The following is a 144,179-nucleotide window of genomic DNA, read 5'->3' as shown; positions in this document are numbered from 1 at the left end:
CTCTTCATTATTGTGGTTATTTCGAGTATATTTGTTGGATACTTGCTTTTTGATCGACTTTCAAGCTGTTGGGATCAAAATCTGCTTGGAATTAGTTATTCTAAGTGTTTACGATGCACTTTGTTGAAGCTTTTACGACTGTGATCAAGTGTACGGTTGTGAACGATTCAAAGTCTTTTTGATCGTGAACTACATTTACGACCGTGATCCCTTCACTGACCATGTTCCCTTCATTGACCGTGAAAAATTTCTTCATTAACAGTGTACGGCCATGAACGTTGTGTACGGTCGTGAAGTGTGTACGAATGTGAACCCATTACGGTCGTAAACCCTCTTATTGATTATTTGAAGATTTTTTTATTTTAATATTTTTCTTCTTAGCTTGTTTGTTTAATCAATTAAAAAAATGGATTTACAAATCTCATCAGCTCATCAAGAATTGGACACCATCATGGGAACCACTACTTGAATTCCTCGCTTACTATCCGCTGAAGGATTTCCAGAATGGAAGTATCGAATGTAAAAATACATTAAAATGAAAGACTTCAAAATATGGAGAAGCATTTTAAAAGGACCAGTCCTGATCACAACAACACTCAAAAATGGAGATGTCATTGACAAGGATATTGATAATTACACTGAGACATATTTTGAAAAGGTTGAACAGCAAGAAAAGGCACTGCGTACACTCACAATGGCATTATCCCCAGAGATTGCACAAGGTTTTAGAGAATACACTTCAACAAAGGCTCTGTGGGAAGCTTTGATTGAAGTATATGAAGGAAATGAAGACATGAAACAAAGTTGTCAGGATATGCTAAGACAAAACTTCAATATGTTCAACCACATTCTTGGAGAAACCCTAGAAGCTCAACTTCAACGATTCGTCACATTAAACACAAAAATGAGTTCGGCTGGGATCTCAGTGCCAAGATCTGAAATTAATAAGAAACTATTGAATTCTCTTCCAAAGACTTGGGACATTAATGTTGTTGTCATCAAGAAAACTAAAGATCTTAACCTACTTAGTCTGGCCAAAATCATGGCCATCATCAAAGCATGTGATCTTGATGATAAATAGAGAGAGATCAATCATGTGAACTCGTACTCAACTACAAATTTCGGAATTTCTATAAACAATGCTTTATCATCCTTTACCACTTCTCAAAGTCAAGCTTTCACTATTCCAAACCTCCAAGGTCAAATGTTTGCTAACTCACAAGTTCAACCGTTTGTTGGTTCTCAATCATCATCATCTGCCATTCCATCCATGAAAAATGTTCGATCCTCAGTATCTTATCCAAAAGATGTTTCCCTTTCAAAAGCACCTATTTATGCTCCTGCTCCCAAGGAAAACGAAGAAAATTTGGCTCTTGCTACCGGTCTTGTCAACTGCTACAATGTCTTCATGTTTGGGGAGCTTCCTCCTCAACTATCTTTCGCTAATTTGGATCAAATTCATCCCGAAGATGTTGAGGAAATGGATATTACATGGCAAATTGCTATGATGGTATTCAGGGCAAAACAGTTCTCCAAAAGGACAGACAAAAATAATTAGGGAATGAATGCTGACAAGAAGGTGGGGTTCAACAAAGGCGAACTCTGATGCTTTAACTGCCATGAACCTGGTTATTTTTCCAGAGACTGCCCGAAGCCTGATAGAGGGAAAACAATGAAAGAAAAATGGTGTCAGTGGGTAACAGCAGGGGAGCTACCTCCAACAACCAGACTGTAAATCTTGCTATAGTAGCTCATTCGTTTGATCGGGACGACCAAATTCAGGCCCTGAACATCTCGGGACCCGATAATCCGCATATTGCCCAAATCAATAACACTGCAAAAGGAGAAGCTAAGAAGAACCAAAAGGCAAAGATGATGGATCTGCAATTCGTGTTTATGGTACAGACTACCCCTGAGTCTGCAAAGCCAGAGGTCAGTGAAAATTCTTGCTCTAAATGTTGTATTAAAACTGTTAAATTCTTGCGTGATCAAATCGAGTAACTAAAAAGAGAGAACGAGGACTTAAAATATGAAAGGTATGAACTAAAGAGAGATCACTGACCACTGAAAGAGAAATTAGAGGCCAAGACTAGCGATTTTAGGAAGTTGCAGAAAGATTACAACAATAAATGTGAAAATTCCAATTACACAAAGAAAAAACTTGTTGTTGTCACTAAGTGTCACACCCCCAAACAGGAATGGCGGAAACGTTCGGGGTCAGAGGATGTCATGTTTAGTATCACAAGACATGCATCATAGTAGTTGAAGTAATAAACAAGCATTTCATTAGAAAGAAAGTCTTTACAAATTATGTGGTTCACATAACATAAACTACATATGTAAATAACAAAACAAGACATGAAGCTAATATGCTTCATCTTTTGAATCCCAGTGCGCGTACCTGTCTACTTTTCTCCTGAGAATAAAAGTTATTTTGAAAGAGTAGATCAGCATTTAAGCTGGTGAGTTCATAAGATTTAAGTGATGTAAAGTAAGTTGAAAGTTCTTTTAGAAAATTTCGCCTGTTCCTCCAGAAGATCCTATATTTCCTACTTTGATGAAAGATAAGTAAAATGACTCTACAATCCTTTGTATGAGTACTAAATGGATACAAGTTATATAAAACCGAGAGTAAACAAACAATCGATTGTGTGTGTCTGCCCTAAGCCCACAACCAAGAAAGGAACGGGGAATGAGGGGGAAGGCACACATCTCATTGTTTGTTAGATCATTGTTGTATATAACCCTAGCGTATTCACTTGGTACTCACAAAGTTAACTGCAATAGTTCCTTTATATTTGATGAAAACATTCTTTAAGAAAACACTTATTTATTTTAGTAAAAATGGTAACCACAGTGGTTTCTTCTTTAATCACTTAGTTTATACCAGCTATATATAATCTAATATCGAATAGATAGTTAGTTGTGTGAATCTGCGCTAAGCCCACAACCAAACAAGGAATAGGAAATGGAGCGGAAAGCACACATCCAATTACCCATCATGTGTTAATTATATATAACCCTGATGTATAAGCTAAGGTATTACATAATTAACCACCTAAGGTCGTTTAATTTATAATGGTTTAATAAAATGGATTAAACCCATTATCAGAAAGTTTCTGTCTTGTCTACCGAATGTTCTATTTGAAAGTATGTTTTGTACTAGAAAAAGGTGTATTGAATTTGTATACTATGAACTGGCTCATCCCTGGTACTCCTTATGATTACTTGGTGTATACGGAATATATACATAGCTAAGATCGGGTAGATAGTAGGTTGGGTGAATCTGCTCTAATCCCACAACCAAACAAAGAACAGGAAATGGAGCGGAAAGCACACATCCTACTACCTGTTGGATTTGATTAATATATATTCCTGATGTATAAACTAAGGAATCATAAATTTATCATTGTAGGCCCCTTTCTACTGAATGTACTATGACTCGACTGTTATGTTCGTCGCTTGTATTGATGTAAGTTTTCAGTTGTCTTTCATACTAAAGTATTGACTACCTTAAAACTAGTTTGTTTTCTTAAGGACATAATGTGATGTGGTTGTATCCATACTATACTCTCTCCATACAAGAGATTCTGGTTACAAAACGCAACTTCGGCAAACAAATTGCTAAGCTGCGCAGTAGTCTCACATTATAGTTATCCTGTATACCACATTTATTATCACCTTTTGTTTAGAGTAATGAGTTAGTGATCATTGGTATAATGTTGTTAATCTTTGTTTGTGCTTCTATTATAGTATTTAGTATGTTCTTTCTCTTATCGTGTATTGTATTTTCCTCGCTGTTTCTCTTTATAGTATGTTCTCTATGTTATCGTGTATTGTATCGACCTCCCTGTTTCTCTTTATAGCATGTTCCCTATGTTCTAGTGTGACCTGGACCACTAAACTATATGTATTATAGTTTACTAGTATGATTACTTGAACTGATACTGACTTGAAGAAAAGACTCAGTTTATCTACTAAGTAATGATTGTACTTTAAAAACAGAGTTTTTTAAACTATAAAGTAACATAACTTTAAAAGAGTTTTTGAAATGTTTTGATCACTTATAAATACATAAGCAATCCTTTAAAAGATGTTTATAACAAAGCATTTACACAATTATCATTGTGTCCAACTTGTATCCCCCCCTCGTCATTAAAGCATTTAAAACAGTTTAAAAGATTGATTATAGGGGTATGAACTCACCTTATGCGGGTGATTCAATCGAATATGCTCTTAAGGATGAGAAGTTCCACGAATGAATTCTCGAGACACTAACGAGTCCTAATGAAATATAATGGCATGAATTTAGTGTATAAAGCAACTAACATGCAAGGAAACACCCTTAGGGACTGAGAAACACTTGGGCTAAGTGTCAGAATCACATGTGATTCATCTAAAGGGTGTATGCGGCCTAACCATGGAGTGTACGGCCATACACTCTTGGTCAAACATGCACAAGAGGGTTTTTGAACCATGGGGAAGCTTATGGGTCATTTGCTCATCAAGATTATGAACTAGGTTCTCATTTTGAAGGCCCTTTTGGGGTGTTTTGAGGTGTGCACGGCCATGCAAGGGTGTACGGCCATACACTCCTTTTATTCAAGCTAAATGGTCGATTCTAAGGTGTTTAACACGAGTTTCTAAGGTATACTAAGCATAGGGAAAGGATACTTACATTTTGGAGGCTCAAAGAGGGTTCACGACCACCAAGAACAAGTGTGTGTTCTTGGTGTTCTTGGTGAAAGATGAAGATCTTGAAGATCTACCCAAAAAGATGTTTTCCATGGATGAAATCAAAGGATGATACGTGATTCGGAAGGATAACAACTCAAAGATGGAAGAATTACTTACATTTTTGAAGATCTAGGATGAAGAACTCGATGATACTTGAGAGAGAATCGATTTTCTAAACTTGGAAGTGTGAGATGTGGTAAAAAATGAAGGAATATCATGTATATGGGAGGATTTTACGACTGTAAACTCCTAGTTTGTAGTCGTAAACTCTTTGTGATGCAGTTTCTGGCCCGACTACAAACCAATGAACATAAGTGTACTAGGCTTAGAACCCTAACACAGACCCCTCATAATGCTAAAAGATAGTAGAAACAATTATGACATTCGATTGGATTGATTGACTTTACTAGATTGAAATTTTTAGGTTGTCACATCATCCCCCCGTTAGATGGAATTCCGTCCCGAAATTTGCTTTCTTAGCAGTACTCTTGGGGTTGTGCTCTTCTTAAAGGCAGAATACCCACTCGTAGACCTGGGCAACTTTTCCCTAACGTCCATGATAGGATTCATACCTGGTCCATTTATCATTACCTCATGTATACAAGTCGTATATAATTAAGATTATTAAGACGGTCGAATGTGCGACTCTGCCCTAGGTCCACAACCAAACAAGGAACAGGAGATAGGGCGGCAACACACATACTAAATCTGCATAATCATGATTATATACCACTCTCGCGTATACACTTATTAGTGATAGATGGGCTGTATTTTTCCTTAGCCTCTACGCTTTAACTTGGTCTGCTGAACGAGTGGTATTTCGGAAAGTCTGTGGAACATACAACGGCAAGGCTTCGGAGGGCAAAGTACTCTTCGCATGAGTACTTCGGGGTTTAGAATATGAGGTAGACGATTCCGAGGTCTAGGTTGGGCTGTCGTTACAAATGACGAGGGTTTCATAAATTTGATGGTCGAGGCGTTGGAAACATATGAACTTAGTATGGTGAGGACCACGCCAACTCACGAGGAATGATAGCATTGGACTCTTTACTGAACAAAGTTTTGGCCGATTTGAAAGAAATGTTTGTTATATGATAATGTACCTCTAGTGTGCTCGACAATGTACTCTGTGTAAATGTTCTAGTGCTTTCTGTTTTCCCCTTGATACTAACAATTCCAAAAATCATACCGCGATAAGCGAGTACTAAGAGTGCAATGTTTTGATAACTAGTGTTGATACTCTATATTATGATCCTCCTCGGTACCACTATGATCGCATAAAATATACAAGTTATGTATAATTAAGATGAATAAGACAGTCGACTGAGTAACTCTGCCCCAAATCCATAACCAAACAAGGAACAGGAATTAAGGCGGAATCACTCACTCTGAGTGTGCAACATCTCAGCTATACACAACCCTGATGTATAAACTAATCCATCATAGCTTCCCTGAACAGATCTTTAGTTCCTTTGTGAATGTTGTGACTTGTTCAGACGAGTGAGTTATTTTAATTAATTTAAATGTTTTCCCCAAGTTTTAATCCTATATAAATATAAATTAATTTTAAAGCAATTCTTAATTCGAAGACGTACCACTACTCGCTTGTGACTCCGGTGTTGCTTCTCCTGCGGTGATCATTAGAATCCTTCCATCCGCGCATGAGTTCTTTTTTATTGGGAATCCCTCATATAGTGTCGAACCTCACCACAGCCATAGCAGGCTTGGTTTTCTTCAACACTGGGGACTTGGGAGATCAGTTGAGCCGGTGCCCTGTAGAAACGAACTGTGTGTCCCTTTCTGTGGTAGTTCAGGCACAACATTTCCCGACATACACCGGTGTGGTGATAGTTGCACTTTCCACACTCGAGGAAAGTTCCAACATATCGAATGGAAGGTGCTAGAATATCAGGTGTTGTGGCGGCATATATAGTACCCATTTGTTGCTCCTGCAGGGTTTATGTAACGCCCGTAGATCCGGGCTAGTCAATTTAGAGACGATAAGCATCAAAAATGACTTTTTGATGGAAGATTATTTAGAAGGATTAATCTTAACCAAGTTGTAGTATATGTCACAAGGTTTCCGTGCATATAAAGAACGCCGAAATCCGAGTTATAACGAAGAAGTTATGACCTGTCGAAGTTTCGTGTCAGAACCGGCACGACCTAGCGCGACCCAACGCGACGTAGATAGTGAATTTAAGGTAGATAGATATCTATCCTTAGTGATATAAATGAGAATTGAATATCTCATAGATAGTAGTGCAACGACGGAAAGACGGACGGAATCGGAGTTCAGATGAAGGAGTTATGAATTTCGAACGGAGTTTTCCTGTCCCGACCTACTAAAGATAATATATAAGTAATATACTTATAATATATTAAAAATAAAGTCAAAATTAGCCAATGGAGTCTAAATGATAGTTGTAGAGCATAATCTCACCTTCGCGGCGATATAAAGAACGTCGAAAACGGAGTTCGTATGCGAAACTTATGAATTTCTGAAGTTCGGGGCGCGAAACCCCAAAACTGTCAGAGCCCACGACGTGGAACAAGGTTGCCACGACGTGGCAAGTGTCCTGACACCTCCGGAAGGCCCCCAGATGCAACTTGGGATGACGCATGCAGTGACGACCAAGCCCACGATGTGGAACAAGGTTTCCACGACGTGGCAAGGGCCAAATTTGCCCTATAAATAGATTTGAAGGGCCAGCCGTTTAGGGTTGCTATTTTCTCTCTTCTCTCTCCCGTTTTGCATCAATTTGCGTGCCAGAAATACCCCGAAGCCCCGGTATTATTCTCTAGCCCCGAGGCAAGTCCCGAGATCCCGAAGATCCCGAGAAGTACGGTTCCCGAGCCGAAGCTCTGCCTGCGAGAAGTTCGATTTTTGAAGAGATCTTCCAGATCTGCTGAGGATTACTACTTCTGCAAGTCGTAGTGCTGTCCGATCATCTTCTGATCAAGTGAGTGTATACTACCTTTCATAAACACGATAATAATACAAGTATGGTTTGAGTGTATTAAGTATAAAGTTGTTTATATGTGTGAGTGTATAGTCCCTTTCATAACACGATTTTAATACAAGTATTGTGTGAATGTATTAAGTATATGTTTTGGGTGAGTATGTGATCACTTTCTTCTAACATATATATATATATATATATATATATATATATATATATATATATATATATATATATATATATATATATAAAGTATTTGCTACGAAATATGTGCTATGTGTTTATATATTGTTGTTTATTTGAGATGAGTGTGGAATGGATGTTTTATATAGGTGTTAAATGAGTTAATCTGTGTATGTATTTTATATCTACAAATATGTTGGGTAGAACATGGGTAGATGAATTAGATGATGTGTGATGATAATTAAGTGATGAGAGATAGGTGATGATAGTTAGGTGATGATAATTAGGTGATGATAGATAGGTTATGATAAATAGGTGATGTGAGATGAGAGGAGATACCATAACCTTTACCGGCGATGTGGCAATTTGGCGATGTAGTCATCTACCAGAGTATAGATGGCGACCACGGACTATTCTAGATGACCCCGTGGAAACACCAGCAGGCTCATAACCTGTAGGTGATGAATTACGAGTCCAGGCGATGTTGTGGCTACGTATTCATGCGATGATACTCTAACCCTTACTATGAATTACGAGTCCAGGCGATGTTGTGGCTACGTATTCATGCGATGATAGACTAACCCTTACTATGAATTACGAGTCCAGGCGATGTTGTGGCTACGTATTCATGCGAAGATAGTCTAACCCTTATTATGATTTACGAGTCCAGGCGATGTTGTGGCTGTGTAATCATGCGATGATACCCTAACCCTTACTAGACATATATTGAGGGAGTGATCCCCGAATTAGTATTGTCTATGCAATGTAGGCGATGATCCTTAGGAAAAGTTCTTAGGAACAAGCATATAAGGATATAAGATGTAAGGAGATGAGCGGTAAATATGATAGAGGAGATGACCCTTAGGATAATATCTTTAGGGAAGATTAAAATAAAATAATGGGGATGGGTAATTGGGTTGATGGTTTGATGATTGAATATAATAATTATATTATTGTGGGTTGAAAACCCTATATGCTCACTAGGCTCCCAAGCCTGACCCACTCAGTTTAATTGTATCACAGGTATCGATATGAAGCTGCTTTGCACTGAGAGATTAAAGGAGATGTAAATCACTAGAGTAAATGAATGTATGTTCTGTTTATGCTTATGTGTCTGTATCGGAACATGACATCCCGAGGTTTTATTATTTAAATGAAAATACATTCACTTTGAGAAATGTTTTGATATGTTTTTATCATATCTTGTTTTGGGAACAAATTCCGCAACCATTATCTTTAAAAGATTACTCTGATTTTATAAAACAAAGCATAAACAAAATCGGTATTTTCTGGCCGTGAAAATGGGGATGTCACAGTTTACTGTGTTGTTCGCTCTTTCCTCTTTTTCCCTGACTTTCGTTTACAGTCTCCTCCCGTTTATGGATCGGGAATAGGGATCATCACGCCATGGCAGACTCCATGGTCGATGAGTCGTTGGGCCAAGCGTTTGGCACTATCAAATGTAGTTGGGTTAGAAGACAGCACATCTCCTTGAATCGGGGTAGATAAACCCCGAATGTATATTTCTATCTTCTTACTTTCCGGGGTAACCATCTCAGGGCATAATGCTGCCAGGTCTCTCAACCTGTCTGTGTAGGTCACTATGTCTGAGCCAACCATGGTATGCTCCCATAGCTCTTGTTCCAACTTTTGAACTTCGCCCCTTGGGCAGTATTCTCCCAAGATCATCTACTTTAGGTTCTCCCAACCTATAGAGTTAGCCACTGGTAGGGTCAGTGACTTAACATGGCTATACCACCATGTCAGGGCTCTGTCAGAGAAGGTCCAGGAAGAAAACTTCACTTTGCTCCCTACTGGGCACAGACAGATTGCGAAGACCGAATCCGTTTTCTCGAACCATCGCATCAGAGCAATAACTCTACCATTTCCATTAAACAATTTGGGTTTGCAGTTCATGAAGTCCTTATGCGAATACTCCCTTGGGTGTCCGTGAGTAACTCTGGGGTTGGTTAAGTGGGTACCGCTACCAGTTCCGTAGGTACCACTTTCGCTGATGTGTGCTAGAGCAGCTGCTATTGCGGCTGATATCGCTGCTTGTAGAGCAATTGGATCGAATTGAGGAGGAGGTAGTGGAGTTTGAGTTGGAGTTATCGGAGTAGTGCGTCTGTTTGACCTGCGAGGAGGCATCTTTGCTAAAAGAATACAAAGATGAGATGGAATAATTCAACACAAGTGGTTTATAAGCCAAAAGCTGAAAGACTAAGTTATCCTAGTTCTGAGTGTATTTGGTTCTGACTTTCATTGGGTTCTAGAACAATTCATAACAGAGTCTATGCAAAATAAACTTTATGAATTAGAAATGGCTATCCTTGAATGAATATATGTGACTTGAATAACTGTTTCCAGTTGAACGAAAAGGAAATAATCCTAACACATAGTGTGAGTAGTGTCTCCACTAACTCATTAAGTTAAACAAGATTATTATTTATTAGTGCGTCGCATAGGACATTTTGGTTACTTCGGCTGATCCTTCTTTGAAAACTTCTCATTAAACAGCTCTTGTTCCTCCTTGACTCTTCTGTTGACTGCTATAAGGAAGTGGTTGCATCTATCTGGGTTTGTCGTACGAGAATGGAAGTGTCTAAAGAATCTATGAGATTTAGTGTAATCATTATGGGGTGGTCCTTACTGGGTCCCCCTATAATTGTGCAATATATACAAGTTGTATATAGTTTAAGATTAAATAGACCTTCGAATTAGTGATCCTACTCCAAAATCACAACCAAACAAGGAAAAGGTAGTGAAGCATAGATCATAAATTCTAAGTCTATAAAATCTCAATCATATAAAACATTGGAAGTATACACTCCAAATTATAGATTTATCAGTAAGGGCCCTTTAAGTTATCACATAAGTGATTTATAGTGCCTAAAATACTCCTATAGTATTTTAATGTAATGAACTTGGTATGTTTTAAACTTGTTATCGTGTTATAGTATCATAAAATACTCCCATAGTATTCTATCTTTATGTACTGATCTAGAAATCTCTTAAATAGAGTTAGGTTAGTTTTAAGACTGCTACAACACAACATCACTCCTAAGCACATGCCGGTCACATCTCGAATGAATATAGTTGATCAGGCTATATTGATCCTAGATATGATTACATAATTGTCCACGGTTGACCGCAGTGTTCAACCTTTAAATACTTATGTTGGTTCTTCTTGTGATACTTGTTCTAGTATGTATATATGACTAAGCATGTATGTATACTTTTATAAAGTATTGCTATATTCTTAAAATATATTATTATTAAGAGCACTTGGGCCTAATTTTATTCATATTTGTATATCTTTTATCAGTTGATATACTTAGTTCACTATAAACAATGCTCTGATACCAGTCTGACACACCCCCAATCCGGAACGGCAGAAACATTCGGGGGCGGAGGACGTCATGTTTAGTATCACAAGACGTGCATCATATTAATCGAACTAATAAACAATCATTTCATTATAAATAAAGTGTTTACAAATTATGTGGTTCACATAACATAGACTATATATGTAAATAACGAAACAAGACATGAAGCTATTATGCGTTGTCTTCTGAATCCCAGTACGCGTACCTGTCTACTGGTCTCATGAGAATACAAGTTATTTTGAAAGATTAGATCAACATTTAAGACGATGAGTTCATAAGATTTTAGTGATGTAAAGTAAGTTGAAAGTTCTTTTAGAAAAGTTCGCCTGTTCCTCCAGAAGATCCTATATTTCCTACTTTGATGAAAGATAAGTAAAATGACTCTACAATCCTTTGTATGAGTACTAAATGGATATAAGTTATATAAAACCGAGAGTATATAAACAATCAATTGTGTCTATCTGCCCTAAGCCCACAACCAAACAAGGAACGGGGAATGAGGTGGAAGGCACACATCTCATTGTTTGTTAGATCATCATTGTATATAACCCTGGCGTATTCACTGGGTACTCACGGAATTAACTGTAATAGTTCCTTTATATTTGATAAAAACATTCTTTAAGAAAAAACTTATTTATTTTAGTAAAAATGGTAACCACAATGGTTCCTTCTATAATCACTTAGTTTATACCAGCTATATATAATCTAATATCGAATAGATAGTTAGTTGTGTGAATCTGCCCTAAGCCCACAACCAAACAAGGAATAGGAAATGGAGCGGAAAGCACACATCCAACTACCTATCATGTATTAATTATATATAACCCTGATGTATAAGCTAAGGTATTACATAATTAACCACCTAAGGTCGTTTAAGTTATACTAGTTTAATAAAACGGATTAAACCCATTACCGGTAAGTTTCTAGTTTTGTCTACCGAATGTTCTATTTGAAAGTATGTTTTGTACTAGAAAACGGTGTATTGAATTTGTATACTATGAACTGGCTCATCCATGGTACTCCTTATGATTACTTGGTGTATACGGAATATATACATAGCTAAGATCGGGTAGGTAGTAGGATTGGTGAATCTTCTCTAATCCCACAACCAAACAAAGAACATGAAATGGAGCGGAAAGCACACATCCTACTACCTGTCGGATTTGATTAGTATATATTCCTAATGTATAAACTAAGGAATCATAAATTTAGCATTGTAGGCCCCATTCTACTGAATGTACTATGACTCGACTGTTCTGTTCGTCGCTTGTATTGATGTAAGTTTTCAGTTGTCTTTCATACTGAAGTATTGACTACCTTAAAACTAGTTTGTTTTCTTAAGGACATAATGTGATGTGGTTGTACCCATACTATACTCTCTCCATACAAGAGATTCTGGTTACAAAACGCGACTTCGGCAAACAAATTGCTAAGCTGTGCAGTAGTCTCACATTAAAGTTATCCTGTATACCACATTTATTATCACCTTTTGTTTAGAGCAATGAGTTAGTGATCATTGGTATAATGCTGTTAATCTTTATTTGTGCTTCTATTATAGTATTTAGTATGTTCTTTCTGTTATCGTGTATTGTATTTTCCTCCCTGTTTCTCTTTATAGTATGTTCTCTATGTTATCGTGTATTGTATCGACCTCCCTGTTTCTCTTTATAGCATGTTCCCTATGTTTTAGTGTGACCTGGACCCCTAAACTATATGTATTATAGTTTACTAGTATGATTACTTGAACTGATACTGACTTGAAGAAAAGACTCAGTTTATCTACTAAGTAATGATTGTACTTTAAAAACGGAGTTTTTTAAACTATAAAGTAACATAACTTTAAAAGAGTTTTTGAAATGTTTTGATCACTTATAAATACATAAGCAATCCTTTTAAAGATGTTTATAACAAAACATTTACACAATTATCATTGTGTCCAACTTTTATCCCCCCCCCCCCCCATCATTAAAGCATTTAAAACAGTTTAAAAGATTGATTATAGGGGTATGAACTCACCTTTTGCGGGTGATTCAATCGAATATGCGTGTAAGGATGAGAAGTTCTACGAATGATGTGTCGAGACACTAACAAGTCCTAATGACATATAATGCCATAAATTTGCATGAATTTAGTGTTTAAAGCAACTAACATGCAAGGAAACACCCTTAGGGGACTAAGAAACACTTGGACTAAGTGTCAGAATCACATGTGATTCGTCAAAGGGGTGTATACGGCCTAACCATGGAGTGTACGGTCGTACACTCATGGTCAAACATGCACAAGAGGGTGTTTGAACCATGAGGAATCTTGTGGATCTATTGCTCATCAAGATTATGAACCTTTTGGGGTGTTTTGAGGTGTGTACGGCCATGCAAGGGTGTATGGTCGTACACTCCTTTTGTTCCAGCTAAATGGTCGATTATAAGGTTTTTAACATGAGTTTCCAACGTATACTAAGCATAAGGAAAGGATACTTACATTTTGGAGGCTCAAAGAGGGTTCACGGCCACCAAGAACAAGTGTGTGTTCTTGGTGAAAGATGAAGATGTTGAAGATTTACCCAAAAAGATGATTTCCATGGATGAAATCAAAGGATGATACATGATTAAAAAGGATAACAACTCAAAGATGGACGAATCACTTACCTTTTTTAAGATCTAGGATGAAGAACTCAATGATACTTGAGAGAGAACCGATTTTCCAGACTAGGAAGTGTGAGAAGTGGTGAAAAATGAAGGAATATCATGTATATGGGAGGAGTTTACGGCCAGCCAAGAGTTTACGGCCGTAAACTCCTAGTTTGCGACCGTAAACTCCTTGTGATGGAGTTTTTGGCCCGACTGCAAACCAATGAACTTAAGGTGACATAACCCTACACCCAATCCTTAAGTGTATTTGGCTTAGGTGTTGTTTGTTTTTCTGGAGAAAATATTCATAAATTCTGCAGACCATCTCTGCAAATCTTTGCAGCAGAAGAGGTGGACCAAACAGCTGCAGACTATAATTAGAAGTGTGTTTGTTTTTATTAACATTTGCAGGCTGCTGCAGACATTAAAAATTTAAAATAAACCGATTACATATACCGAAAATAGTTTTTAGAAAAAACATATTGTTTGGCTTACTGAAAAATATTCCAATTCAGAAATTTTATTTGTTTCTAATGTGTAGATGTTCTCAATAATATTAAATGAATTATATATATATATATATATATATATATATATATATATATATATATATATATATATATATTTATGTTTTATTTTTTTTAGAATGGCAATTAAATATTAATTGATTTTATATTGAGACGAGGAAACAAGCGAAAAATTGATTTAAATATGATATCTTGCCAATATTTTGGATTATATAAAAATTAATATGATATATAAATTCTGGTATATAATATACTACCAAAATATTGGGTTTCCATTTTGCATTTTTTTTTTTTGTATATACGATTTTGAATAACTCTTGTTATGATAAACTTTAACTAATGGACGATATGAATTATAATATTTACATTATAAAAAACAAAAAAAATGTGTAATTCCTAATTTAATATTATTAATATAATAAGATGTTATATTTTTTATCTTAAGCCTTAAGCGCATGCTTGACAATTGACAATAATTTAAGAAAAATGATTTTTTTACAAGACAATGCATATTTTTGTTTAAATTAGATAAGATCGGTAGGTTATATTTTGAGGTAATTTTTTGTTTATGAATTATATTTTTATCCTCCATGCGGCCGTTTTTTTTTGGGTTGGATTCTTTTTAGGTTTAGGTTTGAAGGGGTGGGAAGAGGTACAAAAAGTGCTTCCCCAAGAAGCACACGGGCAGAGATTTTATGCCCCGAAGACTTCCGAAAAACAAACTGCTGCGAGACACCACCTTAGAACCCTCAAACAGGCCCCTAATAATTCTAAAAGATAGCAGAAACAAGTGTGACATTTGATTGGATTGATTGACTTTACTGGATTGAAAATTTTGGGTTGTCACACTAAGGAACTTAACACATTGAAAATACGTTTTGAAAATGTTGATTTTAACTTTAAAAAATTCGATGTGTTAAGTGAGAAAGTGGCAACAATAATTGAAAAGCAAATGAAGTGGAAGGATCAAAAGCAAGTAGGAATAAGTTATGAGAGTGTCCCTCCCCCATTCAATCACAATTACACTGCTCAACCAATGACTCAGAAAGAGATAGATCGAGAACCATTTATGGTCTATGGTAAATCAGCTGCTGAAGAGGCCACAAAACATAGTGCAAGGGTTTTGGATACTAACATTTCTACATCCAATGCAGATGTGTCAATAAGCCAACGAATGCAAGATGATGGTAAGATTGAGTCTAATAATTATTTGGTGTCTAAATTTGGTGTTTCTATTTCAAATATTGATGATTATGTTCTTGATGTTAAGACTGATATTTTATCTTGTGATGATGTGATGTCGAACTCAAATGTTTCTGATAATTGTGATGTTGTTTTTGTAAAATCCACTGAATCTGATTCTAACACATCCACACCTTCTACATCTGTCACACATTCTAACTCTTGCAATTACACGTGTGGGAAGGTTAGAAAGGTCCATAAGAGCATGAAATCTGATAATGGCGGTACCAGGTCTAAAGATACTAAGCAAATTTGCTTCAAATGTGGTACTATCGGCCACATTGCTCGAAATTGTTCCAACCGAGCATTTGTGCATTTTTCAACATCGAGGAAAGAAAATGTGTCTCGAGGAAGGTCTTTAACAAGAAAGTCCTTGAGATCTTGTCTTCGTGATAATTATCGTGATAATAATAAGAAAAGGGCCAATATTAAACCTAACAAACAGGTTTTCTCTAAACCAGCCAAAGGTACTTTGCCGAAATTAATTGCGGCTGAGGCAAGGTCAATTTCGTCAAAGGGTGCGTCTGGATCTTCGACTAATTATAGCCGAAAATCTACACGCTCAAAGAAAAAGAAAAATGTTGCTAAATCACCTATGAATATTTTACAACCTAACTACCAATGGGTGCCCAAATCTACAGTTGTCTGATCATCTTCATCCTCTAAAAGTGATTCTGATATATTAATGCAATTTTCAAAAATAAAAAAGATAAATTTGTCAAAGTCCAGGGTAAACCCACCGTTTTAATGACCTGGGTCCCCAAATCTAGATAATCCTGCTCATTGTGCAGGAACAACTACGGAGGAATGTCGCTAGACATTGGTATGTCGACGGTGGTTGTTCCAGGCACATGACAGGAGACATCTCCCAACTACATGACATTCAAACATTCAATGGGGGATACATTTCCTTTGTGGGAGGTGAAGGCAGAAATATTACTCAAAGAGGAACAATTTCAAATGGAGTGCTAAGTTTCGAGAATGTCAACTACACGCCCGAGTTGAAGCACAGTTTGTTGAGCGTTTCTCAGATATCTGACAAGGGATATTCAACACATTTGTCACACCCCAAAACCAAGAACGGCGGAAACGTTTTGGGGCGGAGGACGTCATGTATAGTATCACAACACAGTAAATGTAAATAAGCAAACAACATCATCCATTGCATTAAATATATAATTTTAATACAAGTGTGTTCTGTACAGTTATAGACTCCAAAAATAATGAAACACAAAATAATATGAGATGAGTCTTGAATGCACTCCATCTTCTCAAAAGCTGGCCTCGGTACCTGTCTACTGATGACTTGAGAATACAAGTTATTTTGAAAGAGTTTATCAGCATTAAGCTGGTGAGTTCATAAGTATTTTAGTGTCAATGTTTCTTGTAAAAACATTTGAACTTGTCTTAATGTATAAGTTTGTAAAAATGTAAGCAAATGTTTGAAAGTGTTTGTAAAAGTTTGAATCTCTCAGAAAATCCTATATTTTCTATAAAAGTAACCTTCTACCAAGGCTAAACTGTTTTGTAAACTTGTCTGTTGTAAAAGTGTGTAATTACCCAAGTATAACTATCATTTGTTAAAAATATAGTTTGTACACTAACACTTAAGTGAAATTATCACTAAAATATGTAATGGGTAAATCATCGTAGTACTGTAGCTTTGTATAATAAGACTACTGCTGTACTAAATACTACTACCTTAAACCAGATTTATATTAAGGCATAATGTGATAAATTGCACCATGCTATCGACTGGTAACAACGACATAATGAATGGTCATAATAAAAGAAATGACGTTTGGCACCCGCAGACCTGCAGGTCCGGCTGTAGCTAGCAGCAAGGTGTAGGATAGTCAATCCAGTATAGATCTATACGCAAACTCACGCTCTCCCTCCAAGAGAATTCTGGCTACAACTTGGGCCATGACATTTAAGGCATGCTCCGACACAGTGGATCACAATTATTACGTATTTTTGTATATGTATATGTATTGTTTCTCGTATATCTGTATATGTATTGTTTCTCGTATATCTGTATATGTATTGTTTCTAGTATATCTGTATATGTATTGTTTCTAGTATATCTGTATATGTATTGTTTCTAGTATATCTGTATATGTATGATCCTGCGTTACCCCGATGGTAACCAGCTAATGATGTACTGATGAGTATGAATATGGAAGTACTTTTATGTCTATACATGTATATATGATATATAAGTAATATGGAAACGACCTTCGGATGGTCACCCGAAATCCCACCAGACCACATCTCAAGGCGCGAAAAGGAAATAGGGCGGATGGCCTTCCTAAGCCCTTTGAACATTATTTATATATCTATACATATATGGGCATGCAATTGGATATATAAAAGCATAAGTAAGTTTTCATAAAACATTTGAAGCATAAATATAATTTCAAAAGAAGATCGACTTGATGTCGATCTATAAAACAATTTGAAGGCATAAGTTAATAAAACAGTTCAAGTATAAGAAGCATTTGTTTAAATCACAGTCTATAAGTAAGTTTGGATAGTAAAACAGTTTGTAAAACATTTCAAAGTCAAGCAATTTGATAAACAGTTTGAACAGTGGTAAAAATCGTTGTTTTCCTAGTTATTAATCACATGTGATTAAATGCAATCACATGTGATTGAAGTAATACTATAAGTATTTGACTTGTATCCCCCCCATAAAGTGTTATAAAACATTTAAAAATCATTTCAAAGGTTGATTCAAGGGGTATGAACTCACTTGTGGTGAGTCGTTTGAATTGCAGTGTCGGACACCGTGCTAGGTGGCAAACGGAGGCTGGTTTACACGCACGAGCCTAGTTATCATATAATAAGCATATATATAACTAATTAGACAATTAATAACTTAAATAAATAAGTTAAGACACTTAGAAAACATTTAAACACTTTTATGAGTGTTTAAGGTTCAAATGGTTGCATCTAAGTTGCTATGGGACAAGGCAAAAGGGTTTGAAACATCAAAGGGCCTTGTATAGGAGTTCACCACCCAACAAACCCCTCACCTTGGAGTTTACGGCCGTAAACTCAAAGGTTTATGGCCGTGAACTCCTAAAAGGGTGGTTTTGGGTGTTTTGTGGTGCTATCTTGATCCTAGAACACTCCTAGCTTTATTGGAATAACACATGAAGTAGTTTAAGGCTCTAGAACACTCCATATGGGATTTTACGGCCTAAAGTCCTTCACCCTAGAGTTTACGGCCGTAAACTCTTGGATTTTAATTGATTTGAAGCACTTAAACAACAAGGATGGCTTCCATGGATTTATCTAAGGCTAATGGGGACAAGAGGCACACTTTGGTGCCTTCACTTGGAGTTTACGGCCCAAGTCATGTTCCTTGGCCGTAAACTCCTTTCAAGGAGTGATTTCTATGTGTTCTACTCCCCATTCTAGTCCCAAGGGTGCAAGGTAAATTATCTAAAGGCTTAAGGGTTGCTTGGAATGATTTTTGTCCCACAAAAAGGGGCTTACGGCCCAAGAGGAGTTCTTGGCCGTAAACTCCTACTAACTTGTGATTTTGATGAGTTTTTGGTGTTCTAAACAAGCACAAGTACTAGTAGTTAAAGTCCTTAAGCATTTGGGGAAAGTTTTAGGGCACTTAAGCCCTTGAAAAGGGGTTTACGGCCCAAGGGAGTTCCTTGGCCGTAAACTCCTAGAACTTGTGTTTCTTGGATGCATTTAGGCCTATAAAGATCATAACCTATCTCCTAAACAAGTCCTCTAACAAGGAATCGGGACAAGGAAGCATTTATGTTCTATTTTGGAGTTTACTCCCCAAGAACGTTCTTGGGCGGTAAACTCCCGGATCTTGATATCTAGACATGTAATTTGTGTTAATGAGCATCTAACAAGTATTGAAACACACATAGAAAAGTAGACTCACAATCTGGGATGAAAACCCGAAGATCCGTCAGAGAGAATATGGCTTTTCTCTATTTGGAATTGTGAATAATGAATTAATTTAATTCAGAAAACTATTTATAGTCCTGGAATATTTTGGCAGAAAATATTTTTATTCCTGATGTTGGACTGTAACAGTATGAAACTTGGAATGCCCAATTTTCACAAAACCAGGAGTATCCACTCTCCTGATATCATCTAAAACATAAACCCTAAGGTACACAAACTTGTTCGGAAAAGCTTGAAAATCACAGAGACTGAACTAGCTTCTATTGAATAGATGATGTTCGTACAATGGAAATTTCGGGTTGTCACATCATCCCCCTGTTAGAGGGAATTTCATCCCGAAATTAGAATTTAAGCAAATAAAAGTTACAAACAATTAAGCGAAAAGATGAGGGTATTTCAACTTCATCTGATCCTCGCGTTCCCAAGTGAATTCCGGTCCTCGCTTGGCGTTCCAGCGAACCTTCACGATAGGGATACGGCTTTGCTTCGTCTGCTTGACCTCACGGTCCATGATCTCTACAGGTTCTTCCACGAAGTTGAGGCTCTCGTTGATCTCGATTTCGTCGAGTGGGATTACGAGAGTCTCGTCGGACAGACACTTTTTCAAGTTAGATACGTGGAATGTAGAATGTACGTTACGAAGTGTGTCGGGTAGATCAAGTTTGTAAGCTACGGGGCCGACTCTGGCAAGAATCTCGAAAGGCCCTATGTACCTCGGATTAAGCTTCCCACGCTTGCCGAAGCGTATCAAGCCTTTCCAAGGTGAGACTTTGAGAAGGACTCGGTCTCCCACCTGAAATTCCAAAGGTTTTCTTCGTTTATCGGCGTAGCTCTTCTGTCGGTCTCTAGAGGCTTTCAATCGTTCACGGATCTGAACGATTTTCTCTGTCGTTTCCCGAATGATTTCCGGACCCGTGAGAGTACTGTCGGAAGCTTGCCCTCTCGCTAATTGGGTATCACCAACCTCAGCCCAGCACAGAGGGGATCTGCACTTGCGGCCGTAGAGAGCTTCGAATGGAGCAACCTTGATGCTCGTGTGATAACTGTTATTATAGGAAAATTCGACAAGGGGTATATGAGTATCCCATGCTTTCCCAAAATCAATCACACAGGCTCGCAACATATCTTCCAGTGTTTGGATGGTCCTCTCACTCTGTCCGTCGCTCTGTGGATGGTATGCTGTGCTCATGTCTAGCCTCGTTCCTAGGGAACGTTGTAGGGATTGCCAAAATCTTGAGGTGAACCTACTATCTCTATCGGAGATAATGGAAATAGGTACACCATGCAACCATACAATTTCCCTAATGTATGTTCTCGTAAGTTTTTCCATCTTGTCGGTTTCTTTGATAGGCAGGAAGTGTGCAGACTTGGTCAATCTATCAACGATGACCCATATGGTGTCAAGTCCACCCGTCGTCTTGGGCAACTTGGTTATGAAATCCATGGTGATCCGCTCCCACTTCCATTCTTGGATTTCTGGTTGTTGCAGTAAACCAGAGGGCTTCTGGTACTCGACCTTAACCTTTGCGCAAGTGAGGCATTTACTCACGAAGGTAGCAATCTCTGCTTTCATATTAGGCCACCAATATAGCTTTTTAAGATCCAGATACATCTTATCTGAACCTGGGTGGACGGAATACCGAGTGTTGTGCGCCTCGGTCATGACCAAGTCTCGGAAACCACCGTGTTTCGGTGTCCAGATCCGGTTCATGAAATATAAAGCTCCGTCACCCCTGGCTTCGAAGTTCTTGTCCATTCCCCTAAGGGATTCACTCGACACATTATCAGGTTTCATGGCCTCAAGTTGAGCCGCCTGAATTTGCTTCGTTAGATGTGAATGGATGGTTATTGATAATGAATTGACCTTGTGACCAGAATATTCTTTCCGACTTAGGGCGTCTGCTACTACGTTGGCTTTACCCGGGTGATAACGAATATCGAATTCGTAGTCACTGAGTAGCTCGACCCACCGTCGTTGTCTCATGTTGAGCTCCTTCTGATCGAAAATGTGTTGTAAACTCTTGTGGTCGGTAAAGATAGTGCTCTTCGTTCCATACAAGTAATGTCTCCAGATCTTCAGAGCAAACACTACTGCTCCTAGTTCAAGATCATGGGTCGTGTAGTTAACCTCGTGTGTCTTCAACTGTCTCGAGGCGTAGGCGATGACCTTACCTCGCTGCATCAGGACACATCCGAGTCCTTGATTGGATGCATCGCAATAGACAACGAAGTCTTCTATTCCTTCTGGAAGGGATAGTATTGGTGCGGTGCACAAGGCTCGTTTGAGCGTTTGGAACGCTCTTTCTTGCTTCTCTTCCCAATCAAAGGCCACGCCTTTCTGGGTCAGGGTCGTAAGAGGCTTCGCTATTCGGGAGAAGTTCTGAATGAACCTACGGTAGTAGCCAGCGAGACCTAGAAATTGGCGAATTTCTGTAGGTGTCTTTGGTGCTGACCAGTTCTCAATGGCTTTTATTTTGGATGGGTCCACGTGGATTCCTTCCTCGCTTACCACGTGTCCTAAGAATTCGACTCTTCGGATCCAAAATTCACATTTCGAGAACTTCGCATAAAGTTTCTCCTTTCGTAATGTCTCTAGAACTTGTCGCAGATGATCACCATGCTCTTTCTTACTTCGGGAGTAGATCAGGATGTCGTCAATGAAAACGATGACGAACTGATCTAAGTAAGGTCGGCATACTCTATTCATCAGATCCATGAAGACTGCGGGCGCATTGGTCAATCCGAATGGCATCACCACGAACTCGTAGTGTCCGTAACGAGTTCGGAAGGCTGTCTTCGGCACATCCTCCTCGAGCACTCGTAACTGGTGATATCCGGATCTCAAATCAATCTTGGAAAAATAGTTCGCCCCTTGCAGTTGATCGAATAGATCATCTATGCGTGGCAGAGGGTAACGATTTTTGATCGTCAACTTGTTGAGTACTCTGTAGTCAATACACATACGGAATGATCCGTCTTTCTTCTTAACGAACAAGACCGGTGCTCCCCAAGGTGAGAAACTTGGTCTTATAAAGCCCTTGCTGAGCAGTTCGTTAAGTTGACCAGAGAGTTCTTGCATCTCGGCTGGTGCTAAACGGTAGGGCGACTTGGCTACTGGGGTAGCTCCTGGGACTAAGTCGATTCTGAACTCGACTTGTCGTTGCGGGGGTAACCCGGGTAGTTCTTCTGGGAAAATGTCGGGGAAGTCGCTCACTACTGGGAGGTTCTTTAGTTCTTTCATTTCTAGGTTCGTGTCGACGACGTGAGCAAGAAATGCGTGGTATTCTTTGCGCAGATATTTCTGTGCTTGAATACTAGATATAATGCGAAGACTCGCACCAGGTTTGTCGCCATAGACTATAAGAGTTTCGTTAGACGGGAGGTTTAGTCGGACTGCTTTCTCGTAGCACATGATGTCGGCGTGATGAAGACTTAACCAATCCATGCCGATAATAACGTCGAAACTTTTTATTGAGACCGGCATAAGGTCGATTGGGAATGAATGGTTATCTAAGGTTAGAAGACAACCTAAGTATATGCTATTAGTACTTTCAGTTTTCCCATTGGCCATTTCTACTGTGAATTGTTCATTAAGTGCGTGTGGTTGTTGCTTAAGCATGCGAGCAAATTTGTGGTTTACGAAGCTTCGCTCCGCTCCACTATCGAACAGAATGCATGCATAGGAGTTATCAAGGAGGAACGTACCAGTCACCACTGTCGGGTCAGCAACTGCTTCCCCGTGGCCTATTGTTAGTACCCTCCCTGCTCCTCCAGTATTCCTCGCCTTAGGGCAGTCCCTTTTAAAGTGGCCTGTTTCGCCACATCCATAGCAAGTTGGGCTCACGCCAGAGCCAGGAACTTGGGAGATCGGTTGCGCCGGGAACCTACAGAATCGGACGGTGTGTCCTTTCCTGTGGCAGTTAGTACACTGCATTTCACGGCAGGCGCCGTTGTGGTGGAAGTTGCATTTGTTGCACTTCGGCAAACTTCCAGAATACTGCTTCCCCGGAGCAGTAACAGCAGTAGGGGCTACCGCAGCATGTACTGCTACGATTTGCTGTTTCTTTGAAGCTCGCTGCTTCTTCTTTTCATCCTAAAACTTCCTCTTGTTGCCAGTGGGTTTGGAGGGTTCTGGGATGGCCTGGGTGGTTGTGGTTGCAGGGGTCTTGACTCCATGGTCAATAAGTCTTTGTGCCAATCGCTTGGCACTGTCGAAGGTAGCAGGGTTGGATGCTAAGACATTCCCCTGGTACGGAGGCACTAGCCCCCATACATACCGCTCAGTCTTCTTCCCTTCAGTGGGAACCATATTGGGGCATAGGGCCACTAGTTCGCTAAAGCGGGCAGTGTAAGCGATCACGTTGGTGCCCTTCATGGTCAGATTCCAGAGTTCATGTTCTAACTTCTGGACTTCGCCCCTCGGGCAATACTCCTCAGTCATGAGGTCCTTCATCGTTGCCCAGCCCATGTCGTTTGCCACGACGAGAGTTAGGGCTTTGACGTGGCTGTTCCACCACGTTAGGGCTTTATCCTCGAAGGTGCATGCGGCATATTTCACTTTGAATGCTGCAGGGCATGAACAGATTTCGAAGACTGATTCAGTCTTCTCGAACCATTGCGAGAGAGCAATGACTCCGCCGGTGCCATAGAAAGGCTTCGGCTTGCAGTTTGTAAAATCCTTGTAAGAGCACTCCCTCGAGCGCACAGGGATTTCAACTGGGATAGATTCAACAGGGGTTCCACCTCTGCTAGCATCGGATGAGTGATACTGAGCCATGGCAGTAGCCACTGCTGCAGCTACGGCAGCATTCAGAGCTGCAGTATCGATGACCGCAGGTGGAGGAGGCGGTGGAGGTACAGGATTATTCCTAGTCCTGGGAGATTTGCGAGGAGGCATCCTTCAGCTATAAGTTTATAAAGACAAGAAGGATGATAAGAATCAATTCGTAAGCAACGTGTTAGTGACCCATGGACTAACTAACCATAGCCCAACAGTTTGAATGAGTGTTTGAAATCACAATAAGGAATATTAGTAGGAATACACAAGTGTACAAATTTTTCCCACAAATTAGATAGATTTCAATAGTACGGGTATTACTGATGTAATAAGTTCAAGGAAAATCGACCTAACAGTAGGTCTTACATCATACCATAAGGACAAGACTGACAATCTTAAATTCCTAATTAGAGTACCAAAAGTTAGGAATATTTTACAGACAAGTGCTACTTAGAGCACATAAGTTCAAGGCTATCCCTAAATCAAAAGACAGAGATGTACTAGACATCATCTAATGGCGATGGGAGTTCCTCGGGCGAGCCCTGAGGTCGGACACTTGGCGAAACATCTCCTGAAGGTGTCGGTCCTGAGTTCTCTGACGAGCTCGAAGTTCTAAGACTTCAGCACGGGAGGCAGCCAGCTGTTGCTGCAGAGTTTCGTTGGTTCTCCGGGTCCGTTCCATGTCTTCTTCAAGACGGCGGATGCGGACTGTATTGACGCCTGAATTGGCATCAATCTCCATGACCCGGTCGATGGCTGCTCGACCTTGCTCGATATTATGAGCTATTCTGCGGATGATTACCGGCAGAGCTCTGTCAGCAGAGCCACCATCGCTAATGTTGTAGAAGGTTCGGTCCCCAAAGTATGGCAAGGGTTGACCCTGTTCATCACTCCAGCGATTCAGATTGTTTGCCCACATGGGTGTAGGACCTGGAAACGCTGGTCGAGGGTTGTTGTTCGGGGCTTGACCTACAAGCGGTAGGTTGTTGACTTCAGGCTCAGAGTCAGATCCATCTGAAAAGCCTTCTGCAAGGTGATCATCCAAAGGGATTGGATGATCATCTTCGGGCTCTTCATCGATCCACCCTGCATTGCCTTCATTGGGAAAGTACGGGTCGCCATGATGGAATCCAGCCATTTAGATCTACGCGAGAAGAGAGGTATAAGAATATAGTATACGTGTAACTAGTAGCACAAAATACTCCTATAGTATTTTAAGTTCTAAGTTCTACTGATCTTCTTGTGGTATTGTTGGTAAGTTTTTAGACTTGTTAACATATCACAACCATTCTAGGGCATATGCTAATCACTCCTAGGACCAGCATAGTTGATCAGGCTATGCCATTCCCAGGACTGACCATACATCCCCGAGCTCACTTGTGATATTCAACAATCGTAATACTTTTGTTCTTGTCATTGTGACACTGATTTTAGTATGAATGCAGACTAGTATAGTTAATTAAATATTTTATTATTTAAAGTATAGACTCTTGGTCAGAGTGTTTTAGTCCCTTTTTGGGTTTATAGATTAGTATATCTTTTATGGGTTGATATACTTGATTCACTATAAACAATGCTCTGATACCAATCTGTCACACCCCAAAACCAAGAACGGCGGAAACGTTCTGGGGCGGAGGACGTCATGTATAGTATCACAACACAGTAAATGTAAATAAGCAAACAACATCATCCATTGCATTAAATATATAATTTTAATACAAGTGTGTTCTGTACAGTTATAGACTCCAAAAATAATGAAACACAAAATAATATGAGATGAGTCTTGAATGCACTCCATCTTCTCAAAAGCTGGCCTCGGTACCTGTCTACTGATGACCTGAGAATACAAGTTATTTTGAAAGAGTTTATCAGCATTAAGCTGGTGAGTTCATAAGTATTTTAGTGTCAATGTTTCTTGTAAAAACGTTTGAACTTGTCTCAATGTATAAGTTTGTAAAAATGTAAGCAAATGTTTGAAAGTGTTTGTAAAAGTTTGAATCTCTCAGAAAATCCTATATTTTCTATAAAAGTAACCTTCTACCAAGGCTAAACTGTTTTGTAAACTTGTCTGTTGTAAAAATGTGTAATTACCCAAGTATAACTATCATTTGTTAAAAATATAGTTTGTACACTAACGCTTAAGTGAGATTATCACTAAAATATGTAATGGGTAAATCATTGTAGTACTGTAGCTTTGTATAATAAGACTACTACTGTACTAAATACTACTACCTTAAACCAGATTTATATTAAGGCATAATGTGATAAATTGCACCATGCTATCGACTGGTAACAACGACATAATGAATGGTCGTAATAAAAGAAATGACGTTTGGCACCCGCAGACCTGCAGGTCCGGCTGTAGCTAGCAGCAAGGTGTAGGATAGTCAATCCAATATAGATCTATACGCAAACTCACGCTCTCCCTCCAAGAGAATTCTGGCCACAACTCGGGCCATGACATTTAAGGCATGCTCCGACACAGTGGATCACAATTATTACGTATTTTTGTATATGTATATGTATTGTTTCTCGTATATCTGTATATGTATTGTTTCTCGTATATCTGTATATGTATTGTTTCTAGTATATCTGTATATGTATTGTTTCTAGTATATCTGTATATGTATTGTTTCTAGTATATCTGTATATGTATTGTTTCTAGTATATCTGTATATGTATTGTTTCTAGTATATCTGTATATGTATGATCCTGCGTTTCCCCGATGGTAATCAGCTAATGATGTACTGATGAGTATGAATATGGAAGTACTTTTATGTCTATACATGTATATATGATATATAAGTAATATGGAAACGACCTTCGGATGGTCACCCGAAATCCCACCAGACCACATCTCAAGGCGCGAAAAGGAAATAGGGCGGATGGCCTTCCTAAGCCCTTTGAACATTATTTATATATCTATACATATATGGGCATGCAATTGGATATATAAAAGCATAAGTAAGTTTTCATAAAACATTTGAAGCATAAATATAATTTCAAAAGAAGATCGACTTGATGTCGATCTATAAAACAATTTGAAGGCATAAGTTAATAAAACAGTTCAAGTATAAGAAGCATTTGTTTAAATCACAGTCTATAAGTAAGTTTGGATAGTAAAACAGTTTGTAAAACATTTCAAAGTCAAGCAATTTGATAAACAGTTTGAACAGTGGTAAAAATCGTTGTTTTCCTAGTTATTAATCACATGTGATTAAATGCAATCACATGTGATTGAAGTAATACTATAAGTATTTGACTTGTATCCCCCCCCATAAAGTGTTATAAAACATTTAAAAATCATTTCAAAGGTTGATTCAAGGGGTATGAACTCACTTGTGGTGAGTCGTTTGAATTGCAGTGTCGGACACCGTGCTAGGTGGCAAACGGAGGCTGGTTTACACGCACGAGCCTAGTTATCATATAATAAGCATATATATAACTAATTAGACAATTAATAACTTAAATAAATAAGTTAAGACACTTAGAAAACATTTAAACACTTTTATGAGTGTTTAAGGTTCAAATGGTTGCATCTAAGTTGCTACGGGACAAGGCAAAAGGGTTTGAAACATCAAAGGGCCTTGTATAGGAGTTCACCACCCAACAAACCCCACACCTTGGAGTTTACGGCCGTAAACTCAAAGGTTTATGGCCGTGAACTCCTAAAAGGGTGGTTTTGGGTGTTTTGTGGTGCTATCTTGATCCTAGAACACTCCTAGCTTTATTGGAATAACACATGAAGTAGTTTAAGGCTCTAGAACACTCCATATGGGAGTTTACGGCCTAAAGTCCTTCACCCTAGAGTTTACGGCCGTAAACTCTTGGATTTTAATTGATTTGAAGCACTTAAACAACAAGGATGGCTTCCATGAATTCATCTAAGGCTAATGGGGACAAGAGGCACACTTTGGTGCCTTCACTTGGAGTTTACGGCCCAAGTCATGTTCCTTGGCCGTAAACTCCTTTCAAGGAGTGATTTCTATGTGTTCTACTCCCCATTCTAGTCCCAAGGGTGCAAGGTAAATTGTCTAAAGGCTTAAGGGTTGCTTGGAATGATTTTTGTCCCACAAAAAGGGGTTTACGGCCCAAGAGGAGTTCTTGGCCGTAAACTCCTACTAACTTGTGATTTTGATGAGTTTTTGGTGTTCTAAACAAGCACAAGTACTAGTAGTTAAAGTCCTTAAGCATTTGGGGAAAGTTTTAGGGCACTTAAGCCCTTGAAAAGGGGTTTACGGCCCAAGGGAGTTCCTTGGCCGTAAACTCCTAGAACTTGTGTTTCTTGGATGCATTTAGGCCTATAAAGATCATAACCTATCTCCTAAACAAGTCCTCTAACAAGGAATTGGGACAAGGAAGCATTTATGTTCTATTTTGGAGTTTACTACCCAAGAACGTTCTTGGGCGGTAAACTCCCGGATCTTGATATCTAGACATGTAATTTGTGTTAATGAGCATCTAACAAGTATTGAAACACACATAGAAAAGTAGACTCACAATCTGGGATGAAAACCCGAAGATCCGTCAGAGAGAATATGGCTTTTCTCTATTTGGAATTGTGAATAATGAATTAATTTAATTCAGAAAACTATTTATAGTCCTGGAATATTTTGGCAGAAAATATTTTTATTCCTGATGTTGGACTGTAACAGTATGAAACTTGGAATGCCCAATTTTCACAAAACCAGGAGTATCCACTCTCCTGATATCATCTAAAACATAAACCCTAAGGTACACAAACTTGTTCGGAAAAGCTTGAAAATCACAGAGACTGAACTAGCTTCTATTGAATAGATGATGTTCGTACAATGGAAATTTCGGGTTGTCACATCATCCCCCTGTTAGAGGGAATTTCATCCCGAAATTAGAATTTAAGCAAATAAAAGTTACAAACAATTAAGCGAAAAGATGAGGGTATTTCAACTTCATCTGATCCTCGCGTTCCCAAGTGAATTCCGGTCCTCGCTTGGCGTTCCAGCGAACCTTCACGATAGGGATACGGCTTTGCTTCGTCTGCTTGACCTCACGGTCCATGATCTCTACAGGTTCTTCCACAAAGTTGAGGCTCTCGTTGATCTCGATCTTGTCGAGTGGGATTATGAGAGTCTCGTCGGACAGACACTTTTTCAAGTTAGATACGTGGAATGTAGAATGTACGTTACGAAGTGTGTCGGGTAGATCAAGTTTGTAAGCTACGGGGCCGACTCTGGCAAGAATCTCGAAAGGCCCTATGTACCTCGGATTAAGCTTCCCACGCTTGCCGAAGCGTATCAAGCCTTTCCAAGGTGAGACTTTGAGAAGGACTCGGTCTCCCACCTGAAATTCCAAAGGTTTTCTTCGTTTATCGGCGTAGCTCTTCTGTCGGTCTCTAGAGGCTTTCAATCGTTCACGGATCTGAACGATTTTCTCTGTCGTTTCCCGAATGATTTCCGGACCCGTGAGAGTACTGTCGGAAGCTTGCCCTCTCGCTAATTGGGTATCACCAACCTCAGCCCAGCACAGAGGGGATCTGCACTTGCGGCCGTAGAGAGCTTCGAATGGAGCAACCTTGATGCTCGTGTGATAACTGTTATTATAGGAAAATTCGACAAGAGGTAAATGAGTATCCCATGCTTTCCCAAAATCAATCACACAGGCTCGCAACATATCTTCCAGTGTTTGGATGGTCCTCTCACTCTGTCCGTCGCTCTGTGGATGGTAGGCTGTGCTCATGTCTAGCCTCGTTCCTAGGGAACGTTGTAGGGATTGCCAAAATCTTGAGGTGAACCTACTATCTCTATCGGAGATAATGGAAATAGGTACACCATGCAACCGTACAATTTCCCTAATGTATGTTCTCGTAAGTTTCTCCATCTTGTCGGTTTCTTTGATAGGCAGGAAGTGTGCAGACTTGGTCAATCTATCAACGATGACCCATATGGTGTCAAGTCCACCCGTCGTCTTGGGCAACTTGGTTATGAAATCCATAGTGATCCGCTCCCACTTCCATTCTGGGATTTCTGGTTGTTGCAGTAAACCAGAGGGCTTCTGGTACTCGACCTTAACCTTTGCGCAAGTGAGGCATTTACTCACGAAGGTAGCAATCTCTGCTTTCATATTAGGCCACCAGTATAGCTTTTTAAGATCCAGATACATCTTATCTGAACCTGGGTGGACGGAATACCGAGTGTTGTGCGCCTCGGTCATGACCAAGTCTCGGAAACCACCGTGTTTCGGTGTCCAGATCCGGTTCATGAAATATAAAGCTCCGTCACCCCTGGCTTCGAAGTTCTTGTCCATTCCCCTAAGGGATTCACTCGACACATTTTCAGGTTTCATGGCCTCAAGTTGAGCCGCCTGAATTTGCTTCGTCAGATGTGAATGGATGGTTATTGATAATGAATTGACCTTGTGACCAGAATATTCTTTCCGACTTAGGGCGTCTGCTACTACGTTGGCTTTACCCGGGTGATAACAAATATCGAATTCGTAGTCACTGAGTAGCTCGACCCACCGTCGTTGTCTCATGTTGAGCTCCTTCTGATCGAAAATGTGTTGTAAACTCTTGTGGTCGGTAAAGATAGTGCTCTTCGTTCCATACAAGTAATGTCTCCAGATCTTCAGAGCAAACACTACTGCTCCTAGTTCAAGATCATGGGTCGTGTAGTTAACCTCGTGTGTCTTCAACTGTCTCGAGGCGTAGGCGATGACCTTACCTCGCTGCATCAGGACACATCCGAGTCCTTGATTGGATGCATCGCAATAGACAACGAAGTCTTCTATTCCTTCTGGAAGGGATAGTATTGGTGCGGTGCACAAGGCTCGTTTGAGCGTTTGGAACGCTCTTTCTTGCTTCTCTTCCCAATCAAAGGCCACGCCTTTCTGGGTCAGGGTCGTAAGAGGCTTCGCTATTCGGGAGAAGTTCTGAATGAACCTGCGGTAGTAGCCAGCGAGACCTAGAAATTGGCGAATTTCTGTAGGTGTCTTTGGTGCTGACCAGTTCTCAATGGCTTTTATTTTGGATGGGTCCACGTGGATTCCTTCCTCGCTTACCACGTGTCCTAAGAATTCGACTCTTCGGATCCAAAATTCACATTTCGAGAACTTCGCATAAAGTTTCTCCTTTCGTAATGTCTCTAGAACTTGTCGCAGATGATCACCATGCTCTTTCTTACTTCGGGAGTAGATCAGGATGTCGTCAATGAAAACGATGACGAACTGATCTAAGTAAGGTCGGCATACTCTATTCATCAGATCCATGAAGACTGCGGGCGCATTGGTCAATCCGAATGGCATCACCACGAACTCGTAGTGTCCGTAACGAGTTCGGAAGGCTGTCTTCGGCACATCCTCCTCGAGCACTCGTAACTGGTGATATCCGGATCTCAGATCAATCTTGGAAAAATAGTTCGCCCCTTGCAGTTGATCGAATAGATCATCTATGCGTGGCAGAGGGTAACGATTTTTGATCGTCAACTTGTTGAGTTCTCTGTAGTCAATACACATATGGAATGATCCGTCTTTCTTCTTAACGAACAAGACCGGTGCTCCCCAAGGTGAGAAACTTGGTCTTATAAAGCCCTTGCTGAGCAGTTCGTTAAGTTGACCAGAGAGTTCTTGCATCTCGGCTGGTGCTAAACGGTAGGGCGACTTGGCTACTGGGGTAGCTCCTGGGACTAAGTCGATTCTGAACTCGACTTGTCGTTGCGGGGGTAACCCGGGTAGTTCTTCTGGGAAAATGTCGGGGAAGTCGCTCACTACTGGGAGGTTCTTTAGTTCTTTCATTTCTAGGTTCGTGTCGACGACGTGAGCAAGAAATGCGTGGTATTCTTTGCGCAGATATTTCTGTGCTTGAATACTAGATATAATGCGAAGACTCGCACCAGGTTTGTCGCCATAGACTATAAGAGTTTCGTTAGACGGGAGGTTTAGTCGGACTGCTTTCTCGTAGCACATGATGTCGGCGTGATGAAGACTTAACCAATCCATGCTGATAATAACGTCGAAACTTTTTATTGAGACCGGCATAAGGTCGATTGGGAATGAATGGTTATCTAAGGTTAGAAGACAACCTAAGTATATGCTATTAGTACTTTCAGTTTTCCTATTGGCCATTTCTACTGTGAATTGTTCATTAAGTGCGTGTGGTTGTTTCTTAAGCATGCGAGCAAATTTGTGGTTTACGAAGCTTCGCTCCGCTCCACTATCGAACAGAATGCATGCATAGGAGTTATCAAGGAGGAACGTACCAGTCACCACTGTCGGGTCAGCAACTGCTTCCCCGTGGCCTATTGGAATAACACATGAAGTAGTTTAAGGCTCTAGAACACTCCATATGGGAGTTTACGGCCTAAAGTCCTTCACCCTAGAGTTTACGGCCGTAAACTCTTGGATTTTAATTGATTTGAAGCACTTAAACAACAAGGATGGCTTCCATGAATTCATCTAAGGCTAATGGGGACAAGAGGCACACTTTGGTGCCTTCACTTGGAGTTTACGGCCCAAGTCATGTTCCTTGGCCGTAAACTCCTTTCAAGGAGTGATTTCTATGTGTTCTACTCCCCATTCTAGTCCCAAGGGTGCAAGGTAAATTGTCTAAAGGCTTAAGGGTTGCTTGGAATGATTTTTGTCCCACAAAAAGGGGTTTACGGCCCAAGAGGAGTTCTTGGCCGTAAACTCCTACTAACTTGTGATTTTGATGAGTTTTTGGTGTTCTAAACAAGCACAAGTACTAGTAGTTAAAGTCGTTAAGCATTTGGGGAAAGTTTTAGGGCACTTAAGCCCTTGAAAAGGGGTTTACGGCCCAAGGGAGTTCCTTGGCCGTAAACTCCTAGAACTTGTGTTTCTTGGATGCATTTAGGCCTATAAAGATCATAACCTATCTCCTAAACAAGTCCTCTAACAAGGAATCGGGACAAGGAAGCATTTATGTTCTATTTTGGAGTTTACTCCCCAAGAACGTTCTTGGGCGGTAAACTCCCGGATCTTGATATCTAGACATGTAATTTGTGTTAATGAGCATCTAACAAGTATTGAAACACACATAGAAAAGTAGACTCACAATCTGGGATGAAAACCCGAAGATCCGTCAGAGAGAATATGGCTTTTCTCTATTTGGAATTGTGAATAATGAATTAATTTAATTCAGAAAACTATTTATAGTCCTGGAATATTTTGGCAGAAAATATTTTTATTCCTGATGTTGGACTGTAACAGTATGAAACTTGGAATGCCCAATTTTCACAAAACCAGGAGTATCCACTCTCCTGATATCATCTAAAACATAAACCCTAAGGTACACAAACTTGTTCGGAAAAGCTTGAAAATCACAGAGACTGAACTAGCTTCTATTGAATAGATGATGTTCGTACAATGGAAATTTCGGGTTGTCATAACATTTCAGCGATAAAGAATGTCTAATTTTAAAGCAAGACATTGTTATCCCGTGTCACAACCCCAAACCGAATTGGCGGAAACATTCAGGGGTGGAGGACGTCATGTACAATATCATAACAATGCATAATAGTAAAAGTAAGTAGCAACATCCATTGCATTAATAGAATAGTTAAATACATGTGTGTTCTTTTGTAAGGTTTAAATGACGAGTCTTGAATTGTCACACCCCAAAACCGGAACGGCGGAAACGTTCTGGGGTGGATGACGTCATGTCAAGTATCACAACACATGCATTATAGTAATCAAAGTACAACAAAACATTGCATTAATAGAATAATTTTACATGGTTACATTACAAGGTATCAAGTAATACAAACATATATATATATATATATATATATATATATATATATATATATATATATATATAAGTACAACGAGGTACTAAGCCATCTTCATCATCAGCTCTGAGGGTGTACCTGTCTAAGTTCTGACTTGAGAATACAAGTTATTTGAAAAGTGAGTATCAACATTTTTACAAATGCTGGTGAGTTCATAAGCATTTAGTGACATTTCATTCAAATAACTTAATAAAGTAATAGTTTAAGTGTTTACTGTGTATTAGAGTTCTTTCCAGAAAATCCTATATTTTCTTTAATAAAGCAGCCTTCTACCAAGGCTGGTCAGTGTTATGTGGTAAAAAGTAGTTTTCCCTAAGTTGCTATCATTATCAAAATATTGAATTTGATTATTGAGGAAAGCAAACGATATAAGGGAATATCATATGCCTCAGCAGTGAGGACTGCTGACTAAGGCAAGGAACCATAGACTCCAGGAAGGTATCAAACGAACGACACGCCTGGTTCAGTCTAACAAGTGGAGACACAGACCCCAGAAGGTACCAAATGAAAGGTACAACTAGTAAGGTCTAAAACAGTGAATACAGACCGTAGACAATATCAAATGAAAGATACGTCTAGCAAGGTCTAAAACAGTGAACACAGTGAATATAGTGGATTCTGTGAATACAGTGGATACAGACCCCAGACAATATCAAATGAAAGATACGTCTTGTAAGGTCAAAACAATGTGACTCTGAAAATGAGTTACCAGCATACAGTGTAAATAGCTGGCGAAATACCGTTACCTTAAAGCCATGAATTATAAGGTAACCCGGGATACTCGTAACCATACTGACTAGAGTTCCAGATGCCCTACAAGCGTCTATAAGATGTGACATTTGTCACCCGTTGGCTTGGTAGGCCAGGACTGTAGCTAGCAGTCTGGGTGCGGGGTTGTCAATCCCGTATAGATCTATACACACAATGTCCGCTCTCCCTACAGGAGACTCTGGTTACCAACTAGACGATGGAGAAGGCCGTGTCCTGAATATGCATCCCAAATAGTGGGTAGAGACTTCCAAATAGTGGGTTTCTAATGAAAGTGCTAAACTAGAGGTAGAGACTTCCCAATAGTGGGTTTCTAATGTAAGTGTAGACTAGAGGTAGAGACTCTTAACTGAACTGACTGAAGTAACCCGTATGTCTAAGCTTGTATACATAGTATATAACTAATGAATCAAACGACCTTCGGATGGACATCCGATCCCACCAGACCACATCTCAACGAAGAAAAGGAAATAGGGCGGACAAACCTTCCTAAGTTCTTGAATCATTATTTATATGGATCTATACAAGCACATACATACATCTAACTACGCTTGAGTGTGTATTAAGTGGAATCATACAGTGAAGTATAAGTGTACAGTGAAATATCCGAGTCGTGAAGTATAAGCGTACAGTGAAATATCTGAGTCGTGAAGTATAAGCGTACAGTGAAATATCTGAGTCGTGAAGTATAAGCGTTCAGAGTGGGATAATCGAATCGTGAAGTATAAGTGTACCAAGTACAAGTGTATCACGAAGTAGAGACGACAATAAGTGAAGTAAGAGCATCTATCAAGTATAAGAGGCTACAAGTATAAGCGATATAGAGACAAAATCCGGTATAATCGTATCGTGAAGTGGAAGCGTTATTGAGTAGGAGTTTAAAATAAGTAAAAGTAAAGCAGCAGTAACTAACAAGTAAAAGTATATATGAAAACCTTGGAAAAACATTTATACTCAGGAAAATCGCATTTTGTATTCTTTAGTAAAATAAGTGTGAAAACCTTTAGAAATCTTTGGAACCTTTCATAAATCAGTTTGAAAATGGAACTTTGATCAAGCAGTAAAAGTAAGAACTTGAACAAGTGAAAACCTTTTAGAAAGCCATTTATAGTGCCCTACTCGGTAAAACAGTGTACAGTGTGGTAAAATCTGGTGCATGCGGGTTATCAATCACATGTGATTGATATGATAACTGGCATGTTTAGCTTGTATTCCCCCCTATAAAACATGTAAAAACATTTAAAAGGTTCATTCAGGGGTATGAACTCACCTGGTGTAAGTAGGTCCGACGAAGGTGCCGTTTGGGCGTTCGGTGTCACGCAAGGACTTAAACACACACAATGACCTATTTAACATATGATAACATATGTTTGCATACAATTAGCATATTTAATACTAATTAAACAAATATACGCGCTCACAGGAGCGGAAAACACTTTGGTTAAGTGTTTGGGTGTCCCGGGTAGCGTTTAAGGGTGTGTATGGCTAAGGAATGGAGTTTACTCTCCAAGAATAAACCCTTATTACATAGTTTACGGCCCAGGGAATACTCACCATGAGTTTACGGACGTAAACTCATGGTGATGGGTTCTAGGGTGTTTTATGGCTTCTACTTGCTCATGGAATTATTCTAAGTACTTTTCCAAAAAGGCATGAGTGGTTTTAAGGCTTCTAAGGGCATTATATTGGAGTTTATGGCCCAGGAACAACTCCTAAGGGAGTTTACGGTCGTAAACTCTCACCCTTAGAGTTTTGTGAAGTTTCAAGCCCTTATTGCCTTACTACCAATTTATAATGAAGTGTGATGCTATTTTGGGGGATTAAATCTATCATTTGGATGTGTTTTGGGGATTTTACGGCCTAGACACTAGCTTGGGCCATAAACTCCTTTTTATCCCTCCGTTTCTTGTGTTTAAGCCCTTGTTTCAATCCTAGTATTTTATGGTAAATGTCTAAGGCCATTTGGGGGGCAAAAACCACACTTTTGGCACATTTAGGGGTGTTTACGGCCTTGGTACACACCTGGGCCATAAACTCCTTTTTCCCTTTCATTTCATTGTGTTTAATTGTGCTAAACCCAAAATACTAAGTCCCTAAATTATGTATGAAGCCTAAGGGTGATTTGGGAGTGTTTTGGAGGCATTTTGATTTAGTTTAGAGGTGTTTACGGCCTTGGCATATGCCTGGGCCGTAAACTCTCTTTTAGGCCTCAAAATGATTGTTTTAAATGTGCAAACACTCCTAGGCTAATTCCCCTATTTATTTCCAAGCTTTTAGGGACTTTTGGGGGGTCATTTTGGCCTCATTTTAGGTGTTTACGGCCTAAGGGGGAGCTTAGGCCGTAAACTCCTTTTCAACAGCTTCAAGGTTCGATTTCTAAGCTATAAACATGAATCAATATGTTTAGAATAGGCTAGGGTAAGCGGACTTACAATTTGGAAGCATTTGGTTGCAGATTCGGGGTGAAAACGGGTCTAGAGAGAGAGGGTGGAAAAGCTCCAAATGGAGTCCACTCACCATTTTATAGGGTTTTGAGTCGGGGCTCAGTGGAATTTTACCCGATACCGCCGTTAAACGGGGCTTTTGGTCGCACCCGATTTAGTGGTCGTAACAATAAAACTTAACATTTTCCAAATAAATGGAAATGGGTGTTATGTGTTTTTATTTCTTTTTATCACGACTTAACGGCATGTTAAATGTAACCAAATGGAATGTTTATTAAATTGACGCCCTCTAATTAATGGAACTTTTATACAGTGGAATATTCCGTTAACGGTAACGGGGAAATGTAACGGGACAACTTGGGTTGTCACAAGAATCCACTCCGTCCTTCAAAAACTACATGGGTGTACTTGTCTTACTGGTTTGCTGAGAATACAAGTTATTTTTGAAAGAGAGTATTAGAATAAAATGTTGGTGAGTTCATAAGTGTTTAGTGTCATTTAGTAATTAAAAACGTTGAAATGTTTTCATTAAAAACCTTGAAATGTTTGTAAAGTTTTCCCAAAAAATCCTATATTTCCTGCTTATAATTAAAGTAGCCTTCTACCCGAGGCCCGACTGTTTTGCATGTTTGTTCTCGTATACAAATGCAATGTTTGCATATACACTTTGAATAGTATGCAAAATACGGTAGTACTTTATAGTTGTGAAAAAGTATGTTTTCTCCAATTTATTACTATCATTAGTAGGAAAATAGAATGTTTTAACTCAGCAGTGAAAATGTAATGTTTGCATATATACTCGAAGTCGTATTAATTGTACTATACTCATTGGAGAGTCTTATTGCCTTTAATTCCAATTTGGTTAATTAAAGGTTTAGATGTGAATTAGTTGTAACCATACTGATTGACGGCTGAATACCTGACGACCTTCTAGCGTCATAAAATAGTATGGTGACATTTTGTCACCCCTTGGCCTTACCGGCTGGGACTGTAGCTAGCAGTCGGGGTGTGGGAGTGTTTGTCCCATATAGATCTATATACACAATGCCTGCTCTCCCTCCAGGAGACTCTGGTTATAAATGTGATACAACAATATATTGTTGTATCATGAAGTAGTATTTCACATTCTAGTTATCGTGTTCTTACTGTACTTGTATGTATATGTATATGTATATGTATATGTTCATTCCTGCTCTTGTATATGTCTATGTTCTCTTCCATTCTTTGTATATGTAGATGTATATGTATCTGTTCGCTTTCGTTATTTGTATATGTAAATGTATATGTATATGTTCGCTTCCGTTGTTTGTATATGCTCACTAAACTATACCTATTATAGTTTACTAGATGTTTTTTTTATCTTGACTTATAGAAAGGCTCAATTGTTCAGCTTGAACAATTGAGTTAAGTAAAACTTTTAAAGATAAAATTTTATATTCAATTACATTTTTAACAGGTAAAACTATGAGTTAATCAACAGTCGGACTAGTGTATCCTACCTTAAGCCCACAACCAAACAAGGAACATGAGTCAAGGTTATTCACATTAGTCCTAAGTCCATTAAAGCATACTTATACACTAATACATAATTGAATATGGTTTTTGAAAGTAAAAGAGTTTGACAAGAGTTTAAAAGCAGTTTAAAAGGGTTTTATAAAGAAGTCTGATAATGTTTTAAAAGCTGTTTGAAAATGGTTTTAAACAAGATGTTTATCAAGTATATAAATGTTTATACTAACACAATTTCAATTGTGTTCACTTATATCCCCCCCCCCCCCCCTCTTAAAAGCATTTAAAACAGTTTAAAAGATTGATTGCAGGGGTATGAACTCACCTGCAGTGAGTGGTTTGACTGAAAGATTGGGAAAGGATGTTGAGTGCTAAGTGAAATCTCGGGCACAAGTAGATACTTATAAGCATATAATGGTACATATATGTATATAATTAGTGTTTATACAACTAATCATGAAAAGGAAACACACTAGGACTTAGGAAACACCTATATTGAAGTGTTAGAAGTGCCAAAGGTTGCATATAATGAGTGTACGTCCACCAGGTGTACGACCACTTGGGTGTACGGCCTGGTGTGTACTGCCAGGGAGTGTACGACCGTACACTCCATGAAGAAATGGTCAAAAATTGTGTTTCAAAGCTATATCTTGCATCCTCTAAGGGTTCTTGATCATGTGCTAGTATAGAATGTGAGTTTGAGGCCAATAAGCACTAAACAAAGGGGTGTATGGCCACATGGGGTGTGTACGGTCGTACACTCCTTGATGATCACGGTTTGGACGATTTCTAAGGGGCATAACTAGTAAGTAACAAGCATAGGAAGTAGTGCTTACGATATAGAAGCCTTTAGGGGTCTTTGAGGTCCAAGAACTTAGTAGGTGTTCTTCGTGTTTCTTGAAGATCTAACCTAAAAGATGATGTTAATGGATGTAATCAATGGGTGATGCTATTTAAGGTGATATATGTAACGCTTGTAGATCTGGGCTAGTCAATTTAGAGATAATAGGGGTCGAAAACGAATTTTTGACAAAATATTATTTAGAATAAATAATCTTAACCAAATTGTAGAATACGTCTCAAGGGTTCCGTACATATAAAAAACACCAAAATCCGAGTTATAACGAAGAAGTTATGGCCCGTCGAAGTTTTATGGCAAAACCGACACGGCACCGGAAGACGTAAATAGTGAATTTTTGATAAAGGACATTTTAGCCTTATCGATCCAAATAAAAGTTGTAGTATATGTTAAACTGAGAACATACAAAAAAAAGAACGCCCAAATCTGACTTCGTATGAGAAAGTTATGAATTTTCTAATATTTGGCAGAGCAGTGCACGGTCCGAAACTCGAATTTTAGTTCAAGCGGTTTTTGGCCTATGCGACGTAAATGAGAATTGAAGATCTCATTAATAGGAACTCAACAGTAAAAAGACAGACGAAAACAGAGTCCGTTTGTAGAAGTTATGAATTTTACGCGGACATTTAACAGTATAATCTCCCCATACTGTTGAATTTAAGATCGCTCGAGAATTAGCCGACGAAGTTAAAATGAAAGTTGTAGATCTTATTTTTACTTACGCGTGGATATAAAGAACATAAAAAACGGAGGTCGTATGTGAAAGTTACGGATTTTAGAAGTCGGAAGTGTGCTGTGCGAAAATAGGTGATGTGGCACAATCTTGGCCATTGCTTTCTCCCCAAGTCTTTCCACTAGATGGTGACATGTGGCACCAAGTTCAGACATTTACACCCTATAAATAGAACTTCTCTTAGCCTCATTTTCTTCAAACCTTTCCCATTCTTTCTTCTTTTTACTCTCTCTCTAGCCCCGAAACCCCCCGAAAAGCCTAGGGAACCTCCCTAGCATGAGGCGGAAACCCAGAGTGCTCGACGGCTCCGAGAAGAAGAGCTTTTCGACTCGGGAACGCTGCTCCAAGCAAAACCCGGTTTTCTATAAAACCCGTTGTAAGTGAGATACGCCTACGCTATTTTTAATATAGTTTTTATTTAATTATAGTAACGTTATTAGGAACTTATAATAAGTACTTGGGCTATTATTATGGGTTATATAAGTATAGTTTAACGCTTATATAATAGTATTAATAGCTAGACTATTAATTAGTCTCGACAAATAATAGACTAAACTGTAGTGGTAATAATACTAGGTTTCGTCGAAGGAAATTATTTTTAAGAAGCGAAGCGCTGTCTGAGTTCGGAATCACCACCTTTTCAAGTGAGTGCATAGTCCCTTTCATGAACATGATTTTAATACAAATATCGATTGAAGTATTAAATATATGTTTATGTGCGAATTATTTGAGGTTGCCTGAGATACTTGTTAAAGAACATACCTGATTATATATGATGATTTAGGATAAAGAGTAAACGAAAATTAATTATGAGGAATATTGGGTAGTGTTTTCTTACGAGAACGAGTGAATTATACTCAGAGAATAAAACCTTAGTATATGTCATTGATCCTGGAGCATGGATTAGACATAGTCATTGTCCCTAGTCCGAGAGTATGTATTAGGCATAATCATTCATCATTAATACGTGAGTATGGATTAGTCATTCGTCCCTAGTCCGAGAGTATGGATTAGTTAAAGTCGTTCATTTCTGATCCGGGAGTATGGATTAGGTAAAACGGATAATCTTAGGTCCGAGAGTATGGATAGTCTCGTTGTGAGGATCGACAGGGTGTGATAAGAGTTGTTTATATATATGGTGAAATTTTATATTTTGTGAGTTTTAAACTATATATATATGGTATAACATTGTGGGATTGAAATCCCTATGTACTCACCAGGTTTCCCAACCTGACCCACTCAGTTTATTTATATCACATGTGTTGATATGAAGTCACATTACACTGAGAGATTAAGGAGATATAAATCACTAGTGATAATGAATGTAAGTTCTGTTTACGCTTATGTTTATGTATTGACGATGACATCCCAAATGTTTTAAAATGAACAAAAATACTTTTCTTCGGAAGTGCTTTGATAACGTATTTATCATGTTTTACTGGGAACAAATTCCGCAACATTTTTAGGAAAAGAGGTACTCTGATTTTTAAAAAGCAAAAACAAAATCGGTCTTTTCTGGCCATGAAAATAGGGATGTCACAATATAGCAACTAATCAAGGGGTGGAAACACTTTCATTTTTGAAGATTTAAGTGAGGAACTTGATGATAGTTGAGAGCAAAACCGAATTCTTGAGTTAGGAGTGGTAATAGTGTTGAAAAATGGCCAAGTATCACATATATAGCCAAGAGTTTACGACCACCGTGATTTTACGGTCGTAAACTCATGTGTCTTGGCCGTAAACTCCTCATGAAGGGGTTTATGGTTTGTTTGTTGGTTTTGAACTTCAGCTGATACTTCCTAACACTTATTCCTTTGATGTACTAGGCTTAGAACACTCAAACAGACCCCAAACAGTGATGAAAGATAGCAGGAATAAGTCTGAATCTGATTGAGTTGAATGGTTGTACAAGATAGAATTTTCGGGTTGTCACATCATCCCCCCGTGAGAGAGAATTTCGTCCCGAAATTAGAGTTTAAGGAATTAAGCAGTTACAAATAACTAAGTGAAAAGATGATGATATTTCAATTTCATTCGATCCTTGCACTCCCAAGTGAATTCAGTTACTCGCTTGGCATTCCAGCGAACCTTCACTATTGGGATGCGGCTTTGCTTTGTTTGCTTGACCTCTCGGTCCATGATCTCTTCTGGTTCTTCCATGAAGTTGAGGCTCTCGTTGATCTCGATCTCATTGAGTGGTATTACAAGAGTCTCATCGGATAGACACTTTTTCAAGTTCGAGACGTGGAAAGTAGAATGTACGTTACTAAGTTCGCTAGGTAGGTTGAGCGCTTCTGTCATGACCAAGTCTCTGAAACCACCATGTTTCGGTGTCTAGATCCGATCCATGAAATATAAGGCTCTGTCACCCTTGACTTCCAAGTTCTTATCCATCCCTCTCAGGGATTCACCCGTGTCACACCCCAAAACCGAGAACGGCGGAAATGTTCTGGGGCGGAGGACGTCATGTAGAGTATCACCACACAGTAAAAGTAAACAAGCAAACAACATCATCCATTGCATTAAATATATAATTTTAATACAAGCGTGTTCTGTACAGTTATAGACACCAAAAATATAATGTGAATCAAAATAATAAGATGAGTCTTGGATGCGCTCCATCTTCTCAAAAGCTGACCCCGGGTACCTGTCTACTGATGACCTGAGAATACAAGTTATTTTGAAAGAGTTGATCAGCATTAAGCTGGTGAGTTCATAAGTATTTTAGTGTCGGTGTTTGTTAACAAACGTTTGAACATGTCTCAAGTGTAAGTTTGTAAAATGTATGCAGATGTTTGTAAAAGTTTGAATCTCTCAGAAAAACCTATATCTTCTATTAAAGTAGCCTTCTACCAAGGCTTAACTGTTTTGCATGTTCGTTTGTTGTAAAAGTGTGTAATTTCCCAAGTGTCACTATCATTAACAAAATATAGTTTGTACATTAATGTTTAGGTGAAATAGTCACTAAATATATGTAATGGGTAAATTATTGTAGTACTGTAGTGTTGTATTATAGGAACTACTACTGTACTAACTACCTTAAACCAGATTCATATTAAGGTATCATGTGATAAATTGCACCATACTATTGACTGGTAACAACGACATACGAATGGTCATAAAACGGAATGACGTTTGGCACCCGCAGACCTGCAGGTCCGGCTGTAGCTAGCAGCAAGGTGTAGGATAGTCAATCCAGTATAGATCTATACGCAAACTCACGCTCTCCCTCCAAGAGAATTCTGGCTACAACTCGGGCCATGACATTTAAGGCATGCTCCGATATAGTGGATCACAATTGTTAAATTATTCATGTATATGTAATGTAATGTTACTTGTTCTAGTATCGTTGTATATCTTCTCTTCCTAGTATAGTTGTATATGTGCTCTTTCTCGTATAGTTGTATATGTTCTCTTAGTAATGTAATGTATATGTTCTCATAGTAATAAGTATTGACTCATGAATGAACTGACTCACTGATCTAGAAATTGTAGTAGTATGATCATGTGTTACCCCGATGGTAACTTACTAATGATGTAACTAATACGCATGAATATGGGAGTACTTTTATGTCCATATATGTACGCTTGATATATAATTAATATTGAAACGGTCTTCGGACGGCTACCCGAAATCCCACTAGACCACATCCAAATCGAGAAAATGGAAATAGGGCGGATGGCCTTCGTAAGCCCTTCAAAAATTTCTTATCTACCCTAATAAATGAAAATGTTATTGCCACTTGTCATTCTCTCATTTATTTGGCCACATGTCATTTTGTCATAAATTTGAAATATATTTATTTTGCACTATATCATTAATTTAGTTTCCATAAATTAAACCTACTATAATAACTATTAATTTCAAATTTCAAATTTCAAATTTCAAATTTCAATTTCAATTTCAAATAAATTTACACTTTACACATTTGTATTTAACATTTTATTATAATAAATCGTTTAGTACACGGGTCTAACAATTAAACACATAATTTTAATTAATTTATTTTTTGCATGTTTTTTTTTCATAATTTTCACTTATTTCATATTTCAAATTCAAATAAGCTCTTCATTTAATCGCTCATGTTTAACATTATGTTTTAATTAACCCGTATAATATACGGGTTTCACAACTAGTATATATATATATATATATATATATATACATATATGGGCATGCAATTTATAAGAAGTATAACATAGTTTAAATAAAAGTATTTGGTAAGAAAAGAGTTTGTAAAACATTTTGAAGTAAAGCAGTTTGATAAACAGTTTGAACAGTGATAAAATCATTGGTTTTATAGTTATTAATCGCATGTGATTGATGTAATAACTATAAGTAGTTTACGGCCGTAAACTCTCATGGTATGGGTGTTTTTATGTTTTCAAGCCCCAAGCACAAGTAGGATAGTTTCTAGGCATTTGTTTTAAGCCAATGAAGGTCCTAGGCACACTTTGGTGCCCTTGATTTATGTTCACGGCCCAAGAACATTACCAGGGCCGTAAACTCTCTTTGGGGAGGTGTCTTTGATGTTTTAAAGTCTACAAATTAGCTAGGATCAAATAGGGTTTAATGTCCAAGGCTTTAGGAGTGATTAACACACTCTTTGGCCCTAGATTTTGGAGTTCACGGTCCAAGAACTTCTTGGGCCATGAACACCCTAATCTTGGTGTTTTTAATTGTCTTCTAGTCCTAAATACACTTACAATTAAGCCTAAGTCCGTCACTTATCGAGGGGAAAAGGCTAGGTAGCATTTAGGCCTCATATTGGAGTTTACTCTCCAAGAACGTTCTTGGGCGGTAAACTCCCGAATCTCACAGATTTGATATGTAAACTAAGTTATTAAGCACATAATAAGCATTATAAGACAACTAGAGAAGTGTACTCACGATTTGGGGCGAAACCCGAAGATCCGTGAGAGAGAAAATGGATTTTCTCTAGTTGGTAATGTGAATAATGAATGAATTTGGTTCAGAAATCTATTTATAGTCCTGAGATATTTTTGGTAGAAAATATTTTTATTCCGGAATTGAAATCTAATATTATGAAGTTTTGAAATACTCGAGTTTCACTAACCCAAGTGCATCCACTCTCCTGATATCTCCTTAAACGTAAACCCTAATATACTCAAGCTTATTCGGAAAAGTCTGAAATTCACTGTAACTGGTCTAGCTTCTATTGAATTGATAATGTTTGTACAAAATGGAAATTTCGGGTTGTCACAACCCGCCACATTTTCAGGTTTCAAAGCTTCGAGCTGAGCCTCCTTAATTTGTGTGGACAAGTGTGAATGGATAGTCATGGTCAATGATTTGACTCGACGACCAGAGTATTCTTTCCGAATTTAGGCATCAACTACTATGTTGGCTTTACTAAGATGATAACGAATTTCGCATTCGTAGTCATTAAGTAGCTCGACCCACCGCCGTTGTCTCATATTGAGCTCCTTCTAGTCGAATATATGTTGAAGGCTTTTGTGGTCTGTAAAGATAGTGTGTTTCATACCATACATGTAGTGTCTCCAGATCTTTAGGGCAAATACGACTGCTCCTAACTCAAGATCATGAGTGGTGTAGTTGACCTCATGTGTCTTCAGCTGTCTTAAGGCATAGGCGATGATCCTACCTCGTTGCATCAGGACACAGCCGAGCCCCTGGCTGGATGCATCGCAATAAACCACGAAGTCTTCTATCCCTTCTGGGAGGGATAGTATCAGTGCGGTGCATAAGGCTCACTTCAGCGTTTGGAATGCTTTCTCTTGCTTCTCTTCCCAATAAAAGGCCACGCCTTTCTGGGTCAATGTAGTAAGAGGTTTCATAATCCGCCAGAAGTTCTGAATGAATCTGCGATAGTGGCTAGCAAGGCCTAGAAATTGATGAATTTCCGTAGGCGTCTTCGGTGCTGACCAGTTCTCAATGGCTTTGATTTTGGAAGGGTCCACGTGGATTCCTTCTTTGTTAACCACGTGACTTGAGAATTTGAATCTTTGGATCCAAAATTCGCACTTTGAAAACTTCGCGTAAAGTTTCTCTGATTGTAGGGTTTCTAAGATCTGACATAGATGTTTACTCTGCTCCTCCGTACTATGAGAGTAGATAAGAATGTCATCAATGAACACAATGATGAACTGATCCAAGTAAGGATGGCATACCCTATTCATTAAGTCCATGAGTACTGAGGGTGCATTAGTTAATCCGAATGGCATCACTAGAAACTCGTAGTTCCCATAACGAGTTCTGAAGGCTGTCTTCAGAACATCAATCTTTGAAAAGTAGCTCGTCCCTTGTAGTTGGTTGAACAACTCGTCTATACAGGGCAGGGGGTAACGATTCTTCATGGTTAGCTTATTCAGTTCTCTATAATCGATACACATTATGAACGATCCGTCTTTCTTCTTCACGAATAAGACTGGCGCTCCCTAAGGTGAGAAGCTTGGTCTTATAAAGCCCATGCTGAGCAGTTTGTTAAGTTGACCGAATTGTTCCTGCATCTCAGCTGGTGCTAGACAATAGGGCAATTTGGCTACTGGGGTAGCCCCTGGAACTAATTCGATCCTGAATTCGACTTGATGTTGGGGTGGTAACCCTGGTAGTTCTTCGGGAAAGATGTCAGGGAAGTCGCGCACTACGGGTAGGTCTTTTAAGTCTTTTGTATCTTGGTTCACATTGACTATATAAGCAAGGAATGCATGATATTCCTTTCATAGGTACTTTTAGGCTTGCATGCTCGAGATGATACGAGGATTTGTACTTGCTTTGTCGCCATAGATCAATAAGGTTTCGTTACTTGGTAGATTTAGACGGACTGCTTTCTCGAAACACATAATATCGACACGATGGAGACTCAACCAGTCCATGCCCACAATGACATCGAAACTCTTCATTAACACATGTATGAGGTCGATTGGAAATGAATTGTTATCTAGCATGAGGGTACAACCTATGTAGATCTCGTTAGAACTTTTTGTCTTTCCGTTAGCCATTTCTACGACGAAGGTTTCTTTTAGTTCTTGCGGTGCTTGATTAAGTAAGTATTTAAATTTTTAGTTCACGAAACTCCTCTCCGCCCCACTATCAAATAGGATACATGCATATGAGTTATTGACGAGGAACATACCCATGACCACCGTGGGTCTGCCATGGCTTCATTTTGACCAATAACAAGTAGTCTCCCTGCTCCACCTACATTCCCAGCTTTAGGGCGGTTTCTTTTGAAGTGCCCTGTCTCGCCACACCCGTAGCAGTCCTGGCTTACTCCTGTACCAGGGACGTGGGTGATGGGTCTTGGTGGTGCTTTGCAAAACCGGATAGTATGGCCCTTCCGGTCGCAGTTGGTGCAGTGCATTTCCCGGCAGGGGTCGTTGTGATGGAAATTGCATTTGGTGCACTTGGGTAGACTCTCTGCATATTGCTTTGTTGGTATAGGGGTAACAGGGGTTGTGGCAGCATGGACAACCACAACCTGTTGGTTCTTGGAAGAAGGTTGAGCCGATTTGCCCTTCTTTCGGTCCCATCGCTTCCTCTTGTTGTCGACGGCTTTGGCTGGTGCTGAGACAATAGTTGTAGTTGTTGTTGGAGGAGGAACCCCATGATCGATAAGCCTTTGGGCCAATTGCTTGGCACTATCAAAAGTCGTAGGGTACGAAACCCTAGATGTATCTCTCGATCTTCCAGCTTTCGGTGGCGACCATGTTTGGACATAGGGTCACTAGATCGTTGAATCTGGATGTATAGGCCACTATGTTGGAACCCTTCATCTTAAGGCTCCGCAGTTCCTCTTCGTGTTTCTAAACCTCACCCTCGGGCAGTACTCCTTTGGCATTAGGTATTTCAGTGTCTCCCAGCCCATAGCGTTAACTACTACCAGTGTGAGTGACTTGACATGGCAATTCCACCATGTCAAGGCTCTTTCAGAGAAGTTGCAGGAAGAAAATTTTACTTTGCTTCCTTTGGGACAGGAGAAAATCTCAAAGATCGCTTATGTTCTTTCGAACCATTGAGACAACGCAATGATTCCTCCGGTTCCATTGAAGAACACCGGTTTGCAGTTGATGAAGTCTTTATAGGTAAAATCCCGTGTACGCGTTTGGCTTTCACCATGGTTAGAGTTGGTACCAGTTCTAGCTCCACTGGCGCCACCAGAATTTACTTGTGTCATGGCTGCGGTCACAGCCGCAGTCACAATAGCTTGGAACATCACCACATCGTACTACGGAGGGGGTGGTGGTAGTGGAGTTTGATTTACAGGCGTGCCTCTGTTTGGACACTTGCGAGGCGGCATATTTTATATAAAAGTTTATAAAGATGAAGATAATAGTAAGAATCATTTGTAAGTATAATGAGAGTGATCCGTGGAATAAATCGCCATAGTCCAATAATTGAATGAGTGTATGTTTGAAATAGAGATGTACAGTAAGAGTAGGAAAACACAGGGGCAAAGATTTTCTAACAGATTAAATAACTGTCAAATATATTGGTATTAATGATGTAACAAGTTCAGGAAAAATGACCTAAAAGTAGGTCTTACATCAAAACATGCAGGGAAAATGTTGACAGTATAGAAGTCTAGTTATAGTACTTGAATGACAGGAATATTTTACATGAAAAGTGCTTCATAGAACACAGATAAGAAAGGCTATTCCTTAAACCAAAAGAAAGGGCGAGTCAAGCATCTTCTACCAGCGACAGGTATTCCTCAGGTGAACCCTCATATCTACTAGTTGACGCACTACGTCGTGAAGATGTCGCTCATGAGCTGTTTTAAGCACTCGAAGTTCTATGACTTCAACTCAAGATGTAGCTAGTTCCTGCTGCAGATCCTCTTTAGCTCTCTTAGTCCTTTCCATAGCCTCTTTAAGATGGAAAATGCGGACCGTGTTAACGCCCGAATTGGCGTCAATTTCCATGACTCGGTCGATGGCTGCCCGACCTTGCTCTTCATCCCGATCAATCATGCAGACCATAATGGGCAGGACTCGGTCAGTTGAGCCTCCCTCGCTTACATTGTAAAAGCTTCGGTATCCATTATAGGGTAAAGGTTTACCCTGTTTGTGACTCCATCGATTCAAGTTTGTTGCCCACAGAGGTGTGGGGCCTTGAAATGCTAGTCGGGGGTTGAGATTTGGGATTTGAACCTCTTGAGGTAGGTTGTTGACTTCTGGTTCAGAGTCAGAACCTTCAGAGAAGTTTTCTACAAAGTCATCATCCAAAGGGATTGGATGATCCTCTTCTGGCTCTGCCTTGAGCCATCCAGCATTGCCTTGGTTGGGAAAGTACGGATTGCTAGGGGGATGGAAGTGGCCATGTTATCTACATGAGAATAGAGGAAAGAGAAAAATTATTAGACATACTAATTAAAATAATTATAGAATGATCTTTATTAGTTAATTCCATACCTACCTAGTGCATACCAGTTACATGTAATCAAAACATGATAGACCTTCGAATAAGCGATCCTAACTCTAAATTCACAACCAAACAAGGAACAGGAAGTAAAGCAAAGATCACATATTCTAATTCTATGATATCTTAGTCACATAAAACCTTAGTGTATCCACTAAGCAACTATTGACCTACCAATAAAGATGATAGCTTCATTTTATGCATGTTCCATTGGGCTGCGACTGCTCATCCCTCCTTACTCACCTAAAGGAGTTGTCCTGGCTGTGGTTTATGGTCCCATTGTCATCAGATGAAAAAATCGTGAGGTAATAGCAAGATCAATTCTGACCATTTTGACTAACGGTAGTCAGGTTCTGCGGTTCTATCCATTCTTTTTTATTTCCTTAGGATAGTTCATCCCGAGTTCATTTTAGTCTTGTCTTACTTGAGGACAAGTAAGGTTTAAGCTTGGGGTGATTTGATAGCTTCATTTAATTTACTTCTTTTTATAGTTTTTTTAGCACATTTCATTCGCATTTTAGTTGATTTCCATGCATATTTTCCTTTTTGTTATTTTTATGACCATTTCGGGTGCTTTCTAGTTTGTTGAGCATTATTGCAGATTTTTTGGAGACTATCGGAGCGGGATTTTTGGGAGGCGATTGGACTTGAAGGGCAATGGGGATTTCGTGCTTGATGGCTATGGAGGTGATTCATGGAGTGGGCTTGTCAATTGCTTGAAGACGTGGAAGTGTTGAACTTTAAATTTGAAAGGCATGGGAGAATTCTTGAGTGTGCAAGATCGATGTTTAGGAGTTTGCGGAAGATTTGAGTGATGTGGAGAGGCAAATTGGGCTCAAATTGAAGAAAAATGTGCTAGAAGCTGATTATACTCGAACTGGGCCAATGGTTAACCTGTAGGGGCCCAAATCTTGAAGAAGCCCAAAAACTCCATCATAGTCACGCGGCCCGCGTGGATTCCTGACAAGGGAAAATTCGGGATTTTGTCTAGAGCTCTATATTGGGAAGGTCGGTGTGCCTCTTCAGCCTTATCTTGGATGTCCGATTTTAACACTTTCTCTCTAGAGTTTGGAGCACATTTGAAGGCCAAGAAAACCTCAAGAACATCTTCTTTTCACCTCTTGATTATTGTAAAATGTTTGGTACAATCTTCTCTAACTTTGCTTCTTTGAGTTTAGCCATGCTTGGCTAAAGTAATCTTGGTTGATTTTTTGTTGAATCATTTGAACTTTTGTTGAATGTTGAAGAATCCATGAACTTGTTCTTAAATCTTTATGGAAATGTTTTGTGTTTTAACATATTATCACTACTAGTATGTTTTTATTCATGAGTTTAAATGTGTTTGTGGTGATTAGTTGGATAGTTTCTTGATTAAGTATAGGATCCTCAAATTAGCAAGCAACAAATGATTTTTGTGTTGTTTTTGCTTCACAAAATCATAAAAACATTTTCTCCAACATGGTAGTTAAAGCAATTGACTCCTCTTGGATTTGGTGACTTTTTAGTTCTTAATGTTAGTTGACTTTCACTAATCACATGCTTAATGGAAATTGTGACTTTGACTAAAGAAATTGTTATGAGCTTTTCTAACCATTTTAAAAACTAAGAAAAGTCTAGGTAATCTCAAGCTTCTTGGATTACTATGGCCAAATTGAGGACTTAAAACAAGTATTGCACCATTGGATTCTACTGATATGTTCATCAAAAAGTCAAAGTGAGTAAACCCTAAGTCAACCATCTTTCCTTTATTGATTTTATATCAAATTCTTATTTTTGTTGAATTGTCCATTTAAATCTTAGTTTAATTCTAGTTTTATTTCAAGTATTTTAAAAGACCAACCCCCCCCCCCCCCCCCCCCCCATTTTTTTTTGTTATTTTTCAAGCATTTTTGCAAAGAGATTTTTCATAGAGTTATAAATTGAACCAATCTCCGTGGATTCGACCCCTTTACAACTATGCACTATTTTAGTGTGTAATATTTAGGGTTATTATTTATGTTGGCCTCGAGAACCACCAAAAGACCTTTAGTTCTCAAATAAGTAATCCTGGTAACACAAAATACTCCTATAGTATTTTAAGTTTGTGTTCTACTTTAAAGTTTTCATTGTAGTAGTGTTGGTAAGTTTTTTGACTTGTTGGAACATCACAACCATTCTTGGGCATGTGCTAATCACTTCTCGGGCTGACATAGTTGATCAGGCTATGCTATTCCCTGAACTGACCATACATCCCCAAGCCTACTCGTGTTGTTCAACAATCGTAATACTTCTGTTCTGTTCTAGTATGATACTGACCTTTGTATGAATGCATGTATGTATACTTAGTTAAATATTTTATTATTTTAAAGTATAAACTCTTAGTCAGAGTATTTTAATACCGTTGTGTTTATAGTTTGTATATCTTTTATAGGTTGATATACTCGATTCACTATAAACAATGTTCTGATACCAATCTGTCACACCCCTAAACCGAATTGGCGGAAACATTTGGGGGTGGAGGACGTCATGTACAGTATCATAACAATGCATAATAGTAAAAGCAAGTAGCAACATCCATTGCATTAATAGAATAGTTAAATACATGTGTGTTCTTTTGTAAGGTTTAAATGACACCAAAAATATATATTCAAAATTATGACGAGTCTTGAATCCACTCCGTCCTTCAACAACTACATGGGTGTACTTGTCTTACTGGTTCCCTGAGAATACAAGTTATTTTTGAAAGAGAGTATCACCATAAAATGTTGGTGAGTTCATAAGTGTTTACTGTCATTTTGTAATTAAAAACCTTGAAATATTTGTAAAGTTTTCCTACAAAATCCTATATTTTCTGCTTATAATTAAAGTAGCCTTCTACCCGACGCCCGACTGTTTTTCATGTTTGTTCTCGTATAAAAGTGTAATGTTTGCATATATACTTTAAATAATATGGAAAATATGGTAGTGCTTTATAGCTGTGAAAAAGTATGTTCTCGCCCATTTATTACTATCATTTAGTAGGAAAATAGAATGTATTAACTCAGCAGTGACACTACTGAATACGAAATGATAAAAATGAAGACTCGAAGTCATATTAAATGTACTATACTCATTGAAGAGTCTTATTGCCTTTAATTCCAATTTGGTTAATTAAAGGTTTAGATGTGAATTAGTTGTAACCATACTGATTGACGGCTGAATACCTGACGACCTTTTGGCGTCATAGAATTGTAAGGTGACATTTTGTCACCCCTTGGCCTTACCGGTTGGGACTGTAGCTAGCAGTCGGGGTGTGGGAGTGTCTGTCTCGTATAGATCTATACACATGATGCCCGCTCTCCCTTCAGGAGACTCTGGTTACAAATGTGATACAACAATGTATTGTTGTATCTGTTGGAATAGTATCTAAGGCTGCAACTATATTAGGCAAGTATTTGACCCGGTTGTGCATGGTCCTTTTGGGTTGCCTTCACCATAGCAACTTGATAGGATGATTTATTATGAGAGAGTAAATATTATTAATATATTATGAGAATAATATAAAGAATAATATATTGTTATTTGATTAATATAAGTCATAGAATTAATTGGAATTAATTTGGTGACTTAAAGAGATTAATTAAATAAAGGGGTATAAACTGTCAATTGTTTGATAGTTAAGCTTTAGACTATAAATCCTTATAGATATATAGTGGACGGATTCTAGAAGCTAGGATAGCTTCAAAATCGTCCAAGACTTATCTATGGAAAGGATTTGGATAGCCTTAAGAGAAGATTATCCAATTAGGGTTTAGACTGTAACCCTTAAGGAGTCTACAAGTATAAATAGACCCCATAGCCAAGGCAAATCGGCACCTCACCTAAAGTAAGAGAACCCTACCGATTTCCTCCCCTCTCCTCTCTCCTGAATCATCTTTCTTGCTATTGGTGTTTGTAAGCCATTAGAGGAGTGACAATTGTGACTCTAGAAGCTCCAAGACAACAAGATCAACAAGGAATTCAAAGGTATGGTTCTAGATTTGTTTCAATGTTGTTATTTAACCTAATTAGCCATTAGAAGTCTTGGATTCAAAGCATGTTTAATTAGAAAGCCTAGATCCAAGCATTAGGGTTTTGCATGCGCACATAGGAAAGTTCTTATGGCTAAAACCCATCAGTGGTATCAGAGCCTAGCTTGGTTTCCATTAAATTGTTGCTTGATTAACTGAAACAAACCTGCAAAATTCGATTTTTTGGTTTTTGAGTTATGGACTTGGCGAGTTCCAAAGTGGACTCAGCGAGTAAGCCTGACTCGGCGAGTCCCTTTGTGCACTCGGCGAGTCCAGGCGTCAGGAATGGCCAGATTCGGGATTTTTTCATAATTATCTTATGGAAACTTACCTTAATCATATTAGATCAACCCTAATCCGATTTTTTGATATATATGACTATTATCTTGATCTAATTGAAGATATTTATCAACTAATAAAATATTTAATTTCCTTATATGATAATTAATTAATTATTTTGATTATTTTGGTAATTATCTTAAAAAGAAATCTTGAATAAAATCAAATAAAGATAATTAGGATTTTAATTGTTAATTAGAATTATTTGTTATTTGATCCTCCATGTTTTAAATGTTTAAAACTTGTCCTCAAGTTTTGAAATTTATATTTTGTGATTAAAAGTTTTAATTTAGACAACTTAAATTTCAAACCCTACATTTTAAAAGGTTTAAAATACTACCCTATACTAATATGATATTACTAGAATAATATATATATATATATATATATATGTATGTATAACTAAATGCTAGTCTTACCGTTAGTAGGACTCATTCACGAAGCCGATCTAAAAGGTGGCAAAGGGTGATTCATTGTTTATCATAGTTCGATGGAGCATGTGTGGTTTACCGGCACATCGAATAGGCGATCGCTACAATGAAGGCACCATGTGAATTTGAATGGTAATTCACACCCGCTTTGTGATCCTCGGTATCCCAGTCACAAACAAGAGGGGCGTATCGAGATTTAAACATGCCATTGAACAGTTTCAATGAATCTCATCCGAACCTAGGAATTCTCAATACACTTAGGACTAATAGTTTAGGTTTTTGTGATGGAGAATTAGTGAATCGTCATTCACTTACCTTCAATTTATTTGCAAGTTAGATTACGGCATCCCTTTTCTAATAGGTAAATGTTATTGTTGGATCCTAGCCCTAATTTTTCTTATTGGCTGATAATTAGGGATTCTTATTCTAATCTATCTTTGTCCTTTCTATTTGTAGATGTCGAATGCAAACAACGTTGCTGCTAGTTCTTTCACGTTCATGAGCCTTTGCCAAAAGGTCACCTTCGATGGAACGAACTTTAGCGAATGGATAAGATACATTCGCACCATTCCTCGCTATGAGGATAAGGAGTATGTCCTCGATGAGAAGCTTGAGAAGATCAACCCCGAAATCGCTACTCCGGCTGAAATCACCGTTTTTGAAACTCATGAGCGAGATGCAACGAAGGTACATTGCATCATGATTGCCACCATGAACTCCGAATTCCAAAAGTCCTACGAGGACATGTACCCGTACGAGATGCATCAAGACTTATTGGAGAGGTACCACCAAAACGCTGAGACAAGAGCGTTATGAGATTTTCACCAACATGATTTCCGCTAAGATGGGTCATGGAGAATCTCTTACCGTGCACTTGAAAAAGATGCAAAGGTATGTCGACCGCCTTCGCAAGTTAAATGTTGACTTTGGGGAAGACTTGGCGATCGACATGGTGCTTCACTCTTTGCCTCCGATATACAACCAATTTAGGATGACCTACCACATGAACAAAGAAGAGGTCACCCTAAGCAAACTCCAAGGTCTCTTGAGGGTTGCTGAGAGCAACTTCAAAGACAAGTCTGTTGCACCAACTCCCAATCCGCCTACTGCTCCTGTCTTGGCTATTGGTCAAGGAAAGGGAAAGAAGAGGAAGGCTTCATCGAAGAACTATCACAAGGTCAAAGCCCGAGATGGTGCCTCTTCTAGTGGGACCAAAGTTGATCCCGCTAAGCCCTGTCCTACCCCGAAGGAGGCAGAATGCCACCACTGCCACAAGATAGGACATTGGAAGAGAAGCTGCCCAGAATACCTGCAAGCAATCAAAGAAGGAAAGATCAAGCCATCTTTCGTAGGTATATACACAATTAAATCTAACAAATTCTAATCATGTTATTTCTTGGGTTCTTGATACCGGTTGTGGTTACCACATTTGTTCTAATGTGCAGGGACTAAGAAGAAGTAGGGATGTGGAGCAAGGAAGAATCAATCTAATCACGGGGAACAGAAGATCGTCGCCTGTGACCAAGATTGGAGTGTATTCTTTAGTGCTTAGGAATAATTTGTGTTTAGATTTGAACAATTGTTGCTATTCGCCAGAAATGGCTAGAAACATCATTTCATTTCATGGTTTATATAGACAAGGATTTAGATTTTCTTTTAATAATGAGAATGCTTCTATTTTGGCTTATCTAAATGGTGTCTTTTACTTTGAAGCTATACCATGTAATCGAATATATGAAACTGTTATGATTGTGGATAACTTAGAAAATGATGTTTTGAATATAGATTCTTCCACTAGTATGGATAAAGCATCCTTGTGGCATTGTCGTCTTGGACATGTCAAAAAGAAACGCATAGCCCAACTCCAAAAGGATGGAGTGTTGGAGTCATTCGACCTTAGGGAAGATGACACATGCGAGTCTTGTTTACTTGGAAAGATGACTAAGTCACCCTTCACGAGTACGTGCGAAAGGGGTGAGGGTCTATTGGACCTGATACATACCGATGTATGTGGACCGTTTAGATCAACCACAAAGGATGGGAACCGCTTCTACGTGACTTTTACCGATGATTATAGTAGATATGGGTATATCTATTTAATCAAGAAAAAGTCAGAAACCTTTGAAAAGTTCAAAGAGTTTAAGAATGAAGTGGAGAATCAATTGGGCAGGAAAATCAAGATGCTTCGATCCGATCGAGGAGGAGAGTACCTAAGTCTTGAATTCCACGATTATCTCAAGGAGTGTGGAATAGTTTCGTAATTGACGCCTCCTAGGACACCGCAGTTGAATGGTGTGGCAGAAAGGCGTAATCGAACCTTATTGGATATCGTTCGCTCTATGATGAGTCGTGCTTCACTACCTATCTCTTTCTAGGGGTATGCCTTAGAGACTGCCGCCCATATCCTTAACCGAGTCCCTACCAAGAAGGTTGCCAAAACACCTCACGAGATGTGGACAGGGAAAGCTCCCTCGTTGGCAAATATCAAGGTTTGGGGTTGCGAGGCTTTCGTAAGACGAGACACTCACGATAAGCTCGAACCTCGAAGTGAGCGATGTATTTTCATCGGCTACCCGCAGACATCCTTTGGATATCTCTTCTATAGACCGAAGGACAATGTTGTGTTCGTTGCGAGGAGAGGAGTTTTCCGAGTGCGAGAACTCATAAGCCAAGGAGACAGTGGGAGGCAAATCGAGCTTGAAGTGATTCAAGAGTCGATAGATGAAGGAACCTCTACCGCTGGCACTCAACCCGAGGAGGAAACTCCGGTTGAACCGAGTGACGAGTCCTTACCTCTTAGACGTTCCGATAGAGTTATAGTTCATCCCCAGTTTTATGGTTTTCATATTACTACCGAAGGGGACACGTATATTAGTGATGGTACACTAATAAATCTTGATGAACCTAATAGCTATAAGGAAGCCATGGCAGGCCCGGAGTCTGCGAAATGGAAAGAGGCAATGGATAGCGAGATCCAATCAATGTATGACAACCAAGTTTGGAATTTGGTTGATTATGTGCCCGGACGTAAGACCGTTGGGTGCAAATGGATCTTCAAGAAGAAGACCGACGTGGATGGAAAAGTACACACATATAAAGCACGATTGGTTGCGAAGGGCTTTACTCAAACTCCTGTAGTTGACTATGATGAGACCTTCTCACCAGTTGCGAAGATAAAATCTATTAGAGTGATGCTAGCAATTGCCGCATTTCATGATTATGAGATTTGGCAAATGGATGTCAAGACTGCTTTCCTTAACGGAAAGTTGGCTGAGGATGTTAACATGGCTTAGCCAGAGGGGTTTGTGGATCCAAAGCATCCAAATAGAGTGTGTAAGCTTGAGAAGTCCATTTATGGACTTAAGCAAGCGTCTTGCAGATGGAATCTTTCCTTCGATGAGAAAGTCAAAGAGTTTGGATTTGTACGAAGTGAAGACGAATCATGTGTATATGTCAAAGCCAGTGGGAGTATAGTAAGCTTCCTCGTTCTATATGTCGATGACTTATTACTCATAGGAAACGACATCCCGAATCTGCAGGAGGTTAAGTCCTGGCTCTGGAAGTGCTTCGCTATGAAGGACCTCGGAGAGGCTTCTTACATTTTGGGAATAAGGATAGTAAGAGAAAGAAGTAAGAGACAAATTGGACTTAGTCAGAATACTTACTTAGAGAAGGTACTAAAACGTTTTAGTATGGAAAACTCAAAGAAGGGAGAACTACCGATACAAAGTAATGCCAAATTGAGTAAGACTCAAACTCCGAGTACCGAAGCTGAGATAGCAGAAATGAGCCGAGTACCATACGCTTCCGCAGTTGGCTCAATCATGTACGCTATGACTTGTACTCGCCCTGATGTAGCATTCGCTTTGAGCATGGTTAGCAGATATCAAGGGAATCCTGGCAGAGCACATTGGATTGCGGTGAAGAACATCCTTAAGTACCTTCGGAGGACGAAGGAATGGTTCTTAGTCCTCGGAGGGAGTGATGACTTAAAGGTGCGAGGGTATAGTGACGCCAATTTTCAGACCGACAGGGACAACTACTGTTCGCAGTCGGGCTGGGTCTTTCACTAAATGGAGGAGCAGTGACATGGAAGAGTTCCAAGCAGGAGACCGTAGCTGATTCAACGTGCGAATCAGAGTACATTGCAGCGAGCGAAGCGTCGAAGGAGGCAATATGGCTAAAGAACTTCATCGGTGATCTTGGAGTCGTACCTGCCATAAAGGATCCCATGGAGATTTTCTGCGATAACGAAGGAGCGGTTTCCTTAACCAAGGAACCGAGGGATCATGGTAGATCAAGACCTATCGACAGAAAATATCACTTCATTAGACATCGTGTAGAAGAAGGACAACTCGTAGTGAAGAGGATATCATCAGAAGATAACCCAGCAGATCCACTTACGAAGGGACTGAGTAGGGTTAAGCATTTGCAGCATGCTAGGAGTATTGGGCTGAAGGATGATATTAGTATAGATTAGATAGTATTAGAAACGTGTAATAGATAAATGTAATTAACATTTGATGATTAAATAAAGGAGTTTTATTTATGATTAATGTTACTATCTTATGTTAATTGTTTAGCTATTGTTTCACTTTGCATGTTTTGACTTCCAGAATAATTGAGTTTATTAGGAATAATCGAATTGTTCAAATTGTCCACAATCGTTCATATATTGGAAGTAGATATGAATGAAGATTGTCATGAATTGGTGTGTAGATTGTCTAAATGGTTTTAGACATAGCAAAGGGTTGCTGCAACGTTCATGAGTGCTTATGAACTAGTTTTGAGCATTGGAACAAACCCGCGCTTGCTGGAATCACCTTATGGAATATGATATAAAAGGGTGATCGCAAGACGATAATATCATATAGTCTTAAAACCTAGATATATGGTTTGTTATTTGTTAATTGATTGCACATTGATAATGCGAAAACGCATCAGTAACTCGGTGTTATAAAACGCATTGTTGTGTATAGTTGGTTAATGAATAAGTAAATGTATATAAGTCGAAGTTTATCTGTAACTTTTATCCTAAGAAGGTAAAAGCAATATCTCGGCATCTCGATGATTTGATTTGACTTATGTGTTGGGCCCGGTCAGAACTGAATTGATGTGTTCGATTAAGTTCTATGTCGAATAAATCAGAGATCGAGAAACCTAAATGCTTGACTAACCGTTCCATAGGATTGTCGGCATGATATCTAACAGAGGACTATACGATCCCTTATCTAAAGGACAAGATTGATTAGATCAGAGTTTGACAGCGTCTTTGAGAGCTAAGATTGCAAACCGAATTGTACTTGTGCTTATAGTTACTAGACTTATCCAAGTGGGAGACTGTTGGAATAGTGTCTAAGGCTGCAACTATATTAGGCCAGTATTTGACCCGGTTGTGCATGGTCCTTTTGGGTTGCCTTCACCATAGCAACTTGATAGGATGATTTATTATGAGAGAGTAAATATTATTAATATATTATGAGAATAATATAAAGAATAATATATTGTTATTTGATTAATATAAGTCATAGAATTAATTGGAATTAATTTGGTGACTTAAAGAGATTAATTAAATAAAGGGGTATAAACTGTCAATTGTTTGATAGTTAAGCTTTAAACTATAAATCCTTATAGATATATAGTGGACGGATTCTAGAAGCTAGGATAGCTTCAAAATCGTCCATGACTTATCTATGGAAAGGATTTGGATAGCCTTAAGAGAAGATTATCCAATTAGGGTTTAGACTGTAACCCTTAAGGAGTCTACAAGTATAAATAGACCCCATAGCCAAGGCAAATCGGCACCTCACCTAAAGTAAGAGAAACCTGGCCGATTTCCTCCCCTCTCCTCTCTCCTAAATCATCTTTCTTGCTATTGGTGTTTGTAAGCCATTAGAGGAGTGAAAATTGTGACTCTAGAAGCTCCAAGACAACAAGATCAACAAGGAATTCAAAGGTATGATTCTAGATCTGTTTCAATGTTGTTATTTAACCTAATTAGCCATTAGAAGTCTTGGATTCAAAGCATGTTTAATTAGAAAGCCTAGATCCAAGCATTAGGGTTTTGCATGCACACATAGGAAAGTTCTTATGGCTAAAACCCATCAGTATCATGAAGTAGTATTTCACATTCTAGTTATCGTGTTCATATTGTACTTTTATGTATATGTATATGTATATGTTCATTCCTGTTCTTGTATATGTATATGTTCTCTTCCGTTCTTTGTATATGTAGATGTATATGTATCTGTTCGCTTCCGTTCTTTGTATATATAAATGTATATGTATATGTTCGCTTCCATTGTTTGTACATGTTCACTAACCTATACCTATTATAGTTTAGTAGATGTTTGTTTTGATCTTGACTTATAGAAAGGATCAATTGTTCAGCTTGAACAATTGAGTCAAGTAAAACTTTGAAAGATAAAATTTTATATTCAATTACGTATTTAACATGTATAACTATGAGTTAATCGACAGCCGGACTAGTGTAACCTACTCTAAGCCCACAACCAAACAAGGAACATGAGTCAAGGTTATTCACATTAGTCCTAAGTCCATTAAAGCATACTTATACACTAACACATAAATTAATATGATTTTTGAAAGTAAAAGAGTTTGACAAGAGTTTAAAAGCAGTTTAAAAGGGTTTTATAAAGAAGTCTAACAATGTGTTAAAACCAGTTTGAAAATGGTTTCAAACAAGATGTTTAGCAAGTATATAAATGTTTATACTAACACAATTTCAATTGTGTTCACTTGTATCCCCCCCCCCTAAAAGCATTTAAAATAGTTTAAAAGAGTGATTGCAGGGGTATGAGCTCACCTGCAGTGAGTGGTTTGACTGAAAGATCAGGAAAGGATGCTGAGTGCTAAGTGAAATCTTGGGCACAAGCAGATCCTAATAAGTATATAATGGTACATATATGTATATATTAGTGTTTAGACAACTAATCATTAAAGGGAAACACACTAGGACTTAGGAAACACGTATATTGAAGTGTTAGAAGTGCCAAAGGTTGCATCTAATGGGTGTACGGCCACACAAGTGTGTGTACGGCCACCAGTTGTATGGCCACATAGGTGTACGGCCTCGTCTGTACGGCCAGGGAGTGTACTGCTTTACACTCCATGAAGAAATGGTCAAAAATTATGTTTCAAAGCTATATCTTGCATCCTCTAAGGGTTCTTGATCATGTGCTTGTATAGAATGTGAGTTTGAGGCCAATAAGCACTAAACTAAGGGGTGTACGGCCACATGGGGTGTGTAAAGCCATACACTCCTTGATGATCATGGTTTGGACGATTTATAAGGGGCATAACTAGTAAGTAACAAGCATAGGATGTAGTACTTGTGATATAGAAGCCTTTAGGGGTGTTTGAGGTCCAAGAACTTAGTAGGTGTTCTTGGTGTTCTTGGTGTTTCTTGAAGATCTAACCCAAAAGATGATGTTAATGGATGGAATAAATGGGTGATGCTATTTAAGGTGATATAACTGTTGGATTAATGTCTATGTCCATAACTATAATTGGTAAGACTTGACCCGACCCGGCATGGTCCATTTGGGTTGCATACCATCATGCACTTGGATAGACTATAATGAGAGAAATAAGACACTTATGGTTATTAATCTATTATAAGTTCTAGTATATTAATAATAAGAATAATAAGATTATTTAATTAGTATTGATCAGGAATTAATCTAGGATTAATTAAGTGATCAAAAGAAGACTAATTAAATATATGGGTTGATTGTGTAAATCATCCATACTTGTATAGTGGGCTAATGCTTCATGGATTATCTAGTTGGGCCAAAACCCATATGATGCTCCATGGTGTATTTGAACCCATGGATCCAAGGAAATGGAAAGTCATGACAATTAAGGGTTTGCCCTAATTGTAACACTATATATAGATATTATTCTTGGCAAAATCGGTGCTAGTATTATTCTAGAGAGGGCTAGCCGATTTCATGAGTTATAGAATTCTCTCAAGCTATTCTAAGTGTTTTGATGATTGTGATTCCATTTGAGGTGTCACACTTGGGGCACTAGGCACTCAAGCTTCATGAAGACTTTCTACACCAAAGAGGTATGTATTCTATCTTGCTATAGTCATTGTTTTGTAAGCTAGATTAGGATAATACCTTGGAAGTTCTTATTTGCATGTATAATAGAGAAAACATAGATCCAAGGTATTTAGGGTTGCATGTACACTTAGGGGTGTTAGAATGCTCAAAACCCAACAGTGGTATCAGAGCCTAGGCTTGTTTTCTTGTTATACCTGCAATAGAAGCTGAAAAAAACGAATTTGGTGCTGTCTGATCATCAGACTCGGCGAGTCCATGAGAGGACTCGGCGAGTCTATGCCTAAAATGTGTTCAATTCGATCCAACTCGCCGAGTTGGTTCATGCACTCGACGAGTTGGACCCCCAGATAGCATATTTTCGAGTTTTTTGGCTAGAAATGGACTAGGAACATTACCCTAAGTTGTTTTTGAACTTATAAACTTGTTTTTGATGTGGTAATGCTCATGCTAATCCATTTTCAAAGATAATTGTCAATAGATTCATGTTTTGTATTAGTTTAAGGTTTAGACTAATTACATGAAAAGAGTTTGATTTGAATTATCTTGTACTTATGAGTTGCTTAGATTAATAGAAAAGTTAATTGGGAAAGAGTTGTTTTCAATCCATTTTAATCTAAGAGTTGAGTATAAAATGTGTTTGTGTAACTTGTCCTCAAGTTACATGAAGAGTCACATTAAAGAATCATAAAATTCATAAAAGTTGGCAATGGTTACAAAATGAAGTCTTGTGTCATTGAATATTTTTTATGACTCCATAACTTGTCCTCAAGTTATGGAAGTTCAAGAGTCACTTCATTAAAGAAAAATATGTAACCATAATTAAATCCATAAGTTATAAAATAAAGAAAAAGTTAGTTCTTTTATTAGTTTAAAGTCTTCCATAACTTTCCATAACTTGTCCTCAAGTTATGGAACTTGAAGAGTTTTTGGATTAAAACTACTTTAAACACATAAGTTATGGAATTAATTAGTTTTGAATAGTTTCAAAACTTGCCCTCAAGTTTTGGAATTTGAAAAGTTTTTCACTTATGAATACTTTAATTCCAAGTTAGCCCTTAGAATTTTAAAAGTTAAAATTCAACCCTTATACTTTATAATATTATAAGTTAATAATATATATGTATAAGAGTAAAGTCAGTCTTACCGCTAGTACGCCTCATTCACGAAGCCGGTCTATAAGGTGGGTATAAGGTTGTTGCCTATAAAATGGCAACTTAATGGGTGTCCACTCTCACCCACCGCTTGCTTGACTGGTGGAGGGCCGTTAGCCGAACGGGTTTGACAAGACTATAATTCTCCTTCATTAAAAGTATTAATGATAATACTAAGTAACTAAACTCTTAATAATACCCAATCTTAGTTACTTAGGAAAAATGTGAATAAGGTGCTAACCCATGAAATTACACTTTACACTTTGTTTAAGTCGTTAGTGGAGCGTGTGTGGTTAACTGGCATACTAACTTGGACTTAACAAGGTAGGTAAAGGGTGACTTAATGTTTATCATAGTATCGATGGAGCGTGTGTGGTTAACCGGCACATCGATTGAGGGGTAAACACTTAAGGGTACCAAGTAATTTGCATGGTTACTTCACACCTTGTTTTGTGATCCTCGGCATCCCAGTCACAAAACCTGAAGGGCACACTCGAGATTGAAACATGCCTTTGAACAGTTCAATGAATCTCAATGATCTAGGAGTTTCAAAACCAATTAAAACCTAATAATCATTTCGTTTATCATGGTGGAAATTGGTGAATCGTCATTCACCTACCTTCAAATATTTTATAGCTTGGATTACGGCATACCTCTTCTAAGTTATAAAATAGTTTGTTGGGTCCTAGCCTTAATATTTCATATTGGGTGTCATATTAAGGACTTAAGATCAACTATCTTGAATATCTCCCAAAACATGTCTGGTTTAGACATTTATGATCTTCCCAAATCTCTTGAAACAAGCTTTCCTAATGAATATGATGTCCCATGGATATCATACTTCTTTCTCCTCCTTGAATTATTCTCCCTTATCCCACAAGTTCTTGAAAAGTTTAAGGTCACTCAAGCCCTATTGGCAAGGCAAGGTCTAGGTGTGATCACATCTTGGAGATGTAGTCACATATTGACAAGCCAGGAGAGTTGGGTGTCAAAGTCTTGAGAAAGTTGGTGGTTCAATCACTTTCTAAGTCACATAGTGAGTTCCTTTGGGACACCTATGAAACAGACTATGACAAGACCCTTAATGATCTTATCTATTTGTTAAGATCAACTTCCTTGAAACTTGATGGACATTGACAATAGTGACACAGGAAATCCCGGAAAGCTTTCTCTTCCCAATGGAAAGGGATCGGCCATAGTCAACTCGGTTGACCAAATGGTAAAGAGAAAAGCTAAGTCTGTGATAGTCGTGTGTACCATTATCAAAGGGTCCATATGTTTATATTGCCAAAGGAAGGGGCATTGGTTGCGAAGCTGCCAAAATTTACCTAAGGTTGTTAAAGTCAATAAGTTTGACTCTACTTCAGGTAAAGACCACTATCTAACTCTGTTAAGTTTCTATTCTGAGATTCTTGATACATGTGTGACTGGGTCACATGGTAATGTTTTAAGAATCAAAGAAAAGTGAAGAAACTTAATGAAAGAATATGCTGAATCTGATCGCGTAGATGGATTTCTATCGCATAGTTTGAAAATCGGATTCTTGAGCTACTTCTTAGGAGTTATGAGATATTGCTTAAGGAATAGATAACAACAAGTTTTCATATGGATTATAAGGATAAGTTTTTCCGCAAAGTTTTTAAAAATAAAAGGAAAATTTTGATTTTATTTATTTTAAAATATCCTTACAATGGCTTTTGAGGAAAAATTGTTGCTTATATGATTCCATTAATAGCAAGAGTGGAAATATGAAATTGATTCTTTCATTTGTGGTAATGTCTAAATTTACCAAATAAGGAAAGATTCTCATCACCTAAGTTTCAATTGGACCGAAACTTGGAATCATGCAGGTTGTATAGCATGATGAATGAGAACTTTCAAGTTTTGGAAAAATTAAGACTAATTACTTGTTCACATGGATGTGTGCGTCAAGTAAAGGACTAAGGGATCGAGTACACATTCTTGTGCACTGGTCAAGTCCACCACAAAAGATTGATAAGACTATTCGTCACAATTTACTAAAGCTCAGTAAACATGATTATACTTACAAGCTTAAGTGTAACTCTGAGACATTGGAAAAGGTTTCAATGTATGGCAGAGCGAATAAGAAGAATCAAATTAGGCAGAAGGATAAAAGTTTCTCAAATCTGAAAAGATGGGAGAGTACTTTAGTATCAGTTTTGTGATCATCTTAATGATTAAGAAACCATATCAAAATTAGTTCTCTAAGGAAAATCTTACTGCATTTTTATGACTAAGAAAAGGAACTTGAATTGTTGAAATGGTTAAATCAAGAAGATGAGTCATACTTCGTACCAATACAAGTCTTAGAGTCATACTCCAAGATTGTAACTTGAGTGACATGTCTCAAAGAAGGTTTAAAATGCTTGTTAAATGTAAGAGTAAAAGTTTTCTACTCTTGTACATTTGAAATTGGTAAGTTGTGATGTTTTGGATAAAACAAAGACCAACTTAGGCCAACTGTGTGAAGTGTTTGTCTTGATTAGAATCCACACTATCTCTTGGATATTTGACAAGGGAGTCTTATAGGTCAAGAGGACAGTGGGAGTCTTAAAAGTCTTGAAAGTCTCAAGTCCTAATCAAGAATAGAACCTGAAGTTCTTCACTAGCACACGACTTGAGGTTTATAACCTATCGTGTTGACATATTCTGTGCCCATTCCAGTTAAAGTTGGCTTTGCATATGAGTTCTTAGAGTTCTCAATTTGTTGCACAACAACTTGGAAGCAATGGCAGGCCCTTGAGCTGCCAGGTGGCAAGAAAGTAAGATTGAGTTCAGTCCATATGAGTTTGGATCTGTCATTATCCTTGTCTTGTGTCTATGGTTTTGACAATTCACATGGATAGGAACTCATACACCATATAAATCTAAGTGTCATAAGGTTTCTCTCCGATTCATGAAAATGATGGTGAGGAAACACTTTCACTAAGTAGATTTTATCTAGATAGCAATTGTGATATTTGCATTCTCAAAGTCGTTAGTGGAGCGCGTGTGGTTAACCGACACACTAATATGGACTTGTGAGAAATGGCAAAAAGGTCTAACCATTATGATTACGGCATACCTCTTCATAATTGTTTAGACACACAAGTGTGCTATCTAAGGGAAGGTGTATGATTTTGATAAAGTTTTATCAAAACAATCTAGTATCAGAAATCTGAACTTTGGTAAGAAAGTCAATGAAGTATTGATTTCTAGAAGTCCAGCTAATTTCTGAGTACATGTCAAAGCTAGTGGGAGCATAAGTGTTATGCTAATAATCATCATGTTAGTGGGAGCATGATAATTATGATAAGTATTGCAAGTTAGCAATGTTAATTATAGAAAACAAAAAGTTTCAATTTGAGAGGTTGCAGGGGTTGAAAAAGTTGTTTTGCTATAATTAAGGGAGAGGAAATTATACTTCATCTCAAATCTATAAGCTTAGATCGTGAGGTTTTAATCATTTAGTCAAGGATATATATATGAATTTCATGTTGGAATGGCTAAACATAAGGAAATTCTGTATATGGGTCCATTATTTGCGTTCTAAAATTTGGTTATGATTACGGCATCCCTTTTCATAATCTGAATTATGAGAACTTGGCAAATTGAAATGGAAATATTATAGCAAAAGACTGGTTTAGTCTTTATGTAAGACATCATGAATCGTGTCCCATATGCTTCGGATATAGCATCGATTACATGTGCTATATTCATCCATTCCAAAATTTTCCAGATGCCTGGGGCATTAAGAAGGGGAAAGGTTTAGAACTGGATATGACTAAAAGGATTAAACAATTGTCGAGGACAATCTAAGGTTTACCAAAGATTGGTTGCTCAAGGACAGTTGGAAGTATAGTGATAATTCTGGAAGGACCATATTGACATAATCTGTAAGGAGGAAACTGTTGTTCAGAAGTGATAGTCAAAATGGAATCTGGAAATGTTTCAAAGTTAGAATTTTCAATCTGTTTAAGATTAGGAAACTTAATGAAAGAAGGATGTTTCCAAGGAGTTGATCTCCTTTGGAATACTCTGTAATGATTGTTGGCAAGTCTTTCTGACTTTGTGCATAATCATTACAAGAGGATCAATGCATATAAGTTTAGAATCTGACAGATTCCAGTAAATGGCATGAATTTGGAATTCTTGCATTTGCAGTAAGGATTTGGGAGTGTGAAAAAAGAATCATTGAAGTTATGTTCAATGGATCTAGTTCACAAAGTAAAAGATCATAGACAAACATAGTATGCATACTTGGTGTATGGCATGACTAGTGTTTAGAAAACATAGTGTACATGCTTGGAGCATGGGACAACTGTTGTTTTAAATTCAAGAATAAAGTTCATAGCTGAAACAGTATACAATGAATAATGTGTAATCATATTGGATTCAATTATTATTGTGTTTCATTTTGCAAGTTTTGACTTCCCGAATAAACTAGGTTATTCTTTCAGAATGACTAAGTTATTCAAACCATCCACAGTCGGTCATATGTTGGAAGTAGATATGAATTAAGACTGTCATGAGTTGGCTTGTAGAGGTCTAAGGTGTTGGACAAAGGGCTACAACACTCATGAGTGCTCATAAGTTCTGAGTATTGGATTCAACCCGCGCTCATTGGAATCACTTCATGGATTTTATCACGAGTGATCATGAGACGATAATATGTTATATTCTTCAAACCTAGAGATATGAGTTGTTACTATGAGTTGATAGTACATTGATTGCACGAAAATGCATACGGTAACTCGGTGCTATAAAACGTGCTTTTGTGTATGATTCAACAAATAGTAGAACAAGCCATATGAGTCGAAGTTTATCCGTTCCTTTTATCTTCGGGATAAAAGCGATATCTGTGGGCCCCTCGATGATTTGATGATGACAAATGGAAGTGCTCGGCCGGGCCAGGACTGATTTGATTTGTTCAATTAGTCAGTCGTCATAAATCGCAAATCGGGAAACAACAAATGGACAGAGAGAATGATTATAATCCATGTCTCAGTCCATATGATATCTAGAATGGAGGAATATATGATCCCTTATCTAATGGACAAGTCACTGACAAAGGTCAGAGTTCATCTACAAGGTCAGTGTTCGACAGAAGCTTTTGAGAGCTACGATTGCCAGTTGGTTCCTGAAGTCATACGCAATAATAGTTTTAGACTTATCCAAGTGGGAGACTGTTGGATTAATGTCTAAGTCCATAACTATAATTGGTAAGACTTGACCCGACCCGGCATGGTCCATTTGGGTTGCATACCATCATGCACTTGGATAGACTATAATGAGAGAAATAAGACACTTATGGTTATTAATCTATTATAAGTTCTAGTATATTAATAATAAGAATAATAAGATTATTTAATTAGTATTGATCAAGAATTAATCTAGGATTAATTAAGTGATCAAAAGAAGACTAATTAAATATATGGGTTGATTGTGTAAATCATTCATACTTGTATAGTGGGCTAATGCTTCATGGATTATCTAGTTGGGCCAAAACCCATATGATGCTCCATGGTGTATTTGAACCCATGGATCCAAGGAAATGGAAAGTCATGACAATTAAGGGTTTGCCCTAATTGTAACACTATATATATATATTATTCTTGGCAAAATCGGTGCTAGTATTATTCTAGAGAGGGCTAGCCGATTTCATGAGTTATAGAATTCTCTCAAGCTATTCTAAGTGTTTTGATGATTGTGATTCCATTTGAGGTGTCACACTTGGGGCACTAGGCACTCAAGCTTCATGAAGACTTTCTACACCAAAGAGGTATGTATTCTATCTTGCTATAGTCATTGTTTTGTAAGCTAGATTAGGATAATACCTTGGAAGTTCTTATTTGCATGTATAATAGAGAAAACATAGATCCAAGGTATTTAAGGTTGCATGTACACTTAGGGGTGTTAGAATGCTCAAAACCCAACAATAACAACTAATCAAGGGGTGGAAACACTTACACTTTTGAAGATTTAAGTGAGGAACTTGATGATAGTTGAGAGCAAAACCGAATTCTTGAGTTAGGAGTGGTAAAATGTTGAAAAATGACCAAGTATCACATATATAGCCAAGAGTTATGGCCACCATGAGTTTACGGTCGTAAACTCATGTGTCCTGGCCGTAAACTCATCATGAAGGGGGTTATGGCTTGTTTGTTGGTTTTGAACTTCAACTGATACTTCTTAACACTTATTCCTTTGATGCACTAGGCTTAGAACACTCAAACAGACCCCAAACGGTGATGAAAGATAGCAGGAATAAGTCTGACTTTGATTGAGTTGAATGGTTGTACAAGATAGAAATTTTGGGTTGTCACATCATCCCCCCGTCAGAGAAAATTTCGTCCCGAAATTAGAGTTTAAGAAATTAAACAATTACAAATAACTAAGCGAAAAGATGAGGATATTTCAATTTCATTCGATCCTCACGCTCCATAGTGAATTCAGTTACTCGCTTGGCATTCTAGCGAACCTTCACTATTAGGAATTGGCTTTGCTTCCTTTGCTTGATCCCTCGGTCCATGATCTCTTCTAGTTCTTCCACGAAGTTGAGGCTCTCGTTGATCTCGATCTCGTCGAGTGGGATTACAAGGGTCTCATCGGATAGACACTTTTTCAAGTTCAAGACGTGGAAAGTAGAATGTGCATTACTAAGTTCTCTAGGTAGGTTGAGTTTGTAAGTGTGACATCCCCAAAATCACGGCTAGAAAAGACCGATTTTCATTTGTGCTTTTTAAAATAATTTCAGAGTAAATCCTTTTGATTTAAAAGTGTTGCGGAATTTGTTCCCAAAACAAAACATGATAAAATAATATTTATCAAAGCATTTCATCAAGAGATGCATTTTCATTATATAATCAAAACTCGGGATGTCATGTTCCGATACAGACCATAAAGCATAAGCAATAACATTACAAGTCATTCAACAAATATATACATATACAGACTTGTAAACAAAACAACTTGATGATTCAACCATCTTATGCCCTCGCGCCACTACCTATAATACAAATAAAACTGAGTGGGTCAGGCTTAGGAGCCTGGTGAGCATATAGGGTTTTCAACCCACAATAAATAAGTTATATTTAATTTCACCAACCAATCACTATCCCGATTACCCATTCCCGTTATCCTCACTTTACGTCCCTAAAATAACATCTATCTCAAGGGACCTAATCTAGGATTTTCATCGGGACGGACATCACTGAGAAGGGGTTTCCTCAACAATAGACATCCTAAAGGCAACCATGAGGGGGATAGAGTACACCGGTGAACACATCGTTCACACCACCTACAGGTTATGAACCTGCTAGCGTTCCACTGGACTGTCTAGAAAGAGTCCGTGGTCGTTATCCATACTCCTCTGAATAAATAGATCAACAACAACAACAACATCGAGGCCTCTCATCTGTTTATTACACACCAACTATCTACCCATGTTCTACCCAACATATTAGTAGATAAAATATATATTCTCATACATAGTTTAAAACTTGTATATCATTTTCATTCAATATATATTCAACATAACAGATGAGGCATACCACGTAACACGTATTTCATAGAAAAACAATTCAAATCTATGAGATAGAATAAAGTGAATATCCGTTCACGCATACAATCACAAAATATACACATAACAAGTATATCGTATAAAATACTTCATAGTTACTCGTTAGATGAAAGTAACTACACCCTCACACATATAAACCACAATTTACTTAATACACTCAAACCGCACTTGTATTATTATCGTGTTTATGAAAGGTAGTATACACTCACTTGATCAGAAGACGATCGGACAGCACTATGACTTGCAGAAGTAGTAATCCTCAGCAGATCTGGAAGATCTTCACAAAAATCGAACTTCTCGCGGGCAGAGCTTCGACTCGGGAACCGCACTTCTCGGGATCTTCGGGATCTCGGGACTTGCCTCGGGGCTCAAGAATAATACCAGGGCTTCGGGGTATTTCTGGCACGCAAAACGATGCAAAACGGGAGAGAGAAGAGAAGAAATTGGCAAAAGACTCGGCTGCCTTCGGATCCTATTTATAGGAGGCTAGAGCCTCGGAGTACGCGGGGCGTACAGGCATACGCGGGGCGTACTGGCCTCTGAAATCGTCACTGCATGCGTCATCCGAAATGTCGACACTCTTCGGAGTACGCAGGGCGTACACGAGTACGCGGCACGTACCTCGGATCAGACTGGTGACTCCCCCTTCGGATAATGCCGAATTTTTCAATTAAAAATAAATACAATTTATTTATCAAACTTCGGAAATTCATATCTTCTTCATACGAACTCCGTTTTCGACTATATCCACGGAACAGTGAGACTACGCTCTACAACTTTCGTTTAGACTCCGTCGGCTAATTTTAACTTTATTTTTATTATTTATTTTTAATAGGCCGCGACAGAAAAACTTCGTTATAAATTCATAACTTCTTCGTTTGACGTCCGTTCTCGCCTAACTTTTTATCGCTTCGATACCAACAACGAGACCTTCGATCCTCGTTTAGAATGCTTCGGCTAAAAACCGCTCGATCTCAAATCGAGTATTTCAGGCTGCACACCGCTAAGCCGAAACTTCGATAAATCATAACTTCCTCATACGAAGTCAGATTTGGGCGTTCTATATATATATTCGGAAACCTCGTTTCAACTACTACAACATTATCCAAAGATATTAAGTTTATTTTACACTTAAATTTTGACGCTTATTTTTATTCTTAATTAATCAGACCACATAATTAAGCATTTAAGCACAAAACGCATACTATTCAAATAATACATTCATATTATTTCAAAACGGGTTACAAATGTTAACCTAGACTATTACATTGCTAAAAATGGCAAGCCCGGAAACACAGGCGTTACAGTAAGCTACAGGGCCGATTCTAGCGATAATTTCGAAAGGCCCTATGTATCTTGGATTTAGCTTTCCACGCTTTCCGAAGCGTATCAAGACCTTCCAGGGTGAGACTTTCAATAGAACGCAGTCTCCCACCTGGAATTCCGAAGGCTTCCTTCGCTTGTCTGCGTAGCTTTTCTGTCGGTCTCTAGAGGCATACAATCGTTCACGAATCTGAACGATCTTCTCTGTCGTTTCCGGAATGATCTCTGGACCTGTGAGAGTTCTGTCAGGCACTCGCCTTTTAGCTAACTAGGTGTCACCCACCTCGGTCCAACACAGAGGGGATCTGCACTTTCGGCCATAGAGGGTTTCGAATGGAGTAGCCTTTATGCTCGTGCGATATCTGTTGTTGTAGGAAAACTCGAAAAGGGGTAAATGAGTATCCCATGCCTTCCCAAATTCTATCACACAGGCTCGCAACATATCTTCCAAAGTTTGAATGGTCCTCTCACTTTGTCCGTCGGTCTACGGATGGTAGGCTGTACTCATGTCCAGCCTAGTTCCTAGGGAACTTCGTAGCGACTGCCAGAACCTCGAAGTGAATCTACTATCTCTATCAGAGATAATGGATATGGGAACACCGTGCAGTCGTACTATCACTCTAATGTATGTTCTTGTTAGTGTCTCCATCTTGTTAGTTTCTTTGATAGGTAGGAAGTGTGCAGACTTGGTTAGCCTATCGTAGAATCTTTCGACATGCACTGGTTGGAGGAGAACGAGACGGATGCTAGAGGTGGTCCAGATTGGTTGTTTGACTACACATCTTTACTCAAATCGTTCAATGTGTTTTTAGATGATCTGTCTGGTTCCTGTTCTAGCTTGAAGACTGTGATTGAAGATGAGGACGAAGAAGTTGTTTACAGACCATCAATGTTGTCTTCTACGACTCCTACAGTGGATACATATGTTCCAAGTAATTTGTCTGATTCTCCATGTCATCAAACCAATCTAGATGTTGATGTCACTCCTCTTACACCTGATGAAAGAGAGTTCAAGTCCAGAGATGATTACGCTACTACTCAAAATATTATGGAACTTCTCTTTCCTGAACCAATCGCTAACGAGTTTGTGGCAAGCCCCTCTCACGATTCTAGTCCGTCTGAGGTGGTTCATTCAGTAGATGATGGATTTGTCAATATTCACAACCTTCCCGTAACGCTCAATGACATTAGCCAGGAGCTTCCTTCCAGAATTCAATGCGATAACCCAATCGAAACATCATTGGTCAGCTGGGCGACAATGTTCGAATGTGAATCTAGAGAGGAGATGTAAATACATGTCTCTATTCTTGCTTCATATCTCAAATAGAGCCAAAGAATGTTGAAATGGCTTTGAATGAGCCCGGCTGGCTGGATGCTATGCATGAGGAATTGAATCAATTTGAAACGCTTAGGGTTTAGAAGTTGGTTGAATTACCTAAGGGCAAAAAGTCACTCGACACACGTTGGGTCTATCAAAACAAGAAAGATGATTCAGGGGTTATTGTGCGGAGTAAGGCCCAATTGGTTGTCCATGGATTCGCCAAATTGAGGGTCTCGACTACACCGAAGTTTATGCTCCGGTAGCTCGCTTGGAGACTATTCACATTTTCCTTTTGTACACTTCCTACATGAACTTCACGGTTTACCAAATGGACGTCAAGACTGCCTTCTTGTACGTCGCGCTGAAGGAAGAAGTCTATGTTGATCAACATCTTGGGTTTGTCAATTCAAAGTTTCCGAATCACGTCTACAAGTTGTACAAGGCTTTATATGGTTTACATCAAGCTCCAAGGGCGTGGTATGCAACTCTTAAGAAGCATTTGCTCAAGCATGGCTATTCATGGGGAACAATAAATCAAACCTTGTTCATCAAGCATGTTGGTGCCGATTAGATTCTTGTTCAAATCTACGTCGATGACATCATTTTTGGGGCTTCAGGTCAAACAATATTTTGGGGGAAATGTGCAAAGAGTTTGAAAATGTTACGAAGAAGCGGTTCGATATGAGTTCATTGGGGGAAATGACCATGTTTTTGGGGCTTCAGGTCAAACAATATTCAACCGGAATCCTGATTCATCAAGCCAAGTATGTTGACGATATGCTAGAGAAGTTCGGGTTTAGAGACGCAAAACTCGCTTTGACACCGATGGTTGAACGACCTTTGTTGACTCCAGATATTGATGGCGAATCCGTAGATCATACTGAGTACAAATCGATGATCGGATCACTGATGTATCAGACCGCGAGTAGGCCCGACATCATGTTCGCAGTTTGTCAATGCGCACGATACCAGGCTAATCCTAAACTTTCACATCTTATTGCTATCAAAAGAATCTTTCGGTATCTCAAAGGCAACCCAAAACTGGGTCTTTAGTATCTGAAAAATTCCGAATTTGATTTATATGTTTTTGCTGAAAATAATTACGGAGGCTATGAGCTTGACAGGAAATCAACTTCTGGGGGATGTAAGTTTCTGGTAGATCGCCTGGTGTCATGGCAGTGCAAGAAACAACATACAGTCTCAACCTCAACGGCGGAGGTGGAATATGTCGCTGCCTCTGCCTGCTGTTCTCAAGTCATATGGATCCAACATCAGCTGTTGGACTACGATTTGAACTTTCTAGAAAACCCTATTTTTGTGACAATGAGGATGCAATCCAGATTGTCAAGAATCCTGTCCAGCACTCTAAAACTAAGCACATCGACATCAAAATGCATTCATCAGAGACTGTGATGAGCGTTTGCTCATTAAGTTAGAACAGGATCCCACTGCTAATAATGTAGCGGATTTGTTCACACAATCATTTAACAAAGCTCGATTCGATGTGCTAGTTGGATTTCTGAAAATGATTTATTTTGAGGACTAATTTTTTTTGTTTTAGGTAGTTTAAATTTGCGCATTTGTTTTTCTTTTCTCTCTTATTCACAAATTTAAGGGGAGAAATAAAACAAAACAAAAATTAGAAACTTTTCAAAAATCCCAAAAACATTAGAAAATCGGAAAAACAAAAATATATATATATATATATATATATATATATATATATATATATATATATATATATGTGTGTGTGTGTGTGTGTGTTGCTAATGATATGTGATTGCAGGTGATGTGTTGTGAAGTGATATCAAAAAGTGATAACAGGCAATCTGAATCTGTGTAAGGTACCAAAGCTGAATTGTCTAGGTTCTGTGTTCAATGCGCTAGTAGGCATGAAAGATTTATATGGACTTGACTAGGCATAGATGAACTTTAGGAATCTAGAGACTTGACCAATCTTGACCTAGATAGATCTGTTTAGCCTGACAATATGATGCTCGGATAGGTTGAGCAGGGAGATATAAATGGAATCTACAGATTATATTTAATAATATGTATCCAGAACTGTGGATTAACTTTTCCTCGATGTGCGGATTATGTCCTTAATTCCGGTATTGACGGTGTGACTAGGGAATTCTAATAAATTAGGTCTGTAGAAGGTTATTTTCTTTCTTTCTTTCTGTTAGCCATACGTTGCCTCCTCTGTGTGATTGAAAGATCTGACCTGGACTGCAATATATGCAATCTTATATCTCTGCATCTCCTTCTATGCAATTATTATTGTCTGTTAGCCATATGTTGTCTCCTTTGTGTGATTAGCACTCCAACCTGGTACACAGCATATGCACCATTCTACCTTTCAATCCCTCTAAATCTGGTTAGTCATATGTTTCACCCTCTGCGTGATTGTAAGAGATCTGACCTGGGTGTATAGCATATGCACTCTAACTCTATCTTCTCCCATAATAATTGTTTGCTCATCTAAAGTAAGGAGTATTCAGGAAGTCCTTGATTATTGGGGTATATCAAGAAGCGGGGAACATGTTCTAGTACACCTAAAATTGAACATTGAAAAGGTTGTCTGTAAATCTCGCTGCTTAATTTAGGTGGACAACAATATCTTTGGTCGTCGTCAGCTGAATGGTCCTTAGGAAGTTTATCTAGGAACATAGGTTCACAACGTCTTGTCACTTATAGTATGTTCTAAATTTGTCACAATTTTTCGTGTTTAAGTGGACCACAATACCAGCGATTGATCAGATCTATTCATGAAAGGAGATGTACTGATAAATGGATAAAAGTTGTCTAATAACTTTGATCACAAACTCACAAAACTATTATCTGCAATTGTGAAAAGGAAAATTAGGGTTAATTCATTTTAATTTTAATTTTAATTTTATTTTTATTTTTCATTTTTATTTTATTTATTATTTTGCTAAATAATCAAAAATTATGTGTGTATATATATATATATATATATATATATATATATATATATATATATATATATATATATATATATATATATATATAGTCTAGTTTAAATTTTTAGGTTTTATTTTAATTTTTTTAAATATTTTTAGTCTTCAAAATGAATTATTTTTGAAATAATTTTATGTATTGGGCTTAAAACTTAAGGATTCTTGGGTTGCAGCCCATAGGTGATGGACCGGGTAGGGTCCACGTATAAAAGGATGAGTTCTTGGCCGAAATCATTCTTTACCCTCTCATTTTATTTGCAGCCGCAAACTTATATATTCTCTCTCAAATCACGTTTTCTGATTCATCAATTTTAGAGAAATTGTGTGCTTAATCTTGTAGGCATGCCTCTATCGATCATCATAGTGCTACTCTAATTGAAAAAATGACTCAAAGGCTAAATCGAAAGAAATCGACTGTTCGGCGTTCACGGCCCTTTGAAGGGTTTATGGCCCTTTGAAGGGTTTGTGGCCATTGAAAGGTTCACGGCCGTGAACCTGTTTGCGGCCGTAAACCCCCTTTTTAACCATGAACCCCCAATTTTTGGACCTAAATTTTTGTTTTTCACACTTAATAAATAATTAAAGCATGATTAAACTGTTTAATGAGAATAAACTTAAAACTTAATTCTTTAAATCATTGGTTTCTTACTTGGCTTGGTTAAGTGCAAATCACAATGGCAAACTTGAGGTTTTTAGACACTCACAACATTGTTGTCTTCTTGGTTGATCCACCTGCTTCTCATGGTGACTTTAAATCCATGATCAATGGGTTGAAGAAGTGTTGCTTGACTTTTGATCTTACGGCAAGTCCAGTTATTTACCAAGAGCTAGTGAAACAATTTTGGGAAACTGTCACTGTACTCAAAGTAAATGGTGAGGTTCTTTTAGTGATTGCCACTATACACAACAGGAAAGTCTCGATCACCAAGCAAGTAATTCGTGAAGTTCTTCAGATCAATGACTAGCTAGGTTTTCCAACTGAACTTTCATTGGACCAGACCAAAGAAATCGTGGCTCGCATAGGTTATAAGGGTGTATTTCCACCAACTATTAATTACTACCACCCTACTCGAGGTTATTGGTTCATGTTTACGTTAGCTGAATTTCGGGAAGAAGAGTTGGGGCTGACGAGGTCTCGTTGCACAACACTGGAGCAATTTTTGTCTTGGCTGCCGGATTAGACTTTAATTTTTCAAGGTTCATCTTGAATGATATGGTAGGCAACATTAAAAGGAAGGGAAGAGACAAACTTCTTATGTTTCCAAGATTCGTTCAAATCTAGAAATTGAGAAAAGGGGAGACACAATCGATTTGAAGTCTCTTGGTTCCACAACCTTTCGTCTTATGAAACAAAACAGAAAAGGAAATTTTATGTATGAAGGGAAACATTTGTTAGTGAAGTTTGGTAAATTTGCAGAAGTCAGTGATTCATCTGCAACTGAAAGCTCATTTGCATATGAAGAATCTGAGGATAATGTAATCATTTCTTCCGAAAAGGAAGAAGAAAGAGTTCCTCCTATCGCAATCGTGGCATAGGAACATGATCAGATGACAAATGTGGAGGTTCAAAGAGACTACAATAAAGGAGAAGAAGATGATGATGATGAAGATGAGTTTGAAGAGAGCATGATGGAAAATGTAGCTGTGAATGATGATGAAGAAGATGAGGATGATCTTTTTCATGATATTGATCTCTCGGGATTTGATAAGGACGAAATTCCTTTATATTTCGAAAGAAATGAGTGTTTCCGAACAATTGCAGAGCTTAACACTTTCTTTGACAATATCAATGATGTTGCACAACATGAAACGGAGATAGGGGAGCTGAAGATGTTCAAGAAACAATGCCTCCTACCTCAAAATAGATGGCTGATACCTCAAGTCATATGGATGCAACTTCAAGGATTCCTCCCCTTAATGTTGCTATTCCGACTTCTATGCCATCTGTGAGTGATCCTCTGATGACTCAAACCTCCCAGCGTCTGTTGAAAAGGAGACGACATGATCCGAGGCCGGGACTACTTATTCTGGAGCAAACCTTGCCAACACAATCAACAACAACAACTACTGCTGCTTCACCCAAACCAATCCAAGAAGGGCCAAGCACTGTGTATGATACTGGAGGCTCATCTGCTACTCAGGGATCATCCTCTCCAAGGTCTTCACACGGTGTTGCCTCTGAGAGGCTTGCAATGCACTTGGCTCAGCAACAATGTTTAGTGTCTTCCTCTCGTGCCAAAGGAATATCTATTGAGGAAGGCCATTCAGGGGATGATGATCCTTTAGTGTCCAAGCTTAAAGAAGAAATCGATGTTCTCAACCAGAAAAACATAGAGAATGACCTCCTAATTGGACAGCATGATGTTCGAATCGCTGATCTTGAAGCAGATAATGCTCTGAAGTCAAAGCAAATTTTAGATCTGCAGACACATCTTGGTCTCTAATTGCATGTTACTATGATTTAAAGAGAAAGTTGGCAGACGAGCTTGGAGACATGTTCAAATCATCAGTGGAAGAGTTCATAGTTGGCCAGTCTTCTCAAGACCCCCCTATTGACATGCCCACTAGGAGAACAACTCAAATCGTTGATCGATTTGAAAAAGAACCAATTCAAGCTCCTCACATAGTTTCTTTAAAATGTGCCAAATTGGCAGCGTCTTCTAAGAATCAAAAAATGCTATTCAAGAAGAATTCATATCAAAATGCTTATGGAGATCAACCCAAAATCAACGTAAACGATCTTCAAAGGAAACGATTTGGTCACAAGTATGGTGATAGATCAGGAATTGTATTGTGGGGTTTTCATGACAGACTAAATATGTGGATTGTGAAACGTAATAGTTCAAGTGTGGAGTATTACAAGGACTTTCATGATTTCAGCTCATTGAGAAGAAGTGATCTCTCTAAACTTGCTAATGCTCCCTTTGCAAATCCATCCAATGATTCATGAGCAACTCACTTCAAGCTTTACCTGGAGAATCAAGTAAAAAGGAGATTTGCTGATATGAAGACTATTGAGTCCATCATCAAAAGATTCCCTGACGTACTGGATCCAAAGACGAACAAGCCTTTCAAGGCGGTGATGTGGCCACCTACTAGCCAAGTTAGACAGATTCCTGTTTTACAGAATTTTTGTGATGGTTCTCTGAGAAATATGTTTTGTTGGGTATTTGATGAATCCATAACTTCTACTGTCATCAAATTTCCAGATGGTAGATTTCGTTTGTTTGACAAGAGGGATCTATTTCATTTTGGTAAGTGGGATATTCACCAGTTGGCTTAACATCAAATCCGGGTAGCTGAAGAGATTTTTGAAGTTGTAGCTAAAGAATACACTACAATGGTTGCAGAGATCAACCATAAGAAAATGTGGCTTGGTGCCATGGGGGGGGGGAGGGGGGCTCAAATGTGTTTATCATTGAGAAGGAATGAGTCAATGCTAGCCACAAACCAAGGGGGGATTGAAAGGTCACATCTACGTGGTTTGGGCTAGTCGTTCATATTGTATATGTGTCTTGGTAGGTTTAAGGGTGTTTGTAGCTCTTTTGTTTTAGTTTTGCGGTTGTAAGGGTATTCACGATCGTGAACCCCGTTTCTGGTTGGTCTTGTTGCTATATATAGGAGTCCGTCAGTCTTATGTCAGAGCTGTTGGTTGTCACTGACTAGGTCAGAGTTAGACAGCGTCACTGTTGGATTAGGTGTCTAAGCCCATAACTATGACCGGTATGTACTTGACCCGATAGTAGCATGGTCCTTTTAGGTTGCCTTCACCAGAGCAATTTGATAGGGTGTACTTCTGAGAGAAAGGTTATTTGTGATTTATTAATATATTATAAGTATAATATATTAATTGAGAAATCATATTATTTAATTAGTATTAATCAAGAATTAATTTGAATTAATTTAGTGATCAAAAGAGACTGATTAAATATATGGGGACTGATTAAGTAAATCAATGATTCTTATAGTGTGGGCCAATGATCCATGGTTGATTAGGATGGGCTAAACCAATATGATAGTCCATGGAGGTTATACCATGGAGCCTAAGAAATATGAAGGGTCATGGTGCATTAAGGTTTGCATTAATGAAACCCTAGCCTTTGTAACACTATAAAAGCAACCCCATAACCCTAAAATCGGTTGCACATTCATTCTAAGAGAGTGATAACCGATTTTAAGCTAACTAGCCTACTCTCTAAAGCCTCCTTTTGCATTTGGTGTTTGTGACACATTAGAGGCATCACACTTGAGGTGCTAAAGCTTTCTAAGGCCAAGAATTACAAACCTAAAAACTACATCAAGAGGTATTCATCTAACTTGCTTTTTATGTTGTATATCCTCTATTGTATGCTAGTTAGGATGTATGCTTTGGAAAATTGAAATTGCATGTATAATTAGAGAAAACATAGATCCAAAGCATCTAGGGTTGCACGTGCACCACAGGAGTGTTATGGTGCTTAAAACCCAACACTATCATGGAGTGGGATTAACTGAGAGATTTGTGGGACTTCTTGTGGAATTAAAGACAAAGCTTCATGCTTGAAGATATTGAAAAAGATGATGTTGAGTTGATGTAGAATTGGAACATAAATTGGGCTACGAAGTTTGAAGATGATCGTTGGGCCTCTTGGGAGACATGTTGACCTAAAATTTAGATCCCTAATGTGCTAGAAGATGGGGAAAAAGTGATAATATACATCTTAGTGAAAATGGCGTATGCATGCAAGTCAGTGGTGCTGCTTACCAGTTTGCATAGTCAGTGTGGCTTTTTAGACTTCACTCACATAGTCTGTGTGTATCATACATCATCTTTTTCTCATTTCACTTCGAGCAACTATTTTGAGAAGGTTTGTTGGTGTCTTTTGCATATCTCAAACCATTAAGATAAGGAGTAGATTTCTAGTGATTTTGGGTGTTCCTGAGGAGATTTTAAAGACATTGTTTCATCTTGGATTATTTTTAATGTTTGGTACTTCTAAACTCTTTTTCTTAATCTTAAGCATGCGTGGCTAAGCACATTTAGTTGATACTGGAAGTTATCCATGGATTTTGGCTTTTTTTGAAGTTTTCATGAAGTTATGGTTACTTTCTATGAATGCATCTTCTCATTCGAACTTCTATATCATTCTTGTGTTTTTTTATCATGAGTTTAAATGTTTGGATGATGATTAGTTGATTTATTTCCTGATTACGCAATGACTCTTCAAATTAACTAGCAACAAATTGTTTGAATGGATGTTTTCATTTCCTTTTAAGCCATGAATTTGTATTCTCCAAAATGGTAGTCAAAGCTTTAGACTCCTTTTGGATTTGGTAATTCTTTAATCTGAATGTTAATCACCTTTCATGAATTAGATGCTTATTTGATTCATCAATCTGATTAAAAAGGCATGTTAAGAGCTTTTTTAACCACCATATATAAATTAAGAAGAATCTAGATGATTTTAGATTTTAAGTTGTTATAGCCCAATTGGGTTAAGTTATAAGTATTGCATCATGACTTCTAATGATAAACTAGTTAAATGTTCATGTGATGAAATTCCAAAGTCAATAATCCCATCTTATTTGATTTACATCAACTCTATTTTTATTCACTTGCAGTTTACTTGTTTTTAGTCAAGTTTAGTTTTACAATCAACAACTAAAAAACCTTTTTTTAATTTAATGGTCGATACATCAATACTTTTTATTAGACCTTTTTAGTTTAACAAACTGAACCAATCTTCGTGGATTCGATCCATTTACCACTATAAACTCAAAATTGTGTTAGAATATAAAGTTTTTTATTTGTTAGCCGACAACCACAAAAAACCCGATGATGATTTTTTTTTATGAGATTGATGAAACCATTGATTGAACGATGAACATATCAATTTAGAAGACTCTAACTTCTGCCTAATACCATATGTTGTCCATATATACAATTCAACCAAGCAACACACAATATTATATTATTCAAGAACATAGTAAACACTTTGAAACTAAGGTGTTGTTTGTTTTTTCGAAGCAAAAATTCATGAAGTTTGCAGACCACTTCTGCAACACTCTGCAACAGAAAAGGTGGATTGCAGCCTGTAATAAGAAGTCTGTTTGTTTTTTAACATCTTCAGACTGCTACAATAAACTAAAATTTCAATAAACTGATTTTACAAATTGAAAATAGTTCTCAACACCGAAATTTAATAATTCTAGTCTTAAAACATTGAAAGAAAACTAAAAAGAACATGTAAGAAAAACAAAAATATAAAATTTCTAAAGAAAAACTAATGTCAACGAACATATAAAAATAATAAAATAATGCAAACATTGTCTAGAAAATTCATAATAGAATCATACATGTTAAAAAAGATGAAACTGGAACCGAAAATATTATTAAAAGAAAAGGTAAAATAAATTAAAAATAAAGTTATAAAAAATTATGGGAACTATCAAAAAAATTGCATCAAATCTGTAAATCAAAGTTTTTTAAAAAAAATCAATGTTTAAAGAAAACTCAAAGTTTAAAAAAAATCAAGTTATACCAAATTTCTAAAAGAATCACTTAAAAAATGAAAGTTGAATAGGATTAAAGTGGGAATTCAAGTGTTATGTTGCACAGAACATGCACAATTGTTTTGTAGTATGAAGTCTTCCAAAAAATAAATTTTTGCGAGAGGAAAAATGTCGTATGTGTGTTGCGCATTGCAACAAAAAGTGGTCTAAAGAGGTTTTTCTAAAAAACAAACAACTTCTAAATCTTAATTGATGAAAAATAATTTTATAATAGAAGAGATAATTACAGAACATACTCTGATGGTGAAACACACTCCTGGATAACATTCAAAAAGGATAGTGTCGACTATATATAACAAAAGACTATAGAAACCCTAATTTTACATAAAAACTAGGTCCAACTATACATGTAATCCCTATAAATCAGGGAGTCTTCAGTTATCGGTGGAAACTCTATGTTCAGAAGAGCCTTATCACGAAGCTTTAGGATTTGTGCTTTTGGTCCAAGAGTTTGTCTTCATACAATGTCAAGTCTTCAAGTAATACATTGTGACCATTAACGTAAACACATCTATAGACCATCAATGACATAATTTCATAATAAAAATCAGGGAGCTAACAAAAGATAGCACATTACAAAATACCAGTGTTGTAAAAATCTCGACTAAGCCTGATTAATAATTGATTATTTCCTAGGCTTTACTCGTCTGACTAGAAGGTTCCTAGGATTAATCATTGCCTCGACAACAGGGGGATCTATAAAAAGCCGATGAATTGGTATCATTTTGAAGATGTTTTTATCTCAATAGAAATTATTTGAGGAATGATTAGTATTGTACTAATCATAATTACATACTTTGTTATGATATTGGTGGTAACTAGTAAATTTGTTATTATATTAGTCAAATTTTTTTTTTTTAATATAACGAGTTTACAATTTAGGGTCTTAGACTAGTCACCAACTAACCCCTAGTCGCTAGTCGACCGACTTAGTAACACCAAACGACGTTTACAACCTTGCAAAATACAATAAGAAGATATTCACCCTATACGAAGCATTCTAAACAATAAATGGGGCATTCTGGTAAGTATTTGAAATGGTAACCTGCAAATATTGATTTACCAAAAAAAGAAAAACAATTACTTTATATTTTTTTCACTAAAAAAATTATTTAAATGACTTTTCAAAAGTAAATTTCATAGAAATTCATTATTGTAACGACCCAAAATTTTCTATTCCATCATCGAGGTTAGTATTCTGTTATGTATTATTGTTAAGTTACTTTTGTCAAGGTTAAAGTTAACTTCTTGGGGATAAAATGCAAGAAAATGATATGTGATCATATACATGAGCCATGGGGTCATTTTCTCATGCTTAAGGGGCCAAAATTAAATTTTATGAAGTATTTAAGCCACGGAAACCCTAGAATCTAGGATTAAACCCTACTTGGTAGCCTCCTCTCCACTTTGATGTGTGTTCCTGGATTTTTTTTCCTTCCTTGAAATGTTGGTGTGAAGCAGTGGAGAAGAAGTGAAGTTTTTGGTATTTTTGATGCATTCTTGGTGGTATTCTTTAATCCTTTCTTCTCAAACCATGACATGGACATCTAATTTCCACGATGTGGCGATAAGAATTGATCAGGCCAAGATCGTGATGGACGCTCGGACCACGACATAGCACCCTCTTTGCTACGATCTGGATCCTGTCTAAACAAAATCGTTTTTGTTTTATGTCTTGTTTCTTATCAGCTCTTTGTGTAATATTGTAGGGTTGTTAGATAGCTTGATTGAAGTTGCTTTTCCTCTGTTCATAGTTTCACCATTGTATTAGAGGTGGGTCAATTCTTGCGGTTGTTTACACAAAACTTTGAAAATTTACATGCTCTTGTACACATATTAGGTCTAGCTAATTTTGTGTGATACTATAATCTGAAAATGTGAAATGTATTCAATATCAAATTGTGTTGTATTAGTAGAATAATTGATTTAAGAAATATTTGGTATGCTAGAATCCTTAAATTGATTATTTGAAGCAAAAAGAGGGAGTTAGGACCATCCTAGTAGTGAGGATTATTCATGTTGTTGAAATATGATGTTTTGCATGTTACTGTATGTTTTGTCACACTTGAATGAAAATAGGAAATGCATGCTAGAAGTTGGTTATTAAAATGTGTAATTCATTACTTGCTACAAAATGATGTCGTATGGTAATTTTGAAAGTAAAACTTTATTGTATGATGTGAGATGTAATATTCCTTGGTTAATAATAATAGTAATATACAAGCATGATTACAAAATGTGTTTGGTGAGGTGTGTTTATGCCCCATGTGAGTGGATTAATTAATCATAAAATTTATTAACATAAAGGGGAATACATTTAACGGGGGTCAAAGGGTAGAAACCTAAACTTAGGTGTGTTTCCTTTAACATAACGCAATGGAAGGATATCTTTGGAGGAAAGAGCTTAAGCCAAGTCGATTTCGAGTAGTTTTCTAGTGAACCCCATAACTCTCTGCTCCGAATCGATTCCTTGTCTAAGGTTGTGGCCCGAATATCGGTCATCATAAGGATTAAGGCTTTTGAAAAGGTAACATCTAGGCCCATTTGGGTGCGGGTGATGTATAAGAAGTGATCCGGATGTTCGGTATGTGTTTTGGAGCCTAGGGGTATTTCAGTAAAGTGTCAGTTTGGACTTTTGTGGAAAATGGACTTTTTTTCGGAAGGTCTTAAGGAAGGTATGAGTTGTTTGAAGTGTAGGGCTTCTCATCACCTTTCCGTAGATATAAGGATCGTCAGAATCAGGCTTATATTGAAGAAGTTATGGCCTTCGGAAGTTCTGTGGTTTTCAGGCTTGGCCAAGTACACGGGGCGTACACAAAGAGTACACGGGTCATACTAGTTAAGAAGGCAGTACGCATGGTGTACCTTGGAGTATGATGGGTGTACTGATCAGGATGGTCGCGAATATTCTTCGGAGTATGCTGGGCATACCATATGTACGATGGGCATACACAAGTCAGATCAGAACCCTATTTTAGGGACTTGGAACTTATTTAAGCTCCTTATCTCATAACCTAACCCTAATATCTTCAGCCTCCACCCTCTAAAACCACAGAAATCATCCATAATCATTCATTGTGGCATTTTGATCTTAACGATTCCACTTTTGGGATGTTTGGCCCATTATCATGAACATGGAGCTTGTTGTAAAGATGGGAATCAAGGAGGAGCTTATGGATCTGGCTTTTGGGACCCATTCTCAGCTTGATGAAGGTATAAAGCTTTGAACTTTATCATTCATCTCTTAGATCTACCATTTATGGGTTTTGGTTCATTTTGGTCCCAAGTATGAGATCTAGTGGTCTTGATTTCATTCCAGGAGCTTTGAGTTGCCTCTCTTAGTGTTTCTGAGGTTCAAGGTCCATAAAGTTGGCACCATTAGAGTATAAGACCATCTATGTTGGAGTTTGAGTCATTTCCATGAAAGTAGAATGCTATTTGGTCTTTTGGGGTATGTTAAGTCACCAATTCAGTGACTTTATAGGTTTAGACGTTATTTGGGACTCAGATCTATGGTTTGGACTTATGGCTTAAAGCATTAAGTACTTAATGGCAAAATAGGATTAAGAGGGAAGTACGTTGCACGTATAAGCTAGTATGCATCGCGTACAAGCCGCTAAGCGAGTACGAGCATCGTATTGCTGAGTACGCCCTACGTACTTAGTCAGATGGGACTTAGCATTTTTAGGCTTCCGGTTGGGCCATTTCTTGGACTATGATGTTATGGGCCTTAGTGGGCCAAATGGAAACAGGGTATGGACTAAGGAAAATTATTGGATTTGATGATAAGGCCCATTGGAAAGGTCTAGGCCCAATTTGGAAAGTTGGGCCACAATTGGGCTTTGATGATTATGGGTTATGGGACCATCAGATTTATAAGTGTGCTGGACTGAAAAGTATAATTAGGCCTCTTGGCAAGAACCATGTAGAGGTTTGGGCCCAATTTGGAAAATTGGGTCATTGATGGATTTATGGACATTTTAGTGTTGGGCTTTTGGTTTGGGGTTTGGGCCTTAATTTTCGATCATACAGGGCCCGGGGTAGAATGGTCACTTTACCCATGTATGGATGAAGGATTATAGTATGGGACCCAATTTCTAATGGGGTATATTGATTATGTATTAACAGCTCAGGAAGCCGGCGGGGCAGCGGCTAAGGATTTCATTCGGGAGCTTTTGCATTCGACGTGAGTCTCCACACTATACCAATGGGTCGAAGGCACCAAGGCCGGACCATTTTATGATATGTGGTACACTAGTTGATGTAGTGTTATGTGGTATGTTAGTTGGTTATGTGCTAGGAGCTATGCTAGTTGTATATGTAGTATACTTGTATGAAAGACCATAGGGGAGCCCATGGCACTATGATGTAAGACCATGTGGAGAGCCCATGGCTTTCCTATTAAAGACCATGACGAAGCCCATGGAACTGGGATGTAAGGCCATGTGGAGAGCCCATGGCTTTCCTATTAAAGGCCATGAGGGGAGCCCATGGTACTTGGATGTAAGACCATGTGGGGAGCCTATGGCTTTCCTATTAAAGACCATGGGGGAGCACATGGCACTTAGGTGTAAGACCATGTGGGGAGCCAATGGCATCCTGGAGTAAGACCCAGGGGGGTCCCATGGCACCCCTATATGTTGTATGCATGGCTTATGTGGTTTATATAGCTTTTATAGCTAATACGGTATATGTGATTATCGGGATTGATATGGCATATGTGATTGATATGCCTTATGTGATTGATATGGATTATATGGTTATGTAGATTATGTGGGGTATGCTCTGGGGAGCTCACTAAGCTTCATGCTTACAGTTTTGTTTATGGTTTCAGGTATCCTTGGTTTGGAAAGGAAGGGCTCGGCTTGATCGCATCGTAGACACCCATGTTTTCCGCATTATGTGATTTTGGGATGTAACTTTGATAAATGTTTTAATCAAGAAATGTTTTTGAATGATTAGATGAAGTAGAATTTGTATTTAACTATAATGCAAAATGAATTTTTTACCCTTGATTTTTGGGTCGTTACATAACCATTTCGAAACATGGTTGTGGTGTACATGGTGTATGGGGACTATAGTGGTGTTGGCTACTTGGATACATCAAATCAAGCATCAAGTTTGGTTGTAGTTATGCATTTAGAAGTACCATTTTACCACCCTCGAACGACGAAGCATAATGTTTGTAACAACTCTTGTAGGTATCTGATCTGATAAAATTGATTTGGTTCATGCATGAAATTCACCAAGTTTATGGTTGGTCACGATGTGAGGGGGGAAGCCATACAACGTGACACCGGGCTGAGACCCGTATCCATCTTCGTCGCTCACGACGTAACATTTTGGCTGTCAAGACGTGAGAGTCAATTTTTCCTAATCTCATGTTTTGTGATGTATTTAAAGGAAGTGAGGGGCTAGGGTTTGCACACCCTCAACCCCATCACCTTCCTCATGCCCTAATCGAAGATAGATTGCCTTGTGACCTTGAAGAGCTTATTTGGTGAATTTCAATTCCTTGAACAAGAAGAAGACTCCTTGGGTGCATCCTTTTGGAAAGCAAGCACCTTCCTCATCATCACGCAGTGCTTTTGGACGTTCGAAAGTCCTAAAGTTGTTGCCTTTATCTCTTATGCATGCTAGATCTAAGATTTATGCATTAGTTTTCATGGTTGTGTTGGGTAGCATGCATGAGATCCATAAAGTGAGCAACTATATAGATCATTGAGGCATTTCTTTTAGTATCAGTTTTAGATATGAAGTTTGGCATTGGTTTTAGACTCCAAGTATGAGTCCACGTCCTATTTTATTCTTATTGACCTAATTAGTGTCCAATTCATGAATTGGACATGCATAACTAAAAAGCTACGATTTTTATGGTACTTAGGGTTGGGGAAGACCCTCTGGAAAGTCTCAAGGAGGGCTTAAGGGTAACACCTGCGGATTCGGACTACTCAATTAAGATATAATAAGCGTTAAAAATGGTTTTTTATAGAAGATTATCTAGGATAAATAATCTTAACCAAAGTAAAATTTAGGGTCAACAATTGTAACATATTTGACGTAATAAAAAGGAAATATATGAATATTATGTGCTTCATGATTATTTTAATATAATAAAATAGGACAAAATCAGTTGAATTCACCCGTAAATCGCAAAAATAAGTGCGCCGAAACATATATATATATATATATATATATATATATATATATATATATATATGTATATATATATACACATATATATATATATATATATATATATATATATATATATATATATATGTATGTATAGAGAGAGAGAGAGTACACGTCTTCCCGATCCCAATAATATAAATTTTATAGAAATCCGACTCTATGAATTAGATATGATTTGTATAAGATATAAAAGTCAGTCGCGCACAGTGAATGTATGACTTAAAAGGCTACGAAGAGAATGGTTGACTACAACTAAAGCCTCCAATAAATTGTAGTACTCTTTAAAATAAGAATTTTGAGAAAATGAATGTCAAAAACAGAGTCCGTATGAGAGAGTTATGATTATAGCAAAATCATTTAATTTTATAAAAATATGGACAAAAAAATAAAGTCAAAATTAGCCGACAGAGTCTAAATGAAAGTTGTAGATCTCATCGATAGCTACGTGTAAATATAAAGAACGTCCAAAATGGAGTTCATATGAACGAGTTATAATTTATAATAGTATATTTATGTATTAAAATAAAGTATAATTCATATATACTTATACATATATATATATATATATATATATATATATATATATATATATATATATATATGTGTGTATATATCATTAGAAAGGTATTGACGACGCGGTCGTTATAAGACTTGCGTTGGGTACTTTCGATATTAGTTTAGTACAAATATCATTAAATCTATTTAAAATAGTATTATAAATTGTATTTAGTCGTTTAAATAACTATAAGGTCATTACGTAGCTATATAGGGTGGTTTTTGAAAATTCAACTACTATAAATAAGAGGCTCTAGGCCCTCATATATCTTGCACCATTCTCTTGATTCAAGAGTCTTTTTCTTCTTATCCCCGGAGCATTTCGGTCCCTCGTGATTTGACTTCTCTTTTTGTAGTTTTAGTATAGTATGGTGAGCGCTGAAGCGCTACAAGAATCTTTTTAGAAAGATTCAACGACGAAGTTCTGCCCGTGTAAAGCTCGATTTCTCGCTAAACCACTTGCAAGAGAGTTATGCTTACCCTTCTTTAAGTATAATTTATGTTTAAGTTTATTATCGTTATTATGAACCTATAAACAATATATGTGCTAAGTATTATAAATTATACAAAGTGTTATTATAATACCTTTTAACTGCTCACGGTACCGGGCATCTGGTTTAAAGGTCTGCATAGGTTTGCTGGATTTCAAAACAACTTTAATGCCAAAATGGTCGTGCCCTTCGGTGTTTCATGTCTGACCCCTGTCTATACATAGTAGTTGAAAAGTATTGTTTTACACACACATAATACAAGAAAACCAATATTGCTCGCAGAGCTTGAGTTAATGATAAATCTAGACTAATAATTAGTCGCAATAAATATTAGACTAAAATGTAGTAATGATAATACTAGGTTTCGTCAAAGCAAAAGAGATTGTTAGAAGCAAAGCGCTGCCCGGATTTCAAGTCGTCACTTTAACAAGTAACTTTATAGTTAGTTTCATCTTATACATAGATATTAAGTATTTTATACAAATTACGTGTTATGTGTGCATATTATCTGTGTTCTTGATATGTATGTTGGATGAAGCAAATATACATGTTTTATTTGATTTAAATTGTATATGTATTTTATACCTATAAAAATATTGTGTAAAGATGGGTATATGAATGATGAGAGATGAAAGATGATATAGATGAACATTAGCAGCTATGGACTTAGTGTCCTGTAGACAAACATTGGCAGATGTGCCACAACCTGTAGGTGTTTTTGAGCTACGTGTTCACCAAATGTACTCTAAAATCCTGGAAGTTGCTCCTAAAGGATAATATTGGCAGTTGTGCCTAATAGAGAATATCATAATCCTGACAGATGCGCCTAAAGGATAATATTGGCAGTTATGCCTAATAGATAACATCGACAACTATGGACTTAGTGTCTATTGGATAAACCCTGGCAGCGATGAACTTCGTGCCTATTCCTTAGGACAATCTTTAGGAATGAATGGATGAAGAATAGATGATACTTAGGATATATCCTTAAGAATAAAGAAGATAATGGGGATGGGAATTTGGGTTAATTGTTTGATGATTAAACATAATAATTATATTATTGTGGGTTGAAAATCCTATATACTCACCAAGTTTCCCAACCTGACCCACTCAGTTTATTTGTATCACAGATGTCAATACGAATATACATTACACTGAGAGATTAAAGAAGATGTAAATCATTAGTGTAAATGAATGTAAAGTCTGTTTATGCTTATGTTTATGTATTGACGATGACAACCCAATGTTTTAATATAAACAAAATACATTTCTTCAGAAATGCTTTGATAATATCTTCATCATGTTTTCTGGGAACAACTTCTGTAATATTATTCTTTAAAATGGATACGCTGATTTTAAATAAGCATAAATAAATCTTTTTAAAATGACTGTGAATTTGGGGATGTCACAGTTGGTATCAGAGCATTAGTTTAAGCAAACTAAGAATTTTAGGAAATTTCTTTACTTAAACTTAGAATGATAAGCAATGATCATGAGTGTCAAATATATATTAGGATGTATGCCTGAATAGACACAAGCACTAGCTTATTTAGGGAAGATGACTAAATTGATTTATATGCTAAATAATTCGTGATGCTTTATGATGCCATTATTTGATCGGATCTATGGTCTGTTGTCGACCGGATATGGAAATTTTATGTGTTCAAATTTCTAAACGTTTAATTACGGTATTAGAACTGGCATATAACTTTTATGAGTGATAAGGAGACTTATACATCTATCATAAATAAAGCTTTCCCTGTCTTAACTTCTCGTCGTTGTACACAGAACATCTGGTAGAGTGTGTAGATCGAAATGGTGAGAATTCAAAGCAAATTAGGAAACAGTAACCTGCAACCTGAGCCATGAGTGATTGAGTGTGCACCAAAGGTAGCAGCTGCACCTGAGCCAATCACGATTGCAGGAGTCCAAGCAATGATTCGGGGTATGATGGCCGAACAAAGGGAGGAGATGAGACAAATGTTGCATAATAGTATGGATGAACCTACTGTGCCTGTTATGCAGCCTGAATTGAATGAAGAACTATCGAAGGATGGAAATTACAGTTGTACAGCGAGTCAAGTTAAACCACGTGTGGTTAGAAGAAATAACCAAGATGAAGGAATTGAAAGGAATGGATGCAATTTAAAGACTTTACGACTTTAAAACAATCAAATTTTACCTGGAAATAAGATCCAATCAGAGTTATGGACTGGATCTATGAGATGGAGCTAGCTTTCATAACATGTGGTTGCAAGGCAAGCTACAAACCACTTACGTTGTGCGTCAGTTTAAGAGTGGGGTTGTTCGTTAGTGGCACACTTTGGGAAATATCATAAGACCTAATGAGCCACTACAACTGGCATGGGCATTGGTACACTTTAAATGCAAGTTCTGCTCAACCCAAAACATGCTAGAGCTAGAGAATTAGTTTCTAACATTGAAAAAGGGCAACATGCCTATTGATGAGTATAATAATGCCTTCACAGACACGATGGAGTGTGCTTTGCGCATCGTCCCTGACAAGCTAACAAAAATCGATAAGTATGCAAAGGGACTACCATGGGAGTACACTGTGCTAGTAGACCAGGAAACTACTCTTCAGGCAGCCATCTAGGTTGCTAAGTATATTGAAGAAATGATCAAAGGCAGAACCGCCAACACGGTTGAAGTTGGCGAGAAGAGGAAATTGAGGGATCCTCAAGTTCCAACAAGAACAACATGTTCTCAAAGTCTAGAGGATGAGGAAGTGAAGCAAAATGGTGTGAGAAGTGAAAAAAGAAACAGTTGGAAAATGTGTCGAGGAGGTGACTTGTTCCAAGTGTGGGAAGACTAAGCTGTTGGGTTTTGAGCATTCTAACACTCCTAAGTGTACATGCAACCCTAAATACCTTGGATCTATGTTTTCTCTATTATACATGCAAATAAGAATATCCAAGGTATTATCCTAATCTAGCATACAAAACAATAACTATAGCAAGATAGAATACATACCTCTTTGGTATAGAAAGTCTTCATGAACCTTGAGTGCCAAGTGCCCCAAGTGTGACACCTCAAATGGTTCACACAACACCAAATACACATGGATTGACTTGAGAGAAAAACCCACACTTCATGAAATCGGCTAGCCCTTCTAGTACACCCACTAGTCCAATTTTGGTGAATAATATGATGCTTATATAGTATGTTACAATTAGAGTTACACCATGTAAACCCTAATTGTCATGACCTTTCATTTCCATGACCCATGGGTTATGTAACCTCCATGGAGTATCCATGGACCATCCTATGGGTTTAACCCAACTTGATTATCCATGGAGCTTTGGCCCACTATATAAGTTATGGATGATTTGCACAATCAACCCATATATTTAATTAGTCTTCTTTTGATCACTTAATTAATCCTAGATTAATTCTTGATCAATACTAATTAAATACTATTATTCTTATTATTAATATACTAGAACTTATAATATATTAATAACCATAAGTGTCTTATTTCTCTCATTTAGTCTATCCAAGTGCATGATGCCATGCAACCCAAATGGACCATGCCGGGTCGGGTCAAGTCTTACCAATTATAGTTATGGACTTAGACATTAATCCAACAGTCTCCCACTTGGATAAGTCTAAAACTATTATTGCGAATGACTTCAAGAACCGACAGGCAATCGTAGCTCTCAAAAGCTTCTGTCGAACTCTGACCTTGTAGATGAACTCTGACCTTTGTCAGTGACTTGTCCATTAGATAAGGGATCATATATTCCTCCATTCTAGATATCACATGGACTGAGACATGGATTATAATCATTCTCTCTGTCCATTTGTTGTTTCCCGATTTCCGATTTATGACGACTGGCTAATTGAACAAATCAAATCAGTCCTGGCCCGGCCGAGCACTTCCATTTGTCATCATCAAATCATCGAGGGGCCCACAGATATCGCTTTTATCCCAAAGGTAAAAGGAATGGATAAACTTCGACTCATATGGCTTGTTCTACTACTTGTTGAATCATACACAAAGGCACGTTTTATAGCACAGAGTTACCAAATGCGGTTTCGTGCAATCAATGTACTTTCAACTCATAGTAACAACTCATATCTCTAGGTTTGAAGAATATAAGATATTATCGTCTCATGATCACTCGTGATAAAATCCATGAAGTGATTCCAATGAGTGCGGGTTGAATCCAATACTCAGAACTTATGAGCACTCATGATTGTTGTAGCCTTGTCCAACACCTTAGACCTCTACAACCCATCATGACAGTCTTAATTCATATCTACTTCCAACATATGACCGACTGTGGATGGTTTGAATAACTTAGTCATTCCGGAAGAATAACCTAGTTTATTCGGGAAGTCAAAACATGCAAAATGAAACACAATAATAATTGAATCCAATATGGTATCAACTCTTTGAACATAAATAAAACACCTTTTATTTATCACCATATGATTACTCATTATTCATTGTATACTGTTTCAGCTATCAACTTTATTCTTGAATTTAAAACAATAGTTGTCCCATGCTCCAAGCATGTACACTATGTTTTCTTAAACACTAGTCATGCCATACACCAAGTATGCATACTATGTTTGTCTATGATCTTTACTTTGTGAACTAGATCAATTGAACATAACTTCAATGATTCTCTTTTCACACTCCCAAATCCTTACTGCAAATGCAAGAATTCCAAATTCATGCCATTTACTGAAATCTGTTAGATTCTCAACTTATATGCATTGATCCTCTTGTAACGATTATGTACAAACTCACAAAGACTTGGCAACAATCATTACAGAGTATTCCAAAAGAGATCAACTCCTTGGAAATATCCTTCTTGCATTAAGTTTCCTTAATCTTACACAGATTGAAAATACTAACTTTGAAACATTTCCAGATTCCATTTTGACTATCACTTCTGAACAAGAGTTGCCTCTTTACAGACTATGTCAATATGGTCCTTCCAGAATTATCACTATACTTCCAACTGTCCTTGAGCAACCAATCTTTGGTAAACCTCAGATTGTTCTCGACAATTGTTTAATCCTTTTAGTCATATCCAGTTCTAAACCTTTTCCCTTCTTAATGCCCTAGGCATTTGGAAAAATTTAGAAAGGATGAATATAGCACATGTAATCGATCCTATATCCGAAGCATATGGGACACGATTCATGATGTATTACATAAAGACTAAACCAGTCTTTTGCTATAATATGTCCATTTCAATTTGCCAAGTTCTCATAATTCAGATTATGAAAAGGGATGCCGTAATCATAATCGAATTTTAGAACGCAAATAATGGACCCATATACAGAATTTCCTTATGTTGAGCCATTCCAACATGAAACTCATATATATTTCCTTGACTAAATGATTGAAACCTCACGATCTAAGCTTATAGATTTGAGATGAAGTATAATTTTTCTCTCCCTTAATTATAGCAAAACAACTTTTTCCCAATTGAAACTTTTGTTTTCTATAATTAACATTGCTAACTTGCAATACTTATCATAATTATCATGCTCTCACTAACATGATGATTATTAGCATAACACTTATGCTCCCACTAGCTTTGACATGTACTCAGAAATCAGCTGGACTTCTAGAAATCAATACTTCATTGACTTTCTTACCAAAGTTCAGATTTCTGATGCTAGATTGTTTTGATAAAGTTGTATCAAAATCATACACCTTCCCTTAGATAGCACACTTGTGAGTCTAAAAAATTATGAAGAGGTATGCCGTAATCATAATGGTTAGACCTTTTTGCCACTTCTCACAAGTCCATGTTAGTGTGCCGGTTAACCACACGCGCTCCACTAACGACTTTGAGAATGCAAATATCACAATTGCTATCTAGCTAAAATCTACTTAGTGAAAGTGTTTCCTCACCATCATTTTCATGAATCGGAGAGAAACCTTATGACACTTAGATTTAATGGTGTATGTGTTCTTATCCATGTGAATTGTCAAAACCATAGTCACAAGACAAGGATAATGACAAATCCAAACTCATATGGACTGAACTCAATCTTAATTTCTTGCCACTTGGCAGCTCAAGGGCCTGCCATTGCTTCCAAGTTGTTATGCAACAAACTGAGAACTCTAAGAACTCATATGCAAAGCCAACTTTAACTGGAATGGGCACAGATATGTCAACACGATAGGTTATAAACCTCAAGTCGTGTGCTAGTGAAGAACTTCAGGTTTTATTCTTGATTATTTCTTGAGACTTTCAAGACCTTTAAGACTCCCACTGTCCTCTTGACATGTAAGACTCCCTTGTCAAACATACAAGAGATAGTGCGGATTCTAATCAAGAAAAACACTTTACCCAATTGGCCTAAGTTGGTCTTTGTTTTATCCAAAACATCACAACTTACCAATTTCAAATGTACAAGAGTAGAAAACTTTTACTCTTACATTTGACAAGTGTTTTAAACCTTCTTTAAGACATGTCACTCAAATGACAATCTTGGAGTATGACTCTAAGACTTGTATTGGAACGAAGTATGACTCATCTTCTTGATTTAACAATTTCAACAATTCAAGTTCCTCTTCTTAGTCATAAGAATGCACTAAGATTTCCTTAGAGAACTAATTTTGATATGGTTTCTTAATCATTAAGATGATCACAAAACTGATACTAAAGTACTCTCCCATCTTTTCAGATTTGAGAAACTTTTATCCTTCTGCCTAAATTGATTCTTCTTATTCGCTCTGCCATACATTGGAACCTTTTCCAATGTCTCAGAGTTACACTTAAGCTTGTAAGTATAATCATATTTACTGAGCTTTAGTAAACTATGACGAATAGTTTTATCAATCTTTTTTGGTGGACTTAATCAGTGCACAAGACTGTGTACTCGATCCTTTAGTCCTTCACTTGACTCACACATCCATGTGAACCAGTAATTAGTCTTAATTTTCCAAAACTTGAAAGTTCTCATTCATCATGCTATATAACTTGCATGATTCCAAGTTTCGGTCCAATTGAAACTTGGGTGATGAGAATCTTTCCTTATTTGGTAAATATAGACATTACCACAAATGAAAGAATCAACTTCATATTTCCACTCTTGCTCTTAATGGAATCATATAACCAACAATTTTTCCTCAAAAGCCATTGTAAGGATATTTTAAAATAAATAAAATCAAAAAATTTTCTTTTATTTTAAAACTTTGCGGAAAAACTATCCTTACAATCCATATGAAAACTTGTTGTTATCTATTCCTAAGCAATATCTCATAACTCCTGAGAAGTAGCTCAAGAATCCGATCTTCAAACTATGCGATAGAAATCCATCTATGCGATCAGATTCAGCATATTTTTTCTTTAAGTTTCTTCACTTTTCTTTGATTCTTAAAACATCACCATGTGACCCAGTCACATCATGTATCAAGAATCTATGAATAGAAACTTAACAGAGTTAGATAGTGGAATTTACCTGAAGTAGAGTCAAACTTATTGACTTTAACATCCTTAGGTAAATTTGGCAGCTTCGCAACCAATGCCCCTTCCTTTGGCAATATAAACATATGGACCCTTTGATAATGGTACACGAGACTATCACAGACTTAGCTTTTTCTCTTTACCATTTGGTCAACCGAGTTGACTATGGCCGATCCCTTTCCATTGGGAAGAGAATGCTTTTCTGGATTTCCTGTGTCACTATTGTCAATGTCCATCAAGTTTTAAGGAAGTTGACCTTAGATAAGATCATTAAGGGTCTTGTCATAGTCTGTTTCATAGGTGTTCCAAAAGAACTCACTATGTGACTTAGAAAGTGATTGAACCACCAACTTTCTCAAGACTTTGACACCCAACTCTCCCGGCTTGTCAATATGTGACTACATCTCCAAGATGTGATCACATCTAGACCTTGCATTGCCAATAGGGCTTGAGTGACCTTAAAATTTTCAAGAACTTGTGGGTTAGGGAGAATAATTGGAGGAGGAGAAAGAAGTATGATATCCATGGGACATCATCTTCATTAGGAAACCTTGTTTCAAGAGATTTGGGAAGATCATAAATGTCTAAACCAGACATCTTTTGGGAGATATTCAAGATAGTTGATTTAAAGTCCTTAATATGACACCCAATATGAAATATTAAGGCTAGGACCCAACAAACTATTTTATAACTTAGAAGAGGTATGCCGTAATCCAAGCTATAAAATATTTGAAGGTAGGTGAATGACGATTCACCAATTTCCACCAAGATAAACGAAATGTATAATTAGGTTTTAATTGGTTTTGAAACTCCTAGATCTTTGAGATTCATTGAACTTTTCAAAGGCATGTTTCAATCTCGAGTGTGCCCTTCAGGTTTTGTGACTGGGATGCCGAGGATCACAAAACAAGGTGTGAAGTAACCATGCAAATCACTTGGTACCCTTAATAAATTACCCCTCAATCGATGTGCCGGTTAACCACACACGCTCCATCGATACTATGATAAATATTAAGTCACCCTTTACCTACCTTGTTAAGTCCAAGTTAGTGTGCCGGTTAACCACACACGCTCCACTAACGACTTAAACAAAGTGCAAAGTGTAATTTCATGGATTAGCACCTTATTCACATTTTTCCTAAGTAACTAAGATTGGGTATTATTAAGAGTTTAGTTACTTAGTATTATCATTAATACTTTTAATGAAGGGAGAATTCTAGTCCTGTCAAACCCGTTCGGCTAACGACCCTCCACCAGTCAAGCAAGCGGTGGGTGAGAGTGGACACCCATTAAGTTGCCATTTTATAGGCAACAACCTTATACCCACCTTATAGACCGGCTTCGTGAATGAGGCGTACTAGCGGTAAGACTGACTTTACTCTTATACATATATATATATTATTAACTTATAATATTATAAAGTATAAGGGTTGAATTTTAACTTTTAAAATTCTAAGGGCTAACTTGGAATTAAAGTATTCATAAGTGAAAACTTTACAAATTCCAAAACTTGAGGGCAAGTTTTGAAACTATTCAAAACTTTTCATTTCTTGTAACTTATGAGCTTAATAGAGTAATAAAATGAGGACTTTTTATTTTTCTAACTCTTGTGTTCTTTTAATGGTTTTTTTTTTTTAATCCAAGAGACTTTTGGTTTTCCATAACTTGAGGACAAGTTATGGACTCCATTAAAACACATTATGATCAAGAATTAAACTACCATATAGGTTACAAATAATTCCTATGATCATCTAAACTTCATAAGAACAAGAACATGAATATGAACACTTTCAAGAATCAAAATCACATTAAACTTTGTAATTTTGATAACTAGTTGTTGTAAATGAATTAGCAAAAACATTACACCAGCTAAAACAAGTTTTCAAGTACCAAAACAGTTTAGGGTTATGTTTCCAATCCATTTCCAGCAACTAAAGTCGAAAATCTGCACTCTGTCGACCCTACTCGCCGAGTTGCATGAACCTACTCGCCGAGTAGGTTGAAGATACACATGAACTCGCCGAGTCCCCCCCATGGACTCGCCGAGTCCATTCGTCAGACAGCAAGTTTTCGACTTTTTTCAACTTTTAATTACAAGTATAAGAGAAAGCAAACCTGGGCTCTGATACCACTGTTGGGTTTTGAGCATTCTAACACTCCTAAGTGTACATGCAACCCTAAATACCTTGGATCTATGTTTTCTCTATTATACATGCAAATAAGAATATCCAAGGTATTATCCTAATCTAGCATACCAAACAATAACTATAGCAAGATAGAATACATACCTCTTTGGTGTAGAAAGTCTTCATGAAGCTTGAGTGCCAAGTGCCCCAAGTGTGACACCTCAAATGGTTCACACAACACCAAATACACATGGATTGACTTGAGAGAAAAACCCACACTTCATGAAATCGGCTAGCCCTTCTAGTACACCCACTAGTCCAATTTTGGTGAATAATATGATGCTTATATAGTATGTTACAATTAGAGTTACACCATGTAAACCCTAATTGTCATGACCTTTCATTTCCATGACCCATGGGTTATGTAACCTCCATGGAGTATCCATGGACCATCCTATGGGTTTAACCCAACTTGATTATCCATGGAGCTTTGGCCCACTATATAAGTTATGGATGATTTGCACAATCAACCCATATATTTAATTAGTCTTCTTTTGATCACTTAATTAATCCTAGATTAATTCTTGATCAATACTAATTAAATACTATTATTCTTATTATTAATATACTAGAACTTATAATATATTAATAACCATAAGTGTCTTATTTCTCTCATTTAGTCTATCCAAGTGCATGATGCCATGCAACCCAAATGGACCATGCCGGGTCGGGTCAAGTCTTACCAATTATAGTTATGGACTTAGACATTAATCCAACATAAGTATTACGCCAATGAGTGTACATCCAACAAGAAGATTTGTTACTGATGTAATGAAGAAGGGCATATTTTTAGGGACTGCCCAAAGAAAAATGAATTAGCAAGAACGAATGTGCCACCAAATCCACAGGCAAGAGCATTCCAGATGATCCTTGATGAAGCAGGTGACAATATAAGTGATTAGGAGTGAGGATCTATATATATCCGAAGATCGAGATATTAAGTAGCCATATAGATAGTATCATGTGGTGTAGCCTAATATAAGAGGCATGTTATACGGTGAACTTGAGTATCTATGTAATCGTTTGAAGAAGTAATATAAACCTTGGTTATGCTATCTTATGTGTTCAGTTGCTATATGATTTTTCTTATGTGGTGACTTGGAGATTTGCAAGACAATACTTGGGATGAATATGAGTTAGTGTGAAAGGTAGTATAGGCCTATACTACCAAAAGCACAGGACTCGCACTTGGATCAGGAAAAGTCACAAGGTTAACAAGGCACTAGTAACTGATTTTGTTTTGTTCATGTCTGTCGTTACCATCGTTTTGGTAATGACTAAGAAGATGATTGTTATTTTGACCCTAGTAGTCATATCAAATTGATTCCGGATAAGAAAAGGTATGTTACGTTGTTCAAAGTACCAAGTTCGATGAAGCATCTGACTTAAGCCAGAACATTGAAGTAAAATATAATCGAAGTGGTCAATAGAAGTATCGCGATCGCCATTAAAGTAAGAAGCTTGTAGATAGAAGTGTTGCATGCTAGAATGTGATTATATCACATTGGAACATGAAGGAATGTATCTTCCATTCTGGAATCTGACTCAAAAAGAGTTGAGCCTAAGCGTTGTATCATACAATGAGAGGTCATTAGAACATGACTCATATGTCTGTTACGGTAATCGAAGTAAAGACCTTATCTTAATTAAGTATGTTTAAGAAGAATCAGGAGTCTTCATTAAGGAAAAGTTTGTAACTCGAAGGTTACAATTGAAAGTCCAACAAAGGATAAAGAGTGGGTGCAAGATTGCACACCGCCAGGTGTCAAGGAGTCCGAGAGTTAGATACTCATTTGTAAGGACATAGGAGTTATGATTACCACCTATGATGGAAAGGAAATGTACAGAGTCATTATACAAGCCCTGTTTCGTTGATGATTGCGAGACATAATCAACCTAAGGGTAGATAATTGTAACACTTGCAGATTCAGGCTAGTCAATTAAGATATAATAAACGTTAAAAATGATTTTTGTTTATGGAAATTGTCAAGAATAAATAATCTTAACCAAACTAATAATTAGGGTCAACAACTGTAACCTATTTGACGTAATAAAAAAGAATTATATGAATATTATGTGTTTCATGATTATTTTAATATAATAAAATAGGAAAAATCAGTCAAATCGCTTGTAAATCTTAAAAATAAAAGCGTCGAAACATATATATATATATATATATATATATATATATATATATATTTATACATATATATATATATATATATATATATATATATATATATATATATATATATACAAAGTAAATGTCTTCCCGATCCCGAAAATATAAATTTCAAAGAAATCCGACTCTGTATGAATTAGATATGATTTTTATAATATATAAAAGTCAGTCGCACACAATGAATGTATGACGTAAAAAGCTACAAAGAGAATGGTTGACTTTTAGCTAAAGCCACCAAAAAGAAAATTGTATTACTCTGAAAAATAAGAATTTTGAGAAAAAGAATGTCAAAATGGAGTTCGTACGAGATAGTTACGATTTTAGCAAAATCATTTAATTTTATAAAAATATGGATAAAAAATAAAGTCAAAATTAGCCGACGGAGTCTAAACGAAAGTTGTAGATCTCGTCGATAACTACGTGTGGAAATAAAGAACATTAAAAACGGAGTTCGTATGAACGAGTTATATTTTATAATAGCATAGTTACGTATTAAAATAAAGTATAAATCATATATATATATATATATATACATATATATATATATATATATATATATATATATATATATATATACATATCATTAGAAATGTATCGACGATGCGGTCGTTATAAGACTAGTGTTGAGTACTTTCGACATTAGTTTAGTACAAATATAATTAAATCTATTTAAAATAGTATTATAAAGGGTGTTTTGTCGTTTAAATAACTATAAGGTCATTAAATAACTATAAAGGGTGGTTTTTGAAAATTCAATTACTATAAATAAGAGGCTCTAGGCTCTCATATTTCTTGCACCATTCTCTTGATTCAAGAGTCTTTTTCTTCTTATCCCCCGAGCATTTTGGTCCCTCGTGATTTGACTTCTCTTTCTGTAGTTTTAGTATAGTATGGTGAGTGCTGAAGTGCTACAAGATCCTTCTTTAAAAGATTCAGCGACGAAGTTCTGCCCGAAAAAACCCCGATTTCTCGCTAAACCACTTGCAAGTGAGTTATGCTTACCCTTCTTTAAGTATAATTTATGTTTATGTTCTTTATCGTTATTATGAACCTATAAACAATATATGTGCTAAGTATTATAAATTATACAAAGTGTTATTATAATACATTTTAACTGCTCACGGTACTGGGCATCTGGTTTAAGGGACTGCATAGCGTTGCTGGATTTCAGAAAAACTTTAATGCCAAAATGCTCCTCCCCTCCGGTGTTTCATGTCTGGCCCCTGTCTGTACATAGTAGTTGAAAAGTATTGTTTAACACATATATAATACAAGAAAAACAATATTGCTCGTAGACCTTGAGTTAATGATAAATCTAGACTAATAATTAGTCACAATAAATATTAGACTAAAATCTAGTAATGATAATACTAAGTTTGATCGAAGGAAAAGAGATTGTTAGAAGCGAAGCGTTGCCCGAATTTCGAGTCGTCACTTTAACAAGTGAGTGCATAGTTATTTTCATCTTACACATAGATATGAAGTTTTTAATATAAATTATGTGCTATGTGTGCATATTATCTGTGTACTTGATATCTATGTTGGATGAACCAAATATAAATGTTTTATTTGATTTAATCAGTATATGTATTTTATACCTATAAAAATATTAGGTAAAGATGGGTAGAATTTTGGGTCAAAATTATGGTTTATACTTTGCTTTTCTAGGAAAATATATTTTTATGTCTAGGACCGTAAAAAGCCCAGTGTCTACGGCTATATATGTGTTTACGGTTGTGTGTACGGCCGTACACGGATTTACGGCCTTAAACCCATGTACGGCCAACTGTCTCATATATATATATATATATATATATATATATATATATATATATATATATATATATATATATATATATATATATATATATATATAGCATGAGGAGTGCTTGAGAGCACAGGGCTGGAGAAGGAGAGCATTTGGTAGAGAGAGAAACTCGAGAGAAGAATAGAGTGTGTGTGACTCTCTTGTAAGGATCTTCATTCATATCATCAATACATTAGATTCATCTTATTCTTCTTCTCCTTCTCTTCTATTTTGATCTGGCGTCATCCGTTTGATTGGGATTCTACACCATCAAACGGATCTGATTGATACACAAGAAGATCGGGGACTTATAAGTGGTATCAGAGCTTGGATTGTATCAATCAATTTTATCAGATCTAGAGCGTATTTGATCTTATTTTTGAAGGATTTTTTCGTTTTTGGATAGATCTTGGCAAAATAAAGGGGGTTTGTTCTTCACGTTTTTCATAAAAACGAGTTTTGGAGCAAAAAGGGGCAAAAATCATTGTTTTTATTCGTATCTGAAGTTGGTTCACGGCCAATTGAAGGTGTACGGCTAGTTGAAGGTGTACGGCCAGTTGAAGGTGTACGGCCGTAGACCCGTGTGCGGCCTCGGAGTATACGACCTCGGTGTATGGCTCAGCAGCCTCGCAAGTGTACGGTTAGGCGTGTTCGGTCACATTTACGGCCTGCGGTTCACGGCCAGACTCTTGTGTCCGGCTTCGGACACTCCTCGCAAGTAGCCTCATGTGCGCAGATTCCCTCAGCACCAGCATACATTAAAAAGGAATCGATTTTCGGGGTTGCCATGGATCGAACCTGGGTCCCCTGATTCATAAACCGAGCGCCTCCTCCAACTCATCTAGGCTGCGAGATGATATCTTCCTTCCAGTTTTAATTCTTAACACTTCTTATTTTGATCCTATTTTCGCAAATTTAACACTTTTTGCCTAAAAATCAATATTTCAAATTTTCAAATGTCACTTTCAATCAAAAGTTCTGATTTTTAATTTTTGAATTTTACTTTGACTTTTGACGTTAAAAAATATATATATATTGACTTTGACTTTCAAGTTGACCTTTAACTTTAAACTTTGACTTTCTCGTTTGACTTTCAAAATTTCAAATTTAGCTTTTCAGTTTGACTTTTAAGTTTGACTTTTTTAATTAGACTTTTTTAATTTGACATTTTAGGTTTGCTTTTGAGGTTTATAGTCAAAGGGCATTTTTAAAACTATGAGTTCTTCAAAAATCAATGTCTATGAAATTTCCTTAGAGAATTTACGTGAACATTATGAATTATTATGAAGAGAGAACGAGGAAGTAAAATGGGAGGGGTATCAACTTAGAAAGGGTCAGAAACCATTCAAAGAGCAATTAGAGGCCAAGACACATGACTATAGAAGATTACAGGATAAATACAGTGACAAATGTGTTCATTTTAAATATCTTAAGAAAGATTTTGATGTTGTGCCTGCCGAACTTGACGCATTAAAAGCAAAATATAATGATGCTGAATTCAATTTTAAGAAATTTGATGTGTCAAGTGAGGTAGTTGCATCGATGTGTAACAGCCCGGATTCCCAGGTATTAATTTATTCTTCTAATTTTTGATGTTTTGTGAGTAGACTCGACGAGTTGGAGCTCAAACTCGCCGAGTATGATCGCGGCTTGCGAAAGGGTTCGCGTCCGGACTCGGCGAGTCCATGATGTTTAATGAAATCCTAATTTCTAGGGTATGAGACCTATTTAAAGGGGCTTATGGCCGTCATTTGCGGCCACCAACCCTAGAGAGAACCCTAAAAAAGTCCTTGAGCGTTTTGTGAGAGAGAAGAGGAGGATCTTTGATTATTTGTGGGTGATTTTGCATATAGAAGACGATCAAGGCAAGAGGAGACCAAAGGAGGTGCTAATCTAGTGATTCCTGAGTCCAGAGACTTCATTTGAGATAACCATTCATTCCTTTCTCAGTCCTTCGTACAAATCTTAGAGTTAGGGCTTCTTTGTGGAATGATTCATGGGGTGATCGGCCTCTTTTTGTGTTGATGCTTTAGATCTGGACCCAAAGTGGTCCAGAGACTCTTTTCCCTCAAGCTTTATGAGTCTTAATGGAGGCCATGAGCTTAGAATAGCATTCTAGAGACCATATCATCAAATAAGGCCTTTGGACCTTTGCATGAGCACCAAGATTGTAACTTTACGTGATGAATGTGCTTGGAAGGACTGGATCTATGAGTTAATGGAACGGATCTGACCTCAGGAGTGAGTTTGAGTTCATGCATGGCTTAGACTCGCCGAGTCCGAAAAATAGACTCGACGAGTAGCATGAGGATTGTCCATAACCACTCAGCAAGTGGTCTTGCCGAGTTAAGGGGTTGACTCAGTGAGTCAGGGAGAGTTAGAGAGGGTTGACAGGTGGACTGAGTCGAGCTAGAACTCGCCGAGTTGTTCTTGAGACTCGGCGAGTTGAGTCGTGGTGGCCCTGCGATTCATGCCAGGTGGAACTCGTCGAGTCAGGGAAGTACTCGACGTGTCAAGAGAGGATCCTAGGGAGTCAGTGAACACGTATAGACTCACCGAGTCGCTCTAGTGCACTCACCGAGTCCGGTCAAAGTTGACCGTTGACCGTTGACCAGAGTTGACCAGTGTTGACTTGATAGGGGTAGTCAACCTTAGTTGAGAAAGTGTTAATTAGAGATATATTGTGTTATAGGAGGATTATAGCTCGGAGGATCGAGCGCGAGTGATTTCCGGGATTTACGAGTTATCGAGATACACGAGGTGAGTCTTCTCACTATACTTTACCTTGAGTAGGTAATTAGAGTTATGTGACAGAGTATTTGTATGCTATATGTATGTTATATGTTGTGCTGCATTATTTCTATGTGATTTATGTTGTGCATGTTTATAGAGTTGGAACCGGAAGGTTCCCAGAGTTAGAACCAGAGGGTTCACAGAGTAGGGTCTACGGACCCACAGAGTCATAGCCTCGAGTGGCTAATATGTGTTATGTGTGGTATTTTGGGGAACTCACTAAGCTTTGTGCTTACAGTGTTGGTGTTGTTTGTTTCAGGTACTAGTGATGACCGTGGGAAGGCGCCGGCTTGATCAGTACACACACATGGGATTTTTCTGTTATGTGATCTTGGGATTCTTTGTATGACATGGATTGGAGTTTCAAACATTGATGTTTTTATGAAAATTAAATGAATATGTTTTATATTATGTGAAAAATTATTTTGAAATTTACGGTGTTACAAGTTGGTATCAGAGCCTTGGTTTGAGGGATTCGAGTACACCTTTGGGCGTATCTGAACTCAAACCGAGGATTTGAGAAGTATATTCAAAAAGAGTAAAAGATTTTTGGAAGAACGCAGAGCAGAGTTGTGTGTATGATCAGTCCGCGCCCGAACGGTGATTTCCCAAAATACCCTCATGTTATGTGATATTGATATCGATATGATGTATTCTCATGCTAGAGTAGGCTAGGTACTCCTATTAGGACTAGAGTGGCCTGATTTGTGATGCCTTAGCCTAGGGAGAGGTGAGCTGCTATGAGATGCTTGAGAGTGAGTAGGTAGCAGCGAGGGGCTTATGAGAGATCTGTTAGAGAGTGGATTATGCATGATAGAGTACTTGGGATTTGGAATCCTAAGAGGAGGACTTGGGGTGTATTCTGATACGGTGCGGACAGTAGTATTGGGACCGGACTACTGAAAGCACCGGAGCGGTGTACAGCCCAAGTAGGAATCTTTGGAATACCAAGGATCAAGGAGGGATGAGTTGTCGAGTGTGAGTATGCTCGAATGAATTCTAATTTATCGTATGTTGTATTTCAGAGGTAGATCATGGTGAGGACACGTCTGATGCCTGAGAGCAGTAAGACCAGTGATGAGGAGATCCGCCGGATCATCCATGAGGAGGTGGCTGCGGCCATCAGGGCAGAGATACCAGAGATGTTCGGGTCTATTAAGACCATGCTGATTGAGACCTTTGACGAGCGTTATGCCGCTTGATATGTGCATAATTAGTTAATTATTTAACATATATTCTTAGTTATTTTTGATTGATTATGAGAATCATGTGGACAAAAGGTACTTAAAATGTTGTGAATTTTGTTGTCAGTCCAAAAGATATGCTTGGAGGCAAAAAGGAGAAAAGGAAAGCAAGTGAAGATTAAAGAGTGAAAGAAGGAGTTCTACTCGGCGAGTAGATCGATCCTACTCGGCGAGTGCACGACGATATGCCAGAAGATAAATACGACTGCTAATTCAAGACGGATAAGTATGGACCTACTCGGCGAGTTGATTCTGCTACTCGCCGAGTACCCTCTGTTTTGGGATATCTATAAAAGACGAATCCCTATCCCATGGAAAGTCATTCCTGGCGATTTTTGAAGGATTAGCTGCGACTAAAAGGTTCAGAAGGCGCTAAGGAACCCTAAGCTTCAAGAGTTGGAAGAATTCAAGCAATTAGGTTAATTCTACCACTTAGACTTAGGAATTAAACATGTTTGCATTATTAAACTTTGTTTTTGTGTTTGTTTCTACTGCAACTATGAGCTAAATTCGTTTTTGTTTCTGTTTGGGGAATACCAAAGAACTCCTATGGTTTGATTATTAATTCTTGCTTAATTGTCTATTGGTGATTTATTAAATCAAGTTTGTTAAAGAACCTTATGTATTAATCACTACTATTTTCTGTTAATTGGAAGGAAATTAGGTTGCATGAACATCACTTGATTGTTAACCTCATATGTCTATGTGAATACTAAAACATATGCTTAGAAGTAATGATTATGAAACTGAGATTAATAAGAAAATAGGAAGATTAATGTGTGAGCTTGTTTGAGAAACCATCAACAAGAGGTTAATTGAATTAATAACTTAATTAACCATTACAAATCTTATTTAATCCAAATAATTAATCTAGGGAATTAATTAGTTTAAACACTTGATCAACGCTTAAATTAGTTAATTGTCTAAGGGTTAGGAGTAATGAATATGAACCTAACTATTATAATTGGTAACCAATAGCAATTAATCCACCTTAACTTAAATAACCATACGAGTGAATTGGTTGAACCTAAATAGAAACATCTTTATCAAATTTGGTGAATAGTTGTTGCTTTAGTTAATTAGTTAATTTAGTTTGTCTAAGTTTCTAGTCTTGCAAAACTAGAGAAAAACCCTTTACTTTTATTATTTGTTTTAGTTAAAATTAGCTATTAGTTTAATTGCCCGTTCCCTGAGATCGATACCTCACTTATCAATCTATACCACTTAAAGACAGGTTCACTGCCTTTGTGTGCTCAAATTATTAATAAAAAGTAGGGATAAAACTAGTTGAATAAACACACATCAAGTTTTTGGCGCCGTTGCCGGGGAACGGTTCTAAATAATTAAGCTAATTCCTAATTTTTTCGATCCTTTGTGTGAGTTTACTTGCATAAAGTTCATTTATTGCAATTTAGTAACTAGTAATTAGGTTTTAGTATCTGTTTTAGTTAGGTTAAAACTTAAAACTTTTTTTTGAAATATTACTGATACTCGCCGAGTGCACTCGCACCTACTCGGCGAGTAGCAGTTTAGTCAGCAATTTTTTACAATCTTTTTGTTCTTTTTACGTTTTTTATTTGATCAATTTCAGGACTCTCATGACCAGAGGAGCAAACACACCACTGGTACCCCCGTTCGAAGACCCCGAATCCACATTGAAAAGAAACAAAGGGAAGGACGTGGAGAGTTCAAGCACACCAAAGAAATCACCATTGTCCAACTTGAAGACTGTTTTTGGGAAAAAGAAGAGCAGTAAATCAGGAGCTTCTAGCGCTTCCTTGACAATTGAGGAGCCAATTCAAGAAGATATTGGATACGAGACCGAGGAAGAAGAGGAGGCAACGTACGAACAAGAAACCGAATCGGAGGAAGAATTAGCATTCACTATGGCTAACATTGATGAAATTCCCATGGGAGAATGGAAGAAGAGGATGCGCGACGACCATGGCTCGGGACTTGTGCAACCCGCAATTCTCGCAAATGCTACCTTCGAGCTAAAAGGTCATATCCTAGCTGCACTCAAGGAAATACCTTTCTATGGGAAAGATCATGAAGATGCCTACAAACATTTGGATGAAGTAAATGATGTTGCTGATTACTTCAACATTCCAAATGTAACCCGCGAAACTCAACTACTTCGGATGCTTCCGGTAACCTTCAAGGGAGCTGCTAAAGACTGGCTCAAATCACTTCCCCCCCGGGTCAGTCACTACTTGGGCCAGAATGAAGGAAGAATTTATAGATCACTTTTTCCCACCATCCAAAATAGCTAACTCAAGAAGGCCATTGCAAACTTTGAACAGCAAGCTGGAGGAGCCGGGATGGAAGAGGAAGAATGAAGATTTTATTTTATTTTGTTTTGTTATGATGTTTGTTTTAAGACAATTGTAGACATGTTGAATTTGGCTATGTGGTTGGAATATTAGTGTTACTTTTAGTTTTATTTTCAGGTATTGAAGCTAGGAAGCATGCTATTTAGGAAGGGTCAAGAGAGGAATGAGAGTCTTTATGAGTGATTATGGAGTCTTGTTCCTAGGATTGAGTCCGTACGAACCGAGAGTTTATTGAAGTGTTGCTGCTTAGGAAGTTCACGGGAGAGTACATTTATGTTTCCAAGTCAACACTAGTGTAAAGAGAGACAGCGGTTCATAAAACTCTGGAAATATAAGCTCTACTTGCCGAGTGCACTAACACTACTCGGCGAGTACATCTACTTTTGCACGAACTACTTTGCCAATCGAGTTCTACTCGCCGAGTTTGATCACCTACTCGCCGAGTAGCCTGCTGCAAGAGGAGTTTCTGATTTGTTCTGGCTAGTTTTTCTGCGCCATTCATACACTTTTTATGAATTACTACTGAGGATTGTGCAACAACCCTTTTTCCTTGGAGTTTTCGAGCTATCAACCACACGAGACGTATGAAGCCCGTGCCATGGATGAGCTGTTCCCATGGTTAAAGTCACTAGAAGAAGGAGTTGAAGAAGGGAGTGTCAACCTAGCGACTGCTACCCCAGGGGAGTTTGTTCCAACTTTCTCTCTATTTGCATTTTTATTTGTTATAATATGCAATGAGGGCATTGCATAAAATAAGTGTGGGGTAGGGGGTTTGTCACATCTTAGAACACTTAGAATCTTAATTTAGGCTAATTTTTTAAAAAAAAAAAATTTGCATATCAAAAATGCTTAGGTCTTAAATTAGAAAATTTTGGTAAAAATTAGGATTCCATATTAGAATTGTGTTAAATATTGCATGAGAACCCAAATGTTTAGTTGAGCCTATATACGTTCTAGTGCATTTGTGGCTTCCTTATTTCAGTGAAATCATGAGACAAAAACACGACCTTGCTCAGCCTGAGGGATGCAATATGTTTAGCAGCCTAAACCTGAAATGTATCCAGGAAAGTTTTTATCATTAGCCAATAAAGGTTGAGATTGAGCGCCCCTGCTTAAGCATGTAAGGATTTGAGTGAAAAAAATATATTGAGAAATACATGAAAAAAAAAAGAATTGCTAGAAAAGTTATAGGAATTTTGGAGCAAATAAAGTGAAGATCAAAATTCCAAAAATCCAAAAAGTTGAAGATACCAAAAGTCAATACAAGTTGGTGAATTCAAAGATATCTAAGATCAAATTATCAAGAAAGTGAAGAATTCAAAGAATTCTATAGTGGTATCGAAAAGTTGTAATTCTAGAATATGTATGCTTGGGTTGCTCAATTAAAAATACCTTGAGGGTAAAGAGATTTTCTGAGGATGGATTCGGAGGGTTGCATAAAATGAGCATAGTTCGGGGTGAGTGGGCGAATGTTTATGAGGATTTTGAGTATTTGAAGTATGGGGGTTTTTAGGAATTTTAGACACAAATGCATGCGTTGCGGTCTTGGCATAATGGTTGGGTTGGATTGGAGTTATTAATGTGATTTTAATGTGTTTAAAATTTAGTTTTGCTTGGGGGCAAGCAAAAGTCAAGTGTGGGGTATTTTGATATGTGCATCATTAGTTAATTATTTAACATATATTCTTAGTTATTTTTGATTGATTATGAGAATAATGTGGACAAAAGGTACTTAAAATGTTGTGAATTTTGTTGTCAGTCCAAAAGATATGCTTGGAGGCAAAAAGGAGAAAAGGAAAGCAAGTGAAGATTAAAGAGTGAAAGAAGGAGTTCTACTCGGCGAGTAGATCGATCCTACTCGGCGAGTGCACGACGATATGCCAGAAGATAAATACGACTGCTAATTCAAGACGGATAAGTATGGACCTACTCGGCGAGTTGATTCTGCTACTCGCCGAGTACCCTCTGTTTTGGGATATCTATAAAAGACGAATCCCTATCCCATGGAAAGTCATTCCTGGCGATTTTTGAAGGATTAGCTGCGACTAAAAGGTTCAGAAGGCGCTAAGGAACCCTAAGCTTCAAGAGTTGGAAGAATTCAAGCAATTAGGTTAATTCTACCACTTAGACTTAGGAATTAAACATGTTTGCATTATTAAACTTTGTTTTTGTGTTTGTTTCTACTGCAACTATGAGCTAAATTCGTTTTTGTTTCTGTTTGGGGAATACCAAAGAACTCCTATGGTTTGATTATTAATTCTTGCTTAATTGTCTATTGGTGATTTATTAAATCAAGTTTGTTAAAGAACCTTATGTATTAATCACTACTATTTTCTGTTAATTGGAAGGCAATTAGGTTGCATGAACATCACTTGATTGTTAACCTCATATGTCTATGTGAATACTAAAACATATGCTTAGAAGTAATGATTATGAAACTGAGATTAATAAGAAAATAGGAAGATTAATGTGTGAGCTTGTTTGAGAAACCATCAACAAGAGGTTAATTGAATTAATAACTTAATTAACCATTACAAATCTTATTTAATCCAAATAATTAATCTAGGGAATTAATTAGTTTAAACACTTGATCAACGCTTAAATTAGTTAATTGTCTAAGGGTTAGGAGTAATGAATATGAACCTAACTATTATAATTGGTAACCAATAGCAATTAATCCACCTTAACTTAAATAACCATAGGAATGAATTGGTTGAACCTAAATAGAAACATCTTCATCAAATTTGGTGAATAGTTGTTGCTTTAGTTAATTAGTTAATTTAGTTTGTCTAAGTTTCTAGTCTTGCAAAACTAGAGAAAAACCCTTTACTTTTATTATTTGTTTTAGTTAAAATTAGTTATTAGTTTAATTGCCCGTTCCCTGAGATCGATACCTCACTTATCAATCTATACCACTTAAAGACAGGTTCACTGCCTTTGTGTGCTCAAATTATTAATAAAAAGTAGGGATAAAACTAGTTGAATAAACACACATCACCGCTCTTTCTGATGCTGCTGTTGCAGCGGCCACCGCAGCTATTGCTGCCGCGAGGCCGTAGTGTGGTGATGCGTTGCTGTTCCGAGAGTTCAGCAACACAAAACCGCCAGAGTTTGATGGGACCCAGGACCCGGTGGCGGCTATGAGATGGATTTATGACATAGAGGGGTGTTTCTTCAGTTGCTCATCTCCTAAGCATTTGAAGGTTCGGTTCGCGCTGAACCAGCTTCGCTTGGGAGCGAAGGACTGGTGGAAGTTTGTGACGGCACACTTTACGCCTGCTGAGCTTACGGCAGTGACCTGGGAGAGGTTCACTTCCATGTTCCGAGATGAGTAAGTTCCCCAGGTGGAGAGGGAGCGTTTGGCCCAGGAGTTTCTGAACCTCAAGCAGGGTACTGAGTCTGTTACGGCGATTACCAGGATGTTCCATGAGAGGGCGATGTTCTGCCCTGAGCACGTGTCCACCGAGCAGGCACGTATGAGCCAATATCTGAGTATTTTGAGGAGAGACATTCGGGAGTTCGCGGCGAACTCCTCGTACCGGACATTTGCCGAGCTTTAGGAAAATGCCCAGAAGAGGGAGATTGAGCTAGAGACTCAGGCCAGGGAGGAGGCGGAGTCTCAGGGGAGGGATCGGCGACCGGCACAGTCTCAGCCGGCAGTCAAGCGGGCCAAGCCCGCTGATCCCAAACCAGGGAGCTAGAAGGGCCGCACTTGTGGGAAGTGCGGCAAGGGTCACGATGGAGTCTGTAGAGCGGGATCTTGCTACAAGTGTGGCAAGGAGGGGCATATGGCCAAGGACTGCCCCACGGGGTTTGCGGTGTGTTTCCACTGCAACCAGACCGGACACCGGAAGGCAGAGTGTCCGCAATTGCGAGGATCGTCTCAGGGAGCACCTCAGGAATCTGCCCCTGCCGCCATCAGAGCTACCGAGAGTCGGCCAGTGAAGGCCGAGGCGCCAAGGGCACGAGGGAGAGCTTTTCAGTTGACCGCGGAGGAGGTCCGCGCAGCGCCCGATGTCGTGGCTGGTATGTATTCTTTCGTGTATTTATTTTGATGTTGAGATATTATGCTTATATTATGTTATGCGTAGGTACTTTTCTTGTGAATTCTGTACCTGCCTTGGTGTTATTTGACTTGGGTGCGAGTCAGTCTTTTGTATCTTGGCTTTTAGTCAGCATATCAGTGTTAGTCGTGAGGCGTTGAGTCGGCCTCTGAGAGTTTCCATAGCTGACGAGAGGGTGATATATGCCACGGAGGTTCTCCGAGGGTGCGTAGTCGAGATTTTCGGTGTTGAGTTCCCGATTGATCTGGTTCCTATAGCGATGGGTGATGTCTGTGTCATTGTGGGCATGGACTGGTTGAGCAGATTCGGTGCAGTTATCGACTGCGAGCGACAGTTGGTGACCATACGAGACCCTAGTGGGGGAGTTCTTACGGTGTACGGCGAGGGTACACGTTCAGGATCAGCGCTTTGTTCGGCTGCTAGGGCGAGGCAGTGTCTCCAGCAGGGCGGTAAGGGTTTTGTGGCGTATGTGATGGATACGCGGGTGGATTCCGAGAGACCGAGGTCAGTTGAGGAGGTTCCGGTAGTGCGTGAGTTCCCGGATGTATTTCCTGAGGAGTTGCCGGGTGTGCCTCCTGTGAGGCAAGTGGAGTTCAGTATCGACTTGGTTCTGGGGTCCGCGCCTATCGCTAAGGTGCCTTATCGCCTTGCACCTCCGGAGATGCAAGAGTTATCCTCGCAGCTTCAGGAGCTGCTGGGAAAGGGGTTTATTCGGCCGAGCAGCTCGCCGTGGGGAGCACCTATCCTGTTCATCAAGAAGAAGGATGGTTCACACCGGATGTGCATTGATTACCGGGAGTTGAACAAGCTGACGGTCAAGAACCGTTACCCGTTGCCGAGGATCGACGATTTGTTCGATCAGTTGCAGGGAGAGTCTTGGTTCTCCAAGATCGATTTGAGGTCTGGATATCATCAGGAGAGGGTGCGAGATAAGGACGTCCAGAAGACAGCTTTCAGGACGTGTTAAGGGCATTACGAGTTTGTGGTGATGCCTTTCGGGCTCACCAATGCCCCGGCAGTGTTCATGGATCTCATAAACTGAGTGTGTAGGCCGATGCTGGATCAGTCGGTGATTGTATTTATTGATGACATTCTGGTATATTCGAGATCTAGAGAGCAGCATGAGGAGCATTTGAGAGAGGTTCTCGGAGTTCTGAGATCGGAGAGGCTTTATGCCAAATTCTCCAAGTGTGATTTTTGGTTGCGGGAGGTCTAGTTCTTAGGACATCTCGTTAACCAGAAAGGGATATTGGTCGACCTGGCCAAGGTTGAGGCGGTGATGAGTTGGGAGGTGCCGAGGTCACCCTCCGAGATCAGGAGTTTCTTAGGGTTGGCAGGGTATTATCGGAGATTTATCAAGGATTTCTCTAAGATCGCAGTGCCACTCACCAGGTTGACCCGGAAGGGTGTTTCTTTTTCATGGGGCCCCGAGCAGCAGGCCTCCTTTGAGACACTTTGCCAAAGGTTATGCGAAGCCCCGGTGTTAGCCCTCCCGGAAGGGATGGAGGACTTTGTGGTATACTGTGACGCATCGATTTTGGGGTTGGGGGCGGTGCTGATGTAGAGAGGGCATGTGATAGCATATGCATCGAGGCATCTGAAGCCTCATGAGATGAGATAGCCCACCCATGATCTAGAGTTGGGGGTAGTGGTGTTCGCCCTCAAGATTTGGCGTCACTACCTGTATGGGGTTCGGTGTACGATATACACGAACCATAAGAGTTTGAAGTATTTGATGGATCAGCCCAACCTAAACATGCGACAGAGAAGGTGGTTAGATGTGGTCAAGGATTATGATTGTGAGATCCTGTACCACCCAGGCAAGGCTAATGTTGTAGCCGATGCACTAAGCCGCAGGGCTGAGAGCACCCCGCTGCGGGAGGTATGTTTGAGATTGACCGTGATAGCTCCAGTGTTGGACGCCATTCGTGGGGCACAGGCCGAGGCTGTGCAACCTGAGATGCAGAAGAAAGAAAGGGTTGTTGGGTTGTGGGAGGAACGTGTACCATTTTGATGGAAGAGGCTCATCAGTCGAAATTTTCGATCCATCTTGAGGCCACTAAGATGTATTTGGACCTGAGAAAGGAGTATTGGTGGCCCTGTATGAAGAGGGATGTTGCGTGGTTTGTTGAGAGGTACTTGACCTGCCGTAGGGTTAAGGTCGAGCACCAGAGGCCGCATGGTAAGTTGCAGCCATTGGAGGTTCCCGAATGGAAGTGGGAACAAATCACCATGGATTTCATCACCAAATTGCCAAGGACTGCTAGAGGAGTTGATGCAATTTGGGTGATTGTGGACAGGTTGACGAAGAGCGCTCACTTTCTTGCTATCAGCGAGAGTTCTTCAGTAGAGAAATTGGCAGAGGTGTATGTGAGGGAAGTGGTATCTCGGCATGGGGTGCCGATCTCGATTGTTTCAGACCGTGATGTGTGTTTCAATTCCAGATTCTGGAAGAAGTTTCATGAGGAGTTGGGTACTAGACTGCATTTTAGTACCGCATATCATCCCATACAGACGGTGAGAGTAAGCGGGCGATTCAGACGCTCGAGGACATGCTCCGGGCATGTGTGTTGAATTTCGGGGTAGCTGGGATGCATATTTTCCCTTGGTAGAGTTTTCCTACAACAACAGCCATCATTCGAGCATTGGTATGCCGCCCTTTGAGCTGTTGTATGGGAGGAGGTGTCAGACCCCCATTTGTTGGGGAGAGGTTGGACAGCGGGTGATGGGCAGTACCGAGATCGTGCTTCAGACGACAGAGCAGATCCAGCAGGTCAGACAGAGGTTGTTGACCGCTCAAAGTCATCAGAATAGTTATGCAGACAGACGCTGGTCCGAGCTTGAGTTTCAAGTCGGCGACCTTGTACTCCTGAAGGTCTCTCCTTGGAAAGGAGTGATTCGATTCAGGAATAGGGGCAAGTTGGGGCCCAGATATATTGGTCCATTTCGAGTGAGTGCGAGGGTAGGCTGGGTAGCCTATCGTTTGGATTTGCCTACAAAGTTGGGGCAGATTCACGACACTTTCCATGTGTCGCAACTTCGGAAGTGTATAGCCGATGAGTCGGCAGTGGTTCCATTAGAGGATATTCAGGTAGATGCGAGCCTGAATTATGCTGAGTGACCAGTGGCAATCAGAGATCGGAAAATCGAGGTTCTGAGGAACAAGGAGGTACCCCTGGTTTTGGTTCAGTGGCAGCATCGGAAGGGGTCCGAGATGACTTGGGAGCCGGAGCGTGAGATGCGTGAGCAGCATCCGGAGTTATTTGCAGAGCGAGACTTCGAGGGCGAAGTCTAGTTCTAGTGGGGGAGAATTGTAATAGCCCGGATTCCCAGGTATTAATTTATTCTTCTAATTTTTGGTGTCTTGTGAGGAGACTCGGCGAGTTGGAGCTCAAACTCGCCGAGTATGATCGCGGTTTGGGAAAGGGTTCGCGTCCGGACTCGGCGAGTCCACGCTGTTTAATGAGACCCTAATTTCTAGGGTATGAGACCTATTTAAAGGGGCTTATGGCCGTCATTTGTGGCCACCAACCCTAGAGAGAACCCTAAAAGAGTCCTTGTGCGTTTTGTGAGAGAGAAGAGGAGGATCTTTGATTATTTGTGGGTGATTTTGCATATAGAAGAGGATCAAGGCAAGAGGAGACCAAAGGGGGTGCTAATCCAGTGATTCCTGAGTCCAGAGACTTCATTTGAGGTAACCATTCGTTCCTTTCTCAGTCCTTCGTACAAATCTTAGAGTTAGGGCTTCTTTGTGGAATGATTCATGGGGTGATTGGCCTCTTTTTGTGTTGATGCTTTAGATCTGGACCCAAAGAGGTCCAAAGACTCTTTTCCCTCAAGCTTTATGAGTGTTAATGGAGGCCATGAGCTTAGAATAGCATTCTAGAGACCATATCATCAAATAAGGCCTTTGGACCTTTGCATGAGCACCAAGATTGTAACTTTGCGTGATGAATGTACTTGGAAGGACTGGATCTATGAGTTAATGGAACGGATCTGACCTCAGGAGTGAGTTTGAGTTCATGCATGGCTTAGACTCGCCGAGTCCGAAGAACAGACTCGGCGAGTAGCATGAAGATTGTCCATAACCACTCAGCGAGTGGTCTTGCCGAATTAAGGGGTTGACTCAGTGAGTCAGGGAGAGTTATAGAGGGTTGACAGGTGGACTGAGTCGAGCTGGAACTCGCCCAGTTGTTCTTGAGACTCGGCGAGTTGAGTCGTGGTGGCCCTGCGATTCATGCCAGGTGGAACTCGTCGAGTCAGGGAAGTACTCGACGTGTCAAGATAGGATCCTAGGGAGTCAGTGAACACGTATAGACTCGCCGAGTCGCTCTAGTGCACTCGCCGAGTCCGGTCAAAGTTGACCGTTGACCGTTGACCAGTGTTGACTTGATAGGGGTAGTCAACCTTAGTTGAGAAAGTGTTAATTAGAGATATATTGTGTTATAGGAGGATTATAGCTCGGAGGATCGAGCGCGAGTGATTTCCGGGATTTACGAGTTATCGAGATACGCGAGGTGAGTCTTCTCACTATACTTTACCTTGAGTAGGTAATCAGAGTTATGTGACAAAGTATTTGTATGCTATATGTATGTTATGTGTTGTGCTGCATTATTTCTATGTGATTTATGTTGTGCATGTTTATAGAGTTGGAACCGGAAGGTTCCCAGAGTTAGAACCAGAGGGTTCACAGAGTAGGGTCTACGGACCCACAGAGTTATAGCCTCGAGTGGCTAATATGTGTTATGCGTGGTATTTTGGGGAACTCACTAAGCTTTGTGCTTACAGTGTTGGTGTTGTTTGTTTCAGGTACTAGTCATGACCGTGGGAAGGTGCCGGCTTGATCAGTACACACACATGGGATTTTTATGTTATGTGATCTTGGGATTCTTTGTATGACATGGATTGGAGTTTCAAACATTGATGTTTTTATGAAAATTAAATGAATATGTTTTATATTATGCGAAAAATTATTTTGAAATTTACGGTGTTACACGATGACTGAAAAACAATTAACATCAAAGATGTGACATCCCCTAATTTCCCGGCTAGAAAAGACCGATTTAATTTATGCTTTTTAAATTAAAATCAGAGAAGTCTTTTTAAAAGATGTTGTGGAATTGGTCCCCAAAACAAAACATGATAAAAGTTTATCAAAATCTTTCCTTAAGAAATGTATAGTTTCATTTCATATCAAAACCTCGGGATGTCATGTTCCGATACAGATCAAAAGCATAAACAAGACATTATAATCCTTTCAACAGTTATTTACAACTACTGGCCTATAATCAAAAATCTATCATCGTCCTCCGACTATGCTCGGGGTCCACTACCTGTAATCGTGAAAACTGAGTAGGTCAGGCTTGGGAACCTGGTGAGCATATAGGGTTTTCAACCCACAATAATAATATACTTATTAAGTTCACCAATCAACAATAACCCTGATTACCCATTCCCGTTGTCCTCACTTTACGTCCCTAAACACCTATCACAAGGGACCTAGCCTAAGGAATATCATCGGGATGGAAACTACTGCTAAGGGGTCTCCTCAGCCATACATGTCCTAAAGGTAACCATGAGGGGGATGGAGTACACCAATGAACATTTAGTTCATCAACACCTACAAGTTACGAACCTGCTAGTGTTCCACTGGACTGTCTAGAAGGGTCCGTGATCGTCATCTATACTCTGCTAGATGACTACCACAACAACAACAACAACAACAACAACATCCAGGCCTCTCACCATTTTAAAACACATCAACTATTTCATCTACCCATGTTCTACCCAACATATTTTGTAGATAAAAAGCATATACAGTTTAAAACTTGTATAAAACATCTATTCAACAATCACCTCAAATAAACACTTAATATAATTACACATAGCACGTATTTTATAGAAAATATTCCATATCTAGGTCTAAGATGAAAGTGACTACACACTCACATGATTTGATGATAATCGGGCAGCAATTTGTTGCTTAAAACGATCGTTTCTAATAAAACCGGGAGTTTTTTTGAGAAACCGGGCTTTGCGAAGGTCGGGCTTCGAAACTGAAAAGATAAATTTTATGGGCTTCTCGGGCACTTCGTGGAGTATTTCGGGGGTTATAATCGATACCGGGGCTTTGGGGGATGCTAAGATGAAGAAAATATGAAGAAAGGGGCTAAATATGGCAAAATTCCAAATCTTCCAGGAAGGCTCGCATACCCCTTGTATTTATAGGGGTCCGAAGTCGGCTTGGTGGTGGGGTCCGCAGGCGAGGGTCCGTAGGTGGCTGCACGTGCAAAGGCCTCGGTGGCAGTTTCTAATTGGACCGAGGTCTACTGGTCCATCTGCGAGGCTCGAAGGCTAGGCGGTGCGAGGCTCGGTCCTGCTGCGTGCTTCGGATTGGGCCTCCCTTCGGTCGAATCAGAATCCAACACGCAGCTACTGTTCATGCGAGGGAAGGCAACACGCGTGAGACTCCTAGTGGACCCCTTCGGATGACTCGGCAGACTTCAGAAACGTGGCGCGTTTTGAGCGAGGGTGACGTGGCCAAAGTCCACGTGTGCGGAATTCCTCAGTTTTGGGGATTTTTCTCGTTTTTCGCGCCAAAACTTCTAAAATCCATAACTTTCACATATGAGCTCCGTTTTTTTACGTTCTTTATATGCACGCGTATGTAAAATTATGCTCTACAACTTTCATTTAGACTTCGTCGGCTAATTTTGAATTTAATTTTTATATTATTATTTTTAACAGACCGGGACAGGAAATCCGTTAAAAATTCATAACTTCTTCATCTGACGTCCGTTTTCGTCAGACTATTTACCGTTGTGCTACTAATGACGATACCTTCAATTCTCGTTTAGGTTGTGTCGGCTAAAAATCACTCGATCTAAAATTCGAGTTTTTAGCTATCTACTGCTAAGTTGAAACTTCGAAAAAGCATAACTTCCTCATACGAAGTCAGATTTGGGCATTCTTTTTATCGAACATCTCGGTTTAATGAATACTACGACTTTTGTTTAGATCACTAAGGCTAAAAAGTAGTATATCAAAAACTCACTTTTTACGACACTCGACCCCGTGCCAGTTTGTCGCGAAACTTCAACAGGTCATAACTTCTTCGTTATAACTCGGATTTCGGCATTCTTTATATATCCATAATCCTTGTCACGCCCACTACAAGTTTATTAATAGATATTGGCTTTAGCTAAAATTTAATTTTTGATGCTCATTTTTATTCTTAATTAATTAAGCCCTAGTAATTAACCATAAAACACATAAAACACATAGAATTCACATAATTCCCTTTTCATTTCTTCAAAATGAGTTACAAAGGTTAACCTAGACTATCACCTTAATATCAATGCCTAGTCTACAAAAACGAGTGTTACAATTCTCTCCCCCTTAGGATGATTCCGTCCCCGGAATCACATATTACCCAACAACTGCGGGTAGCGACTCATCATGTCACTCTCCGTTTCCCAAGTGAGATTTGGTCCATTCGTATGTTTCCAGCTCACAAGCACTAAATCAACCATCTTGCGTCGCAACTTCATAGTCTTACGGTCAACGATTGCCTCAGGTTCTTCGATCAACCTCTTGTTTTCATCCAACCTTAACTCAGAAATCAGAATTATGTCGGGCACATCTCCCGTTAACTTTCTCAAATAACACACATGAAAGGTGTTATGAATACCCTCCAGTTCTTCCGATAATTCTAGCTTGTAAGCTTGATTCCCGTTCCTCTGAAGAACTTTAAATGGTCCAATAAACCTTGGACTCAACTTTCCCCTTTTACCAAATCTTATAAGTCCCTTTACGGCGAGACTTTAAGTAAAACCGAATCTCCAACTTCAAAGGTTATCGGTTCTCTTTTCTTGTTAGCATAACTCTTTTGTCGATCTTGAGCAGCTAACATCCTTTCCCTTATCATTTTCAACTTTTCAGCAGTCTGATGGACTATTTCAGGTTCCATAAACCGCTTTTCCCCAGCTTCCAGCCAACATGATGGCGTTCGATACTTTTCCCCATGCAAAGAGTGATAAGGTGCCATCTTAATGCTTGAGTGGAAACTATTATTATAGGAGAATTCTACTAGAGGTAAGTGTTCATCCCAGTTACCTTGGAATTCTAGGGTACATGCTCTCAGCATATCCTCCAATGTTTGAATCATTCGTTCGCTCTAACCATCGGTTTGCGGATGGTAAGTTGTACTCAAACACAACTTGGTACCCAATTCCTCTTGTAGACTCCTCCAAAACCTTGAGGTAAAACGACTGTCACGATCGGATACAATTGTTAACGGAACACCGTGAAGCCTCACAATTTCCTTCACATAAGAATTTGCAAGTTTATCCATAGACCATTTCTCTTTGGCTGCTATGAAATGTGCACTCTTAGTGAAGCGATCAACGACCACCCATATCATGTCGTGACCATTCCTTGTTCTGGGTAGTTTAGTCACAAAATCCATGGTAATATCTTCCCATTTACCAATGGGTATGGGTAAAGGTTCTAAACTCCCATACGGTTTCTGATGTTGTGCCTTAACCCTAGCACAAGTTACACACTCGGCCATATACTTAGCAACATCGAGCTTCATCATCGGCCACCAATAATAGGGCTTTAGATCCTTATACATTTTCGTACTGCCGGGATGAATCGAGTACATGGTCTTGTGAGCTTCTTCCATCAGAAAATCTCTTACTCCGCCCGTCTTAGGTACCCAAATCTTGTCTTGGAATACCTTCAACCCTTGGTTCTTTGTACCGAATACTAACGTTTTTCCCAAACGTCCTTTCTTTCGGTCATTTTTCTTTGAAGCTTCCTCTTGAGCTTTCTTTATGCTTTCCACAATTGTCGAGACAACTTCAATTCTCAACGCTCTTGGCCTTTTCTTTTCAAGGTTTACCTTCCGATTGAGAGCATCAGCAACAACATTTGCTTTACCAGGGTGGTAAAGTATCTCACAATCGTAGTCCTTGAGTAACTCTAGCCAGCGTCGTTGCCTCATGTTCAATTCCTTCTGATTAAAGAGATATTGAAGACTCTTAAGATCAGTGAAAAGTTTACACTTTGTGCCATAAAGATAATGTCTCCAAATCTTTAGGGCGAATTCTACCGCTGCCAACTCCAAATCGTGAGTGGGTTAGTTCTTTTCATGCTCCTTCAATTGCCTCGATGCATACGCTATCACTTTATCCCTTTGGGTAAGAACACAACCTAACCCAACTCCAGATGCATCGCTATAAACTGTGAAGTCATTAACTCCTTCAGGAAATGAAAGAATCGGTGCTTCACACAATCTCGTCTTCAACTTCTCAAAGGCTTCCTTATGCTTCTCATTCCAAGCATAAGTAGCTCATTTGTGGGTCAAAGTTGTTAATGGAGTAGCAATCGAAGAAAAGCTTTGGATAAACCTTCGGTAATATCCAGCTAATCCTAAAAAGCTTCGAATCTCCGTAGGGCTTTTTGGTTGTTCCCACTTCATCACAGCTTCAATCTTTGATGGGTCAACCATTTTTCCTTCTTGGTTAACCACATGACCTAAAAATTGGACTTCTTGAATCCAAAATTCACATTTGGAGAACTTTGCATATAGCTTCTCCTTTTTCAGAACTTTTAGCACTTCGCGCAGATGCTTTTCATGCTCCTGCTTGCTTTTCGAATATAACAAGATATCGTCTATGAATATTATCACGGATTTATCAAGGTATGCTTTACAAACCCTGTTCATCAAATCCATGAAAGCTGCTGGGTATTGGTTAATCCGAACGACATAACAAGAAATTCATATGTAACATCCCAAAATTCAAGCCCAAAAATTTCATTTTTGATTAATTAATTCATAAAACATTCATTTGAAAATATTTTATAAACACGTCATCTCAAAACCAAGTATCATATTTGAAACCCACAACCATGAACAAATGTCATATCAGAGTACAATCCCAGAAAACACCGTGTGGAAATCATATGTGAGTGTGTGTGATGACATGCTACGCCGCCGACTCCTTCCCCTTGGATGAAGAGGTACCTGAAACCAAAAGCTGAAATCGTAAGTACAAAGCTTAGTGAGTTCCCCCATCATACTACATACCATACAATACCATCGGTATCTTACAACCGGTAATCATCATCGGTATCTTTCAACCGGTAATTGTCATCGGTATCTTTCAACCGGTAATCGTCGTCGGTATCTTTCAACCGGTAATCGTCATCGGTATCTTTCAACTGGTAACTGGGGACTATTCCACCCTTACCACTAGCATACAATAGGAAGATATAAGCACACATTCAGACATATCCGGGTACTGACCTACCCCTTGGTCCTAAGGACCACTATCAGGGAAACTATCCCTATCATGTAACATATCATATAGATACAACTCATAACCAAACACAAACCAGACCAAGATAAATTATCACAAAGATAATTATCTTCTAAATACTCCTCAATGGTGGGCCGGCATTGTGGCCTTAGACCCACCCCTACTGGAAGGTAACTCACCTCGTAGCTGTTGAACTGTGCGGGAATCCTCTGACTGCTGCCACTGCTACTCTGGAAACCCTCCGGCTAAAATTCCCACAAAACACTTAGTCAGAAACTGACATCTACCCTTAGGGTAAAATGACCATTTTACCCCTTGACCAAGTCAAAGTCAAAGTCAACTTCCAGTCGAGTTGACTCGTCAACTCGCCGAGTCCCTATCCTTCCATCAAGCCTCATACCCGTCTCTACTCGTCGAGTTAGGCAATGACTCGACGAGTTTTCCTTCTAAATGAACACCGGCTAAATCCACATCCGACTCGCCGAGTTGTATGAACAACTCGTCGAGTTCATCATCAACTGATACTAATGTCCTGACTTGACTCGCCGAGTTGTACGAACAACTCGTCGAGTTACTCTTCATCCTATGAACACGTTCTGTCCTCGACTTGTCGAGTTGACGAACAACTCGCTGAGTTCCATGAAGATTGTCTTGGACTCGCCGAGTCCATTCATGCACTCGCTGAGTACCATGAATTCTTAGAACACTTTGCTTAGTCCAGAACGTTGGGTCACTCCCTGGGACTCCTAAAACCCTTCCACACTCAACCGGTCCTTATGACCCTCACTGATATGGGACCAAAACCCTTGGACTCGCCGAGTCTATCACATTCCTTACTAAGAACTTCGATTTCTGATGTACAACACTTAACCAAATGATAGATCCAGGCCCCTAAACTCGATCTAGCATGTAAAGTTACAAACTTTACTTGCATGCATTGGACATTAGAGCTTAAAAAGCTCTACAATGTTTCTTTTGTTGCATGGGGCCTTCCTTGGTGCAAAAAGCAACCTAGATCTGACTTGTGGCTCATAACATGACATGATACAGAAGTCCAAACCCCCAACCATGTTTGCAAACATGGTTGGCCACCAAAAATGGCTTATAAAAGCCCTAAACCGCCTCAAAGAGGGATCTAACAAATGAATGAGCAAGGTTCAGAATTTATACCTTCCAAAGACTGCAAATGATGAACCAAACTCGAATCCTTCAATCCCCTCTTGATCCTTCTATGTTCTTCCTTCTTCCTTGAGACCAAAACTCACAAGAATCACTCAAAAAGCCTTAGATCTTCACAAAAACGGCTAGGGTTTGCTATGAGGAGTGTTTGGGATCATAAAGGGGGAAAGGAGGCTGCATAAGGTCATTTAAATAGGATGCAAACCCGTTGATTAGGGTTTTTGTCCAAACAGTGGCTACTCGCCGACTTCGGGACTCGACTCGCCAAGTCCGCAGCTTAAACCCCGCACCATCTACTCGGCAAGTCAGTCCTTCGACTCACTGAGTCCAAGGCCAAAAATGCAAAAATAAATGAAGATTTAATAGCAGAATACATACGAAGAACCAGGTGCTACAAATCTCCCCCACTTATTTTAGACTTCGTCCTCGAAGTCTGCCGCTCGATCCTAAAACAGCTCGGGTTAGTGCTCCATCATCTCACTCACTGGCTCCCAAGTCCACTCCGACCCCTTCCGGTGTTGCCACTGCACCTTCACGAGTTCTACTCTTTTGTTCCTCAGATCCTGCGACTTCCGATCAAGGATCGCCACAGACCGCTCGATGTAATTCAGGCTGCCATCAACCTGAATGTCCTCCAAGGGTACCACTGCCGTATCGTCCACTAGGCACTTCCGCAGCTGAGAGACGTGGAAAGTGTTGTGGATCTGACTGAGCTCGGCTGGCAGATCCAGCCGGTACGCCACCTTACCCACCCGGGCTACAACCCTGAACGATCCGATATACCTTGGTCCCAACTTGTCCTGCTTCCTGAATCGGATGACACCCTTCCATGGCGACACCTTCAGGAGAACCATATCCCCGACCTGGAATTCCAGGTCTGATCGACGCTTATCGGCGTAACTTTTCTGCCGAATCTGAGCAGTCTGAAGCCTGCTTCGGACCTGCTGAATCTTCTCTGTCATCTTGAGCACTACTTCGGTGCTCCCCACGACTCTCTGGCCAACCTCGCCCCAACATATCGGGGTCCTGCACCTCCTCCCATACAACATCTCGAAGGGAGGACAGTCGATACTCGTATGATAGCTGTTACTATACGAGAACTCCGCCAACGGGAGGTAGGTATCCCAACTACCTCTGAAATCTAAAACGCATGCCCGCAGCATATCCTCCAGAGTCTGGATGGTCCGCTTGCTCTGGCCATCCGTCTGCGGGTGAAAAGCGATGCTAAATTGCAGACGAGTACCCAGCTCGTCATGAAACCTCTTCCAAAACCTTGAAGTAAACCGCACGTATATGTCCGAAATCACCGAAACTGACACTCCGTGCCGTGCCACCACCTCCATGATATAGATATCGGCCAATTTCTCGGCCGAGATGCTCTCCTGAATCGGAATAAATTGGGCGCTCTTGTTCAATTGATCCACAATGACCCATATCGAATCCATCCCCCGCGTGGTCCTTGGAAGTTTCGTGATAAAATGCATCGTAATATCCTCCCATTTCCACAGCGGGATATCCAACGGCTGCATCTTGCCGTGAGGTCTCTAATGCTCGGCCTTGACCTTCCTGCAGGTCATGCACCGCTCCACGTACCATGCCACATCCCGCTTCATGCAGGGCCACCAATAGTCCAGGCGAAGATCCTTAAACATCTTCGTTGCCCCGGGATGAATGGAGAATCGGGATTACTGCACCTCCTCCATCAAGACCTGGCGCACTCCTCCATGATAACGGACCCAAACCCTACGGTGAAGAGTCAATAACCCTCGGCTATCATAGTCGAAAGAGGAAACCTGCCCCACAATTCGCTCACTCTTCCGATGTTCCTCCTTCATAGCCTCCTGCTGAGCCTCCCGGATCCGCTCCAGAAGCGGAGTCACCACTGTCATCCTTAGACAGATATCCAGCGCTGCCCTTCGACTAAGCGCATCGGCCACGACATTGGCCTTCCCTGGATGGTATAGGGTCTCACAATCATAATCCTTCACCACATCAAGCCATTGACGTTGCCTCATATTCAGATTTGGCTAGTCCATGAGATACCTCAAACTTTTGTGGTCCGTGTAAAACATACAATGAACACCATAGAGGTAATGATGTCAAATCTTGAGGGCAAACACAACAGCCCCCAACTCCAAATCATGCATCGGGTAGTTCGCCTCGTGAGGCTTCAGTTGCCTCGACGCGTAGGCGATGACATGCCCTCTCTGCATCAATATCGCGCCCAATCCTGCGATGGATGCATCGCAGTACACAACAAAATCCTCCATGCACTCTGGCAGGGCTAAAATTGGCGCCTCGCACAATCTCTGTCTCAGCGTCTCAAATGTGGCATGCTGCTCAGGGCCCCAGCGATACACCACCGACTTCTTAGTCAGTCGGGTGACTAGAACAACTATCTTGGAGAAGTCCTGAATGGATCTCCGATAGTAGCCTGCCAAACCTAGAAAGCTCCGAATCTCATATGGAGACCTCGGAACCTCCCAATTCATCACGGCCTTTACCTTGGCCGGATCTACCGAAATCTCGTTCTGGTTGACAAGGTGCCCAAGAAACTGCACCTCGCGCAACCAGAACTCACACTTGTAGAACTTAGAATACAAGTTCTCCCTCCTCAAAGTCTCCTGAACCTCCCGCAGATGCTCCTCATGCTGCTCCTGCATCTTGGAATAAACCAAGATGTCATCAATAAATACTATCACACACCGATCTAACATCGGTCTACACACGCGGTTCATGAGATCCATGAGCACGGCAGGAGCATTGGTGAGACCGAAAGGCATCACCACAAACTCATAGTGGCCATAACGCGTCCGGAACGCAGTCTTCTGCACATCCTCCTCTCTGACCCTCATTTGATGATACCCTGAACGCAAATTAATCTTGGAGAACCAAGATGCTCCCTGAAGCTGGTCAAAGAGGTCATCAATCCTCGGGAGTGGCTAGCGGTTCTTCACCGTTACCTTGTTCAGCTCCCGATAATCTATACACATCCGATGCGACCCGTCCTTCTTCCTCACAAACAGAATCGGGGCTCCCCAGGGTGAACTGCTCGGTCTAATGAAACCCTTGTCTAACAGCTCCTGCAGCTGTGTAGACAACTCCTGCATCTCAGGAGGAGCCAACCGATACGGTGCCTTGGCTATCGGAGCCGCACCAGGAACTAGGTCGATCCTAAATTCCACATGTCGTTCCGGAGGTATCCCAGGCAACTCCTCGGGAAATACGTCCGCAAACTCCCGTACCACAGGTACATCGTCCACCGTCGCCCTACCCATTTCCCTGGTAACCATAAGATACGCGACATAACCTACGCAACCCTGCTGAAGGTAACGCCTAGCTCTCGCTGCTGAACATAAAGCTGGTCCTCGTTGTGCCCTCTCGCCCTGAATCACCAGCTCTCCCCCACTTGGGGTCCTGACCCTCACCAACTGCTGCGCGCAGTCAATCACTGCCCTATTAGGGCTGAGCCAATCCATGCCTATAATCACTTTGTTCCCATGCAATGTAATGGGAACCAAGTCTACCAAGTAGCGCTCCACAAATAACCTCAGCACACAATCTCAAAATACCGTCGATGCCCGCACCGAACGGTCGTCTGCAATCTCTACCTCTAGAGGGCAATCCAACATGCCCGAAGACTCGAAAAATCTCTTGCTAAGCGCAAGAGACACAAATGATCTGGTAGCGCCCGAGTCAAACAATACCAGAACCGGGATTCCGTTCACATGGAACGATCCTAAACAGAGCATATATCAATAACACAATCTCAACAAAAAAAAAGATCAAAGGGAAAGAATCATACCCGTCACCACATCGGGTGCAGCGCGTGCCTCCTCGGCCGTCAGCTGAAATGCTCAGCTCCGCACCACTGGAACCTCTGCCTTGACCTTCCGGCCATCTGTAACCCGCGCCGTCGCTGAGACCGGCGCTGCGTTGGCACTGCTACTGACGCTGCTGTCAATCTCGGGCAATTGGCCCTTTTGTCGCCACTCTGATTGTAATGGAATCAAATCAGGTCTGTCATCTGTACCGCAGGGGCGGGGGCAGTACAATCCCTGTCAAAATGCCCCACCTTGCTACACTTATAGCAGCCCGAACCCGGCCTAGTGCGACAAGCTCCCTCGTGTGACCAACTGGATTTCTCACAGTGGTCTCGTCCTGCCTGGCCTTTCGTCCTACCATCAGATCCCTTGAGCTTCTTCCCCGAAGCCCCAGTCGTCAGCCCCTCCACTGCCTTCCTCTTCTGGACGTGCTCCAGATCAATCTCCATCTCCCTATCCCTGGCAATCATGGAATCCAAGGTAGGGCAAGCTGAAAAACTAACATGCTCCCGAATGTCAGCTCGTAGCATGTCATGGTAGCGGGTCCTCCTCATATCCTCATCACCCGCATACTGGGGCACCAGCAATGCCGTCTCCCAGAACTTGGCGGTGATCTCCACCACGGTCTCCGTAGTCTACCTCATATACAAAAACTCCCTGGCCAGCCACTGAAGCTCCACAGCTGGCGTAAACTCCGCCCTGAATCTGGTCACAAAATCTGACCAAGTCATAGCCTCAACAGTCGAGGCTCCCAATGAGTCGCCAACAGACTCCCACCAATCTCTAGCCCTGTCTCGCAAGCATCCTGCTGCATCTCTCACCTTCGACCCCTCTGGACAGAAGCTCGTCAGTTGTGCAGACTCAATGTTTGCGATCCATCTCCTAGAAGCAATGGGGTCTTTCACCCCCATGGAAATCCGGCACACCACTCCCACAAAAGTCCTTAAAGGACAGTGTGCGCGTACCCATCTAGCTAGACGCCATATCACTCCTGAATGATCGAAGACGATCCTCCATCAGCTCAACAATCCCTCCTTGATCGACCCGAAGATGATAGGGATCGACTCAAGGATGCCTCTCATGATCTCAGACATGATGAACTCGCGTAGCCCATCATCAACCTGCTCGGATCCCGATCCCAAGCCCGATCCTGATCCTGATCTGGAACCTCCTGCTCCAAGTCGTGTGGTCACCATACTAAAAACACACGCATAAAAGTCAGGATCATACATATACTCGAGAGATCTAACACACTCTCCAAGGTTCCCGATTTCATCTAGGCCCTCCTTGATTCGAGTACGGGTCCTCTACTTTCAGTAGTACAGGCCCATACTACCTTCCACATCTACCCGTGCTTTCCTCAAGGATTGCTTCGAATTCACCAGGTCCCTTTACCGATACCCTTTCCACTAACCTCATCCTAGGCTTCCCTAGGGCACTCTCCGACCTACTCTCCGCCATCAGCTGCACAGGATCCCCTACCATTTCCCCCTAACTAACTTGCAGGTATTGTTACATATCTGCTCCTTAGTTAGTTAGAAATAGCCAGAACCCCCATAGCACAAAGCAAGCAGCATTCGTGCATCGCGTAACCAAATCAGGCATAACATATACAGGCCATCCTACTGCTGACTAAATAGTCCTAGCATACAGCTTATACCATAGGCATATAAGGCATCCTCCTAGATCCTTAGCCCTAACTAGCATGCGATTATCAGAATCATATATTAGGCACACAAGGCATCTTCCAAGATCCTTAGTCCTATTCTAGCAAGAAATTATGAATCAAGCCATATAGCATAACATAACATGTATGGGTATCTTGAGGAAAACTTACATGAGCCCGGCCGGTCGCATGCATCTTACACCTTGTCTTTCGTAATATCATTCCGTTTAGATTTTTAGCAAAACCATTTTATTGTAAAAATCTTTTAGCCCCTCAGTTTGAGTCCAAACACCCCCGAGGGCGTGTCCGGATCCCTCAAACCAGGGCTCTGGTACCAACTTGTAACATCCCAAAATTCAAGCCCAAAAATTTCATTTTTGATTAATTAATTCATAAAACATTCATTAGAAAATATTGTATAAACACGTCATCTCAAAACCAAGTATCATATTTGAAACCCACAACCATGAACAAATGTCATATCATAGTACAATCCCAGAAAACACCGTGCGGAAATTGTATGTGAGTGTGTGTGATGCCATGCTACGCCGCCGGCTCCTTCCCCTTGGATGAAGAGGTACCGGAAACCAAAAGCTGAAACTGTAAGCACAAAGCTTAGTGATTTCCCCCATCATACCACTTACTATACAATACCATCGGTATCTTTCAACCGAAAATCATCATCGGTATCTTTCAACCGGTAATCATCATCAGTATCTTTCAACCGGTAATCGTCATCGGTATCTTTCAACCGGTAATTGTCATCGGTATCTTTCAACCGGTAACTGGGGACTATTCCACCCCTACCACTAGCATACAATAGCAAGATATAAGCACACATTCAGACATATTTGCGTACTGACCTACCCCTTTGTCCTAAGGACCACTATCAGGGAAACTATCCCTATCATGCAACATATCATACAGATATAACTCATAACCAAAAGCAAAACAGACCAAGATAAATTATCACAAAGACAATTATCTTCTAAATACTCCTCAATGGTGGGCCGGCATTGTGGCCTTAGACCCACCCCTACTGGAAGGTAACTCACCTTATACCTGCTGAATTGTGCAGGAATCCTCTGATTGCTGCCACTGCTGCTCCGGAAATCCTCCGGCTAAAATTCCCACAAAACACTTAGTCAGAAACTGACAGCTACCCTTAGGGTAAAATGACCATTTTACCCTTGACCAAGTCAAAGTCAAAGTCAAAGTCAACTTCCAGTTGACCTGACTCGCCGAGTCCCTATCCTTCCATTAGACCTCATACCCGTCTCTACTTGTCGAGTTAGGCGATGACTCGGCGAGTTTTCCTTCTAAATGAACACCGACTGAATCCACATCAAACTCGCCGAGTTGTATGAACAACTCGTCGAGTTCATCATCAACTGATACTCATGTCCTAACTTGACTCGCCGAGTTGTATGAACAACTCGTCGAGTTACTCTTCATCCTATGAACACGTTTTGTCCTCGACTCGCCGAGTTGATGAACAACTCTCCGAGTTCCATGAATATTGTCTTGGACTCGCCGAGTCCGTTCATGCACTCGCCGAGTACCATGAGTTCCCAAAACACTTTTCTTAGTCCAGAACGTTGGGTCACTCCCCGGGACTCCTAAAACCCTTCCACACTCAACCGGTCCTTATGACCCTCACTGATATGGGACCAAAACCCTTGGACTCGCCGAGTCCAGGAAATGGAGTCGCCGAGTCTATCACATTCCTTACTAAGAACATCGAGTTTTGATGTACAACACTTAACCAAATGATAGATCCAGGCCCCTAAACTCGATCTAGCATGTAAAGTTACAAACCTTACGTGCATGCATGGGACATTAGAGCTTAAAAGGCTCTAAAATGGTTCTTTTGTTGCATGGGTCCTTCCTTGGTGCAAAAATCAACCTAGATCTGACTTGTGGCTCATAAAATGACATGATACAGAAGTCCAAACCCCCTACCATGTTTGCAAACATGGTTGGCCACCAAAAATGGCTTATAAAAGCCCTAAACCGCCTCAAAGAGGGATCTAACAAATGAATGAGCAAGGTTCAGACTTTATACCTTCCAAAGACTGCAAATGATGAACCAAACTCGAATCCTTGAGTCCCCTCTTGATCCTTCTATGTTCTTCCTTCTTCCTTGAGACCAAAACTCACAAGCATCACTCAAAAAGCCTTAGATCTTCACAAAAACGGCTAGGGTTTGCTATGAGGAGTGTTTGGGAACATAAAGGGGGAAAGGAGGCTGCATAAGGTTGTTTAAATAGGATGCAAACCCCTGGATTAGGGTTTTTGTCCAAACAGCGGCTACTCGCCGAGTCCGCAGCTTAAACCCCACGCCTCATCCCGCTTCTTCTCGACGAGTCAGTCCTTCGACTCACCGAGTCCAAGGTCAAAAATGCAAAAATAAATGAAGATTTAATAACAGAATACATACCAAGAACTAGGTGCTACATCATAGTGTCCATTTCTTATTCTGAACGCAGTCTTTTCGATATCCTGCTCTCTCACCTTTAGTTGACGGTACCCTAACCTAAGGTCGATCTTCGAGAAATAGCTCGAACCTTGCAACTGGTCGAACTGGTCATTGATCCTCGGTAACGGGTACTTGTTCTTTATTGTTGCTTTATTCAGCTCTCTGTGATCGACGCACATTCTCATGCTCCCGTCTTTCTTCTTTACAAATAACACAGGGGCTCCCCATGGCGATGAACTAGGTCGAATGAAACCTTTGTCCAATAACTCCTGAAGTTGTGTCATAAGTTCTTTTATCTCTGTTGGTGCTAATCGATATGGTGCTTTTGCTATTGGTGTCGTTCCTGGTAACAAGTCGATACGGAATTCTACTTGTCGATCAGGGGGCAATCCGGGAAGATCTTCGTGAAAGACTTCCGGATAGTCACACAACACCGGAATATTCTGCACCTCCTTCTTTTCCTTCTTAGCATCGATCACGAACGCTAAATATGATGTACACCCCTTAGCCAAACACTTTTTGGCTTTCATTAGAGAAATGATTCTAGAATTTACTCTGCGTTTGTCTCCATACACCATAAACGACTCTTTCCCTGGCGGGTTTACTTTTACTATCTTCTTTCTACATAATATTTCTGCATCGTTGGCGCAAAGCCAATCCATTCCTAGAACTATGTCAAAACCATTTAACTCGATAGGCAATAATTCCTCGTGGAATTTATTCCCATCCAAGTCAATGATGATGTTTTTCATTCGATGGCTAACAGGTGCAAACTTGCCACTAGCAATCTCGACTATTATAGCATTAACTAGTCTATCTACAGGCAAAGCTAGTTTTCTACCAAATTCATGCGAAATAAAGGAGTAATTGGCTCCAGAATCAAACAAAATTTGGGCAGGCAATTCGTTTACGAGAAAGGTACCTGAAGCGACATCGGCTTCTTTTTTCGCAGCTTCGAGTGTCATCGAAAGGCTCTCGCCTTCGGCTTTGGTGGGAGATTGGGTTTTCCTGCGTCCTTCTTCTTTGGGCAATCCCTCAAAATATGCCCTTCTTCATTGCACCCAAAACATACGTTCTTATTGAAGGTGCATTCATTGGCATAATGCCCAGGCTTTCCACATTTGCAACAAGTGACTTCCACGCTGCACTTCCCAGCATGTTTCTTCTGACACTTGTCACACCACTTGGCTTTGACTCCTCCTCCAAATTTTCTCGAACCAGTCTTCGAGAATTTTTTCTTTTTATTGGAACCTGAAGTTCCTTCAAACTTTCTCTTTTCGTCAACTTCAACCTTGCTGGCAGCTCTCCCTTTTATCATATCTTCAACAGACTTGGCAGCCCAGATAGCTGCCTCCAAAGTAAGTGCCTGGCGTATTGGCACCGATTACTCCCATGGAAGTCCCTTTCGTACCTGTCAACTTTTGCCAGCTCATCTGGTACAATAAGCAAAGCAAACTCCTTTTTGTCTGTGAAGTTATTCATATATTCGTCAACAGTCATACTTCCCTTCTTCAACGTTAGAAATTGGTTTTCTAACTCAAGCATGTTTTGGGCCGAGCAGTACTTGCGCTTGAAGTGCACCAATAACTTTGCCCAAGTTAGTTGCAGTGGCTCATTAGGGCTTAGGGTTTTCCCCAGAGTGCTCCACCATCGAGCAGCACTACCCCTGAACTGACGTACTGCAAACGTGGTTTGTAACTTGCCTTGGCAATCACAAGTCATGAAAGCCAATTCCATTTCCGAGATCCAGTCCATTACTCCAACGGGATCTACTTTTCCAGTAAAGGTCGATGGCTTGCAAGTCATAAATTCCTTATACTTGCACCCATTTCACTCCACTCTATCCTCGTGGTTATTTCTCCCAACCACAAGCGGATCAATTTGACCAACAGATCTACTGTTGTTTCCTTCTTCAGATCGATTGTCATTAAATTCACGTTGTTCAACAGGAATTGAAGGTTCCTCCCTGTTGTTCAGCAACATTTGCCTCAATTCCTCCCTCTGTTCAGCCAACATGGTCTGAATCATAGTCCGTACTCCAGCCATGGTGATGGGTTCGGGTGCAGCTCCTACTATAGGCACCTATTCCACCACTTGGGGTTGAGGTTGTTGGTTTCTGTTTGCATTTCCAGCTCCACTCCGAGTTCTTGCCATTACAATCTATATACCAAATAAGGCGAATTTAGGTCTTTATCCTTGTTAGACATTTTAATTCCTTTATCACTCTGAAACGTTTACATGTTAGTTCTAATCTCGTAATCATACGCTCAGAATCCTACACACATAAGGTTTCCAGATCCGGTCGACAACAGACCATAGATCCGAACAAATAATGGCATATATGGCAACATATAGCATTTAGCACATAAAGGCATTTTAGGCACCTTTCCTAAAATAAACTAGTGCTCGTGTCTAAAATATGGTAGACACTCATCTCACAATCATCACTTAGCATTCTAAGTTTAAGTCTACAAATCCTACAATTTCTTAGTTCGCTTAAACTAATGCTCTGATACCAACTCTGACATCCCCTAATTTCTCGGCCAGAAAAGACCGATTTAATTTATGCTTTTTAAAATAAAATCAAAGAAATCTTTTTAAAAGATGTTGCGGAATTGGTCCCCAAAACAAAACATGATAAAAGTTTATCAAAATCTTTCCTTAAGAAATGTATAGTTTCATTTCATATCAAAACCTCGGGATGTCATGTTCCGATACAGATCAAAAGCATAAACAAGACATTATAAGCCTTTCAACAGTTATTTACAACTATTGGCCTATAATCAAATATCTCTCATCGTCCTCCGACTATGCTCGGGGTCCACTACCTGTAATCATAAAAACTAAGTGGGTCAGGCTTGGGAGCCTAGTGAGCATATAGGGTTTTCAACCCACAATAATAATATACTTATTAAGTTCACCAATAAACAATAACCCTGATTACCCATTCCCATTGTCCTCACTTTACGTCCCTAAACACCTATCACAAGGGACCTAGCCTAAGGAATATCATCGGGATGGACACTACTGCTAAGGGGTCTCCTTAGCCATATATGTCCTAAAGGCAGCCATGACGGGGATGGAGTACACCAATGAACATTTAGTTCATCAACACCTACAAGTTACAAACCTGCTAGTGTTCCACTGGACTGTCTAGAAGGATCTGTGGTCGTCATCTATACTCCGCTAGATGACTACAACAACAATAACATCGAGGCCTCTCACCATTTTAACACACATCAACTATTTCATCTACCCATGTTCTACCCAACATATTTTGTAGATAAAAAGCATATACAGTTTAAAACTTGTATAAAACATCTATTCAACAATCACCTCAAATAAACACTTAATATAATTACACATAGCACATATTTTATAGAAAATATTCCATATCTAGGTGTAAGATGAAAGTGACTACGCACTCACATGATTTTATGATAATCGGGCAGCAATTCGTTGCTTAAAACGATCGTTTCTAATAAAACCGGAAGTTTTATTGAGATAATAGGCTTTGCGAAGGTCGGGCTTCGAAACCGGAAAGAAAATTTTTTCGAGCTTCTCGAGCACTTCGATGAGTATTCTGGGGGTTATAATCGATACCGAGGCTTTGGGGGATGCTAAGATGAAGAAAATATGAAGAAAGGGGCTAAATATGGCAAAATTCCAAATCTAACCGGGAAGGCTCGCATACCCCTTGTATTTATAGGGGTCCGAAGTCAGGGTCCACAGGTGGCTGCACGTGCGAAGGTCTCAGTGGCAGTTGTTGATTGGATTGAGGTCTACTGGTCCATCTGCGAGGCTCGGAGGCTAGGCGTTGCGAGGCTCGGTCCAGCTACGAGCTTCAGATTGGGCCTCCTTTCGGTCGAATCAGAATCCAACACGCAGCTACTGTTCATGCGAGGGAAGGCGACACGCGTGAGACTCCTAGTGGACCCCTTCGGATGACTCGGCAGACTTCAGAAACGTGGCGTGTTTTGAGCGAGGGTGACGTGGCCAAACTCCACGTCTGCGAAATTCCTCGGTTTTGGGGATTTTTCTCGTTTTTCGCGCCAAAACTTCTAAAATCCATAACTTTCGCATACGAGCACCGTTTTTGACGTTCTTTATATGCACGCGTAGGTAAAATTATGCTCTACAACTTTTGTTTAGACTTCGTCGGCTAATTTTGAATTTAATTTTTATATTATTATTTTTAACAGACCGGGACAGGAAATCCGTTAAAAATTCATAACTTCTTCATCCGACGTCCGTTTTCGTCAGACTATTTACCGTTGTGCTACTAATGACGATACCTTCAATTCTCGTTTAGGTTGTTTCGGATAAAAATCACTCGATCTAAAATTCGAGTTTTTAGCTGTCTACTGCTAAGCAGAAACTAAGAAAAATCATAACTTCCTCATACGAAGTCAGATTTGGGCGTTCTTTTTAACGAACTTCTCGGTTTAACAAATACTACGACTTTTGTTTAGATCACTAAGGCTAAAAAGTAGTTTATCAAAAACTCACTTTTTACGACACTCGGCCCCGTGCCGGTTTGTCGCGAAACTTCGACATGTCATAACTTCTTCGTTATAACTCGGATTTCGGCATTCTTTATATATCTGTAATCCTTGTCACGCCTACTACAAGTTTCTTAATAGATATTGGCTTTATCTAAAACACATAAAACATATAGAATTCACATAATTCCTTTTTCATTTCTTCAAAATGAGTTACAAAGGTTAACCTAGACTATCAACTTAATATTGATGCCTAGGCTAGAAACACGAGTGTTACAAAAGATAATCAAACTAAGGGGTTAGAGTATCATAGTGTACCACCTACCTTCAATGACAATTATAACCCACCCCTTGAGAACAATGAGGAAGAAATACCTACTCAGTTTGGGCAAACCCCTGACTAGCTTCAGTTAAGACGGAACAATCAGGGCCAACTGATGGTGTTAAGATGAAAGATACTAATGATTCTACTTCCTATGCAGGTAAAGTAGTAGAGGATGAGAACAAGGAGAAAAGTATTGAACAATCCAATGACTCCTTGAACTCTGAATCTGTTTCTTTGAAATCTGTTGCTTATAACTCAGTCACTCCTAACAAACCTACGGTTGAGAAATACATGCCACCAAAACAAGCGAAATCGACGAACTGCTGCAAGTGTGCTTGTGGGAACAATAAGAAATGAGGCAATGACACGCCACCAGGGGCAGGAAGAAATAATTTCCCAGTGAAGAAAAAGACTTATTTTCACTATGGAACACCTGGTCACATTGCCCGAAACTGTCCAAATCGCGCATACGTTCCCTAATACGCACAGGGATGGAAGAATGTCCCAAGAGAGGGACCTTCTAAAAGTAACCCTTCGAGGTCACAATCACACAATGGTGATTGGAATTCGCAGAAAGGCAAGAATCAAACTTCAAAGGCCAAGAATCAAAATCCCAAGAGCAAGAAGGGAATGTCGGCCAAGAAGCCAAATCCAAGAGATACTCCAATGAAGTCAAGACCGGTTAGGTAAAAGCCATCTCGGCAGCCTGTTTCAAGTTCAAAAGCAAGTGACAAGGCACCCATTGGATCGAACAAGAAATGGGTTAAAGCCAACTACAAATGGGTACCGAAGGTTCAATCTTGCAAATCATCTAATGCGTCTAATATTTATTCATCTTCTGTTTGTGATAAATAGAATATGTCATGTGAGAGGGTACCTTGCGTTGATAATAAAGGTCAACCCAGTTTCAATATGCACTGGGTTCTAGAGAACAACTGATCCCGCTCTGTGCTGCAGCAGCTATGGAGGCATATCATCAAACTTTGGTTTGTTGGTAGTAGCTGTTCCAGGCACATGATATGAGGCATTTCTCAACTATACAAAACTCAGAACTTTGTTTGAGAGTATGTGTCCTTTGCGGGAAAGGAAGAAGGAAGAGGATCACACATGGGGTTTGTGCTTAACGATGTGAATAATTTTCGAATTTGTTCTGAGATTATGCATGTTGTTCTTAGACCTTTTGAATGCAAATTCAATCGGTGACTTACAGTTTGATTTTTCTTCTCTATGCTCCTGAGTTTATCTTACACTGATTCGTTTTGAAGACAATCTTTTATTTTCTTATAGTTTTTCATCAGTAGTTATTGTTTGGGAAGTGATATCAAGAAAGTGATAACGGGCAGTCTAAAACATGTGTAAGGGACTGAATCTGAATTGTCTAGACTTTGTGTTCAATGTGTTGGTAGGCACGAAGGATTTGACAGTGTGGATTTAGATATGATTGTTTGGACTAACCATACGATGCTCGGGTAGATTGAGCAGTGAGATAAACACGGGAACCCACTAAATACACTAAATTAATACGCATCTAGAATTCTGGCTTAACTTTTCCTTGATGTCCGGACATATGTCCTTAATTCTGGTTCTGATAGGGCAACTGGGGGATCTGATAAAGTAGGTCTGTAGGAAATTATTTTCTTGCTTTATATCTATTAGCCATATGTTGTGTCCTCTGCGTGATTGAAATGATCTGACCTGGAATACAACATATACAACTCTATTTCTTTGCATATCCTTATCTATAAAATTATTTCTATCTATTAGCCATATGTTGTCCCCTCTGCGTGATCGGAAGATCCAACCTAGGACACAGCATATGCACTCTACTATCTCTCTACCCCCTATGTATGTTAGTCATATGTTGTTCCCTCTGTGTGATTGGAAGACATCCGACCTGGGATACAACATATGCATGTCTATATCTAACTTCCTTCTGAATGATTGTCTACTCACCTAAAGTAGGGAGTTCTTTGGAAGTTCTTGATTACCGGGGTATATTGGGAAGTGGGAAACATGTTCTAGTGCAACTAAAATTGAACAATTTAGAGGTTGCATGTAGATCTCGCTGCTTAATTTAAGTGGACAATAATACCCGTGGTCTTCGTCAGCTAAATGGTTTATTTAGAAAAGTTTGTTGATATCCTTCGTGTTTAAGTGGACCACAATACTGGCAATTTACCGGATCTATTCATGAAGGTGAAGGTACTGATAAACAAAGTTAAGACTGTCTCACAACCTTGATCCCAAATAACTTTTGTTTTTGTTAAATTTGATCATAGTTTTCCTCTATTCACAAATATAGGGGGAGAATTAAAAAAAATAAACAAAAATCAGAAACTTAAAAATCAAACAAAAATCAGAAAATTAAAAATCCAAAAATAGTGTTATTTCTATTTTATTTCTTATTCGGGAAAATAAAAAATCCAAAAATATTTTTGTTTCCGTTTTGTGTGCTAAATTTTCTTTTAAGTTTGGTTTTGTCTTGAAAAGTGAATTCAGATATAGATGAGACTCATGGAGACTGTATCAAGATTTTTCTGACCCAAAGCTTCGTCCGTGATCATCGAAGAATTCTCATTCGAAGGAGCAAGAAATGAAGATTATTCTTTCAACATTCAATCCATCAACCCCAGAAGCAAGGTGAAGCTGATTTGAAGATTATGTGATAGATGACATTGAAGCCTCCTCAATTAATTTGCTGCTATTCTTGTACCTGCTGAAGTAATCCAGAAGATTAGTTCTCTCTATTATTCTCTCTGAAGGTTCTCAAGCTGAAAGCGCCAGCTTTCAAGAATCTTTTCAAGAAGTCTCCTCACCCATTGTACGTTAGAGCCAAATTCCAAAGGAAAGCCCAAATTCTCAAGATGAAGTCATTCATTGAAGACTCATCAAGTTCATCTTGAAGTTGTGAAGAATTTGAAGATTAATGCTGAAGCCAAACTCCAAATGAAGATTAACAAGAAAAGCCAACTACTTTTTAGGGGGATCTTGTTGGGTCAATTAGAAAAGAAAGCTATAAACAAAGGGGGAGATTGTTGGGTCAAAATTATGGTTTATACTTTTCTTTTCTAGGAAAATGTATTTTTATGTCTAGGACCGTAAACAGCCCAGTGTTTACGGCTATATATGTGTTTACGGTTGTATGTATGGCCGTACACAGGTTTACGGCCGTAAACTCGTGTACGGCCAACTGTCTCATATATATAGGGTGAGGAGTGCTTGAGAGCACAGGGCTAGAGAAGGAGAGCATTTGGTAGAGAGAGAAGTTAGAGAGAATAATAGTGTGTGTGTGTGTGTGTCTGAATCTCTTGTAAGGATCTTCATTCATATCGTCAATACATTAGATTCATCTTATTCTTCTTCTCCTTCTCTTCTATTTTGATCTGGCATCATTCGTTTGATTGGGATTCCACACCATCAAATGGATCTGATTGATACACAAGCAGATTGGGGACTTACATAGATGAATGATGAGAGATGAAAGATGATATAGATGAACATTGGCAGCTATGGACTTAGTGTCCTATAGATGAGCATTAGCAGTTGTGCCACAACCTGTACGTATTTTTGAACCATGTGTTCACCAGATGTACTCTAAAAATCCTGGCAGTTGCACCTAAAGTATAATATTGGCAATTTTGCCCAATAAAGAACATCATAATCCTGGCAGCTGCGCCTAAAGGATAATATTAGCAGTTGTGCCTAATAGATATCATCGGTAGCTATAGACTTAGTGCCTGTTGCATAAACCATGGCAGTGATGGTCTTCGTGGATGTTCCTTGGGACAATCCTTATGAATGAATGAATGAAGAATAGATGATTCTTAGGATAGATCTTTAAGAATAAAGAAGATAATGGGGATGGGAAATTGGGTTAATTTTTTGATGATTAAACATAATAATTATATTATTGTGGGTTAAAACCCTATGTACTCACCAGGTTTCCCAACCTGACCCACTCATTTTATTTGTTTCACAAGTGTTGATACAAAGATACATTACACTAAGAGATTAAAGGAGATGTAAATCATTAGTGTAAATGAATGTAAGGTCTATTTATGCTTATGATTTTTCTATTGATGATGACATCCTGATGTTTTAATATAAACAAAATACATTTCTTCGGAAATGCTTTGATAATATCTTCATCATGTTTTTTCTGGGAACAAATTCTGCAATATTATTCTTTAAAATGGATACTCTGATTTTAAATAAGCATAAATAAAATTTTCAAAAATAACCGTGAATTTGGGGATGTCATATTAAGGGATTAAGAGCTTAATGCTCAAAGCTGTCAAAAACCGATCTCATGACGTAAGGAATAGCATTTCATATCATGAGAAGAGAGAATTTGCGATTTTTTTGTCCAGGTTTTGTCAAGATGTGACAGCTGGCTAATGTTGACCATGGTTTATTTTGGGTCAAGCTAGGGTTTTTAGGATGTAGGCTGAAAGGGTATGCCTTTACAACTGTTAGGTGTCTTCTTGCTCGTGTCTACCCTGTGTGTGAGAGTTGTGTAGTTCTTATTGTTATTAGTGAGGTGAGTCTTCTCACTATACTTGCATGTGTGGAAGTATATGTTGACCAGTTGTTTCTTATCTGTTGATTATTTCTATATGTGAACTGAGTTGCTGATAATTGTAGGACCGATGTGACTCCATGGGACTGTTGCTAGTTCCTGAGGTTGCTGATAACCCAGGAGTTGTGCTATTAATTCACACGGTATGTTTTTATCCCTTTAGGACTACAGATAGTCCCAAAGGTTGTTCTTAACCCATAGTTAATTATAGTGCGTGTTGTATGTGACATTCAAGACTATTGATAGAACATAGCTGATTATTATGATGTGTTGTATGGGATATTTTGGGGGAACTCACTAAGCTTTGTGCTTA

Source organism: Lactuca sativa, chromosome 4 (genome assembly GCF_002870075.4).
Source record: "Lactuca sativa cultivar Salinas chromosome 4, Lsat_Salinas_v11, whole genome shotgun sequence".
Taxonomy (NCBI): domain Eukaryota; kingdom Viridiplantae; phylum Streptophyta; class Magnoliopsida; order Asterales; family Asteraceae; genus Lactuca; species Lactuca sativa.
This window is presented reverse-complemented; position numbering follows the sequence as displayed.